This window comes from Styela clava, chromosome 6, assembly GCF_964204865.1.
Source record: "Styela clava chromosome 6, kaStyClav1.hap1.2, whole genome shotgun sequence".
NCBI classification, from domain to species: Eukaryota; Metazoa; Chordata; class Ascidiacea; order Stolidobranchia; family Styelidae; genus Styela; species Styela clava.
Window position 1 is genome coordinate 23,863,607 of NC_135255.1, and position 144,179 is coordinate 24,007,785.

General features: G+C 36.4%; 2 protein-coding genes across 2 annotated transcripts; both read left to right on the plus strand.

The window, feature by feature from the left end:
- The first annotated feature begins 15,342 nt into the window (after positions 1-15,342).
- On the plus strand, positions 15,343-120,902 carry LOC120331185 (uncharacterized). Its single transcript, XM_078113344.1, has 36 exons — positions 15,343-15,415; positions 15,926-16,042; positions 16,736-16,834; positions 17,425-17,550; positions 17,903-18,001; positions 18,734-18,832; positions 19,624-19,722; positions 20,177-20,293; positions 20,854-20,961; positions 21,747-21,839; positions 22,902-23,009; positions 23,602-23,694; positions 24,352-24,477; positions 24,584-24,709; positions 26,111-26,209; positions 28,157-28,351; positions 28,512-28,586; positions 30,495-30,683; positions 32,067-32,141; positions 32,834-32,962; positions 34,379-34,471; positions 34,880-34,951; positions 35,579-35,749; positions 36,491-36,583; positions 38,041-38,103; positions 39,003-39,071; positions 39,638-39,739; positions 105,688-106,868; positions 110,854-111,037; positions 111,846-112,162; positions 115,575-115,601; positions 115,740-115,757; positions 116,727-116,753; positions 117,119-117,148; positions 118,333-118,476; positions 119,052-120,902. Exons 1-36 carry the CDS (start codon positions 15,412-15,414, stop codon positions 119,103-119,105), a joined length of 4,821 nt encoding a protein of 1,606 aa, XP_077969470.1. The 5' UTR covers positions 15,343-15,411; the 3' UTR covers positions 119,106-120,902.
- LOC144424415 (uncharacterized) lies at positions 87,034-96,582 on the plus strand. The gene is made up of 10 exons (XM_078113747.1): positions 87,034-87,114; positions 87,618-87,734; positions 88,427-88,525; positions 89,117-89,242; positions 89,597-89,695; positions 90,427-90,522; positions 92,185-92,310; positions 93,626-93,724; positions 95,670-95,864; positions 96,539-96,582. The coding sequence occupies exons 1-10, from the start codon at positions 87,111-87,113 to the stop codon at positions 96,580-96,582; spliced, it is 1,005 nt and encodes a 334-aa protein (XP_077969873.1). The 5' UTR covers positions 87,034-87,110.
- Positions 120,903-144,179: the final 23,277 nt, after the last annotated feature.

The following is a 144,179-nucleotide window of genomic DNA, read 5'->3' on the forward strand; positions in this document are numbered from 1 at the left end:
TTAGTTATCAATAAGACGCACGCCACATCCCGGAGCCGCTGGTCTCAGTAAGCAAAAGTTTTAAAGATATACACTAGGTGGCAATAAAGAACAGGAAAATTTACAAATATGACTTTTGAACTATTACCCTGACGAACGTCACTTTTGTAATTTTTATTTGTACCATATACTGTACTGAGGATTTTTCGGGCAGTACAATGAAAAAAAGTAATTTCTACCATTAATAAATAGAATATAAATCATCAGACAAGTGTTAATCAACATGACTCGCAGCTAACTCAATATTTTGTGTGAATTTTCAACAGCCGTTTGCAACAAGCAGCGTATTCATGACGACTAAATTTAGTTTCCGGTCGATACCGAGAGATTTTCAAGTGTATATTCTTGCTTGCTATAGGGCGATTCAAAGCCACACGGTCTGAGAATTAGGTGAAACTCAATGCAGATGGGATTGAGAAAAATTTTCAATATTGCCCCAACATTACATATAGCAAACAAACCTGAAAGTAAGAGTGAAATCGTCATTTAATGTTAAATGCCCAGATGTGAGAAGGCTAAAGAGTTAAATAAGCAGACAAGAGTTTTGTGAATGTCTAAATACATCTAGTAATATATCTTAAATATAAAATCGAGTAATATCTGAGGTTTTTGATAGATAGATGCCAGTAAAGAGCCAATTTCTTCCAAATTTGATTGTCATCCTGTTATTGTCCCACCATTTCTGATTCACGTCATTGTTTATGTTTAAGTTATGTTATTGCATCACGTTTCTCTTCGTCGTCAAAAATGTCAACATGCTGATATTCATTGGAAATTTTCGGAGGGAAGGGATTCACTAGATCATTGTCTTCCACGAAAACTATTGCTTTTACCCACTGGTTATACAGGAAGACTTGCTGATATGCTTGCTGAAATTCCTTACTGTTTACTGATCGGATCCTCTTAAAGGACCAAAGTTACCCTAGCAGACATCTCTCAGCAGACATTACTCTCATTTTATGAACGGTAAAACAGGGTAAACGATTCAACATTGCGTATAAAACGCGCGATACAAAATATGAATGATGCGCGGAATGTAGTCGCCAGATTTAAGCAAAAAGTTTGGCGCATTCGGTATTCTATTAAAAAATTTTGTATTTCCCAATGACTGGTCCCCATTTCTAATAGAAAATTTGGAAAGAACAAATTGTGAAGTCATCTCGGAAAAAGTTTTATATAAATAAATACTTATAATAGCATAGTAATACCTTGTCAAACATAGCCAAATGATGATATTTACACTCAATTTCATGAATATAGGTATCCTACACGAAAAATTTGTACTTTACAATATCCAAATTTGATTGTTATCCTCTCATTGTCCCACTATTTCTGATTCACGTCATTAGTTCAATTTTCTAATTCAAAAGTGGGGCCGGTAATTGTAAAGTACAGAATTTTTGGGTCGAATACCGATATTCATGAATTTTGATGAAAATTTTTTTGTTTGGCCCATGTTTGACGAGTTATTATTACATGTTTCCGACATGCAATTTTTGTAAAACTTGATTCGAGATGACTTCACAATATGCCTATTTGAAATATCTAATTCAAATGGGGGGCCGGTAATCGTAAAGTACAGAATTTTTGGGTCGAATACCGTTATTAATGATTTTTGATGAAAATTTCTCGTTTGGCCCATGTTTGACGAGATATTGTTACATGTTCCCGACACAATTCTTGTCAAACATGGTCAAATGATCATATTTACACTCAATTTCATGAATATAGGTATTCTACACGGAAAATTTGTACTTTACAATATCCAGCCCCACTTTTGAGCTATATAACCAATTAAACAAATTGTGAAGTCATCTCGAAACAAGTTTTACAAAAATTGTATGTCGGGAACATGTAAAAATATTTCGTCAAACATGGACTAAACAGAGATTTTGCATCGAAATTCATGAATATCGGTATTATACCCAAAAATTTGTACTTTACGATTACCGGCCCCACTTTTCAATCAGATATTTCGAGTAAGCATATTGTAGAGTCATCTCGAAACAAATTTTACAAAAATTGCATGTCGGGAACATGTAATAATATCTCGTCAAACATGGGCCAAACAAGAAATTTTCATCAAAAACCATGAATATCGGTATTCTACCGAAAAATTCTTTACTTTACGATTACCGGCCCCATTTTTGAATTAAATATTTCAAATAAGCATATTGTGAAGTCAACTCGAATCAAGTTTTACAAAAATTGCATGTCGGGAACATGTAATAATATATCGTCAAAAATGGGCCAAACAAGAAATTTTCATCAAAATTCATGTTATTTATGAAGTTTATGATATTTATGAAGATATTTATGAATTTTGATGAAAATTTCTTGTTTGGCCCATGTTTGACAAAATATTATCACCTGTTCCCGACATACAATTTTTATAAAACTTGGTTCGAGACAACTTCAAAATATTCAATTTTAGTATATCTTATTTAAAAGGGGGGCTGGCTATTTTATAGTACAGAATATTTGGGTAGGATAACGATATCCATGTATTTTGATGACAAATTCTTGTTTGGCCCATGTTTGACGAGATATTATTACATGTTCACAACATAAAATTTTGTAAAACTTGTTCCTAGATGACTTCACAATATGTTTATTCGGGTTATCTAACACAAAAATGGGGCCGGCTATTGTAAAGTACAAATTTTTGGGATAGAATAGCGATATTCATGAATTTCGATGTAAATTCTTTGTTTGGTCCATGTTTGACGAAATATTACTATTCTATTATATGTATTTATTTATATAAAACTTTGTCCGAGATGACTTCACAATATGTTCTTTCTAAATATTTTATTTGAAATTGGGACCAGTTATTGGGAAGTACAAAATTTTTTAATAGAATACCGAATGCGCCAAATATTTCGCTTAAATCTGGCAACTACATTTCTCGCATTATCTATATTTTGCGGCGCGCGTTTTATGGTATGTATGTTAGTTTATCTCGAAATTTCCTAGAAGCTAAAATAACACATTTTTATTCAGAATTACTGCAAAACATACATTACCAATCACATGAATAGGTCAACAAAAATTTTGCGTAATCGACTAGGTCGTATTTTAAGGGGAGGGCTTATATTAGAATTTTTATAAAATTAAGGCTTGGTCTTATTTTCGGGGAAACACGGTATGTCTGTATTTGTTTTAGCCCAATGTGGTAACGCTTATTGAATATTAATCATTTTCTACATGTTTATATTGTTTACCTTTAGGAGACGAATAAACATACATACAGTTCTGTTAAATTTCGAAATAAAATAACATACAGACACATGCAGGCAAGTAAGACACTATAAAAATGGCGTTCTGTCTAACCACTGTCAGTCTGTCGCGTCACAGGACACATTAGCAACACGTCACAGGACACGTCACACGACTAGCAATGTATCCGAATTCCTAATCTTCGAAACAAACCGAACACCGCGGAAATATTGCTAACTCTCAGCGGTCGACAAAGCCTTTTCCTCCCCCTGAATACGCACAAACACTCCGACGTCTCAAGAAGTCAGACAAAACGAAAAACTGATGTTTGTGAAAGATAATCTAGATATTCGACATTTCTTTGGCTTCCTTAGATTAACAAGATATTCGATATTTAATTGGCTTCGTCATAATAACAAGGAAACTAAGTATATGTCATATGCTAATTCAAATTTTATTCAGGATACGAATATCTAGAAAAACTTTGAGTAAAATTTAAAAATTTTAAATATTTAAACTTTGGGAACATTCTTGAATTTCACAATGCCGCCACTATAGGCGCAATAGTCGATAAGCAAATTTTATAAGTTATCAGTTTTATAATGAATTATTTTTGTCGTCAACTCGCGACAATAAATATTTAATCAGTATTGAAAAATGATTTTCCCGCCATAAAGAAAATACGCTTTATACGCTCAAAATGTAAAAAGAAGTGAAATGAAGGGAGGCGCGGAAAGACATTACAGGTTAACAAGCAGCAAAACTCGTGATAAAGCCCAACAGGATTTGGCACCGGCATAAAAAAAATTGAATGAGTTTTTAAAATACCGGACATTGCCCTGCATCGCTAATCTCACATTGCGGTATAAACACGATGAGATACCCTATAACTGTCCTTTAAGCTTATAGGTGAAAAACATGATGATTTAGGCCAAGGGGCGGCAACCTTTTGTCGCTAGCGGGCCAAAATTAAAAGTTGCAAGTCGTTGGCGGGCCGCACATATTTTTAGAAAGTTAAAAATCGAATGGATGACCGACGAATCACATTTTATTACACAGATCAGAAGTCAAATTTTAGGGCATCGCGCGAAGACTGACCATTTGAATATTTTTTGCGCCATTAAACAATTTGCACTCAGCATCAACTTTTCTGCGTTTTGTTGTCATTTGTCCAAATTATAATTGAATTATAGTCTCATTGAACGATAAATTGTGAATTATATACTTGTTACGTTATAATTTAGTCTACACGCAAATTCTTTTGCGTAAAGATTATAATCGACAAAACAGCTATAATTTGTTACTATAATCAACGTGAAGCGTCGCGGGCCGGATTATATTGCTCCGCGGGCCGGACCCGGCCGCGGGCCGTAGGTTGTCGACCCCTGATTTAGGCCGTTCAAGATTGTGTGCATTGTGATAACACGTGAAAATAGGTTAAAAACGTATGAATGAGGTTTCTAATCGAATCTGAGTTGCATGAGATCTGCATTTCTACGTACAATTCGTCACTTTAAATGAATATTTCAACTTAAAAAATAAAAATCACCAGTTCATAATGAAAAAGTGAAAAGGCGTGTTAAACTCGTTTTCATTTATGTTCATTCAGGTTGCTGCTAAAATGTGCTGTTTAAGTTAAAGAAAAAAATTGGAAGTTTCAGAATTCACCCCTGTTTGTAATTTGAATATTCCTTACGTATCTGATGGGCTAGAAATCTGTAATTTAATTCTTCACATGCTGAGAATGCAAACGATATACATATATACACAAATTTAAAAATATATTAAAAAGAAATCGCACTCTATGGTAAATGAAGATACCGAAAACCAGTACTGGTCATCGAGTATAACAGAACATGATAAAAAGAATAAAGAGTGAGTAATAAAATAATAAAAAGTCGAAACTAAATATGTTAATTAAAGAACAGTACGTACGTCAGGGCTACCTGGTATACCAAGCATTCAACGTTTCGAAAACTAAACATAAAATATTTATCATATGTCTGGGCCATGCCAAATCCAGAACAACAGTTCACGATGCGACTTCCGGGCTCACTTTTGCTTGGTGTTTATTTCCATTATGTGGCCAAACAGTCTAGCCATATTGCATGAAATGAAATTCAGTTTATTAACTTGAACCCAAAAATTTCCAGTCAACAGCCCAGTCAAGCCATGTCCAAGCCCAGCATAAATGTGAGAGAAATTTTACCAACAGATAAATATGAAATATATTAAAAGCTTACAATTCGAATAATGTCGTTTTGCTAGGGTCAGGGAAGCCAAAGGGGGGTAATCGAGGCCACTGACTAGCTGTGTTCCGCTGTTTTGGGGCAGGTGTGTAGGCTTCAGTACAGGATGGACAGATGGGAATAACTGGGTGGAAGCGCGGGTCGCATCTATATATAACACAGATTTCCTAGTAGTTGCAGATCAAAAGGTTTTGTGAAATGCGTTGTTTGTACAAGCTAGCAGCTATTAACGCATTGTAAAGTGATAGGCAGAGATATTAAAGTAGACTCCGGATGCACAACGCAAAGGGAATTACTTGCACGTACCAAATTGAATTAAAAACTTGTTTCGTGTCCGCACAACATTCAAAATTGGCACCTCTTCAAGGGCCGCACATTTTTTCCTTGAGGGCCGCAGATTGCACACTTCTGATGCAAAGCAATTTTGAAGAATGATATGGAGTGACAATCCCGGCTTAATTATTGTGTGGCACTATGCAAAACAAATCGTATCTTACAAGAGATAATAAGAGGATTAATAAGGATTTTGTAATAGAAAATGAATTTCCTTATTTTAATTCCCCCTTTTCCAGGTATAAAATGCCGATTTAAAAACTTTATATAATTGATAATGGTGAATTTGAGAACTTGCATTCATATCAGCGAGGCGCCATTGAAGTTCGCCGTAGTCTGCAGTCACATTAGTCGGCCCTGTGGTGTGATATTAATCAGGCAGGTTACTTGAGGTCATTGACTTGCAATGACAACGCACAAACAACAAAATTTAATACGTTATCAGTGCAATCCCGACGCCCGTTTGTACCGCTAACTTTATGGTCTGACAATTGCGCGCGATTGTTCAAATATTAGCTATAGTTTCGTAAAATACATTAACCCTTTGCTGACACAACAAACTTCTTTTTTCGTTTGCTTTATTAGCAGCGATCGGTGATAAACGTCATTGAGGGTATTTGTTTGCGAGTCTACAGTAAGCAGCTCTTATCAATTTCGGAAAATATTTTATGTCATTCGTGCGATGTTAGTCTCGTCATTTGAAAGCTCGCATGCAGGATAGAGTATTATCGTTATTGGGGTTGTAGTAATAGGACTTCTGATACACCCCAGATGTCCTGAAAATAGATATTTAATAGACTAGTTTCGATATTGGAAGCAAGTTTGAGGTATTTTCAAATTGTAGAAAAGATGGGAATCCATGCCTTTGGCTAAATGTATTAATAATCAAATCGAATTGACTTTCGTTTCCGATAACGGCAGCGTTGTGAAGTAGGCTATTGTAATCTGCTAATTTTATTACACACCCAACCTTCCGATATTCAGATTTGTCAGGAAGCTCTTACTCGAGTCGTTTTCATTAAGACGAATTTTAAATAATACTCAATGTGACATTTTTTTCAAAAATAGGGCTGCGCGCATTCACTCAAAAGTAAAGAAAAATTGGTGCTCCTGTAGTATTTCTACCAAAATGGCGCACAACCTGAAGTAGTATGTGTACAATGTTGGGGTTATCAGGTTGTGCGCCATCTTGGTGCACATACTATGGAAGCGCCGAAAAATGATCTCTAAGCGAATTTACGGTTACTACTGAAATGCCTAAAGCTGCTGTTCCGGCATTCCATTTATTAGATCTGTGGCCGTGGGTATGAGATTTTAACCAAAGATGTGATTACAACATAGTTAAATCACCTAATTTGAATTTGAGATAAAATGGATGGGACAACTGAGTAGTCTATTATTATAGAACAGTGGTTCCCAGCCGTCAGAAGGTCCGCAAAGCTTGTTATTTTGGTATTTTGCCTGTCTTCTCAATCGCTTTACCAAGACAAAGTTGCGTTGGTTTATTACGCAATTTCTCTTCAGTCGTTTTAGTGCTGTTTGCTTAGTGCGGTATTATTGACCCCGCGAAACCTCGACGCTGAATAATCACACTTTTCGCTTCGTCTCGTTCTGATTCCTCGCAAAAGTGCCCTGTCAAATCTCGCATGATTAAAAAACCTAAAATCGGCACGCGTATTCTATCTGTTCTACATGATCAACTTTTTAGCTTGGATTTGGGGATTTATAGTGACAATGAAAATATAGTTTCAATCCGCCTATTTTCAACCTACGCTTTTTCGCCGTTCAAATTATTTGCTAGTGAGCCATTGCTTGGAGACTTGAAAAATAGACTATTCTACAGAGGGGGGGGGGGGGGGGACAAAAATGAAAAACTCTGGTGTGGTACAACACGATTCAAAAATACTGGAAATTTAAATATGGATGATGTAATAATATGAAATAATGGTGCTACATAAGCAATGTCCCTTTGTGGCATACCAAGTTCAGTCTTGTAAGAATTGTGATAACGCATGAACTATGTAACATAGGATATGATTGACATATTTTATCCTGAAGTATGGGAAATACAATAAGTCGACTTGACCGAATGATGAACCACGAACTCCCGATCGGTTACCAGTGTCCGGTATGGGATTAGTTAGCCAATTATTCGTTTCAGATGCATGTCAATCATTCTCAGATATGTAATTGCGATTGTGAGTAGTCCACGTTTATTAGGTAGTTATCAATAAGACGCACGCCACATCCCGAAGTCGCTGGTCTCAGTAAGCAAAAGTATTAAAGATATACACTAGATGGCAATAAAGAACAGGAAAATTTACAAATATGACTTTTGAACTATTACCCTGACGAACGTCACTTTTGTAATTTTAATTTGTACCATATACTGTACTGAGGATTTTTCGGGCAGTACAATGAAAAAAAAGTAATTTCTACCATTAATAAATAGAATATAAATCCTCAAACAAGTGTTAATCAACATGACTCGCAGCTAACTCAATATTTTGTGTGAATCTTCAACAGACGTTTGCAACAAGCAGCGTATTCATGACGACTAAATTTAGTTTCCGGTCGATACCGAGCGATTTTCAAGTGTATATTCTTGTTTGCTATAGGGCGGTTCAAAGCCACGTGAGCTGAGAATTAGATGAAACTCAATGCAGAAGGGATTGAAACAAATTTTCAATATTGCTCCAACATTACATATAGCAAACAAACCTGAAAGTAAGAGTGAAATCATTTAATGTTAAATGCCCAGGTGTGAGAAGGATAAGGAGTCAAATAAGCAGACAATAGTTTTGTAAATGCCTAAATACAACTACTAATATACCTTAAATATAAAATTGAGTGATATCTGAGGTTTTTGATAGATAGATGCACGTAATGAGTAAATTTCTTCCAATTTGATTGTTATCCTCTCATTGTCCCACAATTTCTGATCCACGTCATTGTTCCAATTTCCCAATTCAAAAGTGGGACCGGTAATCGTAAAGTACAGAATTTTTGGGTAGAATACCGATATTCATGAATTTTGATGAAAATTTCTTGTTTGGCCCATTTTTAACGAGATATTATTACATATTCCCGACATGCAATTTTTGTAAAACTTGATTCGAGATGACTTCACAATATGCTTATTTAAAATATCTAACTCATAAGGGGGGTCGGTAATCGTAAGGTACAGAATTTGTAGGTAGAAAACCGATATTCATGAACTTTGATGAAAATTTCTTGTTTGGCCCATGTTTGACGAGATATTATTACATGTTCCCGACATACAATTTTTATAAAACTTGGTTCGAGATGACTTCAAAATATTTCCTTTTAGGATATTTTATTTAAAAGTGGGGCCGGCTATTGTAAAGTACAGAATATTTGCGTAAGTTACTGATATTCATGTATTTTGATGACAAATTTTTGTTTGGCCCATGTTTGACGAGATATTATTACATGTTCACAACATAAAAAATTTTGTAAAACTTGTTTTGAGATGATTTCACAATATGTTTATTCGGGATATCTAACACAAAAATGGGGCCGGCTATTGTAAAGTACAAATTTTTGGGATAGAATAGCGATATTCATGAATTTCGATGTAAATTCTTTGTTTGGTCCATGTTTGACGAAATATTACTATACTATTATATGTATTTATTTATATAAAACTTTGTCCGAGATGACTTCACAATTGTTCTTTCTAAATATTTGATTTGAAATTGGGACCAGTTATTGGGAAGTACAAAATTTTTTAATATAATACCGAATGCGCCAAATATTTCGCTTAAATCTGGCAACTACATTTCTCGCATTATCTATATTTTGCGGCGCGCGTTTTATGGTATGTATGTTAGTTTATCTCGAAATTTCATAGAAGTTAAAAATAACACATTTTTGTTCAGAATAACTGCAAAACATACATTACCAATCACTTAAATAGGTCAACAAAAAATTTGCGTTATCGACTAGGTCTTATTTCAAGGGGAGGGGTTATATTAAAATTTTTATAAAATTTAGGCTAGGTCTTATTTTCGGTATTTGTTTTAGCCTAATGTGGTAACTTGTGGTCAACATGTTTATATTGTTTACCATTAGGAGACGAATAAACATACATACAGCTCTGTTAAATTTCGAGATAAAATAACATACAGACATTTGCAGGCATGTAAGACACTATAAAAATGGCGTTCTGTCTAACCACTGTCAGACTGTCGCGTCATAGGACACATTGTCACTTCATATTAAGACAAAGATAGTTAACAATGATCTATTAGAAATAGCGGGAATCAACATTACGATTAACTAAAACGACTAGCAGTGTATCCGAATTCCTAATCTTCGAAACAAACCGAACACCGCGGGAATATTGCTAACTCTCAGCGGTCGACAAAGCCTTATCCTCCCCCTGAATACGCACAAACACTCCGATGTCTCAAGAAGTCAGTCAAAACGAAAAACTGATGTTTTGTGAAAGATAATCTAGATATTCGACATTTCTTTGGCTCCCTTAGATTAACAAGATATTCGATATTTAAATGGCTTCGTCATAATTAAAATAGAAACTATATGTTATATGCTAATTCAATTAAATTTCTTTTAGGATGCGAATATCTAGAAAAACTTTGAGTAAAATTGAAAAACATTAAATATTTAAACTTTAAACTTTGGGAACATTCTTGAGTTCCACAGTGCCGCCACTATAGACGCAATAGCCAATAAGCAAATTTTATAAGTTATCAGTTTTATAATGAATTATTTTTGTCGTCCACTCGCGACAATAAATATTCAATCAGTATTGAAAAATGATTTCCCAGCCATAAAGAAAATACGCTTTATACGCTCAGAATGTAACAAGGAGTGAAATGAAGGGAGGCACGGAAAGACATTACAGGTTAACAAGCAGCAAAACTCGTGATAAAGCCCAACAGGATTTGGCACCGGCATAAAAAAATTGAATGAGTTTTAAAATACCGGACATTGCACTGCATCGCTAATCTCACATTGCGGTATAAACACGATGAGACACCCTATAACTGTCCTTTAAATTTATAGGTGAAAAACATGATGATTTAGGCCAAGGGGCGGCAACCTTTTGTCGCTAGCGGGCCAAAATTTAAAGTGGCAAGTCGTTGGCGGGCCGCACATATTTTTAGAAAGTTAAAAATCGAATGGATGACCGACGAATCACATTTCATTACACAGATCAGAAGTCAAATTTTAAGCAGCGCGCGAAGACTGACCATTTGAATATTTTTTGCGCCATTAAACAATTTGCACTCAGCATCAACTTTTCTGCGTTTTGTTGTCATTTGTCCAAATTATAATTAAATTATAGTCTCATTGAACGATAAATTGTGAATTATATACTTATTACGTTATAATTTAGTCTACACGTAAATTCTTTTGCGTAAAGAATATAATCGACAAAACAGCTATAATTTGTTACTATAATTAACGTGAAGCGTCGCTGGCCGGATTATATTGCTCCGCGGGCCGTAGGTTGCCGACCCCTGATTTAGGCCGTTCAAGATTGTGTGCATTGTGATAACACGTGAAAATAGGTTAAAACGTATGAATGAGGTTTCTAATCGTATCTGAGTTGCATAAGATCTGCATTTCTACGTACAATTCGTCACTTTAAATGAATATTTCAACTTAAAAAATAAAAATCACCAGTTCATAATAAAAAAGTGGAAAGGTGTGTTAAACTCGTTTTCATTCGTGCATATTCAGGTTGCTGCTAAAATGTGCTGTTTAAGTTAAAGAAAAAAGTTGGAAGTTTCAGAATCCACCTCTGTTTGTAATTTGAATATTCCTTACGTATCTGATGGGCTAGTAATCTGTAATTTAATTCTTCACATGCTGAGAATGCAAACGATATACATATATACACAAATTTAAAAATATATTAAAAAGAAATCGCACTCTATGGTAAATGAAGATACCGAAAACCAGTACTGGTCATCGAGTATAACAGAACATGATAAAATGAATAAAGAGTGAGTAATAAAATAATAAGAAGTCGAAACTAAATATGTTAAAAAAAGAACAGTACGTACGTCAGGGCTACCTGGTATACCAAGCAGTCAACGTTTCGAAAACTAAACATAAAATATTTATCATATGTCTGGGCCTGCCAAATCCAGAAGAACAGTTCACGATGCGACTTCCGGTCTTACTTTTGTTTATTTCCATTGTGTGGCCAAACAGTATTGCCGTATTGCATGAAATGAAATTCAGTTTATTAACTTGAACCCAAAATTTCCAGTCAATCCGGATTTTGTTCGAAATCCAACCGTTCGGAAGCCCAGCCCAACTGTGAGAGAAATTTTAACAACAGATAAATATGAAATATATTAAAAGCTTACAATTCGAATAATGTCGTTTTGCCAGGGTCAGGGAAGCCAAAAGGGGGTAATCGAGGCCACTGACTAGCTGTGTTCCGCTGTTTTAAGGCAGGTGTGTAGGTTTCAGTACAGGATGGACAGATGGGAATAACTGGGTGGAAGCGCGGGTCGCATCTATATATAACTCAGATTTCCTAGTAGTTGCAGATCAAAAGGTTTTGTGAAATGCGTTGTTTGTACAAGCTAGCAGCTATTAACGCATTGTAAAGTGATAGGCAGAGATATTAAAATAGACTCCGGGTGCACAACGCAAAGGGAATTACTTGCACGTACCAAATTGAATTAAAAACTTGTTTCGTGTCCGCACAACATTAAAAATTGGCACCTATTCAAGGGCCGCACAATTTTTCCTTGAGGGCCGCAGGTTGCACACTTCTGATGCAAAGCAATTTTGAAGAATGATATGGAGTGACAATCCCGGCTTAATTATTGTGTGGCACTGTGCAAAACAAATCGTATCTTACAAGAGATAATAAGAGGATTAATAAGGATTTTGGAATAGAAAATGAATTTCCTTATTTTAATTCCCCCTTTTCCAGGTATAAAATGCCGATTTAAAAACTTTATATAAATGATAATGGTGAATTTGAGAACTTGCATTCATATCAGTGAGGCGCCATTGAAGTTCGCCGTAGTCTGCAGTCACATTGGTCGGCCCTGTGGTGTGATACTAATCAGGCAGGTTACTTGAGGTCATTGACTTGCAATGACAACGCACAAACAACAAAATTTAATATGTTATCAGTGCAATCCCGACGCCCGTTTGTACCGCTAACTTTATGGTCTGACAATTGCGCGCGATTGTTCAAATATTAGCTATAGTTTCGTAAAATACATTAACCCTTTGCTGACACAACAAACTTCTTTTTACGTTTGCTTTATTAGCAGCGATCGGTGATATACGTCATTGAGGGTATTTGTTTGCGAGTCTACAGTGAGCAGCTCTTATCAATTTCAGAAAATATTTTATGTCATTCGTGCGATGTTAGTCTCGTCATTTGAAAGCTCGCATGCAGGATAGAGTATTATCGTTATTGGGGTTGTAGTATTAAGACTTCTGATACACCCCAGATGTCCTGAAAATAGATATTTATTAGACTAGTTTTGATATTGGAAGCAAGTTTGAGGTATTTTCAAATTGTAGAAAAGATGGGAATCCATGCCTTTGGCTAAATGTATTTATAATCAAATCGAATTGGCTTTTGTTTCCGATAACGGCAGCGTTGTGAAGTAGACTATTGTAATCTGCTAATTTTATTACACACCCAACCTTCCGATATTCAGATTTGTCAGGAAGCACTTAATCGATTCGTTTTCATTAATACGCATTTTAAATAATACTCAATGTGGCATTTTTCTTAAAAATAGGGCTGCGCGCATTCACTCAAAAGTAAAGAAAAATGGGTGCTCCTGTGGTATTTGTACCAAAATGGCGCACAACCTGAAGTAGTATGTGTACAATGTTGGGGTTATCAAGTTGTGCGCCATCTTGGTGCACATACTACGGAAGCGCCGAAAAATGATCTCTAAGCGAATTTACGGTTACTACTGAAATGCCTAAAGCTGCTGTTTCGGCATTCCATTTATTAGATCTGTGGCCGTGGGTATGAGATTTTAACCAAAGATGTGATAACTAAGTACACAGTTGAATCACCTAATTTGAATTTGAGATAAAATGGATGGGACAACTGAGCAGTCTATTATTATAGAACAGTGGTTCCCAGCCGTCGGAAGGTCCGCGAAGCTTTTGTTATTTTGTTATTTTGCCTGCCTTCTCAATCGCTTGACCAAGACAAAGTTGCGTTGGTTTATTACGCAATTTCTCTTCCGTCGTCTTATTGCTATTTGCTTAGTGCGGTATTCATGACCCGGCGAAGCCTCGATGCTGAATAATCACACATTTCGCTTCGTTCCGATTCCTCGCAAAAGTGCCCTGTCAAATCTTGCATGATTCAGAAACCTGAAATCGGCACGAGAATTTTATCTGTTCTGCATGCTTTTTCTGCTTTATATGACCATCCAAATGAAAAGGGTATGGATATTTCTTTGTTTAAACCAGAAAACAGTCAGGAAGGGCTTTGCTTTTACATCCAGTAAGATATGATCTATATGTAAATCATATCATAACTTGATGGGCGGCAGTGTTCTTTTCCAAGTGACGTTCAACAGGATTTTGAGCCTGGTGCGGTGCCAAGTTATCGATGGATTTGTCTTTGAAAAAATAATTCCATTTTGTTTGAGGCGTCGATCAACTGCAGTGATTAATATGATATCAGTTTAACAAACAAAGAATTTTGATGCTTTTAACAAAAACAAGGAGAATGGGTCGTCTTCTGGACCAGATAATTCCCAAAAAGCGATAAGCTGACAATCACAAGAGAAAGCAAGACTATGTTGTGATTTTACTTTACAGTCCAGATTTAAAAAATCCCTGTCCTAATTCTGGATATCTCTCGATATCAAATACGCATCGCCAAGTAATCGAGCAATCAAATCGTTTTCAAACCAGTAAAACAAAAAATATTTTTACCAAGAGCTTTATTCAAAACGAAGCAAAGGCATTGGATTTTATTGCGCAAATCTATGTTATCATTTTATGTTACACCGCTTCCAGTTTTTGGACGACACGGTATTTGATATTGATGATAAATAAAGCACAACCCGTGTTAGCAAAACGATTTAAGTTGCCGACGTTTCGAATTTCTATGTCCAGTCATGTGAAATGCTTTCGGATGTTTTTATTTTCATTATCTAGAAACATAGTCCTTGCCTAACATTGCGTGAATATATGTTATTACTTTCTGTTCCGCTCATTTCATGTTTTCGCCAGTCCGCGAGTACATTTAATTTAATTTACCGGCAAGCCAGAGTCAGAGAGTAGAAAGGTTGGGAACCACTGTTGTAGAATGTTGAGTTTAAATAGTTCGTGAAATAAGTTGAAACAACAGTTAGGATCGAACTACCAGGGAGTTCGAATGTATGACGTCATGAAACATGATAGAAACTCGATATGAATATAAGATTCAAGACGTGGCATCAATTTCTTTTTCCCACTCTTGAAATAAAAAGTGTTTCATTTTTTTCTCAGCCTGTTTCCAAGTTTTTGCTAACTACCGGCGATTTTTTAAAATCATCGTGAAAAGAACAATTATTTTCATCTCAAAATGGGTGAGTACAAATTTATTTGGCTTTTCTGAATTTCTCTACAGTTTTGCTCCGAGCAAGACTTTGTGAATGTAGGTATCATGCAGACAGCAAGAACCACCCGATTTCAGCCGTGGTAATATTTATGATATTTATCTAATATTACTAAAGTCAACTACTAGTAAAGCCAAATGATCATGGGGGAGGCATCTGTTCATTGACTTAACTCGAGTCTTGTTTTTCAAATACTAAAGGCATCTGGGTGAAAGACGACTTGAATTCACTCGAGGCTGTGAGGAGTGACTCGACTTGTGACTTGCAAATAGTGAATTAATTTGTCAAACGGGAGTGCAGTGATTTTTTTTTGAAACTCGGGAACTCATGGACTCCAATTGTGAAGTAACTTGACTGCTTACTAGGAAGTCAGAGATCCAACCTTTGACTCGGAAATGCAATGACTTAAAAATTAAAATTCCAACCATAGAATTAGTTCCTACAATACTTCATCATGATTTCTAAACTTTGTTCTCACAGAACCTTCCCGAATAATAGAAAAACCTGAGTCTGGAGCATCAGAGAGCCACCAGGAAGCGGGTGTTTCACCAGTGAATCAGAAGACTGAAGTGCAGATGGCGTCTAAAGTTGGCCGAGGTAATGAATTTGTTTTGGAAATTGCTAAGAATAATTTTTAATACAAAACTATCAATAATTAGAGTGCAGTGGAATAATTGAGTGTTTTTTGACCAAGGCACTTTTGGTAGTTTATTTTGATGTTGTCAGAATTTTGAAAGTGTGAGTTCGAAGTAAAAAATAGAAAAAATGACCGTTACTTTTCTCAAGTTGGGATTATTTTTTCAGTTTTGAAGATGGGTTAATGCATTCCGAAAAGTTAAGGGGCTGGTTGAACTCATCATACAAAATATGATTTCTGAAAAACAGTAATCTTCTTAGCTTGACAGACTCCACCCTTTTCCCACAGCTGCTTCCACTTGCAGTTTAATTATTTGTCGAATCCTCTGGTCTAAGACAAGGCTATCTAGTCCCTTCCAATAAGATAGTTTTAAGATAGTCTCGGAATCTCAAACAAGTGTTACATAATCTTTGAGAGCAAGTGAATTTATGAGAATAGCAAACAATAATGTTTGTTAGTTGTAGTGCTGGTTGATTAACTGGTAACTAATTCTTGTGCTCTTGAAATAATTGAATTTCTGAGCTTTGAACAAGAATGAGAAATTGCTACTAGTTCTGTAGCGATATTAATATATCAAATTTTGGCGAGGGATGTCCGAACCAAGCAATATCTCGGAGAGGTGCTTCAATTTATTATTTGATTTATTTCTCTAGCTAAACAATCCATAGAAGGCGGAGAGGCGTCATCTAAGGCTCAGCCGTTCCACTCTGATCCAGATGAGTCTGAAAGAGCGTCGGCACCAGGTGGAGCTAGTGAGTAACATTTTAAAAATAAATGTTGCAAATAAATAAAGTAATTCTAACAGCCACAAATATTTGTTTCCATGGACATTTCCCCTCGTGGCATTTGCAACTTCCATTTATGTTATTTAAAATATACTAAAAGGCTTAAACTTTGCCAGGCTTTCTAGCTAACAAGACTTAATCTGACCTAAAAACAACTTTCATCAGTTGTCCCCAACCAGGGGCCATAGCTTCCCAAAGGGGCCACAAAGCAGTTACAGGAGGAGGGGGGGCAAATGCCAGACACAAAACAGATTTTAATTCTCCGTTATTATCATTTTCTTTGCTTGATAAGGGTATTTCGCATTTTTTTTAACTTTATCTAGCATGAATTGTTTGAACGTACTGGGATTCGGAATCTGACAATAAGAATAACAATATAAATGCTACTATAAAAACAAACAGGGGGGCTATGAGTGCTCAAAGCTTCCGGAGTTTGACTTGAATTGTGACTTGGAAGTGTAGAGACTTGAAAGCAATGCCTTGAAAATTAAAATTCAAGCCATAGACTTAGTTTTTACAATACTTCATGATGAATTCCAAACTTTGTTTTCTCACAGAATCATCTCAAATAAAGGAAAAATCTGAGTCCAATGTGGCTGGAGAATCAGACAGCCCCCAGAAAGTAGGGGCTTCATCAGTGGATCATAAGACTAAAGTGCAGATGGTGACTAAAGTTGGACGAGGTAATGAATTTAAATAAATATTTCGTATTTTTGCAATTAAATACGTGACTCAATATTATTATCAATTTAGTGTCATCTCATAGACTTAATATGGGCTCACAAAACTGTCATAATTTCCTTCTAATCAATTGAATTTTTTGATTTTTAAACAAAAATGAAAAATTGTTACAATGAGTTGATTTAAATGCACAAAGCGGTAACTTCATACTCTGTTATCAGTTGCTTAATATCTTTTGTAATTGACAACTTAGTCTTGTAGCGATATTAATATATCAAATATTGGTGGGGGGTGACCGAACCGGGCATTAGCTTCAAGAAGTTCTTTAATTTATTGGTTGGTTTCTTTTTTCAGCTGAACGATCTGTAGAAGGAGGGGAAACGCCAACTAAGGCTCAGCCGTTCGACACTGATTCAAATGAGTCTCGAGGAGCATCGGCACCAGATGGAGCTAGTGAGTAACATTTCTCAGTAAAATTTTGCAAATAAATAAAGTTATTCTAAAAAACATTTTCCTAAATATAATTTTCCAAATAATGCTCTCGTACCCAATCAGGGATCACAGCTATTCTACTCTAATATGTATTCAAATGTGGCTCCTAACAAAACATTTTTGGCCTGGGCAATTGTACTTCGAATCTGAGCACTTTCATTCTGTCTAGTGACTCAAACCTGAACATAAGATATTTATGGTTATCCTTATATATTCTGAGCATATGGTAAGTCATGTCCTCTTATTAGGTTACCAGTTCATCTCAGATCAGACAGTAATCTCAAACAGTAATCTTCTTAGCTTGACAGACTCCACCCTTTTCCCACAGCTGCTTCCACTTGCAGTTTGATTATTTGTCGAATCCTCTGGTCTAAGACAAAGCTATCTAGTCCCTTCCAATAAGATAGTTTTAAGATAGTCTCGGAATCTCAAACAAGTGTTACATAATCTTTGAGAGCAAGTGAATTTATGAGAATAGCAAACAATAATGTTTGTTAGTTGTAGTGCTGGTTGATGGACTGGTAATTAATTATTGTTCTTTTGAAATAATTGAATTTCTGAGCTTTGAACAAAAATGAGAAATTGCTACTAGCTCTGTAGCGATATTAATATATCAAATTTTGGCGAGGGATGTCCGAACCAAGCATTATCTCGGAGAGGTGCTTCAATTTATTATTTCATTTATTTCTCTAGCTAAACAATCCATAGAAGGCGGAGAGGCGTCATCTAAGGCTCAGTCGTTCCACTCTGATCCAGATGAGTCTGAAAGAGCGTCTGCACCAGGTGGAGCTAGTGAGTAACATTTTTTAAATAAATGTTGCAAATAAATAAAGTAATTCTAACAGCCACAAATATTTGTTTCCATGGACATTTCCCCTCGTGGCATTTGCAACTTTCATTTATGTTATTTAAAATAAACTAAAAGGCTTAAACTCTGCCAGGCTTTCTAGCTAACAAGATTTAATCTGACCTAAATACAACTTTTATCAGTTGTCCCCAACCAGGATTCATAGCTTCACAAAGGGGCCACAAAGCAGTTACAGGAGGGGGGGGGGGGCAAAATGCCAGACAGAAAACAGATTTTACTTCTCCGTTCTTATCATTTTCTTTGCTTGATAAGGTTATTTCGCAGTTTTTTTTCACTTTATCGAGCATGTATTGTTTGAACTTACTCGGATTCGGAATCTGACAATAAGAATAACAATATAAATGCTACTATAAAGACAAACAGGGGGGCTATGAGTGATCAAAGCTTCCGGAGTTTGACTTGAATTGTGACTTGGGAGTGTAGAGACTTGGAAGCAATGCCTCGAAAATTAAAATTTAAGCCATAGACTTAGTTTTTACAATACTTCATGATGAATTCCAAACATTGTTTTCTCACAGAATCATCTCAGATAATGGAAAACCTGAATCCAATGTGGCTGCAGAATCATACTCTGTTATCAGTCGCTTAAAATATATTTTGTGATTGACAACTTAGTTCTGTAGCGATATTAAAATATCAAATATTGGGGGGGGTCTCCGAAGCGGGCATTAGCTTTAAAAAGTTCTTTAATTTATTGGTTGATTTCTTTTTTTAGCTGAACGATCTGTAGAAGGAGGGGAAACGCCAACTAAGACTCAGCCGTTCGACACTGATTCAAATGAGTCCCCAGGAGCATCGGCACCAGATGGAGCTAGTGAGTAACATTTCTCAGTGAATGAATTTTCGCAAATAAATAAAATAGAATTTTTTTTTGTAAATAGAATTTTCGAAATGATTTTCAATGCACTCGTACCCAATCAGGGACCAGGGTTATTCTACTCTAATATATATTCAAATGTGGCTCCTAACAAAACAGTTCTGGCCCGAGAAATTGTACTTCAAATCTGAGCCATTTCATTCTGACTAGATGAGTTATATATGCCTGCCTTTATATAACCCCAGCATAAGGCAAACCATGCATAAAATACCAGGCTTGAAATATGAACTGGGAATTGTAGGAAAAGCAATGATTCGAAAATTGAAATTTTAGCCGTAGACTTAGTTTTTACAATAATTGATAAGGATAAATTTCGAACCTTGTTCTAAAGTCGACCACAGAGTTACTTCCTACATTACTTCAAAAATATTTCCAAATCTTGTTCTAACAGAATCATCTCAAATAATAGATAAACCTGAGTCTGGAGCATCAGAGAGTCACCAGGAAGCAGGTGCTTCATCAATGGATCAGACGACTAAAGTGCAGAAGGTGTCTAAAGTTGGACGAGGTTATATATTCGTTCTGGAAATTGCTTCGAATGATTTTAAAATATTAATTATCAAAAGAGTCGAGTGCGGAGGGATGATTGAGAGTTTTGACCAAGGTTGCGGCATCAAATTCAAATTTTTAAACTCTTGGTAGTTGAATTTAAAGTTGTCAAATTTGTATGCGAGTTTGAACTTGTGAGTTTTGATTCAGGTATCACAATATATGACTTACGAGAATAGCAAACAATTTTGTTTGTTAGTTTTAGTTCTGTTGAATTTATGGGCTGGTAACAAATTCTGGCAGTTTGTGCATCCATTTCTCTTGTATTTGAAACTGAAGAATCCATAAAACCCAAGTTGCAAATCACTCGTTATCTGCGCCTCGAGCCGAGTCAATCGTTTGTTATTGGATTTTTATATCCTGATTTGGTATTTTTTTTTAGCATTTTATTTGGTTGAAATCTGGGTTGGAATTTATTTTGTTACGTCGAACTTTTTTGTCATTTTAAGTCATTTCATAAAATTTTTCGTATTTATCATTTTATTCAACCAAACAAATAGGTGTATTATTTTTCCATAGCTGCCACAGCTCCACAATTTCCTCCAGATGAACTAGCTGTAGCAGAAGAGGAAGTGTCTCGCACTGATCCAACTTTTCCAGAAAAAGCACCAACACCAGAGGGAACTAGTGAGTAACTTTTTAGAAAAAATCAGGTTTTCATATAAGACTTGTGAATGGGTGTGTAAAATAGAAATTCTTTTCATTTGCTTTTGTTTTATCAATGTTGAGCAAACAGTTAGATTTTGTAAATGACAATATTCTATAAATATTTTGCTCAAATGTTTTAATTAAACCTAAAATTATTTTGCCTTTTTATATTCTGATATTCTATTTCCTGCTTGTAGAATAGGGCTGCCAGGGTAAATTTACACATTACTCAGCGCCTTTTAAACATGACACCCACTCAGAATTATACGAGTGAGATTAAAAATACAATTGCAGCACCGAAGCGAATATCACAAACTTGAACTCTGGCCATCTAATTAAATATCCGAAATTATTATTCCGGTGGATAACTTAAAAAGTAAACACTTTTCAAATTTAATGACCTAAAAAACAATAATGCAGAATGATCATAAACTTCTTTCGAATTTTTTCAATTTAATACTTGGCTCAATATTTTTATTAATTTAGTGCCATTTCATGAACTTAATCCGGCTCACAAAACTGTCATAATTTCCTTCTAATCCATGAAATTTCTAATCTTCGAACGAAAATGAAAAATTGCTGCAATGAGTTGAATGCACGAAGCGTCTACTGTATGATCTGTTATCAGTCACTTAAAATATATTTTGCAATTGACAACTTAGTTCTGTAGCAATATTATTATATCCGATTTTGGTGAGGGGATGTCCGAACCAAGCATTAGCTGCGAGAAGTGCTTTAATTTATTGTTTGGTTTCTTTTTTTAGCTGAACGATCAGTAGAAGAAACAGAAGTGACATCTAAAGTTCAGCCGTTCCACTCTGATGAGTCTAAAAGAGCATCGGCACCAGATGGAGCTAGTGAGTAACATTCCTCAGTGAATTATTGCAAATGATTTAGTTATTCCTAAAAAAATCATAAATATAATTTTACAATAATTTTTTATTCGCTCATATCCTTTCACAAGCATTATCGTGTTCCTTGGTTTATCAACATACCGGTGTGTCTTCCCATCGTTGGAATGTAACTTCACTCATCCTGCTTTATTTTTTCCCGTGGAAAACATCAGCCACAATTATTTGCTTCCACCTGCGGCATTCCCAACTTCCATTTATGATATCCAAAATAAACTAAAAGGCCTAAACTTTGTCAGGATCCAAAGCTAACAATCTAAATAAAACAAAAAATACAACCTCTATGGTCAGGAGACAAACTTTATTTTTCTGTTTGGCCGCAACCTCTAGAAATACTTGTGGTACTTGATGTATTGAACTCGGACTCCAGGCAGATACCGAGCCATGTAACTCCGGTTTCATGTTATGGCATCAACAATAAATTTGAGTAATTTTCTAACAAGGTGACTGGTATTTGTTCATTTCACTCTTGCTTATGACTTGGGACTCGACTTGTTACTCAGGAAGTTAATGACTCGACTTGTGTTGCATTTTTTTGATAGCAAGTACCCCTATGATCTTTGATTCAGATAAAACAATATATGACTTATGAGAATAGCAAACAATTATGTTGTTAGTTGTAGTTCTGTTGAATTGATGGGCTGGTAACAAATTCTGGCAGGTTGTGCATTCTTTTCTCCAATGTTTTAAAATTGTCCATCCTGAATATTGTTCTAGTGTTGGATTAAAGTCCGTGAACCCTAAGTCGCAAATCACTCGTTATCTGCGTCTCGAGTCGAGTCAATCGTTTGGTATTTATTATATAGTCCGAGTCATTTTATTCGGATGCTCAGATTTAAAATTTATTTCAGTTTTATGTCCTGATTTAGTATTTTGAAAATTTCATTTGGTGAAAATTTGGGTTGGAATTACTTTTGTTACGTCCAACTTTTTTGTCAAGTCAATGATTAGGATTTTACCATCTATATTTTATTTACCCAATCAAATAATTGTAATATTATTTCATAGCTGATGCAGATCCAAAGCTTCCTCCAGCTGAACAAGCTGTCACAGAAGCGGAAGTATCTCGCACTGATCTAGCATTGCCAGAAGAAGCACCAACACTAGAGGGAACTAGTGAGTAATTTTTTACGAGAAATCAGGTTTTTATACAAGACTTGTGAATGGGTGTGTAAGATAGGCATACTTTCAATTTGCTTTCGTTTTTTTTAAGGCTGAGCAAACAATTGGTTTTTGTATTTCAAAATATTCTATAAATATTTTGCCTAAATATTTTATTTAAACCTAGTTGGATTTTTTTTTTAACTTTAAATTCCGGTGGATAATTTAAAAAAGTAAACACTTATCAAATTTGATGACTTGAAATATCAATAATCAGAATGCTCATAAACTTGAAAACTTTTTCGTACTTTTGCAATTTATTACTTAGCTCAAAATTATCACCAAATTAGTGCTTAATCCGGATTCACAAACTGTCATAAATACTTTCTAATAAATGAAAAATTTCAATCTTCGTACGAAAATGAAAAGTTGCTACAATGAGTTGTTTTGAATGCATGAAGCGGCAACTGTGTGCTCTGTTAACAGTCACCTAGAATATCTTTGCTATGTAACGATAAATTAATATATCAGATTTTGATGAGGTGTGTCCGAACCAAGCATAATCCCCGATAAGTGATTTAAAATTATTGTTTGATTTTTTTCTTAGCTGAACAATCTATAGAAGAAGCAGAAGTGACATCTAAGGCTCAGCCGTTCCACTCTGATGAGTCTGGACCAGCATCGACACCAGATGGAGCTAGTGAGTAACATTTCTCAGTGATTTTTTGCAAATGAATCGAGTTATTCTGAAAAACATTTACATAAACATGATGTTCCTGATTGATCAACATACCGATATATTTTCCCATCAGAATAATGTAACTTCACTCATCCTACTCTATTTCTACTCGTGGAAAACTTCAGCCACAAATAATTGCTTTCCTGGACATTTCCACCCGCGCCATTTGCAACTTCCATTTATGTATTCCAAAATAAACTAAATGTCTAAACATTGCCAGGCTACCCAGCTAATAATCTGACCTAAATAAAAACTACGACTTATATCAGTGGTTCCCAACCGGGGGTCAATAACTCTCCAAGAGGGCAACAGGACAGTTGCAAGTGGGTCGCAATGCTAGACATAAAACAGATTTAATTTTTTTCTGTGACCCGTTCTTACCAGTTTCATTGCCTGATAAGGCTATTTCGCAGGATGTTTCCACCTTATTGAGCATAAATTGGCTAAACCTATAGGGATTCGGAATCTACAAATAAGAATATCAATATAAACTACTACTCCAATAACAAACAGGGGGCCATGAATGCTCAAAACCGGCGGAGGCCTCTTATTTGGTTACCAGTCATAGACTTAGTTTCTACAACCCTTCATAATGATATCCAAACCTTGTTCTCCCAGAATCATTTCAATTAATAGAAAAACCTGAATCCAATGTATCTGGAGCATCAGAGAGTCATCGGGAACCGCATGCTTCATCATTGGATCAAAAGAATAAAGTGCAGAAGGCGTCTAAAGTTGGCAAAGGTAATATATTTGTCTTGGAAACCGGAGGAGGCCTCTTATTTGGTTACCAGTCATAGACTTAGTTTCTACAATTCTTCATAATGATTTCCAAACCTTGTTCTCCCAGAATCATCTCAAATAATAGAAAAACCTGAATCCAATGTATCTGGAGCATCAGAGAGTCATCGGGAACCGGATGCTCCATCATTGGATCAGAAGACTAAAGTGCAGAAGGCGTCTAAAGTTGGCAAAGGTAATATATTTGTCTTGGAAATTGCTTAGAATGCTTTTGAAATAAAACTAATAATTGGTGAAATGTTGAGTGTTTTGTCCAATGTTGCGGCATCAATTTTTAATTTTCAAACTCTTCGTAGTTTATTTTGAAGGTAATTTTCAAAAGTGCGAGTTTGAAGTAAAAAAAAAAACTTTACAATAGCCTTTATTTTTTTTTAGTTGGGATTCGAAGCCAAAGTATCTTTCTTCCAATTCAAAAGAAGGGTAACAATTTTCTCCACTTTAGGCATTCCGGGTAGTTAAGTGCCTAGTTGAACTCATTATGCCACTACATCCATGTTTAAAAGGCTAGTAATTCTATTGGCGGAACCCTATTGGTGGAACCGAGTTCAAATTTTGCCAATTAGTTAAATACTGTGCCCTTAACAGTTAACATGATTATGGAAAACAATAATTTTTTAGCAGGACATCCTCCACACATTTTCTCACAGCGGCTGGCACTTGCAGATTGAATATTTGCCTAAACCTCTGGCATAAGATGTGGTTACCTAGTCCCTTTCCATATGGTATTTTCAAGACAGTCTTAGAGCCTTGAACAAGGGTGGCATAATCTTTAATGGCAAGTTAATACCATGTGAGATTCGATTCAGATAAAACATTATATAACTCATGAGAATAGCAAAAAATATTGTTTGTTAGTTGTAGTTCTGTTGAATTGATGGGTTGGTAACAAATTCTGACAGGTTGTGCATTCTTTTCACTTGTGTTTTGAAACCGACCAGTCTGGTCCAGATCAGGATAAATCATACGTGCCCCGTGCATTCAAGTTCCAGACAGATCAAGGCGTCGAGTGAAGCCAAAGAGGGGATATATCTGAAAATAACAATGAATTACATTATTTATAATTATATTGCTATTTTCTGCAAAATGTTTTTTAATCACGTACATTTATATTGTAGATATTTTAATTAACATTTGTCTACACTTGGTCTGGTCACCCTGTACAACTGTAGCACCAAAGCAAATATCACAGAAATGCAAAACTCGAATTCTGGCCAACCCCATAAATAGTCATCTGAAATTGAACAAAACTCTTTCGTATTTTTGCAATTCAATACTTGGCTCAATAATATTATCAATTTAGTGCCGTTTCATAGACTTAATCCGGGCTCACAAAACTGTCATAATTCTCTTCTAATCAATTGAATTTCTGTCAAAAATGAGATATTGCTACAATGAATCGTTTCTAATGCAGGAAGCGAAAACTACATACTCAGCAAACGGTCACTTAGATTATTTTTAGGAATTAGCAACTTTGTTCTGAGGCGATATTAATATATCAGATTTTGGTTTTGGGTTGTCCGAACCCAGCATTATCTCCGAGAAGCGAATTAATTTATTGTCTGGTTTCTTTCTTTAGCTGAACGATCTGAAGAAGGAGGGGAAAGGCCAACTAAGGCTCAGCCGTTCGACACTGATTCAAATGAGTCTCGAGGAGCATCGGCACCAGTTGGAGCTAGTGAGTAACATTTCTCAGCAAATGAATTTCTGCAGATGAATAAAGTTATTCTGGAAAACATTTTATTATAAAATAAAATTTTCCAAACAATTTTAAATGCTTTCGTACCCAATCAGGAATCAGGCTTATTCTACTCTAATATATATTCAAATGTGGCTCCTAACAAAACAATTCTGGCTCGAGAAATTGTATTTCGAATCTGAGCCATTTCATTCTGACTAGACGAGCTATATATGTCTGTCCTTATATAACCTCAGCAAGGCAGCCATGGCCTCTTATTCGGTTAGCAGTTCATTTCAGGTATGGGAATACTATGTATGGGAAGGTATGGGAAGTTACTTGTTTCGGATTTGTGGACTTGGATGGTGGAAAAACCGACCAGCGCTTACGTGAATCATCCTACAAAGACACAATACCCAATACTCCACTCGACATAATTATCCCGGGGTTCAAATTTGCAAAATTGCACTTGTTGATTAAAAGTGGGATTGGGAACATATTTCCAACACAATTTGCTAACTTCTGAGCCAACTTCATAAACTTTCACTATGAATTAGCCAACTTTTCTTATAACCTGTTATTTACCAGGCCCATGTACCCCAAACATTTATTGGATCAATTTCTGAGCTATCTAATGCTAAATCTTGAATTTCCTAAACACCGGAAAACCAAACCCGAAAATATTACAGTAATTTGGGGTGTAAGCAACTCTTTAGCGCCACCTAAATACAACTACCAGTGAGATTATGGGAACTGTCATGTTTTCTGACACCTCTGATTACCCAGTCTGAGTTCGCAGGTACGAATCTTGTACTATGCATGCACATACACAGTCTCAAGTAGAAATTGAAACCCGATATCCATTGAAATCATGGTGCTCCAGTGGTATGTGAACTAAGACGCGGACACCAGAATGTAGTATGGGACCAGGTTAGGGTTAGGACATAATTTCAGGTACAAATACTACGGGAGGGAGTCTCTTGACTAGTCCTCGAAGTTGTAATAGTACTAAAATAAGAAAAATTGAAATAGAATTATGGCTCAACCATAACATGGTACACATACTCTGTTCAGGTGTCCGTCATATTGGTGCACATACTTCTGGGCGCCGAAATTAGTTTGGCCCAGCCTTGTTTGTAACATGATGTTCTAATTCTTGTCTCAAAAACCGTAAATCCGTTCAAAACCAAACTTTAACTCGTTCATGGATTCTTCCTAAATGGATTTTATATAACCTGTACAGGAACGTTGCTGTATATAAGTAGTAATCAAATGCCACTATTATCTATTTTAAGACCTAATTCATCTGAATTATTGCACCTGATTTTTTCTAGCACCGCTCATTGCCCAACACTTCACCACTGTAATCAAGTGGATGTCTAGGTCACTTGCAAAATTAGCCGAACCGATAGTACAACAAACGCACTTTTGCTTCGAGCAAGCCAATTGAAATGGAGAATACATAATCCATCTAGTAGAGGCCTAGTGGCTCTTTAATACATTCCTTAAGAAGCGATGCTAGTTGGATAATTTACCAAAACCACAAGAGGCAGTATTAGAAATTACGAAACTTGATTAGATGCCCGATCATCTTTACACTTTCCGATCATCACTCTCGAACCAGCCTTGTTTCCCAATGGCTTCTCTTTTACAGTAAATGGATGAGATTTACATATTTATCGTGGAAAATTCGATAGTATGGCTTAATTATATAGTGAGCCACTCTATGTCGGGTATGAGTTTAGTTAGCCAGTTATATTGTTTCCAGAGGAATTGACTTGATGACGGGGAACCCATAATCGACCAGCAGTTACGTAACCACGTTGCGGTGGCATGATGCGCCACCCAACCAAGTGATGGTCATATTTTTGTAAAAATAAAACCTGACCTTGATATTGATACTTGAAAATCTTTTTCCCCATTTTCAACTCAATTTCATTGTTTTAGGCGACATCAGAATTGAAGATGTTTTCGCTGACATTGCAAGAAAATTCACGTCGTTCATTCATTTCAAAATGTTTGCTTTATCTGGAAATGGTCTCAGGCTCACTGCTGGAGAAGTTTCAACAATCATTGCAGACAATCCTGATTCTGTTGAAGATAAAAAGTTTGGAATGCTTGATCTTTGGAAAGAAAAAAATGGTTGGTTCTCATTCAACAAAATTGTTTTTAAACAGCAAGGAAGTTGTCTCTTTTAAAGATAGTTTTTTTAATCACAAAATACCTTTCCTTTTTATAGAGGCTATAACTATAACTAGAGACTAAGCACCTTTCAACAACTTTCAACTTCTTTGTGTTACAGGAACGAGGGCATCACCGACTCATCTAGCAGAGATTATCCAGCAATATTTCAGGCAAGAGAGAGGTGGTGTCACTGGTAAATTATGGAAGGTTTTCCATTACTTGGTATCATCGTATAAAAAATTTGCAAGCGGCACTTTTTCTCATTCTTCTTCTTTCTCTACAAAAAAAAACTAATAACGACTGTCCAATTGTTATGAAATTTTCAGCGGTTAAAGATATTATTTTTTGCGATTGGAGTATTGCCATAACTTGGATTTATTTGAAATGAGTTATTGGAGCTAAAGGGATTGTTTTTTTCTGTGTGCGAAGTGGTCATCGCACACCTCATACCCATACTACTATGTTTCGGCCTTTATGTCCGCATATTTGGGCATCGCCCTCTTTTTTAGATTGACATTATATTTCATGTATGCTCATATCTAGGCTTACCATACGTCCCGCTTTAGGCGGGACAGTCCCGCTTTTTAGCAACTTGTCCAGTTCCGCTTTTTAGCGTCTTGTCCAGCCTTCCCGACCAGTCAGTCAAAAGTCCCGCTTTGGCGTTCAGCCACCCAGCATAATACACGAACATTACCAATCAACATGTTCTCGTTATTGTTGTTGCTATGTAGCGCAGCGCTAGGCTACTTGCTGAAGGTGAAGGCGTTATTTTGTTTGTTTCGTTGTTTTCCGCTAACATTTTTAGCGAACGTATCACATGTAACATTGAACAACGTCTTTTTGAGGAAGGTGTTATCTACAGAAAAGCATGATTGTCGAAGTAAATTCTCAATGCTTGAAAACGCCAGGCTATTTTACTATTCTTTCTTTCTTTTGCTGTACATAAAAAATTGAAATTCGAATTATTTGTATTGTTAGCGTCAATTCCTTTCTATTTTTCGAACTGAACCCGGCGGCTGATATTTGGACAGAGAATTTGCGAATGAACTCTCGATGACAATATGGTTAATGAGGACAGCCGGGTTGATTTAAAAAGTAACCCTATGTAGTAAAATAGGAAAATGTGAAGTTACAAAATCACAGTAAAGGGGTCGTTGTCTTTGGAGGCGTCCCGCTTTGAAGTCACAAAAATATGGTCACCCTACTCATATCGGATGTGCTATTTGATTTTACCATTGTGTCTCCATGTCTGCTCTGGTATTGCTTTCCTCAAAATCCCTGTTTATACTGTATATATCGACACCTCAAAACCAGACAGTGCCAAGTCCACTTTTCCAAAAAATGACATTTTTCAATTGCTGATTTTCCTGGACTTAGCTCTACATTTTGGTCCATTTGCTTTATCTCTAGGTGCTCTAAATCTCAAGACAGCTATGGACATAACCCTCCTTTTTTTTAGGGCATTTGAGAACTAAACAGAGCTGTGTCTACTATAGTGGACTTAGCTCTGGATAACTGCATTGTAAGTTGGGGCTAAGTCCGTTTTTTGGACATAGCTCCTCTCAAAAAATATAATACAAAGCGCTAAGTCCATACCAGCCTCTATAATAATATAATAAAGGGGCCCTAAGTCCAATAAAATTGTTTCTGGTACAGAAAATTGAGAGCCAAAAAGGGTTAAGTCCAAAAAAAAACCCCCCCAAAAAAAATTGGGGCGGAGCAGAAATTTTGTTATACCATCTAAATATGGCCTTCATTGTAACTTTGGTGGACCATAAAAACTAGACATCCTCGATGTAAGGTATTAGAGAAATAAAAAAAAGAAACAAAAAAAAACGTTTTTTGCGTTTTTCTCAAAACTAGAAAAATGGACTTAGCCCAATTTGGATTTCATGCGTCGATATGCTATATATAAATTATTTTATTGGTTTTCCTCTTCAGGAAATATGAAAACTAAGGTTATTTTTTTGTTGTTTCAACTTCAAAATGCTGGGTTTTTCCAACAACACTCTAAAAGACATTGACCTATAGCATTTCACCGCTGGGTCACTCACATAATTAGCACCATATACAAAGGTAATTGAATCCGTTTCTTTATCAGGTTCAAGAATCGAGGATGCTTTCCTAGCAGTTCCTAAAGTCTTCGACAACGCAGCACTGTTCCAAAGATTCGCATTGTCTGGGAAAGGTTTATCGCTCAGTATGCACGAGGTTGGAAACATAAAAGAAAATGCAAAAAATGTGGAAGAGAGGAATCTGGATTTGCTCGTTTTGTGGAAATTGAAAACTGGTAAAGCTTTGATATTTGTTGTGTCTTATTGTTCGACTTGAGAAAACTGACATAGAAATTTTATGGTGGTGTATTAATCGCTTTTCATAGAGATTAGTTTGTTGCTTAGTTTGATAATTTAAATCAGGGGTGTCTAACCTGTTGTTCGGGGGCCAAATGCGGCCCTCAAGGAAAATTAATTCGTAAACAATAAGAGCATTTAAAATGACTTTTTGTATTAATTTAACTGTGTTTAACGTAACTCATAGTTACGTCAACTTTATTAATAAATTGATGCAAACCTACTCTAAGATACGGCGGCAATCTGTGGACATAAAATGTATGGTTAACTGTCATTTTATAATTAATTTTGATTCGCACTCTCGTACTTAAAAAAAGGCATAAAACTTAAAATATCACTTATAATCCAATATTGATATTAAAATATCAATTATATTTAAAAATATAAATTTTCTGGTAGCCAGCTTGTAGGTAACAGTTATCCCATTCTTTATTGTATGCAAATTCCGACATACACGAAGATAAGCTTTTTTTATTTGAATTTATTTTCAAAGTATTCGAAATTTCATATTTGAAAATAATAATTTCGAATGTATTCGAAATAGTTAATTATTCGTTATTGACCAGCAGAATTACTCGTCCTGGGCAGCAGAAAAATTTGACACGCCCATGCATTCTTGTTTAAATATTTGTCTGGCTATAGGTTTCAGTCCCTTGTGATGACACAACTTGATGCAAAGTAGGCGAACAAAATTAGTTACCGTCATATTGGTACACACTACAGATAAGCTTATTTTATTTGGATTTATTTTCAAAGTATTCGAAATTTCAAATTTGAAAATAATAATTTCGAAAATATTTGAAATAGTTAATTATTCGGTATTGGCCAGCAGAATTACTCGTCCTGGGCAGCAGAGAAGTTTGACACGCCCATGCATTCTTGTTTAAATATTTGTCTGGCTATAGGTTTCAGTCCCTTGTGATGACACAACTTGATGCAAAGTAGGCGAACAAAATTAGTTACCGTCATATTGGTACACACTACAGATAAGCTTATTTTATTTGGATTTATTTTCAAAGTATTCGAAATTTCAAATTTGAAAATAATAATTTCGAAAATATTTGAAATAGTTAATTATTCGGTATTGGCCAGCAGAATTACTCGTCCTGGGCAGCAGAGAAGTTTGACACGCCCTTGCATTCTTGTTTAAATATTTGTCTGGCTATAGGTTTCAGTCCCTTTGGATGACACAACTTGATGCAAAGTAGGCGAACAAAATTAGTTACCGCCATATTGGTACACACTACTTCTGGAGCGCCAAAAGTTTAATAGCAGATTCATTCATAATAGCAGATTCATCATTTTCTATTTTAATAACACAGGAGATTCAGCAACAACTGAAAAAATCTGGCAACTAGTAAATGCTTTCCTGGATGAAAGAGGAGAATCTCACCCAGGTAAATTGTTACTCAAATAGAGTTCCACTGATATCTGTTGTTTTGGCAACCTGATTGTGGATGCCAGATTTACAAGTTATCTGGGGTTGATGGCTCAGCTCAAGTCGCACTTGTGAAAGAAACTTCATTCTAGCAAGGTAGAAGCTTATAATCAATGCAGTAGTGAACCTCACTGCTCTCACTTGTCCAGTTACGGCCGAGATTGAGTATTAACATAGCTGACCAGATAATTGTTCCAATTTCATGGAATTTTTAAATCTGACAGACAGATTTTAACACCAGACATTAAATTACTGATTTAGACAAAACTCTTGATATCAGAAATACCTGCAGTGTTCACTCTAATGAAATTATGAGTGCGAAGGTGTTTCGCAATTGAAACAAAGATTGCGAAAGTCAGGTGCCATAGTGTTTGATTATTGTCATTTCCATTTTTCATATAAAGTTTAAACAAGAATAGCAAGAATAAAATTAATAGATGTAGCTTACTAATAAGCGCCGTTATTTCAGTTATTTTAAAACAGACCAGCAGGCGTTTAATATGGTCCCTGCGGGCGACTTGGTGCCCGCGGGCAACGGGTTGGTGACCCCTGCTCTAGAATAACGCATCTTACTACGGAGCCTCTGCCTTCGCTACAGAGTCTCTGCAAGATGTGAATAAAATCTCTTCCTGATTTACACTTTCCATACAGATCAGTCTCCACTGCATCCTCGTCCAATGGAACTTCCTGTAGCTGAGGAGAGAGCGGGTGACGCTGAACCACTCAGACCTGATGCTGAACCATCTCAGGCTGATCCAAGACCAGTAATGCAGGAACCTGGTGAGTGTTTAAAGAGATTTCTGCTCAATTTTGTTTCCATTGTAAGAAAATATGCTCAAAACTAGGTCATGTCGTTCTAGACCAGAGATGGCCAAACTACGGCCCGTTGGATAAATCAATCTGGCCCGCCTGATGCTGCCACAACCAAACTAAAACCAAACTTTGATGTTTTAAGTAAAAATACCTCAATGAATTTGTTGATATTGCGATTAAATTACATTAAATTACAAAACACTTACATGGCCCGTCAGTCTAGGTGGGCAATATTTTTGGCCCTTGATCCAAAAACCTTCCCCACCCCTGTTCTACACTCACTCCAAAGCAAAAGATATTCTCTCCTAGCAATATTATGGGCAGCCACTGAGGGCCTAGAGCTACTGACACTTTTCGACACTATTTTTAAATTTCCATACAAGACTCTTTAAGTTAGGCGTAGGATTGGTTCTCAACCAGAGGGCCATGGCCCACTTCTGGGCCGCCACAGAAATATTTTCAGGTGGGCCACAAAACTATTAAAAATTGATAAATTAGTTAAACTTGGATAGCAGTAGAAGTTTATGGATGATGCTGTTTTTGCTGCTGAGTGGTAACTCTATTTTAATTATTAAAGTGGAAGCGTAACTTTGCAAAAAGAGCAAGTAATTTTTTTTTGTGGTTTTTCCTTTGCATGAAAAAGTTTATGAGCCACAGAATATTTTGTGCAACAAGAGTGGGCCACAAAAGGAAAAATGGTTGAGAACCACTGGGCTAGACGTTCCAAGTGAGGTGTATTGGCTATAGGATTTACATCGCCATCTGAGAAGCCTCCCCTGTAAAAAAATTGTTTGTTATTGGCAGCCACTGAGATTCCAAAAGCTACTAAAACTGTTAATAATTAGAATAGTGAATTGTAAGTTAGTAAATACGATTAACGCTCACCAAGTACAAGATTTCCATGTATTGGCTAAAACTCAGTGGATCAAGAACTAGAACTAGGAAACATTACTAAGTCTCGCACTCGGTGGGTGGCATTGTAGGTGCTCCGGAAGTATGTGCACCTATATGGAGGTAACTAAATTTGTTTGCCTATTTTACGACGAGTTGTGTAAAAGGACTGAAACTTATGAGCAGGGGTATATTCACTTGGCTAACACAGACAGTCCCCGGACTCGTAATAAAACAAAAATAAGGAAAATTGGATTGAAATTATGACTTAACTCTAACCTGGTACACATACTACGAGAGTACTGAATTTTTGTGCGCCCTCTGACGTTTGTGTAATATGTATAAGAATCCCATGGATTGGCTGAGGACTCGATGGTTTCGCACTCTGTGGTTGGAATTGTAACTTGGTGGTAGATTACCTTGGGAGAGAAAAGTCGATAAGATGGCTGTCGTATGAAGTATTTCAAGATCTCCTGTAATTTCTTTCTTCAGCTGAACGAGTCGCAGAAGAAGGGGAAGCGTCATCTAAGGCTCAGCGGTTCCACTCTGATAAGTTTGAAGGAGCATCGGCACTAGGTGAAGCTAGTGAGTAACATTTCTGCTAGTATTTTTGTAAATAAGGATAGGATTTACATATTTATCCAAGGATGGAAAAGTATGTGCGACGACTTAATCATATGGCAAACCACAGGCAACTGGCAAGTTCATGTCGGGTATGGGATTAATTATCCAGTTATGTTTAGGATGCATGGACTTGAATCAGACACAAATTTATTTTTTTGAGCAAAAATATGAAACAATTTGATGTGTTTTATAGGAGTTTTATAATGGGAATTGTATAATTTGGAAAGCTGGGGCTAGACTTGCAAATCAAAAAAGGGGGGGCTTGGTTATTGGGCTGCAATATGGACAGTATAAATATGCTTTACTGTTTTATAATTACCTTGTGTCAGTCGATCCACCTCAACGCCTACTTTTATTTCCATCTTACAGGTCAAAGCAGTTCTGAAGTTCAAGCACCTTTCAATGTACTTGGATCTCAAGGAGCAGGGAAGACTGTACCAGGTGACGTGACTAATTATTCAAAGTATGGGTTTGCAAACTGTGGCCCATGGGCCAAATGCGGCCCACAAGAAAGAATTGTGTGGCCCTCGGAGAAGTGCCGATTGTTTATGGGGTGGCTGCGAAACAAGTTTTTAGTTTAGTTAATCTTGTATGTGCGAGCAATCCCAATACCTTTGCATCACAAAGCCTATAACAGTACCTAAGGGCGACTGTCATATTGGCAATAAATAGAAATAACAGTTTTATGTAGAAATTTCTGCAAGAACCCCTAACAATGCCATAAGATAACAATAGCTTTTCCACTGTTTTCACAAAAAAGTGCGGTAATAGTGAACACTGGTAAAGGATCAATACAGCAGTTTAGCAACCGAGTGATTTTAACAACCAAAGGATTCAGGCGGGCACTTTGCCCTGAAATGAAATTTGATTTTCGCTTATAAGTTCCCCTCAATACTGCTAGAAATAACACAATTTGATCAAAACTCCTTTAAAAAGGCTTGAATTGTCTCTAGATACTGTTGCTTCGTCTCTAGAATAAGTGCATCTTACCACAGAGCCTCTGCCCTCGCTACAGAGTCTCTGCAATATATAAATAAAATCTCATCCTGATTCATACTTTCCATACAGATCAGCCTCCTCTGCATCCTCGTCCAATGGAACCTACTGTAGATGAGGAGAGAGCGGGTGACGCTGAACCACTCAGAGCTGATGTTCAACCACTCAGACCTGATGCTGAACCACTCAGACCTGATGTTGAACCATCTCAGGCTGATCCAAGACGAGTAAATCAGGAACCTGGTGAGTGTTGGAAAAGATTTCTGCTCAACTTTGTTTCAATTGTAAGAAAATTTGCTCAAAACAAGGTCATGCCGTTCTAGCCTCACTCTGAAGCAAAAGATATTCTGCTCCTAGCGAAGTTATGGGCGGCTACTGAGGGCCAATAGCCACTGGCACCGTTCGACACTATACTTTAAATTTCCATACAAGACACTTCAAGACAGGTGTAAAATTTGAAATATGATCCACATCGCCACCTAATTAGTCTCTCTCGTAAAAAAATTGTTTGTTATGGGCAGCCACTGTGGTGACAAAAGCTACTAAAAATGTAAATAATTAGAATCGTGAATTGAAAGTTAGTAAATACGATTAACGCTCACCAAGTATAAGAATCCAATGGACTGGCTGAGGGCTCGATGGATCAGGGACTAGAACCAGGGAACATAGATAAGTCTCGTACTCTGACTCTGTGGGTGGAATTGTAGGCTCTCCAGAAGTATGTGTTCCAATATGGAGGTAACTAATTTTGTCCGCCTATTTTACATCAAGTTGCCGCCTATTTTACATAAAGCTACTGAAACCTATGGGCAGTGGGGTATTTACTTGGTCAACAAAGACAGTCCACGAACTCATAATAGAACTAAAAATAAGAAAAATCGGAATAAACTTATGTCCTATCCTTACCCTGGTACTCATACCGAATTTTGTGCAACTCTAGCGCCCTCTGACGCTTTTAATTTCTTTTTTGATATTATTCTTTAGCTGAAAGATTCGCAGAAGAAGGGGAAGCGTCATCTAAGGCTCAACCGTTCCACCCTGATGAGTCTGAAGGAGCATTGGCACCAGGTGGAGCTAGTTAGTAACATTTCTGCAAGTCATTTTGTAAATAGGGATAGGATTGACATATTTATCCAAGGATGGAAAAGTATGTGCGACGGCTTAATCATATGACAAACTACAGCCCACCTACCAGTCCATGTCGGGTAGGAAATTAGTTAGCCAATTATGTTTTGAATGCATGGACTTGAACGAACGCAAAAAAAGCTTGCAAATGCTAAAATTATCAGAGATTTTTTATTCGAAGCCGGAATCATCAATTTATGGCTTCATCTCCCTGGAAACAGAATCCTGGAAACCTGGTTTCCTCCATAGGAGGGTTATTTGGCTGCCATATAGACAGCAGGTTAGAAATAGGGATGAGTATATGGTCCCAATTACCATTTGAATGACCTCCTCCATACAGGGCTATTGGGCTGCCATATAGACAGCAGGTTAGAAATAGGGATGGGTATATGGTCCCAATCACCATTTGAATGGTCTCCTCCATACAGGGCTATTGGGCTGCCATATAGACAGCAGGTTAGGAATAGAGATGGGTATATGGTCCCAATTACCATTTGAATGGTCTCCTTCATACAGGGCTATTGGGCTGCCATATAGACAGCAGGTTAGGAATAGAGATGGGTATATGGTCCCAATTACCATTTGAATGGCCTCCTCCATACAGGGCTATTGGGCTGCCATATAGACAGCAGGTTAGGAATAGAGATGGGTATATGGTCCCAATTACCATTTGAATGGCCTCCTCCATACAGGGCTATTGGGCTGCCATATAGACAGCAGGTTAGGAATAGAGATGGGTATATGGTCCCAATTACCATTTGAATGGCCTCCTCCATACAAGGCTATTGGGCTGCCATATAGACAGCAGGTTAGGAATAGAGATGGGTATATGGTCCCAATTACCATTTGAATGGCCTCCTCCGTACAGGGTTATTGGGCTCTCATATAGACATCAGGTTAGGAATAGGGATGAGTATATGGTCCCAATCACCATTTGAATGGTCTCCTCCATACAGGGCTATTGGGCTGCCATATAGACAGCAGGTTAGGAATAGAGATGGGTATATGGTCCCAATTACTATTTGAATGGCCTCCTCCGTACAGGGTTATTGGGCTCTCATATAGACATCAGGTTAGGAATAGGGATGAGTATATGGTCCCAATCACCATTTGAATGGTTTCCTCCATACAGGGCTATTGGGCTCTCATATAGACATCAGGTTAGGAATAGGGATGAGTATATGGTCCCAATCACCATTTGAATGGCCTCCTTCATACAGGGCTATTGGGCTGCCATATAGACAGCAGGTTAGGAATAGGGATGAGTATATGGTCCCAATCCATCCATCCACTGAACATGTTGACTGCACACACAATGAGTTGCAGTAAGTTTTCAAACTGCTTTGCTTTTCTAAATTACCTTGTGTCAGTGGACCCACCTCAACGCCTGCTTTGATTTTTTTTTACAGTTCAAATCAGTTCCGAAGTTTCAGCTGTACTTGGATCTCAAGGAGCAGGAAAGCCTGTATCAGGTGACGCGACTTATTTTTCAAAGCAAGGGTGTGCAGACTCCGGCCCTCAAGAAATAATTGTGCGGCTCTTGGAGAAGGGCCAACTGTTAATGGTGTGCCCGCGAAACAAGTTTTTAGTTTTGTTAATCTAGTATGTGCGAGCAATTCCAATACCTTTGCATGGAAAAGCCTAAAACAGTACCCGAGGGTCACTGTCATATTAATATATTCAATTAGTAGTTTTCTTAAGAAATATGTGTTTTCACTCACAATTTCTCACTCCCTCTCAAACAATACTGTAAGAACAAAAAATAATTTTTGTGGATTCATCTACTAGAAAGGCTATCTTATATAGAGATTTGGCTAATGGGTTCACCTAGTTACTTGTATTTGGCCCTCCTGTAATAATGGTTGCACACCCCTGATTTAAATAATAATTTTACAAATTTTTCACTCTTACATGACCTTTAATTTATTTATTGTCATGTATAATCTACTGAATTAAAGTTATGAAAAGGTAAAGGTATGAAGGGCACTATCTTCAGAAACCAGTTTCTGGCAACACAAAAGTTAGACACGCCTGTGACCATTAGTCAACGTACTTGAAGCCTTGGATCTTCGTCATGCAGTTTGGAACTTGGAAATCTATTATTACAGCATAATAAATCGATAAAGTTTATGATATCATTGTTAATTGAAAAGCGGCTTTGCCTACTCTAGAGTGGAGGAGTGCAACAGGTGGCCCGCGGGGCTCGATAACATTTTAGAGTGGCCTTCGTCAACACTTAAATATTTTCCCATCAAACAAAAAAACCTAAACTAACAGTTATGTTTAAATAGGCGCTCACAAGCATTGTAAAAACTTAAAATTTTGCCAGTTATTCCAGATAATTCAATACTTATACAACCGTTTCTTTCAGTTTCATTTCCGAAAGGGAAGTTTGATCGAGCTCACTTTGGGGATCAACAAATTACGACACAGAATATAAGTATGTGTTTTGTTTTTTCTATTAAAACTGAATTGAGGCGATTTCTGACAAAAAAAGTCTTTGCAAGATCACAGGGTTTAATCGGTGAGAAATTCCACCGACTCAGAGGATTATGGGGTCCAATTGGAGATAAATTTCATCGACTCGAAGTCGTATGAAAACTGCATTAATGAGTTTAGACCAGGGGGTTGAAACCTGCGACCCACAAAGAAAATTGTGTCGATTTTGATTGCGGTCTGCGAATAAAATTTTTCATTTGTTTTAATCTTCTAATAAATGTTACATACCCCTGGTTTAGACAATGACTCCGAAAACTTGCACTAATTAAATCAGTTGATAGTCGGGGATAAAGACCTGATTTTTAATTTCAATACTCAAGTCCAGCTTTAGAGAAATAATTGAGAAAATATGTTTTATCCTGTAACAAAAAACGACTAAAAATCGCCAATTTAGATTTTGGAGCAGGTTCCAGGTTGAAATAAAAATATATAGAATCATAGAACTCGTTAATCGTGCTATATTTATCGTGGTTGTACAATGCATGAAATATTTCAATTTCTTCACAGCGAACTACTATGGTCCTGTGGTTAATCAAGATTCTGCTCAACAAAAACGAAAAGATGCACCGGGTGCTATAAAAGCTGCTGTAGGTTTGGGTGAAGACGATGGTATGTTTGAATTGATAATTTGTTAAAATATTGTGAGGCTTGCTAATAGGGTGACAGGATATATCTTTAGGGAGACATGATAACAGGGCTAATTAACCATATCATGAAAGGGTGGCACACAAAATTTAGGATTTACATATATCGTTAAAGAGACACTATAACAGAGCTACACAACTATTTTCACCAAAGGATTACAGAAATTTAAGCTTTACATATATCTTTAGGTTGACACTATAACAGGGCTACTCAACTATTTTCACCAAAGGATTACAGAAATTTAAGCTTTACATATATCTTTAGGTTGACACTATAACAGGGTTACTTATATTTTTTCACCAAATATTCGCAAACAAAATTCAAAATTTACATATAGCTTCAGGGAGACACGATAGTATACCTATGGTTACATTGTCAACATAAAGTTAATTTTTTCTCGACTGATATGTTTGGATTGCTTAAAGATATCATTTTCGAAAATTTAGTATTGATGAATCAAATCAAGTGTTACAAGTTTAATAATTTGTCTAAAATAGGGGTCTTCACAAAGTTCATCAGTTTTTTTTTAAGAGTTTAAAAGTTTTAAGAATGAAAAAGTGATAAAATATCCCGCATATTTTGAGCACATACATATTTTAATACGCAGAGAAAATAAAAATGCTCATAAAATATGGCGATGCGTGGTAACCATAAAGCCAAGCAACTCTGACCTCGTTTTGTAGTTTCGTATCCAACTGCATAATATAGAGCCTTTCGCGACATCGGAAGGTTATAAAACGAGCAAGAGGTCAGTTTTGAAAACTCGTCCCGTGAATGCCTCCACGCGATAACTTTAATAAAAGGAAAAAAAGGACTTTGAATTCATATATGTCACAAGAATGCGAGATAATATTAAAGGTTGCTGTTTGATTAGGTCAAATCATTTTTAAGTTCATGAACAAGTTGAACTATGATATAACGCAAGCTCACGAATATACTCGCGTATTTCGTGGCAAGAGAATATGCTATTTTTATTTATTACTCGAGTCAGTTTATTAAAACAATATCAGTCATTGAAAGCGACTTGATATGAGAAACACCTAAGATAATTTTGGAAATTAGTTTTATAATGTTTTATAATTGTTTTATAATGACTTGACTTTAAGCCAAAGTTGACTAAAACACAAACCAAATTGATATTAATCATGTCAATAGAGTTGGTAGTAGGTTACCGTTACGTCAGTTCACAGCTCATGTGTGTCAGAATCTTCAAATTAAAAAAAAAAAAAAATATTCACCAGACCTTGTTTACCTAAGTCGCACAGTTCATCGACATGCACCATATTATCTCAAATATGCAATTTGAGATTGCTACGTTCAAACAGAATAATGTATATGAATGAAGAAAGAACAGACACAACTACAAATGCGCTGTACAATTACATAATATATAAAATAAAGCAAATATATGTTGTAAACTTGGACACGAATTTGCAGTAACTTACAAAGGACACAAATTGCCACAGAAAGATAAACTGAGTTCATAAGCATATTCTCAACATTGCTTGATGGTTTTATTCCCATCGGCTTTTTGGGAAATGCGAAAATCTAATTTAACTTCAATCAGTGTGATTTGTTTCTGATGGTTTGCTCGAAGTCCTAAATGAGGAAAGTCAAAGTTGAATGCTGTCAAAATCTTGGACTGAGTTTCAGGTTGTTTGAGAAATTTAAAGTTGTAATGGAAAAATTTGGTTCAATTGAACTCTTGGTATTTTTTATATACCATTGTATAAATGGAGAATGTCTGGTTGGAGAAAACTGATATACAACACAGGAACAGAGCTACAAAGCCATGAGGATGATGCAGACCAGCATAACATATTTCAATGATAAGAGACTGATATACATTCCATCCATTGCTGTTTTAATTTATTCATTGGAAGAAGTCTCAAATCCAAATATCTTTATATTGAAAAAAATTGAAATGAAATCTTTATCGTTTAAAGTAAATGAATGTTCAGACGTAATATAACATTTTTTATTGCAAAAGATATATTGTTGAAAAATAAAAAAATTTGTGCAATATTTCTCGATATTTCAAAAGATGTTTGTTTTTCATCTACTCTATCTAGCGATCAATATAATGGGGGTAGATCTGAAAAATAGTGCAACAGTAGTAAAAGTGTCATAAGTGTTCATTTTTATGAGTGTGCAATATACGGCATAGGGCGAACGTTAAATTTATTTTTTGCATCTACGTTGTAGAAAAGGTTCAGATATTCAAGAAAGAAATCAACGATTTAACGAGGAAAAATGCACAGCCAGCTTCAACTATCGGATGTCTTACAACTCCGAAAATCAAGATTCAGCCTCGTACAGTGGATGTAGATTTCTATGGAAGCGCTGCCAAGGATGCTGAATATAAGCCAGAGCTTGGTTTCAGCCAGCACACTCAGAAGCAACCTGGCAAAGAAATATCCATGGAAAGCTTTTTTTCGGATGGCAAATCGAGAGTTGCTCTAGTCGGGGGAGCCGGATATGGCAAAACCGAAATGTCTAAAAGTTTCTCCGTTGATGTGCTTGATCAAAAGATACCAGAGCTTAGAGGAGTCGAGGTTGTTCGTCACATTAACTTTCGAGATCTTCTATCTAAGAAGGAAGTCAGTCTCGGGGAATTATTATTTGGAGATACAGATTTGGATGAAGATGTCCGAGATCATGGTGTTGGATGGATCAGATTGCATCCCGAAAAGTTTCTTCTCGTAATTGATGGAGCTGATCAATACGCTTCCCCTCAAGATCTTGGCAAATTATGCGGTAACGTCAATCACTATGTTAAAGCAGATCCCAAGCTCATTATAAATCTCATCCTAGCTCAAAAGCTTTTACCCGGCATCAAGCTTCTCTATTCATCACGTGAACACGTTTTACGTTTCTTCGAAGGAGAAGTCCGTCCTGAGAGAGTCATCGCTTTAGCAGGTTTCGATGAAGAAAGTGTGGAAAAGCTCATTTACGCATTTAGCGGAGAGCATGGCGAATATGTCATGAATCGTCTCAAGAAAGAAGCACGCGGCTTACTCTCTCTTTGCTCTATTCCGATGTTTCTCGTTCTTACAGTAACTGTGCTGATACTGTACAGAAACCTCAATCCCCGAAAAATGACCGACATCCTGCTTCTCGTCTTGCTGAATACCATGAAATCAGAGCATATGAGAGCAGGTGGAAGAGAGGATGTATCTATTTACGAAGTGTTCAACAGGTTGAAGAAAATGTCGTTTGACGGAATGAGGAACAAGAAAGTTACTTTCGCCGAATCAGATTTACCGGAAGGAATCACCATTGATCACTTGAAAGATATCATGATTCCAATACTAAGATCAATTGGAATCAACCAACGGCTCTTCGAAAAGAACTTTGTATTCTTTTTCATCCACCAGTCCATTCAGGTTCGTAATCTAAGGCGTGGGTTTAGGGCGTGGTACCTTGGAAGTAGAAAAACTCATGTAACATATGGTTTGACGTGTTTCGGCTTTAAAAAAATTTTTTCAATGATTTGATGGAAAAAATTACAATTTTGAGTTTAGTTAAACTTACTTTCTTATTTGCTTCGAATTAAAACCAGGTTCGCATGCACCAGATCTTTAATTTCCAATACAAGGTACAGAATAATGTTTTCTCAATTGGTTCTAATTTTCATGGAAGAGTAGTAGTCTCAGCCCTGTGTAATTTTTGTCGGTTCCGATTTATTATCAAACCATATATATTTGGTCGGATTGAACAACTTATTATCGACCAGACTCATTAAAACTGCTTCTGTGGCTCCATCTCGTTTGAAACTTGTTGATAAACTGAATCACCGACGACAAACGAATAAATCTCTTCTGTCAATTTGTTGAAAAGCTTAAATCAATCACTCAAAACTGTCGAGGCTCACTAAACGGGATTGCAAAAGGGTGGGGTTGTCGGGACCGGGTGAAATTTTTTTATCTTTCTAAGTTGATGAAACGAGAGAACTTTAATTATTTCACTTTCCCTGTTGCTGATGATGTCATAACGTCAGTGTAGCATGACTCTCAAGCTATTCCAGAACAGACCTTCATCCACCTACACACACATTACACACAAAGCTATTGGCAGCGTTGTAAATATTGAAAACAGTTTTATTACAGTAGTGCACAATGGACTCAAACTGACAAGATATTAGTCACTGTCCGGCGTCTCGAAATGAAAATTGCTTTAGCAGTATCATTCATGCAACCCTGTCCAACTTTGGTGTTGCCTGTAGCTTGGCTCAGGAAACATTCTTTTTAATTTCTGAATGAGTTCTCATGATCCTGCTTTGAGCAAACGTCTGTAGATATATCTGCTACAAATTCTAAATTAATTATACGACGACATACCCTCATGGTAATTGTGCTGTGACAATTTTATTTGACGACGGTATTCACCCATCACAGTTTTGGATCATATGTAGAATAAGGTCTGTGTACATAAAAAACTTTCATAATCACGGGCGTAAGAACTGTTTTTATGGGGGTTGAAATAGCTGAATCATTATTATTAGAAAACAAATTCGTCATTAAAGACATAACTAAGCACAGTCGAATACTGAAAACGTTATCGCGTACGTTTTCAACTAAAGCAATATAAATATTCATATATTAACCGTAAAAGTTGAGTAATATACATTGAGGAAACAAACGAGGCAGTTAATAAAACATAAAAGATAACCCGGAGGGATGATCGGGTGGCTGCGAAACTGGTTTGATCTTGGGAATATATTCGAATTCCGTTTTTCATTCTGGTGTTTTTTCTTATCCTATCTTTTGGTCGAACAGGAAGCACTTGCTGCTCTTTACGTTGCTGAAATGCCGACTAAGGAATTCGAAAAGTTTGTTTCAACTGAACTCCATTTATCGCATTGGGTCGTAGTTCGTCGAATCTTATGCGGCTCTATACTGAATCCCGAGACATCCAAGATTGCAATGGGAGACGCAGCTGATGTTGGAATTCTTAAACAGGGTGAGCTCATCGTTAGTAGAAATCGTTTGTGTGTGTTATCGGGCGTTTCCCATACGTATGAGTGATTCAATATATGTTTATTTTAGCTCGCTTAATAACCAACAAGAAGAAACATTGTTATTTATCACTTATCGTGGGCTTAATCACTGACTTGTATTTGCATTACATAGTTTGAGATACAGAAATCATGTTCCAAACATGCCCACCACATCTTTAACCGCAGCCATAGGATATTTATTATTGACAACTGTCTCCGGCTTGAAAAACTTTCACCTCTTACTCCCAGTTTATCAGCTGATGGAGAAATAAACTTTTGACATAAAATCGCGGTTTGTAAGCCATCTTTAATGGACTTGTAGAGAAGCTCAGTGGAATAAAATTCTTACATTTTTTTTTAAAACATTGAAATTATGTATAGTCCGATTTTCACCAATAACACTCCAAGCAATCCAGATTTTTGAAATTATTCCAAACTCCAAATTTTGTCCAACTAGCATTGAATTAGGAGAAAACTGATGTTTTAATGCAAAGGTCAGAAAGGCCATATTTAAAATGTGACCAATAATGCTGTTTGGGTTGCGAGGGAGGATGTTCCAATTAATATATATCAAGCGCTTGTCCCTGATTGGTATTCGCCTGTTAGGTTTAGTTATTTTCACTAGTCGCGCTCCACTGATTCTATTGGCAGAGTTGTTAGATAACCAAAGTAAACCAAACTTTATGATTTAATGAATAATTTTCTGAATGCAACGTTTTGCTTGAAAGGTATTGATCTGAAGAATAAGAGATCAATCTTGTTATCAAGCTTGAAGGGTCTGATTCGACCTGGCTGGTTTCAACGTAAGTTCAAAGGAACAGTGGCAGCACAGAGGGAAGATCTACTCGAGCTCATGCATGTACTCGAAGAGTGTGGGGATGCTACTGATGACGTCATCAAATCATCCATCCGTGAGATTAGATTCAGCTACATGCCTCTCACTCCAAGTGATAAATTCACTCTGGCATCTGTTCTCGGTCGTTGTTCTCGTCTCGATGACCTATGGCTGGGTGGTGTACCTCTCACATCATCTGATCTCGAACTCCTTGCTTCATCAATGCAAAGTTCGAATATCAAGGTCAGGGTTGAATAAACCTACTATTTAATTGAAATCGTCTTTAATTTCACTAAATCAATCCAACAACAGTCCATGATAATTGACAGGTGTTGCTTGGTATGTCATTGTAAAAGAATTTGTAACAGTTGCAATAATGATGAATCACAGGTAATATCTGGTAATTTTACAGATATTTTAGCAGTACCAGGCCTCTAATGTTACTATGAAATTTTTAATCAGATGCTAAACTCAACATTTCAAATACTGATTGACCAAAATTTTGACTCCCAACACCACTCCCTACTCCACAAATGCAACATTCTGTCAACAATATTTCACTCCGAAATTGTAGTCTGATATCAGACTCCACTAAATTATACAATACAGCTCTGACTCTAACATCAGACTAAATCCGCTCAGACATCGTCACAATTCCACTCACTTCTCCGATTTAAAATTTTATTTTTATATCCTCGCTTGATCACCTTTAATTCAATAGGTGATTGAGTGTTCTCTCTGCACAAAGCTTTAGTCAAGCAACTAAGCTACTGCATATCCTTGCTGTTGACATTCCGCATAACTTGTGTTGGTAATCAGTGATGTTAGATCCATATCGACCGATATTGTGGATAATTAGTGATTATGCGAAAAATATCATAATTTTGACAAATTTTTTTCTTTGAAAATATTTAAAAAATAGTTTTCCTTAGACCAAGTGCATATTTAACCTAACTATGTGTGAGCTATTGATGAGCTTTCATATAAACAGTTGCAATCTTCGTTTTTTCCTATTTCGAATACTACTAATGACTACATTAGTGGTTCTCAACCGCCGGTCCGCGTCAACCTTGCTGACGGTCCGCCAAATATATTCCAATATAAATATATTATAAGCAAATTGCAAAATACAAAGTATTGACTGCATGTCCATTCATTTTGTGATTTTTTAACTCCTATTGAATCGTAGTACCGGTATTAGTCTAACAACCAAACTTGATGAGAAGTCCACTGTCGATGTTTCCAGAGAATTTCGTGCGGCCCGCGAAGCATTCAGTGTCAGTATTATTAATATTACTGGCAACACTATTTCCAATACATCTATTTTAATGGATCATCATTGACATTTAATTTTGTCAATACTTTAACAATGAATCAAAATGACCATTGTCTTCGGCATAGTTACGCTATCTTATCAGAAAACGCACAAAGATTAACGGAGAAGGGGTAACATTATTTTGTGGAATGTTTCGGCGCACGATACACGGGATATTTGAAAGTAATAAAAAGTTTATAACTTCAGCTCAATGATTAAAACAACGGAAGATCTTGAAAAAATGTCCACGTTTCAATAATCGGTTAATTGTCACAGGAGGAATTCATTCACATTTTCTGTATTCGAAGTCTTGCCAAATGCGGATCTTCCGAAGCAGAAAAACACCACGTTCTGGAATAGTAAATATACAGTTGCGGTTCAGGTTCGTAATGAGAAGGAAGATTTGAATTTCCGGCGCAATCTACATTTCTAGCCCTCACTCTATAAAATCGTAACTGGATTATTTCTAATTTTATTTTAGCTGAACGGAGGCTGTAGTGTTTTTTATGGCGGGGGCTTTGTACAAAAGTTCCCGAAATACGTCCCTGAAGCATTATTGACTAGAATTTTGCATCTTAACTCGACACAAAGTGTCATAAAGGAAGGTTCGATGAGACATAGGTTGAAATACGTTTGAGCGCAATGTCAAAATTACCAAAAAGGGGGAGGGGATTGAAAAGAATCCGAAAATTACTATAAAACTGTCGCCACAATTAGGCATGATGATTCTGCATTTGCGCAAAGTATGCAATCGGCCAATGCGAGTCTATTCATAGTTTGCTTTATTAATTTGAATTTGTGTGTTTAATATAACCTGCGGTTGCGTCGACTAAATAAGAACATTATTATGAAATACCACGACAATCCACAGCTATAAAATAGTGTTTCAAACTACCCGTATTATATTTAGTTTTGATTCGTATTTTTGCATTGTTACGAATCATACAAATTTGATCTGTTCTTGCAAAACAGTTTCCGCTCTACCGCAATGCTACCACTAAAGATTATTTCCTAGATGTCAACGTTAGAGAAATCCCTAGATCTGCGATAAAACCTTAAAGACTACAATTTATTTTTTTGATTGTACAGTGATACCCCGGTAGTCGACTAAAAATGCTGCGGTATTCAAACAGAAATTCGGATCATGAACGCTCGAGCCAGGCAGAGCTCGCGGCCGAGTGAGATGACGCCACAAAATATCCCAACTTAATCGACACAGCTCATGACTGACAGACGAAAATCTTAGTATGCAATTGAGACTTGCCAAGTCATCTCGACTCATCTGTTCGTCTTTATATAAAGCGCTTAGTAAAGCTAAAAATTTCCAAAATTCGTCACTGAACATAATATTCATTGACTGTTCCTTTCTATTTTATGCTGCAATATATCCGTATGGATGCAGTTGTTTGTTTTTGTTAATAAAAATTAACAGGTAGAAAGACTAAAAAGGCGCTTACTCAGCGGTGACTGGTTAAAATGGTTCACGATAACCGAGTAGTTTGATAGCACATAGTACGGTACCTGATTGAAAAGTTCGCACCTTCCATAATTTGACAGTAGGCCTATAATTTAGCGAAGTTTGATAGTAAAATGGAGGCATGAAAACCCAGTTGGTGGTGTTGACAGGACAGAGGAAGAGACTGCTACTTCAACTCTTTACAACATGCCCCGAAATGCTCTTGAAAACAAATATCCCGAGCTCAGTGAGAGAGCCATTGAATTACTGCTGGTTTTTTGTACAACTTACCTTTGTGAGAAAAGCTTTTCAACGTTACCTCTCATCAAGACCAAACAGAGAAATCGCGTGGAAGTCAACGCTTTACGTCGCCTTGCAGAAACTTTATTAGAGCCACGTTTAAAACGTATAATATCGAAACGACAGCAGCTAATTCCTCATTAAATTGGATTATATATATCTCTTCTTTTGCACCGCCTCATTTTGTCGTAATTGCATTCTTTTGATTATCTTTTGTAATCATGACATTTTTGGTTAATTTTGAAGGTCCGCCAGTCCTCAAAATTTGTTTTGGAATTTTACCGGTCCGCGAACTGAAAAAGGTTGAGAACCACTGGACTACATAATGTAACAATAAAATAAAGCAGACCTCCCCATTCCCACACTTCAGTAAATAATGCGGTAAAGACAGGTTAAAGTAATAGACAATGGGTCATCTGCTGTTAACAATTTTGTAACCATTACCTAAAGCAAATGCCACACCATGCTCATAGTTCATTATGTTGAAATTCTTATTTGCAGATAAAGAAGGCTTATTTTGGAATTCCGGTGAGTTTATTGAAAGTGATTTTCGTTTCATTTTGATATTTTAATGCAAAATAACTTTTTATTTTCATACCTTGCTATGTAAGCTACTCATCTCTATTTCTTCAAATTTTTCTCAATGAAATTATTTTTCTATTCAGAATGAAGCCAAAGAAAAAGTGAGTCGGTTAAATTTATTTGTTATGGATCTCGAGTCCAATCCTTTGAACATTTACCTCGGTCAGTGTGTAATAGATTAGGCTATGTCGATTCTTTTCCGCAGTCATTGGATGTTTGCCACGGAAAAAATATCGATTCAAATGTATTTATTGCGTGTTACCAGCTTGGTTACATCATTTCGACTGCGACCCTCTAGTGCTCAGTTCAAATTACGCATGATTGTCGAGTTTTGAAAAGCAAGTTGTCGCCCCTGTGATTATTGGTTCACACCAAGGGTTCCCCCCAGCAAAAATTAAGGTTGCAAACCGTTTTATGCGAAACGATGAAAACCACTCCCTGCACCAGTTTTCCCCAAGCCTCCCGAGATATTCTATTTCTTCATTTTTGTCTTTCTAAGCAAAGTAGTAAAATTTTTAATGAATTTTTAGTTTACCTTCATATTACTCCTAACAATTTGGAAACGTTTCTTTGACCAGGTTACGCCACTGTTGCTCAAAAATCGCTTTGTAATAAATTTGAATCAAGTTTTATAAATAAAGTAAAACACATATCGGCCCATTTACGAATAGGATCTTCCTTTGCGTTAGTTTTGTTCAATATCGATTCTGCTTCTCTCGATTTTCACTCTCTATTGCGTCTCCATTTACACTGAAGTGAATTTTTTATCATTTTAACTATGTTCATCCAATGTGTACTTTCGGTTTGTGATAAAATAAACTACTGACTATCACAGAAAATATAGTCAAATCACTTTTACTTTTTCGAGGTTTTCGCACAAAGGTCTCGCCCAGGTTCTCTGATCTCTTGGCCATATATAACCAGTGTGATATCCATGCATAAGCAAATATACAGGGTGGTCGCTAGAAATACAGAAAATTTGTTAAACTATTCATTTTCCTGGTATTCTGACTTTGCAACCAGATCTGTAGTTTTACTTTGTAAAGTTAATCTTTTGCTTTACAGATGCTTACTGCCGGATCTGATGATGAAGTGAGTTGACTTGTTTGAATTATAGTTTCAGTATGAAATTGTTTTATATTCACCGCATGAATTCCGTCCCGTACAAAGTGTCGACTCCTATTCTCAGGTTTTGAAGATTTCAATCAATTTATTGAATTTAAACCCGGCCACGTCTTAAATATTGAAACTTGTAGAATAATAACAATTTTTATTGTAATCAAAACTTAAAATGATTATTGTGGTGTTCCTGTTATCAGTATGACGACATCTGATCTAATTCAAAATATCCTAGAAGGTATGAAAAATTTGGGCTGACTGGTTTGACCAGGGCTCGAACTCAAGATCTGTGACTGCTAATTCCATCATTTCTTAAGTATTACCCCGAGCCATACTACAAATGCCATCACTGTTTAATTTACAAAGTTTCATTTTGTTTTAGTTTAGAAGGTTTTTTGATGAAGCAGTCAAGGTGAGTTGATTATACTTGTTCGGTTATTTCTCTTTCAACAGCATTCCTTTATCATATTACTCTGAACAAGGCACCAGACAAGCATTCCACCTCACTTTGCCTGTAATCTACCTGTTATGCAAACTCCATTCTCTATAATTGACCAAATTTATACAAATTAGGTTCGAAACACGTTAAATAAACACTTTTTCCTGATTTCCCCCCCTCAATTTTAGGAAAAAAAGTTTGTGTAAAGTGGCTTATCACTCTGAATAAAGCCTTAGATAAGCAGTTACAAAAATTTTTCAAAGAACAAAACGTGAAGATCGTTGGACTAACCCGGGCTTGAACTCGGGTTCCTCAATCTGTGGGGTCGTCTTTTACATCGGTAATCCAGATGTTATGCAGACTCCATACAAGGCTTTAGACAAGTAGTTGACCAAATGTATCTAAACCACGTCCGTAATTTTCTTAAATTTCAGTAAATTGAATGCATTGAATAAGAATATATATTGTGAAAGTCGGAATTTGGCATTCAATTATTAAGGCTGGAAATAAATGTTTTAGATAATTTTAATCGTTCCGTCCCATGCGGTACTTTTCCAATGTATATTCACGCATTGAAAATTAATTTACGCATATTATTCACTCAATATATTTACGATATCGACACCAAGTTAAAACTGCACAGTGAATAAAAAGTCTGTTTAAAGTCATTCAACCAACCCTATAATTCACACTGAAACCGTTTTAAGATTAACTCAGCATTTCATAAACTTAGTTTTGCAACCTTTGGCTCATATTATCCCGGGGGCATAAATAGCAGTGTGATGTCATAGTATGTCATCAAAAAAAACCTCTCATATATAAACCGCTTATGACGTCATTTATTCTTTCCCACTGTAACAATCCATACTGTCTCAAGCCCAATGTGTATTCTCATTACACTGAGTGCAAACATGGAACGTTTTTCTGAATTCTTGTTGTGTAAAAATCGATTCTCCGCAACTAATGAATCAATCGATTCATTTTTGAAAAATGAAACTTTTTTCTACAAGGGTAATCAATTTACTTCAAGCCCCGTGCGGCCCGATATTTTACTCAAAATTCTGCTGTTTTAATTTAATTGAAGGGGAACACTTTTTATTCCATCATGCTTCACTGTTCCGGTCACCTTTGTCCGCCGACCATGCTCATCTAATTCCTCACCGGTACCGATGTCCTTCGTGTTCCTATATATGAGTATTGCTCCCTTGTTTATAGAATGCTCCACCTCTCCCACATGATAAAGCTGTTATATTCTGCGACATCTTGCCTCATATCACTGAGGTGATGTGGCTGTACTACAGAGTAGAACCTGAAGATATTGAGATGATTCAGAGAAAATTGGATTTATTTCCAACAACGGTGAGAATTGTTTGCATTGAATTTCAGATATGTTCCGTTCTATTAAGAATGCAAAACATAATATTGATGCATGTGTGGGGACTCAGTGATTGGTTCTTGGTCTGAGAGGAAAGCTCAGCAAATCCATGTTTGGCCCATGTTTCATGAAACAATAGTAAAAAGTAAACCAGACGAAATCCATGCATGACCAGCTCATATCAAGTTTAATGTGATTTTCTTGTAAATTCACTGATAATTTGGGAAAATGATGAGAAAACATTCTTACTCATTGACTCATAATATTACAATTGGGGTGGATATTATTATATAGGCGGAGTGGAAAGCCTATGAGACGGTTAAGAAGCTGTCACCAAGCAACAGTCCCTACAATGAATCCAGTGCAGCAGATTTGATTGTTATTTAGAGTTTACTTTGCCATTTCCAACATTGATAGAAGTGATAATCTATCTTGAATGGTTCAAGCCATCTGATAAGATTTCCTATCCCCGATATCTGTGATTCTGTATAATTTTCTAATGAATATTTATTATTGTTTGTTATAGGAACTGAGGGTGGTGATATACGATCATGACGTCAAATGGGTTATACTTCGTCAAAGAAGATCTGAGCAACGACAGAAATAAACAAACTTGAGTTGACTTTCATGAAATCATTTGTTGAAGAAAGATTTCAATATTCAGACGATTTTATTTTTCCGAACTTTGATTCCGATGAGAACGATGTTGTGAAACTATTGTATTTTAATGATTTCACTGTTAATTTTACCGCTCATTTTGAACAGCAAGTCTGTTATTTCATTACATTCAAATATATCCGGTTGAAGTGAACTTAACACTATGTTGGCGTCGCAAGTTGAATATCTCGGGTTCAAACCCCAAGCCCACCGCCTCACTCAGGGTCTAATAAATTTAAGACGCGAAAATATCAGTTTCTTATGTATCAGTGACTGCTCGCACATAGCCTTGTTTGGGATGAAACTGTGAAACATCTTATGAAATAGATTCACGAGAACATGAAAAAGCAAGTTCTTTGACCATGGTGAGGTGGCGGGAATGGGGTTTGAACCCGAGATTTTCAGAACCACTTTTTATATCGTGAACATTTCTGATTTATTCACAACTTTATCTTTATTCAGTCTCACATTATACAGTTGTGTCAGCATGCTTTATATTATATAACGTACGTAATCTAGTATTTCACATAAACGCTCAATTTTTCTGAACAAAGCTCCTAACACGCAGTTTACGCATATAGCTACTATTACGAGCAAGAAATTTGAACTCTAGATTTATAAGCCTGGCTCTGTATTATCCTAAATTTATACCAAACCTTTCCATACTGATATGTTAAATGTGAGTGACCACCCTACATAGGGAAACTCAGTTAATAGTTGATGCTGAGCTGATCTGGTATCTAATGAACTGGGTTGGGATTCATGTTACGACTCTGTAACCTCGAGTAGTTACGCTATCTACTTGCAAATAATCAGTCCGGCATCTCCCAACACTCGGTTGCGCAGACGCAAACATGTTCTGACAATTTATCAAACTAATCTTACATAGCTTTATTTGACTTTATTATTGGAGTGATTCTTATTTTTATGTTTTATTTCTTTTTAAATATTGCTCAATTTTAAAATGCTCAATTCGTCTTTACGAACCAGGCTCTGAACAAGCAGTTAGTGCATAGAGCTTCTATCATGAGCAGGGATTTAAACCTATTTTTACGTTAATTTATTTTTTATAATTGTACAGTAGAACCCGCTTTTTGTTGTTCATGAATTTTTATTATTATTTGACAATGTGTTTTTACTCGGTAGATATTCGGAGATTCCAAGCCTGAGAAAAATTCTATTCTCAAGTTTTAGGTTTGTCAACGCTAAATTTTGTGTAATGTATTGTAAAAATAATCACCCTGAAAAAATAAACTCCATCATAAATAAGTAAAAAGCTTTCTACTACCCTGAATTTTCACAATCTTAATTTTGTTATTCTGGAGTAAACCGCCGTAATTGGATTTTTTGCAAACAGTTGGAATTTTCCCCCGACTCCAAGGTGGTAGTCATTTGTTTCTGTTTCATGATTATGTGTGTTAGGAAACTATTATTCAGATTAATAAAGTACAAATAGTGAAATGATTGTGTTGCTACCAAAGCAGTATAAAAGGGAATAGTTATTGTTGGTTCGCATTTGTATTTCTAAACCTCATTCGACAGCGAAGGGTCAATTGGAAGATGCCATGTAACAAGAGAATAACCCACGTAGATCAAGCAGTGGTGCTCATTGCGTTCAGTGGCGCTTTTCAATGTTGAAAAATGTGATAAATATGGGTATGCAGACTTCTTGGACCACAAGATGACATATGAAAATTTTGTTGTTTTGATCTATATGATTAATACGTACCAGTGGCGAATATGCCCGCATGGATTTTTATAATATTAATAAACCTTGAATCAATCAATCTTTTTCAGGGTGACTGAAAATCACCAGCATTGATCATTTGTTGAGCATAAATTGAAGATTAATATTTTCTCGATATTTTCTATATCAATGTATAATACGCTTCCCTCATTCTGTAAACACGGTAATATGATGCTCACTTGCGCCTTTTGCTTTGACCAACGCATGGTACAAGCATCCAAGGATATCTAACAATATCATAAAAAGCTGTCCACAGAGTTATTTCGGTTTGGAGAAAGAATTGATTAATAGTAAGCAATCAATGAGCGTATGGTTATCAGTAAAATACTGCCGAAAAAGACATTCAAGTTTGTGACCATCAGAAAATGCCGCAAAATCGGTTTTCAGAAAAAAAACACACGTTGCAAATTCTGTTCGCACTTACGGCTCTGCTTCAGTCAGGGCTGGATCAATCATCAAACAAAATAAGCACGTGATTAGGGCACAGGGCCTAGTCAGTAGCCTTTTGAAATGTAAAAAAAGACATCTTTGTGTATCTTATATAGCAATTTTTGGACCCTCAAGACTCTTGAAACCCCATGTTTTAGGCTTCAGACTGAACCCGCTAGCTGTTTTTATCTAACTTGGCAATTAGAAATACCCTGCGTGGGTTCTCGTTAAGCGCTCATCTGTTACGGCTTCCTTCGCCATCAAGTCCATGCTTCCGAAAACAAATACCTCATTAATCCCATACCCGACATGGAATGATAACCTGAAAAAAGCCTTGGTTCGCCATATGATTAAACCAACGTATTGATTATTGATTGTTTATGCCATCGCCTTGTTGCTTCTTTTTACTTTCTGTATTCCTTTAGTGTTATTTCATGTAATGTGAAAAAATAAACTACCGATTATTGATTGACATCAACCCAGTCGAGTTGTGGGACACCATAGTTGTGGTCATTGCATAAGAAACACTAAATCCCGACAACATAGAAATCACAGCACATTTATACGAAGGATTATAGAGAGGAGCTTTGTTGATATATCAAAGTCATCTGAATGTAATAACTCGGACTCAACCAACCAAGCGAGATTTGGCTCAGTGATCGACTCGAATCTCTGAATCAGAGACTGAAGATTGGAGATTCCACCATGCTCTGCAGAAAAAATCATCTATACGACACTTGTCCTGTTTGTCTCATCCTTTTTTGAATGTCTCACATTTGTCCTGGATGTCCAAGACTTGTCAAGCTTGTTTCACATTTGTTTCGCGCTCGTCATGTATTTTGCACACTTGTCTCGTTTTTCAATATCTGTCTCAAATTTGGCCTGCTTGTTTATCACTTCTATTGATTGTCCCAAACGTTTGTCACGCACTTGTACAGCTTGTTTCACTTTTTTCCTGTTTTTTGCATCCCTTTTCTGCTTGTCCTACACATTTCCTGTTTGACACAACGACAACTTGTCCTGCTTGACTCGAGCTTTCTTGCTTGTTTCACTATTGCCCTGATAAACCCACACCTGCCTTTCTTGTCTCCTACCTGTCCTTCTTGCCCCACATTTTTGTAATTGCACCGCGCTTGGACGCCCCAGAAGTACCAATATGGAAGCAACTAATTATGTTTGTCTTTTTAATATCAAATTGTGTAAAGGAACTGAAACCTATGGGAATGGGAAACAGTCACATTCACTTGGTTAACACAGACAGTCCACAAATTCGTAATAGAACTAAAACAAGAGAGCAATGCTCAAATATATGGACACGCAAAACAATTCCCCAAAAATCATATGCGGCGACTTACCAGTACCTCTATCAGGGACCGGGGTACCGTGGCGGTACAGAGTCTGTCATAGATATTTTAGGTCATGTGACAATAATCCATTCTTTTTGATCATATTGAAACATCAATTGAAATATCTCGTGATATGAGTCAACTATGTACCGTAATTACGGATCAGGTACCGAACCACAGTCAAACATTTCACATAAAAATGTTACTAAATAACATGCGTCAAATTAACACCACCTGTATCGGGTAACAAATTTTGGTACAGTGACTGTCATAGCCGTTTAGGGCTGATGGACAATTCGACTACACGGACAACTCACCAGGTCTATATGTAGTCGAGTTGTCTCTGGTGAGTTGTCCGTGTGTAGTCGAATTGTCTGCCTTCTGTTTCACATATCCCGTGACAATGATCTACTATTCTCCATTCAATTACAACATGAATTGAAATACTGAGTAATCCGTTTCAAACCCTTCTCCATTATTGAAACAAAATTTAAAAAACGAGCCCCGCTTTCACCAGACAGCTACCAGTTAGTTCAGTGTCATCGCGCTGTGTTACGGTACCGGAACTGCCCTATCTTTAGAAGTTCCTATCTTGTGACAGCGTGAATTGAAATTGCAAGATGATCCGACTCACAACTGTAGTAACACCAACGATCCGAGACACTACTGTAATATAACACCAAGTACGGTACTATTCGCCATTCACGATTCCTCAAATCTTAGCAAAGCAAGGATTCCATTACGAACCACCGACGTTTGATGGCACGTGATCAAAAGACATGAAGAGGAGTGCCAGCATATGCGTCCGCAGAACGTTCGGTGACGTCATAGCAAACAAAAACAAGTCTCACAGAGCCAACAGAAATATTTGAAATAAATAAAAGTAATAGCCTTCTGGAAAAAAAATTCAACTTTAACCCCTGAAAATTTCAGAGCAATTGGTCCAGTAATCAGAGAAAAAAGCGACTTTTTAGTTTTTCCACTGGGTGACCAAAAAGTGTCAAAAAACAATAATATAATATTGAAACGATCCATAGGTCCACTACGTGTCCAATAAGGAAAATCGGAATAAAATTATGCCTTAACCCTAACATGGTACACATACTACGCAAGTACCCGCGCTTGTCTTGCTTATCCCAAACTTGTCCAGCATGTCTCACAAATTTTCTGCTTATCACTTGTTCTGTTTGTCACAAACTTTCCTTCTTAGTCACACACTTCTCTTGCTTCACACTTGTCATGCCTGTCTCAATCTTTCTTGTCCCACAATTCCCCAGCTTGTTTAAAAATTCTATTGCTTATCACAAACTTGTCTTGTTTGTTTCATCATATTTTTGATCGCCTCACACTTTTCCTGCTTGTCTCGTACTAATATCACAAATCTAAAACACTTTTCTTGCTTGTCCTACTTTTGTCCAATTTGACTTGTGTCTCTCATTTTGTTCTTTTTGTCTAACACTTTCCTACACTTGTGTTTAGGACAGACAATTGAAATGTAAAACATGTCGAACAAGTGGGTGACATCAATAACAACTGATGACATGTGTGAGATAAACAGAAAATTGGGAGACAAGCAGAATCACGTGAGACTAACGGGACAAGTTGTGATCGAATGTGAGAATTGTAGAACGAGCAGAAAGTGTGAGAGAAACAAGAACGAACAAAATTTTGTCAGAAGCAGGACATGTGTGGTACAGGCACTGGAAACGTTGTCAATACATTTGTTTTCAAGCAAAACAAACGTGAAAATAGCTAGATATTTGCAATACAAAACTAGTTTGAAGCCGGCAGAACGAAAGTGGTAAAAGCAAGACAAGTGTGAAGCAAATAAATGCTCGAGTTGAACATGACAAGAAAGTTGAGGCAAGAAAGAAATCGTGAGACAAGCAGGACAAACATAAGACGAGAGTTGGATATACATTGCGAGTGTGGGGCAAGCAGGGAAATTGTGAGACAGCTGAGACAAGTCTGAGTCTCGCAAGACACGTGTTTCACAAGCAAGACAAATGTAAAACAAGCTTAAAACAAAAAGATGCAAGTTCCGTTTCTATCATACTTGTTGCACATATTTCATGCTTGTCTCACTTTTTTTTATTATTGTCCCAAAAAATTGTCCTGTTTTCACGAACTTGTCCAGCTTGTCCCACAATTCGTTGCCCAAATCTATTCTGTTTGTCGCAAATTGTCTTACTTGTCTCACACTTGCTTTGACTTTCACTTTCCTAGTCTCACGTTTAAACCACACTTGACCTGCTTGCCTGACACTAGTCTTGCTTTTCACACACTTGACCCATATGCCCCATACTTCTCATTTCAATCTTGATTAACTTTGTCTTTCTTTTCACACACGTGTGCTGCAAAACTTGTCTCACTTGTCCTGCTTGCCCCGCATTTTCCTGATTGTTTTACACTTTTCCTGGTCGCCTACATTTGTCCTGTATGACTTACACTTGTTTCACACCTCTAATGCTTGTCTCGTTCCCCCCCCCCCCCCCTCACAATTGTCCTGTTTACCACACACTTGTCAAGCTTGTTTCATTTGGCCACACTTGTCGTGCTTGTGTCACACATGTCCTTCGTGTCCAAAAATTTTCCCATTTGAAAAACACTTGCACTGACTGCCTCACACTACTTTCAATTGTTTTATTCTTGCTCTGTTTATCTCGCACTTTGTAACGCACGAATTGGAGTCTCGAAACTGCACTACGTTTATACCCAACCACTGCCAAGTACCACGTCCTGTTTCTCCTACAATCTGCAATGCAAACTCGTAACATTCAGTCCCCACTCAGAGTCTTGAACCACTAAACTTTTGAACCCCACACCTCAGAAGTTAACACGAACTGAAAGAAATTTGTTCCAATATTCCGCTCGAAACTCGACAGAACAGTACGACAATAACACTCACGAAATGCACACAGAGTTTGTGGCTCAACTAAATATGAGTTTCACTAATACACACACAGAGTCAAATTTCAAATATTGAAAGATTCCGGGATTAAATAACTGAATAAAATACAGAAGAAATGTTAAATATAGCCACACAATGAATCCCAGACTATCCTTTATCCTAACATTATGATTCCCTACTAGATAATAAAACTAACAGCAATCTAAACGATTCATAATACATACACTCCTCTAAATCCTAAAAAGACCTGCAAAACAGATAACAGCAGATTGCGACTTAACTAGCTCGCCTCGCTCACGCACAACAGAGAGCAATACAAGATACTTACTAAAAAGCAAGAGTCGTCATTGGTCGATTGCCGCAGCCAATTGAGTGCAAGACAAACATATATCGACATAGCTTATCTCACTCTCTCGAATACGATAAAGAAGAACAAAAATGCGACCTGCGTCCACTACACACTTGTCTTGCTTTTCTCACGCTTGCCATGATTGCCTTACATTTATCATGCTTTCTTCGACTTGTTCGACTTATCTCACAATTATTTTCTATGTACCACACTTGTACAGCTTGTTTAGCAATTGTCTTGCTTGTCAAACACCTATCCAGCTTGACTCAAACTCAAGTTTTTACCACTTTGTAAAAACTTGTTTTGTTTGACCGAAGCTTTCTCATAGTTGTCATGCTCGTCCTATTTTGTCCTGTTTATTTCACACTTGTCCGGCTTGTTCAACAATTGTCTTGTTTGTCTAAACCCTGTAGTACATGTCCTATTTTTTCCTTGTTTCTACTTGTTCCTCAGATTTTCTTGCTTTTCTTTCTTGCCATAGTTAGGTAGGCAGGAAAAGTGTGAGACAAGCAGAACACACTTGCCTCTTTTCGTTCTTTTCAATCTTGTTTACATTTGTCTTGCTTGTGAAACACGTGTCTTGCTAGATTCAGACTTGTCTCAGCTGTCTTACAATTTCCCTGTTTTCCCCACACTTGTAATGTTTATGCAACACTTGTCTTATATTTGTCCCGCTTGTCCCACTTGTTTCTTTCTTGTATCAACTTGACATGTTTAACTCAACCTTCTCTTTTTGCGTCACACTTGTCATGTTTTCCCCACTCTTGTTCTGCTTGACTCAAATTAGTCTTGTATCTCAACTGTCTAGCTCGTTTCACATGTGTCTTGCTTGACAACCACATGTCTTGATTATCCTACATTTCAATTGCTTTTACCACACATGCCTTGACGGTGCCCGAATTATGTTCGTTCTTGTTTTTTTCACACTTCACTTCTCGTTCTACAATTCTCACATTCGATTACATCTTGTCCCGTTAGTCTCACATTAATTCTGCTTGTTTCCCAATTTCTGTTCATCTCACACATGTCATCAGTTGTTTTGATGTCACTCAATTTTCCAACATGTCTCACATTTCACTTGCTTGTCCCAAACATGTCCCGTTTGACTTAAACGTGCTATGATTATCACACACCTTTGCTGCATGTACCAACCATGTCTTGCTTGTGACCTATTTGTCCTGCTTGTCCGGAACTTTTTCTGCTTTTCTCACACTTGTTCTGCGTGTCCAACAACTTTCAAATGTGACCCACACTTGTCCTGATTGTCTCACATTTGGACCGCTCAGTGCAATATTGTCTTGCTTGTGCCAAACATGTTATCTCGCAATATCTTGCACTCTTCCGGTTTGTCTCACACATTTTTCACCGCTTTGTACAATCTTGTTTTGACTGGAGCTTTTCTCACAGCATTGTTTCTTCTTATTTGTGCTGTTTGTCTCACGCTTGTCATGTTTGTCCCACGTTAATCCAGCTTGTTTATCATTTTTTTTGTCTAGCACCTTCATACTTGTCCTACACTTGTCTCAGATTTGTCTTGTTCATGCCACATCAGTTCTGTTTGTCCTCTTAGTGTCACACTTCTTCAGCTTGTTCTAATTCTTGTTCTATTCTTGTTTGTCTCACACTTGAACTACTCCTATCACACTTTTCTGTTTGATCTACACTTGTCTTGCTTTTCTCATACTTATTGTCTAAAAGTTCTTTTCACATTTGCCTTGCTTGACGGAGACATGTTCTGCATAACTTAAGTTCACTTGACTCACAAGTGTCCTACTTGAATCTAACTTGTCTTGTCCTACACCTACCCGGCTTGTTTCACATTTGTCACGACAAAGACGTGTTCTGCATAACCCAAACTTTTCTCGCTTGTATCACAATTGTCCTGCTTTCGTCGCATTTTTCCCTTTGTCACCCAATTGTCCATTAAAGGGAAATTTTTATTACTTCACGCTTGCCCTGTATATTCCTGACTTGCCAAGTTTGTCTTGCTTGTCATATACGTATCTTGCTAGTTTCAGTCTTACCTCAATTTTTTCTCAATTGCCATGCTTGCCTCACACTTTTTAGTCTGTCCAGCAATCGTCTAATTTTTGTCGTGCTTGTCTCGCACTTTCCTTGATTGTCCCTAACTTTTATTATTTGTCTCACACTTGTAATGTATGTCCAACACTTGCGTCTTGGTCCCGCACTTGTCGTTCATTTGTACTGTTTGTTTCACTTTATCTTACTTGTCGTTCACTTGTACTGTTTGTCTCATCCTTGGGCTTTTTTTAGTGACCCATTCTTGCCTTGATAGTCTCTCTGTGTTCTAAATGTGCTACACTTCCCCTGCTTTTTGCTTACTTGTACAGTAACAACTTGTCTAGCTCATGTCTCATGCTTCTCTCGAACTTGTTCTGTTTGTCACATACTTGTTCTACTTCTCTCACATTTCTTTTGCTTGCCCCAAATTTGACTAATTGCTTCTCTTACACTTGTATTGATTGCACCACAGTAAATCTGCTTTTTCCACACATGTCCTGCAACACCTGTTTCTAGTGTTCAACCACACTTATCCTGACTGCCTTACATTTGTATCGCTTTATACAAACTTGTTATGTTTACCTCAAATTTTTTTCACTCTCCTACACTTGTCCTGTTTATCTCAGAGAGGGATTTTAAGAGCTATTTTATTACTATTCAGACACTTTAGGATGAAGTGCTTAGGTTTCAAATGATCAGTTTATTCAACGCTATGCAATTATCATATTGGGGACCATTCGAAATTGGGACAAGGGATACCATATAAACAATATCCTATTTTAAAATATATATTTTGACAACAAAAGTTTTTTTCAACATTGCTTTAAAGAGCTGGATAGGCATGCCCTCTATTTCACTTGTTAAGTCGTTCCGCATTTCACTCCTTTATATCTAAAGCAGTTTTGGGTTTTGGAATGTGACAAAGGCATTTATAGCGTTATGTGTACTTATTGTGGGCCGTATGCTAATTCTATTGGGCGGTGCATTAGAAAATTTGGTTTAAATAAATACATACCAATATCTACAAATAATATTGTTGCATTATTAGGAAGTACAGTATAAACTTAACGAATCGACGTCAAAATATACTCGCAGGACCTTTCGCGGTAACTCCAGTTAAATAACGCATACCGGGGTATTTTTTGTCTCAAATCTTCCAGATTGTTGAATTTTGTGAGTTCATTCTGCTTTTCTGATTCTGCAACCAGTCCTTTTGTTATATTGTCGGTATATATATATATATATATAGACTACATTAGAATTAGCATATATATATATATGCTTCCAAACACCGGCGGTGCTATAGTTGGTAGTTACTGCAAAATTCACAGTGATGGGTCTATTGTTTTAATCTTTATGAAACTACGCGATGAGGCACAAAGATTAAAAGCTGAAGATATAGGTTAAACACCACTCTTGCAGATGCGCAAAGAAGGCAAGTTCTGAAATGAGTTCTCGTTACTACGTTATTTCCGAACTGCGGTCAATTTTCGCTTGAGCTGTTTTTAAAAATTAAAAAGTAGAAAACCAAGTCGACTTTATGTAAATGGTAAGCGTCAAAAATAAAAATGAAAATATATATAAAATCAAACTCATCTGAAAAAAATTCTGTGATAAACCACCTTAAAGCTTTGTCTCAAAAAAAGGTGGGAAGTTAATGAAGTATATTTTTGTTTGATCATCAGACATCAAATTCTCATTATGTTTTCACAACGAAATATTCTCGATTCAATCCTAAAATAAAAAATATATTACATCCAAACATTGAATTAGTTTCAATAATCCCTGCTTGATATGTTGCTTAACAAGCAAGTCAGTGGAATGATTTTGCACCTTATTAACAACAAGGTTCTGCACAGGCACCATGAAGATCTGTATAAACACTCAGGAGCTATTATGTTTTTGAAAAATATTCAAGTAAGCCATTGCCAACGTTGATATGTTCACCAGGCATATGCCATCTAATAAAAATAACTTGAAAAAATGATGCTACATATATTATGTTTAAATATGTGAAACAAAATATTTGCTTTAAGTTGCACTCACTCGTACTTACGTTATATTTATGTTGTCATAGTAATACTGCAACAATTCAGATGAATGTCGAGAAATAAAATTGTTGATCTGTTCCATCACAAAGTAGTCCATCTTCAAGTTCCCGAAAATAGTTTTTCCCATTCAAATAAGGTGACGTGATGACTATGTGACCTAAGACCTGCCGCACACCAACATAAATGTGTATGAAATACGCTGGTCTGAATAAGTTGGACAAAAATTCGCAGAAATATCTGCCACCTGAAATAAACCATCTACGATTTTAAGGGGTCCATCAAACCTCTAACACAGTGGTTCTCAATTGGCGAGGCGCGACATTCAAGGGAGGTGTATACAATTTAGGAGGGGCTTGGCCTGAAGCTAATTAAAAATAAAACTATTTGTTAAATTAAATCTATTCCGCCCTATTCTGGATAAAAACATTCATTATTTCGAATATTTATGTTCCATCCACGTATTTTCAACATGTTTTTTGAATAAAACATACGTTTGCCTTACTATATCACATTTGATGTTAGCTAGGTATTTTTGAGGGGGGGGGGGGGGGGGGCATTGACAAACTATAAAAATGGCTTGAAAAGATTGAGATCCAATGTTCTAAGATCTAAACAATATAAACACTTTTCTCAATGATAAAATCCGAAAGTGGAAAAAAACCTTCAAAAAGAGAGAAAGTGTGCAATGGCTGGTACTTCCCACCACAAATGGAGTTCTTCCATTATATAAAGTGCAAGGTGGAATTAAAAACAAACGAATCTGACAAAACAAATGCAGAATATAAAAAAATTTTGCCTATAATTGCAAACTCTTCAACTTCAATTTACTGGACAGCTCTGATTGAAAATCTAAAGCCCACACTTGTGTAGTAATTGATTGAGCCAAACCATATAGATTCAAGCCTCTGCATCAAGCACTTCTTAGATAGCACTGCACACCCGTGTTCGGAGTTGAAAGCATATGAACTAAATTTCTCCATCTCTTTGTGTGTGAAGTAACCCTAGCAGTGATACCTACGCAAGAAAATGAACAGTTGTAAAAACAACGTTGCCACTATGAAAAAAATAAACTCAACTGCCAAACTGTCATTGAATGGGACACATTCTGGATGAATTTTCAACTTAAATCTGCCAAATGTGCATTATTAAAACTAAGTATAGTGGTGGTTCTCAAACTTTCGAAATCCGTGGCACTCTTCACATTCTCAACACTTGTGGCGCTTTGCTCTTTCACAAACTATTCAGTTTCTGATTTCTAACTATTCGTCAGTTATTTTATGCGTCGTCTTTCCTAGCTGCATAGTAAGAAAGCCATTAAAGATTTATAATATTATTATAATAAGTCAAAGGACTAACCAAATCACACTCGATCTATCCTAAATAAATGTGGCTATTTCGGATGGCATCGACCCCTAGTTCTTTGCTAGTGGCAGTGGGAGTCATGGTCTCAGTTTGAGGAACCTACCCGCTTTAAAATTGATCCTGGGTAGGAAAATGAAAAGTGGCGAACACAAATACTCTTCAACATTAGATCATAGGGAATGTGATCGCAATAGTAGAAATTTGATGTCTCTGTCAGAAAATGTCTTGTTCGATGAACAAGTTTTTTTGCAACTAAGGCGTTATTTTCTAGTTTTTATATTTCCGGTTGGGATTACATGACTTAATTTTCAATGTTTATGATATTACAGTGAGGCCACATGAATGGGACACAGGGACTGATTTCTATATACAGTATATCCATATGCCTCCAACTTAGAATAGGGATAAGTACAATCATAAGCTAGCTATAGAGCTCTCATATTTTGAAAGGATTGAAGATTTCTGGTTAGGCATTGTCTACTATATTCATTACTCTGTGCGTGAGGTGGTAAAATAAGAACTCAAAGTGGACTTCAACGGTCAAAGCGAATCAACAAACTTTAGCGGTAAAATGAAAAACTTCAGCGTAAAAATGTTTTAAAGCAAAAAAGAAATAATACTTTGCACAGATTTTTTGATAATTACAAAATTTGAATAATAATTCATACTCAAAATGTGATGATGCTCATCGTATTGCTGAGATGTTGTCAATGGTGAAAATTCAAATTGATATGTATTGAGTTGTGACATGTACTATTCATACCACCATGATCATTCAGCATGATAAAGCTGTTTGTTGGCTATTAAAATCTTTCCCATAAATGTCTACGATTGTGTTAGGCTTCCTTTGGACTACGATAAATAATCTGGGTATCTCCTGGAAATTACTATCACTTCCAGACTTTTGTTAGGAAGTGTGAATGTCACACAACTGTCTCAGGCCAGCAAAGTCATGTATTCTGTCTTTCCGTCCATGTCATATTATTTATTCATTATTGAGAATTTGCAGTTTTAAATATTTTATCAAAAGGGTGCAAGCTGCACATATGTCTGTATGTGTTTTTGGCCAATATGGTCACCAATATCAATAATGTCAACATTTTTATATTGCTTACTATTAGAAGACGAATAAACATACATACGTACAGTTTTGATTTCGAGATAAACTAACTTACATACGCATGCAGACGTATAAAACACTGGGAAAATTGCGTCCTGTGGTAACCACTGTCGCGTCACAAATGACTCATTTTCACTTCATAATAATTAACTATGATTCATTAAAATGGCCGGAACTAACATCACAACTAACTGAAACGACTAGCATGGTATCCAAATTCCTAATCTCCGAAACAAACCGAACACCGCTAAAATATTGCTAACTCTTAGCGGTCGACAAAGCCTTATCATCCCCTCGAGTACGCACAAACATTTTGATGTCTCAAGAAGTCAGACAGAACAAAAAAATGATGTTTTGTGAAAGAAAATCTATATATTCTACATTTATTTGACTTCCTCATATTAACAAGGTAAATAAATATATGTTATATGCAGATTTAAATAAAAATATTTCGGGTGCGAATATCTAGGAAAACTTTAAGTAAAATTGAAAAAGTAAATAAATTTTGGGATAATTTGAATATTTTTAGGCACAAAACGAACAGAGAGAAGAAGACATGGCATAAACGGAGGAAGGTAACCAGAACTGACTTTCCAAATTTCTGTATTTCTGCTTCTTATTGCTTTTTTTCAAGCTTTTTGTGAGGTGGCTTCTGCCTGATTACATCGTGTATTTTTTTTTCATGTAATAATGTTTGTTTGTATATCTTCATTGATAGCACACCCTGTCTTCTGTCTAGCTACAAATTTTCAAACTTTATCAGTATCTTGCGCAAAAACAATCTTTCTATGTATATTTTGGAACGTCCCTGTGGAGTTTAGAATTGTGAATTTTATCAAATCCGTAATGAGTTATGAAAAAAGTACTATGTAGGTTTGGACTGTTGGACTTGATTATTGATTTGACTCTGGCTCCGCCATGTTATTTGAAAATATGTTCTTAACCAAAGAGAGCAAATTGGTAGCTGATAACTTCAGAGCGAAGCCCAGTATCACTTTGTTCCCAATCTATTTAATGTAACAAAAGATGTGAATTGTAAATTTCAAAATCTAGAAAAATTGAAAATAAGAAAAAATGAAATGAAAAAAAAGTAATAATAAAAACGAGAATAGCATGAGCCAGCTTGAGGACAGCAATGGATACAATTACCTTGAAATATTGAAATCAAATTCGATAAACGAAAATCAAATGAAGAAAAGGATCATCCATGATTATACAAAACGATTGAAGCAAATTATAAAAATCGAAATTGAATGACGACATTATCAAAGCTATCAACATACGTGCAGTTTCGGTTCTTAAATACAGCGCTGTTTTTATTGGTCGGTCAAAAAACGATCTTGAAAAACTCGAACAGAGGAAATATTTGGTACGACCACAGCCCGGAAAAATCACAAAACAATGATCATGTGACGATTCTATGGCATTTTAACATACAAACAGACCATGTCATTACCCACAGAAGACCTGATATTGTAGTAATAAATTCATCCAAAAACACATGCTTGATAATCGATATAGCGGTTCCCGCCGATCATCGTATTTTATTGAGGGAAAAAGAAAAAATTGGAAAATAATAATATTTACGGAAGGAAATTAAAAAAATATAAATATAAATAAATATAAAAAAATATAAATTGAAATATAATAGATTGAAATCTTTGCAAAATGCGGTTCCTCTGGGAAGTGCAAGAATAATGATGAGGGTTCTTGAACTCGATTCAAGAAAATATACACCAGTCAAAAAACTGTGAATAAATTTAATACCAAATATAATAAAAAAATTCCCATGTCACTCGGAAATAATGGACACTGATCTATAAGTGATGTTACGAGAGACTGCAGAAGCGTCAAAAGCTACTGAGCTGAAGAAGAGTTACAGAGTAGATTTACATGTTAGTGAATGCTGATTGGCTTGAGACTTGAGGTACGCATGGGCGTGGCTTGTAGATTATTATCTTTTATTTTGATTCTTATGCTTTATGTATAATAATATTTTTTTTCAAGTTGCATTGCTGTGAACTCATATTGAATGGTTTTTTAATACTGGCTTAAGTGAAATTATACATATATGTATATATGCATATTCACAAAAAGTCCTACATTCTGAAATATTTTGCATTCAGTTTATTATATATCTCTTTTATATAAATATAATTTCATTAAGCGAAATATGCTGTTCATATGTGATGTCTCCAACCTGATTTATTACAGTTTGTTGCTAGTAATCTTTGGTTGAAAAAAACAATTTAAATAAGTTGAACGCGAACAAACTAGTCAAGTGGATATTGTCGCTCATTTTCCCTATCGATTGGAACTTTTTAATATGACTTGTGGATAGAACACCCCTAAGAATGGTCATTTTCATGCGAGTTCGCTCTTCCAATCAGTCGCATACTTTGTCCTGTATAAGCGAACAGTAAGTCATGATGAAAATTTATTTTTGAAATTTCCCTACATTTCTGTATTTAAATGTATTTATTTTGCTTGATATATTTATTTTGATTATTTCAAAAGTGAAATATTTATTTCATTAAACAATTTATGCCTTTAAAATACAAAATGAAATTGGCAGAATAGAGCCCAACATAACACCTTGACTTGCATAATCCAAGTCTCTCAAAAAATGTTTTCGATTTAAATTTTTTTAACATCTGTATGATATTTTGTGCAAATGTGGCTGCATCTGTGTAATAATAATCAGTGTGATATACTCGGGCTCCATGCACAAGATTGTCTACAACAAAATATTTGCGATTTACGTGTTGCTTGAATCCCACGAGGTATGATTGTGTTGAAGAACGACTGGATTCAACTTGTAGAAGGTCTTAGAAATGTAGTTTTTGGCATTTCGTCATGTTGAAATGTTTGAAAAATATCCATTGACTCTTGAGCACTAGTGAAAGACTGATAATTTTCTTAATGCTCACAAAAATAACCAAACAACAATCAAGTTTGATTGAGCCTCATTAGACATGGCCTACCATTACAATTGAGTGATAATCGATGATCAACTCTTTAGCTTGGATTTGGGGATTTATATTGACAATGAAAATATAGTTTCAATCCGCCTATTTGCAACCTACCTTATTTTGCAGTTCATATGAGCCAGTGCTTGGAGACTTGAAAAATAGACCATTCTGTCGAGGGAGAAAAAAAATAAAGAAATTTTGTGAACTCTGGTGTGGTACAACACGATTTAAAAATACTGGAAATTTAAATATGGATGATGTAATGATATAAAATAATGGTGATACATAAGCAATGTCCCTTTGTGGCATACCAAGTTCAGTCTTGTAGGAATTGTGATAATGCATAAACTATGTCACTTATGATATGATTGACATATTTTTATCCTGAAGTATAGAAAATACAATAAGTCGACTTAATTTGCAACCTACCTTATTCAATATTCAATAAGGCGACTCAACCAAATGGTGAACCACGGACTCCTGATCGGTTACCAGTGTCCGGTAAGGGATTAGTTAGCCAATTATTCGTTTTAGATACATGTCAACCATTCCCAGATATGTAGTTGCGATTGTGAGTAGTCCACGTTTATTAGTTAGTTATCAATAAGACGCATACCACATCCTGAAGCCGCTGGTCTCAGTAAGCAAAAATTTCATAGATATACACTGGATGGCAATAAAGAACAGAAAAATTTACAAATATGACTTTTGAACTATTACCCTGACGAACGAACATTTTTGTAGTTTTAATTTGTACCATATACTGTACTGAGGATTTGTCGGGCAGTACATTAAAAAAATAGTAATATCTACCATTATTGGATAGAATATAAATCATCAAACAAGTGTTAATCAACATGACTCGCAGCTAACTCAATATTTTGTGTGAATTTTCAACAGCCGTTTGCAACAAGTAGCGTATTCATGACGACTAAATTTACTTTCCGGGCGATACCGAGAGATTTTCAAGTGTATATTCTTGCTTGCTATAGGGCGGTTCAAAGCCACGCGGTCTGAGAATTAGGTGAAATTCAATGTAGATGGGATTGAGAAAAATTTTCAATATTGCTCCAACATTACATATGGCAAACAAACCTGAAAGTAAGAGTGAAATCATTTAATGTTAAATGCTAAGGTGTGAGAAGGCTAAGGAGTTAAATGAGCAGACAATAGTTTTTTGAATGCAAAAATACATCTAGTAATATATCTTAAACATAAAGTTGAGTGATATCTGAGGTTATTGATAGAAGCCCGTAATGAGCCATTTTCTTCCAAATTTGATTGTTTTCCTCTCATTGTCCCACCATTTCTGATCCACGTCATTGTTTCAATTTTCTAATTCAAAAGTGGGGTCGGTAATCGTAAAGTATAGAATTTTTGGGTAGTATACCGATATTCATGAATTTTGATGAAAATTTCTTGTTTGGCCCATTTTTGACAAAATATTATTCCATTTTGCCGACATGCAATTTTTGTAAAACTTGATTCGAAATGACTTCACAATATGCTTATATGGAATATCTAATTCAAAAGTGGGACCGGTAATCGTAAAGTACAGAATTTTCGGGTAGAATACCGAAATTCATGAATTTTGAAGACAATTTCTTGTTTGGCCCATGTTTGACGTGATATTATTACACGTTCCCGACATACAATTTTTGTAAAACTTGGTTCGAGATGACTTCAAAATATGTTCTTTTAGGTTATTATTTATTTATCTTATTTAAAAGTGGGGCTGGATATTGTAAAGTACAAATTTTTGGGGTAAAAAACGATATTTATGAATTTTGATTTAAATTTCTTGTTTGGCCCATGTTTGACAAAATAGTATCACCTGTTCCCGACATACAATTTTTAGAAAACTTGGTTCGTGATGACTTTAAAATATTTTCATTTATTATTTTATTTAAAAGTGGGGCCGGCTATTGTGAAGTACAGAATATTTGGGAAAGATACCGATATTCATGTATTTTGATGACAAATTCTTGTTTGGCCCATGTTTGGCGAGATATTATTACATGTCCACAACATAAAATTTTGTAAAACTTGTTTCGAGATGACTTCACAATATGTTTATCCAAGATATCTAACAGTACATATTTTTTGAGTAAAATATCTATATTCATGAAATTGAGTTTAAATATCATCATTTGGCCATGTTCTTACTATACTTTTATATGTATTTATTCATATAAAACTTTGTCCGAGATGACTTCACAATATATTCTTTCTAAATATTTGATTTGAATACCAGTCCAGTCATTGGGAAGTACAAAATTTTTCATTAGAGTACCGAATGCGCCAAATTTTTCGCCCAAATCTGGCAACTACATTTCTCGCATCATTTATAGTTTGCGGCGCGCGTTTTATGGTATGTATTTTAGTTTATCTCGAAATTTCATATAAGTTAAAAATAACACATTTTTATTCAGAATAACTGCAAAACATACATTATCAATCAATTGAATAGGTCAACAAAAATTTTGCGTTATCGACTAGGTCTTATTTTAAGGGGAGGGCTTATATTAGAATTTTTATAAAATTTAGGCTAGGTCTTATTTTCGGGGGAAACACGGTATGTCTGTATTTGTTTTAGCCCAATGTGGTAACTCTTATTGAATATTAATCATTGTCAACATGTTTATATTATTTACCATTAGGAGACGAATAAACATACATAAAGTTCTGTTAAATTTCGAATTAAAATAACATACAGACATATGCAGGCATGTGAGACACTATAAAAATGGCGTTCTATCTAACCATTGTCAGTCTGTCGCGTCACAGGACACATTGTCACTTCATATTAAAACAAAGATAGTCAACAATGATCCATTAAAAATGTCGGGAATAAACATCACGATTATCTAAAACGACCAGCAAGGTATCCAAATTCCTAATCTTCGAAACAAACCGAACACCGCGGAAATATTGCTAACTCTCGGCGGTCGACAAAGCCTTATCCTCCCCCTGAATACGCACAAACACTCCGACGTCTCAAGAAGTCAGACAAAACGAAAAACTGATGTTTGTGAAAGATAATCTAGCTATTCGACATTTCTTTGGCTTCCTCAGATTAACAAGATATTCGATATTTAATTGGCTTCGTCATAATAACAAGGTAACTAAGTATATGTTATATGCTAATTCAAATTTTATTCAGGATACGAATATCTAGAAAAACTTTGAGTAAAATTTAAAAACTTTAAATATTTGAACTTTTGGAACATTCTTGAGTTCCACAGTGCCGCCACTATAGACGCAATAGTCGATAAGCAAATTTTATAAGTCATCAGTTTTATGATGAATTATTTTTGTCGTCCACTCGCGACAATAAATATTTAATCAGTATTGAAAAATGATTTTCCCACCATAAAGAAAATACGCTTTATACGCACAGAATGTAAAAAGAAGTGAAATGAAGGGAGGCACGGAAACACATTACAGCTTAACAAGCAGAAAAACTCGTGATAAAGCCCAACAGGATTTAGCACCGGCATAAAAAATTTAAGTCATATAAATATAAAAAAGTCGAAGTACGTCGAGGTGACTAGATATATCTGGAAGACATCCGATACCGACGAAATAGGAGTGTCGTTGTGGATAAACAAAGAAACAGAAAACTAAAAGTGGAGGAGTGTGGAGGCTTACATAACAATAAAAATTCACAAAAGACTTTTTTTTTTTTGTCGTCTTCTCACATATTATTTAAAATTGAATTTCGAAAATTGACGTCAAAGATCTCCATCGTTAATTGATAAAAATTATTAATGAAACTAGTTGATTCTATGAACGTAATCCCCGTAAAAATTTCGGGGAGACCTTTTTTTTTTATACGACGACTACCCGCGACATTCGCTTCGGACAATGCCAGGTACAATCCGCCATCAGCATATCTGAAGAGACCTCAACAAGAGGAGATCACTTCTTGCTACGAGTTATACAAGCGCATATATCTCGATTGGCTCGTTTGAAGGATTGATGATTAAAAAACGTTATTTTATCAGTAAGTCGCCCACAAATCGAGCAAAATATTAATGAGAAAGGCGTACGCGGTTGTGTCTCACTGCAAATTCTGCAAATTCTCCATTTTTACAAAAACTGACGCAAAAATATTTTTTACCTACTTTGGGAGCATTGTTTCCATATGCCTGGGTATACAACAAAATACATAAGACAAACTCACAGGACAGAGATTCCGGAAAGTCGCCAGAAGTTTGAATGAGTTTTAAAATACCGGACATTGCACTGCATCGCTAATCTCACATTGCGGTATAAACACGATGAGACACCCTATAACTGTCCTTTAAGCTTATAGGTGAAAAACATGATGATTTAGGCCAGGGGGCGGCAACCTTTTGTCGCTAGCGGGCCAAAATTGAATGTTGCAAGTCGTTGACGGTCCGCACATATTTTTAGAAAGTTAAAAATCGAATGGATGACCGACGAATCACATTTTATTACACAGATCAAAAGTCAAATTTTAGGGCATCGCGCGAAGACTGACCATTTGAATATTTTTTGCGCCATTAAACAATTTGCACTCAGCATCAACTTTTCTGCGTTTTGTTGTCATTTGTCCAAATTATATTTAAATTATAGTCTCATTAAACGAGTAATTGTGAATTATATACTTGTTACGTTATAATTTAGTCTACACGTAAATTCTTTTGCGTAAAGAATATAATCCACAAAACAGCTATAATTTGTTACTATAATTCAGTGAAGCGTCGCGGGCCGGATTATATGGCTCCGCGGGCTGGATCCGGCCCGCGGGCCATAGGTTGCCGACCCCTGATTAAGGCCGTTCAAGATTGTGTGCATTGTGATAACACATGAAAATAGGTTAAAACGTATGAATGAGGTTTCTAATCGAATCTGAGTCGCATAAGATCTGCATTTCCACGTACAATTCGGCACTTTAAATGAATATTTCAACCCAAAAAATAAAAATCACCAGTTCATAATAAAAAAGTGGAAAGGTGTGTTAAACTCGTTTTCATTCGTGCATATTCAGGTTGCTGCTAAAATGTGCTGTTTGAGTTAAAGAACAAAGTTGGAAGTTTCAGAATTCACCTCTGTTTGTAATTTGAATATTCCTTACGTATCTGATGGACCAGTAATCAGTAATTTAATTCTTCGCATGCTGAGAATACAAACGATATACATATATACACAAATTTTAAAATATATTTAAAAAAAATCGCATTCTAGGGTTGATGGAGACACCGAAAACCAAAACTGGTCATCGATTATAACAGAACATGATAAGAAGAATAAAGAGTGAGTAATAAAAGAATAAGAAGTCGAAACTAAAGACGCGGGACGTGTCTCAATTTTGAGAAAATATACACCAGTCAAGAACTGTGAATAACTTTGATACCAAATATAACAAAAAAATACCCATGTCACTCGAAAATGAGGGACACTGATCTATAAGTGATGTTACGAAAGACCTCAGAAGCGTCAAAAGCTACTGAGCTGATGAAGAATTATAGAGTAGATTTACATGTTAGTGAATGCTGATTGGCTTGAGACTCATGGGCGTGGCTTGTAGATTAATATATTTTATTTTGATTCTTGTGCTTTATGTATAATAACATATTTTTTTTCAAGTTGCATTGCTGTGAACTCATATTGAATGGTTTTTTAATACTGGCTTAAGTGAAATTATACATATATGTATATATGCATATTCACAAAAAGTTCTACACTCTGAACTATTTTGCATTCAGTTTAATAAATATCTCTTATATATAAGTTAATTTCATGAAGCGAAATGTGCTGTTCATATGTGTTCATATGTGCTGTTCTCCAACCTGATTTATTACAGTTTGTTGCTAGTAATCTTTGGTTGAAAAAAACAATTTAACTAAGTTGAACGCGAACAAACTAGTCAAGTGGATATTGTCTCTCATTTTCCCTATCGATTGGAACTTTTAAATATGACTTGTGGATAGAACACCCCTAAGAATGGTCATTTTCATGCGAGTTCGCTCTTTCAATCAGTCTCATAGTTTGTCCTGTATAAGCGAACAGTAAGTCATGATAAAAATTTATTTTCGAAATTTTCCTACATTTCTGTATTTAAATGTATTTATTTTGCTTGATATATTTATTTTGATTATTTCAAAAGTGAAATATTTATTTCATTAAACAGTTTATGCCTTTAAAATACAAAATGAAATTGGCAGAATAGAGCCCAACATAACACCTTGACTTGCATAATCTAAGTGTCACAAAAAATATTTTCGATTTAAATTTTTTTAATATCTGTATGATATTTTGTGCAAATGTGGCTGCATCTGTGTAATAATAATCAGTGTGATATACCCGGGCTCCATGCCCAAGATTGTCTACAACAAAATATTTGCGATCTACGTGTTGCTTGAATCACATGAGGTATGATTGTGTGGGAGAACGACTGGATTCATCTTGTAGACAGTCTTAGAAATGTAGTTTTTGGCATTTAGTCATGTTGAAATGTTTGAAAAATATCCATTGACCCTTGAGCAGTAGTGAAAGACTGATAATTTTCTTGATGCTCATACCAATAACCAAACAACAATCAGAGTTTGATTGAGCCTCATTAGACATGGTCTAACATTACAATTGAGTGATATTCAATGATCAACTTTTTCGCTTGGATTTAGGGATTTATAGTGACAATGAAAATATAGTTTCAATCCGCCTATTTGCAACCTACCTTATTCAATATTCAATAAAGCGACTTAACCAAATGGTGAACCACGGACACCCGATCGGTTACCAGTGTCCGGTATGGAATTAGTTAGCCAATTATTCGTTTCAGATGCATGTCAACCATTCTCAGATATGTAGTTGCAATTGTGAGTAGTCCGCGTTTATTAGTTAGTTATTAATAAGACGCACGCCACATCCCAAAGCCGCTGGTCTCATGAAGCAAAAGTTCTAAAAATATACACTAGATGGCAATAAAGAACAGAAAAATTTACAAAAATGACTTTGGAACTATTACTCTGACGAACGAACATTTTTGTAGTTTTAATTTGTACCATATACTGTACTGAGGATTTGTCGGGCAGTACAATAAAAAAAATATTATCTACCATCAATAAATAGAATATGAATCATCAAACAAGTGTTAATCAACATGACTAGCAGCTAACTCAATATTTTGTGTGAATCTTCAACAGACGTTTGCAACAAGCAGCGTATTCATGACGAATAAATTTAGTTTCCGGTCGATACCGAGAGATTTTCAAGTGTATATTCTTGCTTGCTATAGGGCGGTTTGAAGCCACGCGGTCTGAGAATTAGGTGAAATTCAATATAGATGGGATTGAGAAAAATGTTCAATATTGCCCCAACATTACATATAGCAAGCAAACCTGAAAGTAAGAGTGAAATCATTTAATGCTAAATGCCCAGGTGTGAGAAGGCTAAGAAGTTAAATAAGCAGACAATAGTTTTGTGAATGCAAAAATACATCTAGTAATATATCTTAAACATAAAGTTGAGTGATATCTGAGGTTATTGATAGAAGCCCGTAATGAGCCATTTTCTTCCAAATTTGATTGTTTTCCTCTCATTGTCCCACCATTTCTGATCCACGTCATTGTTTCAATTTTCTAATTCAAAAGTGGGGTCGGTAATCGTGAAGTATAGAATTTTTGGGTAGTATACCGGTATTCATGAATTTTGATGAAAATTTCTTGTTTGGCCATTCTTGACAAAATATTATTCCATTTTGCCGACATGCAATTTTTGTAAAACTTGATTCGAAATGACTTCACAATATGCTTATTTGAAATATCTAATTCAAAAGTGGGACCGGTAATCGTAAAGTACAGAATTTTCGGGTAGAATACCGAAATTCATGAATTTTGAAGACAATTTCTTGTTTGGCCCATGTTTGACGTGATATTATTACACGTTCCCGACATACAATTTTTGCAAAACTTGGTTCGAGATGACTTCAAAATATGTTCTTTTAGGTTATTATTTATTTATCTCATTTAAAAGTGGGGCCGGATATTGTAAAGTACAAATTTTTGGGGTAAAAAACGATATTTATGAATTTTTATGTAAATTTCTTGTTTGGCCCATGTTTGACAAAATAGTATCACCTGTTCCCGACATACAATTTTTATAAAACTTGGTTCGAGATGACTTTAAAATATTTTCATTTATTATTTTATTTAAAAGTGGGGCCGGCTATTGTAAAGTACAGAATATTTGGGAAAGATACCGATATTCATGTATTTTGATGACAAATTCTTGTTTGGCCCATGTTTGGCGAGATATTATTACATGTTCACAACATAAAATTTTGTAAAACTTGTTTCGAGATGACTTCACAATATGTTTATCCAAGATATCTAACAGTACATATTTTTCGAGTAAAATATCTATATTCATGAAATTGAGTGTAAATATCATAATTTGGCCATGTTCTTACTATACTATTCTATGTATTTATTCATATAAAACTTTGTCCGAGATGACTTCACAATATATTCTTTCTAAATATTTGATTTGAATACCAGTCCAGTCATTGGGAAGTACAAAATTTTTCAATAGAGTACCGAATGCGCCAAATTTTTCGCCCAAATCTGGCAACTATATTTCTCGCATCATTTAGAGTTTGCGGCGCGCGTTTTATGGTATGTATGTTAGTTTATCTCGAAATTTCATATAAGTTAAAAATAACACATTTTTATTCAGAATAACTGCAAAACATACATTATCAATCAATTGAATAGGTCAACAAAAATTTTGCGTTATCGACTAGGTCTTATTTTAAGGGGAGGGCTTATATTAGAATTTTTATAAAATTTAGGCTAGGTCTTATTTTCGGGGGAAACACGGTATGTCTGTATTTGTTTTAGCCCAATGTGGTAACTCTTATTGAATATTAATCATTGTCAACATGTTCATATTATTTACCATTAGGAGACGAATAAACATACATAAAGTTCTGTTAAATTTCGAATTAAAATAACATACAGACATATGCAGGCATGTAAGACACTATAAAAATGGCGTTCTATCTAACCATTGTCAGTCTGTCGAGTCACAGGACACATTGTCACTTCATATTAAAACAAAGATAGACAACAATGATCCATTAAAAATGTCGGGAATAAACATCACGATTATCTAAAACGACCAGCTAGGTATCCAAATTCCTAATCTTCGAAACAAACTGAACACCGCGGAAATATTGCTAATTCTCAGCGGTCAACAAAGCCTTATCCTCCCCCTGAATACGCACAAACACTCCGATGTCTCAAGAAATCAGACAAAATGAAAAACTGTTTGTGAAAGATGATATAAATATTCGACATTTCCTTGGCTTCCTTAGATTAACAAGATATTCGATATTTAATTGGCTTCGTCAAAATAACAAGGTAACTAAGTATATGTTATATGCTAATTCAAATTTTATTCAGGATACGAATATCTAGAAAAACTTTGAGTAAAACTTGAAAACTTTAAATATTTAAACTTTGGGAACATTGTTGAGTTACACAGTGCCGCCACTATAGACGCAATAGTCGATAAGCAAATTTTATAAGTTATCAGTTTTATAATAAATTATTTTTGTCGTCCACTCGCGACAATAAATATTCAATCAATATTGAAAAATGATTTCCCCGTCATAAATAAAAAATACGCGTTATACGCTCAGAATGTAAAAAGAAGTGAAATGGAGGGAGGCACGGAAAGACATTACAGGTTAACAAGCAGCAAAACCCGTGATAAAGCCCAACAGGAGTTAACACCGGCATAAAAAATTTAAGTCATAAAATTTTGAAAAAGTCAAAGTACGTCGAGGTGACCTGATATATCTGGAAGACATCCGATACCGACGAAATATGTCTGTCGTTGTGGATGAACAAAGAAACAGAAAACTAAAAGTGGAGAAGTGTGGAGGCTCACATAACAATAAAAATTCACAAAAGACTTTTCTTTTTTGTTGTCTCCTCACATATCATTTGAAATTGCTATTCGAAAATTGACGTCAAAGATCTCCATCATTAATTGATAAAAATTATTAATGAAACTAGTTGATTCTATGAACGTAATCCGCGTGAAAATTTCGGGGAGACCATTTTTTTTTATACGACGACAACCCGCGACATTCGCTCCGAACAAGGCCAGGTACAATCCGCCATCAGCACATCTGAAAAGACCTCAACTAGAGGAGATCTCTTCTTGCTTCGAGTTATACAAGCGCATATATCTCGGTTGGTTCGTTTGAAGGATTGATGAATAAAAAACGTTATTTTATCAGTAAATCGCCCACAAATCGAGCAAAATATTAATGCAAAAGGCGTACGAGGTTGTGTCTCAATACAAATTCAACAAAATCCATTTTTTACAAAAACTGACGCAAATTATTTTTTACCTCTTTGGGAGCATTGTTTCCATATGCCTGGGTATACAACAAAATACATAAGACAAACTCACAAGACAGAGATTCCGGAAAGTCGCCAGAAGTTTGAATGAGGTTTAAAATGCGGGACATTGCACTGCTTTGCTCATCTCACATTGCGGTATAAACACGATGAGACACCCTGTAACTGTCTTATAGGTGAAAAACATGATGATTTAGGCCAGGGGGCGGCAACCTTTTGTCGCTAGCGGGCCAAAATTGAAGGTTGCAAGTCGTTGGCGGGCCGCACATATTTTTAGAAAGTTAAAAATCGACGAATCACATTTTATTACACAGATCAGAAGTCAAATTTTAAGCAGCGCGCAAAGACTGACCATTTGAATATTTTTTGCGCCATTAAACAATTTGCACTTAGCATCAACTTTTCTGCGTTTTGTTGTCATTTGTCCAAATTATAATCAAATTATAGTCTCATTAAACGAGTAATTGTGAATTATATACTTGTTACGTTATAATTTATTCTACACGTAAATCCTTTTGCGTAAAGAATATAATCGACAAAACAGCTATAATTTGTTACTATAATTCAGTGAAGAGTCGCGGGCCGGATTATATTGCTCCGCGGGCTGGATCCGGCCCGCGGGCCGTAGGTTGCCGACCCCTGATTTAGGTCGTTCAAGATTGTGTGCATTGTGATAACACGTGAAAATAGGTTAGAAACGTATGAATGAGGTTTCTAATCGTATCTGAGTTGCATAAGATCTGCATTTCTACGTACAATTCGGCACTTTAAATGAATATTTCGACTTAAAAAATAAAAATCACCAGTTCATAATAAAAAAGTGGAAAGGTGTGTTAAACTCGTTTTCATTTATGCATATTCAGGTTGCTGCTAAAATGTGATGTTTAAGTTAAAGAAAAAAGTTGGAAGTTTCAGAATTCACCTCTGTTGATAATTTGAATATTCCTTACGTATCTGATGGATCAGTAATCTGTAATTTAATTCTTCACATGCTGAGAATACAAACGATATACATATATAAACAAATTTAAAAATTTATTAATAAGAAATCGCACTCTATGATGAATGAAGACACCAAAAACCAATACTAGTCATCGAGTATAACAGAACATGATAAAAAGAATAAAGAGTGAGTAATGAAAGTATAAGAAGTCGAAACTAAATACGTTAATTAAAGAACAGTACGTACGTCAGGGCTACCTGGTATACCAAGCAGTCAACGTTTAAAAAACTCTAAACATAAAATATTTATTATATGTCTGGGCCATGCCAAATCCAGAACAACAGTTCACGATGCGACTTCCGGTCTTACTTTTGCTTGGTGTTTATTTTCATTATGTGGCCAAACAGTCTTGCTATATTGCATAAAATGAAATTCAGTTTATTAACTTGAACCCAAAAATTTCCAGTGAATCCGGATTTCGTTCGAAATCCAATCGTTCGGAAGCCCAGCCCAACTGTGAGAGAATTTTAACAACAGATAAATATGAAATATATTAAAAACTCACAATTTGAATAATGTCGTTTTGCTAGGGTCAGGGAAGCCAAAAGGGGGTAATCGAGACCACTGACTAGCTGTGTTCCGCTGTTTTGGGGCAGGTGTGTAGGTTTCAGTACAGGAAGGACAGATGGGAATAACTGGGTGAAAACGCGGGCCGCATCTATATATAACACAGGTTTCCTAGTAGTTGCAGACCAAAAGGTTTTGTGAAATGCGTTGTTTGTACAAGCTAGCAGCTATTAACGCATTGTAAAGTGATAGGCAGAGATATTAAAATAGACTCCGGATGCACAACGCAAAGGGATTGGAATTACTTGCACGTACCAAATTGAATTAAAAACTTGTTTCGTGTCCACACAACATTCAAAATTGGCACCTCTTCAAGGGCCGCACAATTTTTCCTTGAGCTCTCAGCGTTCGACAAAGCCTTATCCTCCGCCTGAATACGCACATACACTCCGATGTCTAAAGAAGTTAGACAAAACGACAAACTGATGTTTTGTGAAAGATAATCTAAATATTCGACATTTCTTTGGCTTCCTTAGATTAACAAGATATTCGATATTTAATTGGCTTCGTCATAATAACAAGGTAACTAAGTATATGTTATATGCTAATTCAAATTTTAGTCAGGATACGAATATCTAGAAAATCTTTGAGTAAAATTTAAAAACTTTAAATATTTAAACTTTGGGAACATTCTTGAGTTCCACAGTGCCGCCATTATGGGCGCAATAGTCGATAAGCAAATTTTATAAGTCATCAGTTTTATAATGAATTATTTTTGTCGTCCACTCGCGACAATAAATATTTAATCAGTATTGAAAAATGATTTTCCCGCCATAAAGAAAATACGCTTTATACGCACAGAATGTAAAAAGAAGTGAAATGAAGGGAGGCACGGAAACACATTACAGCTTAACAAGCAGAAAAACTCGTGATAAAGCCCAACAGGATTTAGCACCGGCATAAAAAATTTAAGTCATATAAATATGAAAAAGTCGAAGTACGTCGAGGTGACTTGATATATCTGGAAGACATCCGATACCGACGAAATAGGAGTGTCGTTGTGGATGAACAAAGAAACAGAAAACTAAAAGTGGAGGAGTGTGGAGGCTTACATAACAATAAAAATTCACAAAAGACTTTTCTTTTTTGTCGTCTTCTCACATATTATTTAAAATTGCTATTCGAAAATTGACGTCAAAGATCTCCATCGTTAATTGATAAAAATTATTAATGGAACTAGTTGATTCTATGAACGTAATCCCCGTAAAAATTTCGGGGAGACCTTTTTTTTTTGCATACGACGACTACCCGCGAAATTCGCTCCGAACAATGCCAGGTACAATCAGCCATCAGCATATCTGAAGAGACCTCAACTAGAGGAGATCACTTCTTGCTTCGAGTTATACAAGCGCATATATCTCGATTGGCTCGTTTGAAGGATTGATGATTAAAAAACGTTATTTTATCAGTAAGTCGCCCACAAATCGAGCAAAATATTAATGAGAAAGGCGTACGCGGTTGTGTCTCACTGCAAATTCTGCAAAATCCATTTTTACAAAAACTGACGCAAAAATATTTTTTACCTACTTTGGGAGCATTGTTTCCAAATGCCTGGGTATACAACAAAATACATAAGACAAACTCTCAGGACAGAGATTCCGGAAAGTCGCCAGAAGTTTGAATGAGTTTTAAAATACCGGACATTGCACTGCATCGCTAATCTCACATTGCGGTATAAACACGATGAGACACCCTATAACTGTCCTTTAAGCTTATAGGTGAAAAACATGATGATTTAGGCCAGGGGGCGGCAACCTTTTGTCGCTAGCGGGCCAAAATTGAATGTTGCAAGTCGTTGACGGTCCGCACATATTTTTAGAAAGTTAAAAATCGAATGGATGACTGACGAATCACATTTTATTACACAGATCAGAAGTCAAATTTTAGGGCATCGCGCGAAGACTGACCATTTGAATATTTTTTGCGCCATTAAACAATTTGCACTTAGCATCAACTTTTCTGCGTTTTGTTGTCATTTGTCCAAATTATAATTAAATTATAGTCTCATTGAACGATTAATTGTGAATTATATACTTGTTACGTTATAATTTAGTCTACACGTAAATTCTTTTGCGTAAAGAATATAATCGACAAAACAGCTATAATTTGTTACTATAATTCAGTGAAGAGTCGCGGGCCGGATTATATTGCTCCGCGGGCTGGATCCGGCCCGCGGGCCGTAGGTTGCCGACCCCTGATTTAGGTCGTTCAAGATTGTGTGCATTGTGATAACACGTGAAAATAGGTTAGAAACGTATGAATGAGGTTTCTAATCGTATCTGAGTTGCATAAGATCTGCATTTCTACGTACAATTCGGCACTTTAAATGAATATTTCGGCTTAAAAAATAAAAATCACCAGTTCATAATAAAAAAGTGGAAAGGTGTGTTAAACTCGTTTTCATTTATGCATATTCAGGTTGCTGCTAAAATGTGATGTTTAAGTTAAAGAAAAAAGTTGGAAGTTTCAGAATTCACCTCTGTTGGTAATTTGAATATTCCTTACGTATCTGATGGATCAGTAATCTGTAATTTAATTCTTCACATGCTGAGAATACAAACGATATACATATATAAACAAATTTAAAAATTTATTAATAAGAAATCGCACTCTATGGTGAATGAAGACACCAAAAACCAATACTAGTCATCGAGTATAACAGAACATGATAAAAAGAATAAAGAGTGAGTAATGAAAGTATAAGAAGTCGAAACTAAATACGTTAATTAAAGAACAGTACGTACGTCAGGGCTACCTGGTATACCAAGCAGTCAACGTTTAAAAAACTCTAAACATAAAATATTTATTATATGTCTGGGCCATGCCAAATCCAGAACAACAGTTCACGATGCGACTTCCGGTCTTACTTTTGCTTGGTGTTTATTTTCATTATGTGGCCAAACAGTCTTGCTATATTGCATAAAATGAAATTCAGTTTATTAACTTGAACCCAAAAATTTCCAGTGAATCCGGATTTCATTCGAAATCCAATCGTTCGGAAGCCCAGCCCAACTGTGAGAGAATTTTAACAACAGATAAATATGAAATATATTAAAAACTCACAATTTGAATAATGTCGTTTTGCTAGGGTCAGGGAAGCCAAAAGGGGGTAATCGAGACCACTGACTAGCTGTGTTCCGCTGTTTTGGGGCAGGTGTGTAGGTTTCAGTACAGGAAGGACAGATGGGAATAACTGGGTGAAAGCGCGGGCCGCATCTATATATAACACAGGTTTCCTAGTAGTTGCAGACCAAAAGGTTTTGTGAAATGCGTTGTTTGTACAAGCTAGCAGCTATTAACGCATTGTAAAGTGATAGGCAGAGATATTAAAATAGACTCCGGATGCACAACGCAAAGGGATTGGAATTACTTGCACGTACCAAATTGAATTAAAAACCTGTTTCGTGTCCACACAACATTCAAAATTGGCACCTCTTCAAGGGCCGCACAATTTTTCCTTCAGGGCCGCAGGTTGCGCACTCCTGATGCAAAACAATTTTGAAGAATGATATGGAGTAATAATCCCGTCTTATTATTGTGTGGAACTGTGCAAAACAAATCGTATCTTGGAAGAGATAATAGGAAAATTAATTGAGATTTTGTAATAGAAAATGAATTTCCTTATTTTAATGCCTTTTGTCCAGGTACAAAATGCCGATTTAAAAACTTTATATAATTGATAATGGTGAATTTGAGAATTTGCATTCATATCAGCGAGGCGCCATTGAAGTTCGCCGTAGCCTGCAGTCGCATTGGTCGGCCCTGTGGTGTGATACTAATGAGGCAGGTTACTTGAGGTCATTGACTTGCAATGACAACGCACAAACAACAAAATTTAAAATGTTATCAGTGCAATCCCGACGCCCCTTTGTACCGCTAACTTTTTGGTCTAACATTTTCGCGCGATTGTTCAAATATTAGCTATAGTTTCGTAATATACATTAACCCTTTGCTGACACAACAAACTTCTTTTTTCGTTTGCTTTATTAGCAGCGATCGGTGATATACGTCATTGAGGGTATTTGTTTGCGAGTCTACAGTAAGCAGCTCTTATCAATTTCGGAAAATATTTCATGTCATTCGTGCGATGTTAGTCTCGTCATTTGAAAGCTCGCATGCAGGATAGAGTATTATCGTTATTGGGGTTGTAGTAATAGGACTTCTGATACACCCCAGATGTCCAGAAAATAGATAATTAATAGACTAGTTTTGATATTGGAAGCAAGTTTGAGGTATTTTCAAATTGTAGAAAAGATGGGAAACCATGCCTTTGGCTAAATGTATTTATAATCAAATCGAATTGGCTTTCGTTTCCGACAACGGCAGCGTTGTGAAGTAGACTATTGTAATCTGCTAATTTTATTACACACCCAACCTTCCGATATTCAGATTTGTCAGGAAGCACTTACTCGAGTCGTTTTCATTAAGACGCTTTTTAAATAATAATTATTTTAAATAATAATCAATGTGACATTTTTTTTAAAAATAGGGCTGCGCGCATTCACTCAAAAGTAAAGAAAAATTTGTGCTCCTTTAGTATTTGTACCAAAATGGCGCATAACCTGAAGTAGTATGTGTACAATGTTGGGGTAATCAGGTTGTGCGCCATCTTGGTGCACATACTATGGAAGCGCCGAAAAATGATCTCTAAGCGAATTTACGGTTACTACTGAAATGCCTAATGCTGCTGTTCCGGCATTCCATTTATTAGATCTGTGGCCGTGGGTATGAGATTTTAACCAAAGATGTGATTACTAAGTACACACTTGAATCACCTAATTTGAATTTGAGATAAAATGGATGGGACAACTGAGCAGTCTATTATTATGGAACAGTGGTTCCCAGCCGTCGGAAGGTCCGCGAAGCTTTTGTTATTTTGTTATTTTGCCTGCCTTCTCAATCGCTTTACCAAGACAAAGTTGCGTTGGTTTATTACGCAATTTCTCTTCCGTGGTCTTATTGCTATTTGCTTAGAGCGGTATTAATGACTCCGCGAAGCCTCGACGCTGAATAATCACACTTTTCGCTTCGTTCCGATTCCTCGCAAAAGTGCCCTGTCAAATCTTGCATGATTCAGAAACCTAAAATCGGCACGAGTATTTTATCTGTTCTGCATGCTTTTTCTGCTTTATATGACCATCCAAATGAAAAGGATATGGATATTTCTTTGTTGAAACCAGAAAACAGTCAAGAAGGGCTTTGCTTTTACATCCAGTAAGATATGATCTATATGTAAATCATATCATAACTTGATGGGCGGCATTGATCTTTTCAATCAAATCAAATCAAATCGTTTTTAAACCAGTAAAACAAATAATATTTTTACCAAGAGCTTTATTCAAAACGAAGCAAAGGCATTGGATTTTATTGCGCAAATCTATGTTATCATTTTATGTTACACCGCTTTCAGTTTTTGGACGACACGGTATTTGATATTGATGATAAATGAAGCACAACCCGTGTTAGCAAAACGATTTAAGTTGCCGACGTTTCGAATTTCTATGTCCAGTCATGTGAAATGCTCTCGGGTGTTTTTATTTTCATTATCTAGAAACATAGTCCTTGCCTAACATTGCGTGAATATTTTTTTTTTACTTTCTGTTCCGCTCATTTCAAGTTTTCGCCAGTCCGCGAGTACATTTAATTTAATTTACCGGCAAGCCAGAGTCAGAGAGTAGAAAGGTTGGGAACCACTGTTGTAGAATGTTGAGTTTAAATAGTTCGTGAAATAAGTTGAAACAACAGTTAAGATCGAACTACCCGGGAGTGCGAATGTATGACGTCATACCTTATGACGTCATGAAACATGATAGAAACTCGATATGAATATAAGATTCAAGACTTGGTATCAATTTCAATTTCCCACTCTTGATATAAAAAGTGTTTCATTTTTTTCTCAGCCTGTTTCCAAGTTCTTGCTAACTACCGGCGATTTTTTAAAATCATCGTGAAAAGAACAATTATTTTCATCTCAAAATGGGTGAGTACAAATTTATTTGGCTTTTCTGAATTTCTCTACAGTTTGCTCCGAGCAAGACTTTGTGAATGTAGGTATCATGCCGACAGCAAGAACCACCCGATTTCAGCCGTGTTAATATTTATAATATTTATCTAATATTACTAAAGTCAACAACTAGTAAAGCCAAATGATCATGGGAGAGGCATCTGTTCATTGACTTGACTCGAGTCTTGTTTTTCAAATACTAAAGGCATCTGGGTGAAAGACGACTTGAATTCACTCGAGGCTGTGAGAAGTGACTCGACTTGTGCAAATAGTGAATTAATTTGTGAAACGGGAATGCAGTGAATTTTTTTGCAACTCGGGAACTCATGAACTCCAATTGTGAAGTAACTTGACTGCTTACTAGGAAGTCAGAGATCCAACCTTTGACTCGGAAATGCAATGACTTAAAAATTAAAATTCCAACAATAGAATTAGTTCCTACAATACTTCATCATGATTTCTAAACTTTGTTCTCACAGAACCTTCCCGAATAGTAGAAAAACCGGAGTCTGGAGCATCAGAGAGCCACCAGGAAGCGGGTGTTTCACCAGTGAATCAGAAGACTGAAGTGCAGATGGCGTCTAAAGTTGGCCGAGGTAATGAATTTGTTTTGGAAATTGCTAAGAATAATTTTTAAACAAAACTATCAATAATTAGAGTGCAGTGGAATAATTGAGTGTTTTTTGACCAAGGCACTTTTGGTAGTTTATTTTGATGTTGTCAGAATTTTGAAAGTGTGAGTTCGAAGTAAAAAATAGAAAAAATGACCGTTACTTTTCTCAAGTTGGGATTATTTTTTCAACTCTGAAGATGGGTTAATGCATCCCGAAAAGTTAAGAGGCTGGTTGAACTCATCATACAAAATATGATTTCTGAAAAACAGTAATCTTCTTAGCTTGACAGACTCCACCCTTTTCCCACAGCTGCTTCCACTTGCAGTTTAATTATTTGTCGAATCCTCTGGTCTAAGACAAGGCTATCTAGTCCCTTCCAATAAGATAGTTTTAAGATAGTCTCGGAATCTCAAACAAGTGTTACATAATCTTTGAGAGCAAGTGAATTTATGAGAATAGCAAACAATAATGTTTGTTAGTTGTAGTGCTGGTTGATGGACTGGTAGTTAATTATTGTGCTTTTGAAATAATTTAATTTCTGAGCTTTGAAAAAAAATGAGAAATTGCTACTAGTTCTGTAGCGATATTAATATATCAAATTTTGGCGAGGGATGTCCGAACCAAGCATTATCTCGGAGAGGTGCTTCAATTTATTATTTCATTTATTTCTCTAGCTAAACAATCCATAGAAGGCGGAGAGGCGTCATCTAAGGCTCAGTCGTTCCACTCTGATCCAGATGAGTCTGAAAGAGCGTCTGCACCAGGTGGAGCTAGTGAGTAACATTTTTAAAATAAATGCTGCAAATAAATAAAGTAATTCTAACAGCCACAAATATTTGTTTCCATGGACATTTCCCCTCGTGGCATTTGCAACTTCCATTTATGTTATTTAAAATATACTAAAAGGCTTAAACTTTGCCAGGCTTTCTAGCTAACAAGACTTAATCTGACCTAAAAACAACTTTCATCAGTTTTCCCCAACCAGGGGCCATAGCTTCCCAAAGGGGCCACAAAGCAGTTACAGGAGGAGGGGGGGCAAATGCCAGACACAAAACAGATTTTATTTCTCCGTTATTATCATTTTCTTTGCTTGATAAGGGTATTTCGCATTTTTTTTTTACTTTATCTAGCATGAATTGTTTGAACGTACTGGGATTCGGAATCTGACAATAAGAATAACAATATAAATGCTACTATAAAAACAAACAGGGGGGCTATGAGTGCTCAAAGCTTCCGGAGTTTGACTTGAATTGTGACTTGGGAGTGTAGAGACTTGAAAGCAATGCCTCGAAAATTAAAATTCAAGCCATAGACTTAGTTTTTACAATACTTCATGATGAATTCCAAACTTTGTTTTCTCACAGAATCATCTCAAATAAAGGAAAAATCTGAGTCCAATGTGGCTGGAGAATCAGACAGCCCCCAGAAAGTAGGGGCTTCATCAGTGGATCATAAGACTAAAGTGCAGATGGTGACTAAAGTTGGACGAGGTAATGAATTTAAATAAATATTTCGTATTTTTGCAATTTAATACGTGGCTCAATATTATTATCAATTTAGTGTCATCTCATAGACTTAACATGGGCTCACAAAACTGTCATAATTACCTTCTAATCAATTGAATTTTTTGATTTTTTAACAAAAATGAAAAATTGCTACAATGAGTTGATTTAAATGCACAAAGCGGTAACTTCATACTCTGTTATCAGTCGCTCAAAATATCTTTTGTAATTTACAACTTAGTCTTGTAGCGATATTAATATATCAAATATTGGTGGGGAGTGTCCGAACCGGGCATTAGCTTCAAGAAGTTCTTCAATTTATTGGTTGGTTTCTTTTTTTAGCTGAACAATTTGTAGAAGAAGGGGAAACGCCATCTAAGGCTCAGCCGTTCAACACTGATTCAAATGAGTCTCGAGGAGCATCGGCACCAGATGGAGCTAGTGAGCAACATTTCTCAGTAAATTTCTGCAAATAAATAAAGTTATTCTAAAAAACATTTTCCAAAAGTAATTTTCCAAATAATGCTCTCGTACCCAATCAGGGATCACAGCTATTCTACTCTTATATATATTCAAATGTGGCTCCTAACAGAACATTTTTGGCCTGGGCAATTGTACTTCGAATCTGAGCCCTTTCATTCTGTCTAGTTACTCAAACTTGAACATGAGATATTTATGGTTATCCCTATATATTCTGAGCATATGGTAAGTCATGTCCTCTTATTAGGTTACCAGTTCATCTCAGATCAGACAGTAATCTCAAACAGTAATCTTCTTAGCTTGACAGACTCCACCCTTTTCCCACAGCTGCTTCCAGTTGCAGTTTGAATATTTGTCGAATCCTCTGGTCTAAGACAAGGCTATCTAGTCCCTTCCAATAAGGTAGTTTTAAGATAGTCTCGGAATCTCAAACAAGTGTTACATAATCTTTGAGAGCAAGTGAATTTATGAGAATAACAAACAATATTGTTTGTTAGTTGTAGTGCTGGTTGATGGACTGGTAACTAATTCTTGTGCTCTTGAAATAATTTAATTTATGAGCTTTGAACAAAAATGAGAAATTGCTACTAGTTCTGTAGCGATATTAATATATCAAATTTTGGTGAGGGATGTCCGAACCAAGCATTATCTCCAAGAGGTGCTTCAATTTATTATTTGATTTATTTCTCTAGCTAAACAATCCATTGAAGGAGAGGCGTCATCTAAGGCTCAGCCGTCCCACTCTGATCCAGATGAGTCTGAAAAAGCGTCGGCACCAGGTGGAGCTAGTGAGTAACATTTTTAAAATAAATGTTGCAAATAAATAAAGTAATTTTAACAGCCACAAATATTTGTTTACATGGAAATTTCCCCTCGTGGCATTTGCAACTTCCATTTATGTTATTTAAAATAAAATAAAAGGCTTAATCTTTGCCAGGCTTTCTAGCTAACAAGACTTAATCCTCGGCACTGCCAGCAGAATACTTGACTAAGTCCACAACCTCTCAGAGTCGACAGTACCTGTAATTAGTGAATCTGAATGTTTCATGTAAATATTTAAATTGCTTCTTTATTATCATCTACTTCCATAGTGCATGCTCTGCACTATATTATGCTGTATGGCCATTTGTCATACAATGGTAATTCAACTTTGCTCATAGCCTAATCGTATAGTGTTAGCAGTATCTTTCAACAGTTTTACACTCATGATTCTTGATATTGGTCTCTCACCAAATACAATTTAATAACTATCTCGTATATATTTTTGTAAAAAGCTATCATATTTACCACTTTATTATTATTGTGCTTTGTTGCATTTTCGAAATTTGTATATATATAGCACTGTTGATACTCAGTGCTGCAGTGGTTATTTCATCCATCTGTTCATACACATATCATGTTCATTCTATATTCTCAACGATTCCAAGCGGTATGCTTACTAATTTACAACGCTATTTATTGTTACCCCCATCTACTTTGTTGAGTTAACCTGTCTTTCACAGATTAGAATAATTTTTATCTGTAATGTATTAATGACGATTCGACTTACCCCAGCACTTGCAATCTTCTTGCACCCCAGCACTTGCAATCTTAATGCAATCTTATTCGAACTCTTGGCAAACATTTATAACTATGATTACGCCGTGTTATCGGCATAATATCCCTACCGGGATATATTTAAAATCTGTTTAAATAACTATCAATTCCATAATGCTGCGATATCGGTTCGGTATCCTGTCATCGCACTGTACTGCATTCCTGCTGCCGTTCCCATAGTTACTCGCACATATGTGCTTGGAGTCGTTTTTGGTTTTGCTTTTCTGTATTTCGAGCGTCTCTTGGATTCAGGTCGTCTCGATTTTTCACTTCTTTATATTCTTTTATTCATTGTTTGACTTTTTTCATTGTTTTATGATTCATTTATTAGACTTTAGCTCAGGTGTCGCTGCTCGATAACCAATTTTGGTTTTCGCGACTCCTTTCACCTCGAATTATCCGTTTTTGCTTCCTTTTACATTCCGTATGCATTTAGTGTATTTCATGTGTGGTGAAAAAATAAACTACTGATTACTACTGATTACTAAACAAATACAGCTTTCATCAGTTGTCCCCAACCAGGGGCCATAGCTTCCCAAAGGGGCCACAAAGCAGTTGCAGGAGGGGGGGGGGGGGGGAATGCCAGACACAAAACAGATTTTACTCCTCCGTTCTTATCCTTTTCTTTGCTTGATAAGGTTATTTCGCAGTTTTTTTCACTTTATCGAGCTTGAATTGTTTGAACGTAATGGGATTCGGAATCTACCAATAAGCATATCAATATAAACTACTACTCCAATAACAAACAGATGGCCATGAATGCTCAAAACCGGCGGAGGCCTATTATTTGGTTACCAGTCATATACTTAGTTTCTACAATTCTTCATAATGATTTCCAAACCTTGTTCTCCCAGAATCATCTCAAATAATAGAAAAACCTGAATCCAATGTATCTGGAGCATCAGAGAGTCATCGGGAACCGGATGCTTCATCATTGGATCAGAAGACTAAAGTGCAGAAGGCGTCTAAAGTTGGCAAAGGTAATATATTTGTCTTGGAAACCGGCGGAGTAAGTAAACCGGAAGTAAAAAATAAAACTTTACAATAGCCTTTATTTTTTTTGAGTTGTGATTCGAAGCCAAAGTATCTTTCTTCCAATTCAGAAGAAGAGTAACAATTTTCTCCACTTTAGGCATTCCGGGTAGTTAAGTGCCTAGTTTAACTCATTATGCCACTACAGCCATGTTTAAAAGGATAGTAATTCTATTGGCGGAACCCTATTGGTGGAACCGAGTTCAAATTTTGCCAATTAGTTAAATACTGTGCCCTTAACAGTTAACATGATTATGGAAAACAATAATTTTTTAGCAGGACATCCTCCACACATTTTCTCACAGCGGCTGGCACTTGCAGATTGAATATTTGCCTAAACCTCTGGCATAAGATGTGGTTACCTAGTCCCTTTCCATATAGTATTTTCACAACAGTCTTAGAGCCTTGAACAAGGGTGGCATAATCTTTAATGGCAAGTTAATACCATGTGAGATTCGATTCAGATAAAACATTATATAACTCATGAGAATAGCAAAAAATATTGTTTGTTAGTTGTAGTTCTGTTGAATTGATGGGTTGGTAACAAATTCTGACAGGTTGTGCATTCTTTTCACTTGTGTTTTGAAACCGACCAGTCTGGTCCAGATCAGGATAAATCATACGTGCCCCGTGCATTCAAGTTCCAGACAGATCAAGGCGTGGAGTGAAGACAAAGAGGGGATATATCTGAAAATAACAATGAATTACATTATTTATAATTATATTGCTATTTTCTGCAAAATGTTTTTTAATCACGTACATTTATATTGTAGATATTTTAATTAACATTTGTCTACACTTGGTCTGGTCACCCTGTACAACTGTAGCACCAAAGCAAATATCACAGAAATGCAAAACTCGAATTCTGGCCAACCCCATAAATAGTCATCTGAAATTGAACAAAACTCTTTCGTATTTTTGCAATTCAATACTTGGCTCAATAATATTATCAATTTAGTGCCGTTTCATAGACTTAATCCGGGATCACATAACTGTCATCATTCTCTTCTAATCAATTGAACTTCTGTCAAAAATGAGATATTGCTACAATGCATCGTTTCTAATGCACGAAGCGAAAACTACATACTCAGCAAACGGTCACTTTATTTTTAGTAAACTTATTCTTATTTTTTCACTTATTTTTAGTAATTAGCAACTTTGTTCTGAGGCGATATTAATATATCAGATTTTGGTTTTGGGTTGTCCGAACCAAGCATCATCTCCGAGAAGCGAATTAATTTATTGTCTGGTTTCTTTCTTTAGCTGAACGATCTGAAGAAGGAGGGGAAACGCCATCTAAGGCTCATCCGTTCGACACTGATTCAAATGAGTCCCTAGGAGCATCGGCGCCAGATGGAGCTAGTGAGTAACATTTCTCAGTGAATGAAATTCTGCAGATAAATAAAGTTATTCTGGAAAACATTTTATTGTAAATAGAATTTTCGAAATGATTTTCAATGCACTCGTACCTAATCAGGGATCAGGGCTATTCTACTCTAATATATATTCAAATGTGGCTCCTAACAAAACCATTCTGGCTCGAGAAATTGTATTTCGAATCTGAGCCATTTCATTCTGACTAGACAAGTTATATATGTCTGTCCTTATATAACCTCAGCAAGGCAGCCATGGCCTCTTATTCGGTTAGTAGTTCATTTCAGGTATGGGAATACTATGTATGGGAAGGTATGGGAAGCTACTTGTTTCGGATTTGTGGACTTGGATAGTGGAATAACCGACCAGCGCTTACGTGAATCATCACACAAAGGCACAAAACCCAGTACTCCGCTCGACATAATTATCCCGGGGTTCAAATTTGCAAAATTGCACTGGTTGATTAAAAGTGGGATTGGGAACATATTTCCAACACAATTTGCTAACTTCTGAGCCAAGTTCCTCAACTTTCACTATGAATTAGCCAGCTTTTCTTATAAAATGTTATTTACCAGGCCCACGCACCCCAAACATTTCTTGGATCAATTTCTGAGCTATCTAATGCTGAATCTTGAATTTTCTAAACACCGGAAAACCAAACCCGAAATTATTACAGTAATTTGGGGTGTACGCAACTCTTCAGCGCCACCTAAATACAACTACCAGTAAGATTAGGGGAACTGTCATGTTTTTTGACACCTCTGATTACCCAGTCTGAGTTCGCAGGTTCGAATCTTGTACTATGCATGCACATACACAGTCTCAACTAGAAATTGAAACCCGATATCCATTGAAATTAGGGTGCTCGAGTGGTATGTGAACTAAGACGCGGTCACCAGAATGTAGCATGAGACCAGGTTAGGGTTAGGACATAATTTCAGGTACAAATACTACAAGAGGGAGTCACTTGACTAGTCCCCGAACTTGTATAGAATTAAAATAAGAAAAATTGAAATAAAATTATGGCTTAACCCTAACATGGTACACATATTCTGTTCAGGTGTTCGTGATATTGGTGCACATACTTCTGGGCGCCGAAATTAGTTTGGCCCAGCCTTGTTTGTAACATGATGTTCTAATTCTTGTCTCAAAAACCGTAAATCAGTTCAAAACCAAACTTTAACTCGTTCATGGATTCTTCCTAAATGGATTTTATATAACCTGTACCTGTACAGGAACGTTGCCGTATATAAGTAGTAATCAAATGCCACTATTATCTATTTTAAGACCTAATTCATTTGAATTATTGCACCTGATTTTTTCTAGCACCGCTCATTGCCCAACAGCACTGTGATCAAGTGGATGTCTAGGTCACTTGCAAAATTAGCCGAACCGATATTACAACAAACGCACTTTTGCTTCGAGCAAGCCAATTGAAATGGAGAATACATAATCCATCTAGTAGAGGACTAGTGGCTGTTTATTACATTTCTTAAAAAGCGATGCTAGTTAGATAATTTGCCAAAACCACAAGGGCAGTATTAGAAATTCCGAAACTTGATTAGATGCCCGATCATCTTTACACTTTCCGATCATCACTCTCTAACCAGCCTTGTTTCCCAATGGCTTCTCTTTTACTGTAAATGGATGAGATTTACATATTTATCGTGGAAAATTCGATAGTATGGCTTAATTATATAGTGAGCCACTCTATGTCGAGTATGAGTTTAGTTAGCCAGTTATATTGTTTTCAGATGAATTGACTTGATGACTGGGAAGCCATAATCGACCAGCAGTTACGTAACCACGTTGCGGTGGCATGATGCGCCACCCAACCAAAAGATGGACATATTTTTGTAAAAATAAAACCTGACCTTGATATTGATACTTGAAAATCTTTCTCCACATTTTCAACTCAATTTCATTGTTTTAGGCGACATCAGAATTGAAGATGCTATCGCTGACATTGCAAGAAGATTCACGTCGTTCATTCATTTTAAAATGTTTGCCTTGGCTGGAAATGGTCTCAGGCTCACTGCTGGAGAAGTTTCAACAATCATTGCAGACAATCCTGATTCTGTTGAAAATAAAAAACTCGGAATGCTTGATCTTTGGAAGGAAAAAAATGGTAGGTCCTCATTCAACAAAATTGTGATTATAAACAGCAAGAAATTTGTCGCTTTTTAATCACCGCTCGGCAGTGTGGCGCATCCTGATTGTTGGAAATACGCGCGCCACCACATCTCCTATTATTCTGAGTACGGAAGTTCGAATCGCCTGTACGGTTAATTGTGTGCGAGAGGACTGCTGGATTTCTCACCGCCGTAATTTTTAAAATGAAACAAAAAAAAATAAGAACACATGTCAAAATAAGGACTTTATGGCAGCCCTGGCTTATACCCCTCAATAAAAATAGTTATGCTCCTTCAAACATGACCATAATTTCTTCTGAAAACTTCCCATTTATAAAATGCTAGGCTTGCGCCCCACCTCAAAAATAACTATCTATCTACAAATAACAGATAGTAAGACAAAAGCATGCTTTATTCAAAAAACACGTTGAAAATACTTGGATGGAACGTAAATATCCAAATAAAGAAATGTAAATTCCCAAAATAAGGTGGGCTAAAACAAACCCAACAAATATTTTCATTTTCATTCCGCTTCATGCCCCTCAAAAAATATCCACTATAACCGTTGTGTGAGGGCCCACTGTTTGAGAATCACCGTAGTTTGTGCATATATATGCGCTTATAGCTAGGGCTGGGAATTTCTGTCAAAAACATTTTGATCATTTACTAGGCCGATTGCATTTGCATATACTTGTTCAAGTCTTCATTGATTGAAAACAGTTTTTTAAACATTAATTAGTTTTTCTTTGTGTTTCAGGATCGAGAGCGTCATCGACTTATATAGCAGAGATTTTTAGGCAATATTTCAGGCAAGAGGGAGGTTGTGTCACTGGTAAGCAGCACTGTATAATTTTATCAGATTTGTCTCACACAGGAGAGCGACAGGAATGTCGGTAAAACTGATGACGTCATCACGTACTTCATACCCGTACTACTACGTTTCGGCCTTAATATTTGTGCATCGCTCTCTTATTTCAGATTGACTATGCTCACATCAGATGTGTTTTTTGTTTTTATCATTGTATCTCCATGTCTGCTCTGGTATTGCTTTTCTCAAAATTCTTGATTACACGATATATATGCTACATATAAATTGCTTCATTGGTTTTCCTCTTCAGCAAATATGAACACTTTGCAGACAATGCGAGCCTGAGTTTTATTTTTTGTTTCAATTAAAAAAATGCTGGGTTTTTCCAAGAACAATCTATAAGACATTGCATTTCGCCACTGTGTCACTCAAATAATTAGCTTCATATGCAAATGTGATTGATTCAGTTTTTTTTATCAGGTTCGAGGATCGAGGATGCTTTCCTAGCAATTCCTAAACTCTTCGCCAACGCAGCGCAGTTCCAAAGATTCGCATTGTCTGGGAAAGGTTTATTGCTCAGTATGCACGAGGTTGGAAACATAAAAGAAAATGCCAGAAATGTGGAAGAGAGGAATCTAGATTTGCTCGTTTTGTGGAAATTAAAAAACGGTAAAGCTTTAATATTTGATGTATTTGTTCAACCTATGAAAACTGACATAGGAATTTCATGGTGGTGTATAAATAACATTTCATAGGGATTGGTTTGTTGCTTAGTTTGATGTTATAAACCAGGGGTGTGCAACCTTCAATACAGGAAGGCCAGATACAAACACCTGAGTGAAAGCGCGGGCTGCACCTGCATTCAACATGTGCTTTCTGGTGCGCGGTTTGCAAACCCTTGATTTAAATATGAATACGAACATTACGACCTTTAATTGATTTATGATCAAGTATACCAAACTTCTATGATTTGTTTATCTTCCAAATTGTTTTTGAAGTTTAGTAAAAGGGGAAGCATTATCAGTAACTCGACTCGGGCAGCAGTGAAGTTTGACAATCGCATGCATTCTTGTTTAGTTAAACATTTGTCTGGCTATATCGATTTGACTCTTTTATTTATAAATCATATTTTATTCTTATCTTATTTTATAGCAGAAATGGGAGTGCTATTTGAAGTCATGGCTTTCTTTTATTCCGGCACCCACATGTGATAAATTGGGTACGAAACGTTTTCAGTCGTCTCATATCATGAGATATCATTCAATGCTTGGGTAGATGGGGTAGGCAATACCGAAACAGAAACGATTCCACTCCAATTCAGACTCTATATTTTCTGTCTATCAAGTATATTTTTCACAAGCCGAGCCTTCACTCAGGGAGGGGCATGTTTAGAAGGGGGAACCACCGGGCAGCATGTCATGGGGGTTGAATTTTATTGCTTAGTTTTATGGTTCAAATAATACTGAGCCACCCAGCATGTGATAAATGGGTAGGCAATACCGAAAACGTAACGATTCCACTACTTACGAGAGTAATAGCTTCTTAAATATCATTAGATATCAGTCAAATCTTGCACAGTGCCTTTTTTGGGTGAAGGGTGCAACTAATCGTTGCATAGAAGGTTTGGTATTCCCACAGTATGTGTACGAGGTTGGGTTAGGCCATATTTCCCCCCCCAATTTTTTCTATTTCAGTTCTATTACAAGTTCGGGGACTGCCTTTGTTAGCCAAGCGAATATACCCCCTGCCCATGAGTTTCAGTTCCTTTACATCGCTTGATGTAAAGTAGGCGGACAAAATTAGTTCTATATTGCTACGCACACTTCTGGAGCGCCAAAAGTTTGATAGCAGGTTCATCTTACCCTTTTCCATTTTAATAACACAGGAGATTCAGCAACAACTAAAAAAATCTGGCAACTGGTAAATGTTTTCCTGGATGAAAAAGAAAAATCCCACTCAGGTAAATTGTTATTCAAATACAGTTTCACTGACATCAGTTGTTATGGCAACCTGATGTGGATTCCAGATTTACAAGTTTTCTGGGATTGATGGCCCAGCTCAAGTCACAATTGTGAGAGAAAACTTCATTCTAGCAAGGTAAAGGACTTATATTCAATGCAGTAGTAAACCTCACTGCTCTCACTTGTCCAGTTACAGATCAAATATTAACTTACCCTGACAGATAATTGTTCCAATTTCACTAAAATTTTAAATATGACTGATTATTTGATTTTAACAACCAAAGGTTTCAGGCAGGCACTTCGCCCTGGAGTAAAATTTTATTTTCGCTAAATGTTGCCCGTCAATGCTGCTAAACACAGTTTGAGTGAAACTCCTTTAAAAAGGCCTAACATGCCTCTAGATGTTTCATCTCTAGAATAAACACATCTTACTACAGATTCTGATTCCTGTTCATACTTTCCATACAGATCATTCTCCACTGCATTCTCGTCCAATGGAACCTCCTCTAGATGAGGAGAGAACGGGTGACGCTGAACCACTCAGACCTGTTGTTGAACCATCTCAGGATGATCCAAGACCAGTGAGACAGGAACCTGGTGAGTGTTGGTAGAGAATTTTGCTCAACTTGTTTTTATTTAATTTTCACTCTTGTTTTACACTCACTCTCACTCTGGAGCAAATGATATTCTGCTCCTAGCAAGTAAAGTAAAGGGCGGCCAGTAAAGGCCAGAAGCTACTGACATTGTTTGGCACCATACCTTAAATTTTCTTACAAGACGCTCCTAGTTAGGTGCAGGATTGCTAAATGGTTCACTTCGCCATCTGAAAAACCTCGTTTACTATGGGCAGCCGCGGGGGAGCCAAAAGCTATTAAAACTGTGAATAATTAGAATGGTGAATCATAAGTTAGGAAATACGGATGAAGTAAAAACTTGAAGCAGTAATGAGTCCCAGCCAAGAAGAATCCCAAAGGCTCGATGGATCAGGGACTAGAACTCTGTTCGCCTATTTTACATTAGGTTGTGTAAAGGGACTGAAGTCTATGATCAGAGGGCATATTTACTTTGATAACACTGACAGTCCCCGAAATCGTAATAGAACTAAAATAAGGGAAAATCGAAATAAAATTATGGCCTGACCCTAACCTGGTACACATACATAGAGAGTAACGAAATTTGTGCAACTCTAGCGCCCTCTGACGTATGTGAAATATGTATAAGTATAGAAATCCTATGAACTGGCTTAAACCCGATGGATCGTGAACTAGAACTAGGAAACATGAGTAAGTCTCGTCCTGGGTGGGTGAAATTGTAACCTAGTGATAGATTACTCTAGGAGAGGAAAGTCAGCTGTGAAATATTTTAGATTCTTCTTTGATTTCTTTCTCTAGCTGAAAAATTCGCAGAAGAAAAGGAAGCGTCATCTAAGGCTCAGCCGTACAACTCTGATGAGTATGAAGAAGCATCGGCACCTGGTGGAGCTAGTGAGTAACATAACTGCTAGAATTTTTGTAAATGAGGATTGGATTTACGTATTTATCCTACAGTAGAGGAAAACCGATAACACGACTTAATGATATGCAGTACCATGGCCTCTCTTCCGCCTACCAGTCCATGTCGGGTATGGGATTAGTTAGCCAATTATGTTCAGGATGCATGGACATTATTTTTTGAGAGTGAGTTGATGTGTTATAAAGGCATTTAAATTGAAGTTTTGTAGTCAGAATTGCATAATTTGGAAATCTGGGCCAAACTTGCAACTCAAATAAAAGCTTGTGAAAGCTAAAATTATCAGAATTTTTTTATTTGTTTATTCATCAATTTATGAATTTATCTAACTGGAAACAGAGTTCTAGAAACTTGGTTTGCCCCAAAGGAGGGTTATAGGGCTGCCATATAGACAGCAGGTTAGGAATAGTGATGGTCCAAAATTCACTCAATTTATCATTTTATCATCGATTTAACCTATTACATTATTGACAGCGTTGGTAGAGATTATAGATACCTTTCTAGCGGTACTATTAGATTGGATTTATAATGCACCATTCACATTTTATAAGCATTTCATTCAATATTCACCTCGACGTCAAATAACCATTGCGTGATCTAAACATCGATGTTACGCAATTACGGGTTACGCAGTGACGTTACGAAATTACTTCATCACTTTGTCATCACTGCGGCATATTTCCATTTTTGGGAATTTTAATTTACTGATTTTCTGTGTGGAAAAATAGAGTAGATAGAATGTATAAAAAATTTTGACTCGGAGTATATGGTATATAAAAATTTGAATTGGAAACATTTGTTCGTATAAAAAATACCAAAAACGCCTTCACGGAACTGTGGATATGGAAAAAATAGCATTTATAAAATGTATGAGAAACTTTAATTTGTTTTCAGTGAAGCGCAAAGTTTCTGGTCAGCAAGAACGCCAAGATGCACTGGGTGGACAAGAAGCCGCTGGAGGTTTGGGACAAGATGAAGGTCTGTAATTGATAATTCGAAAAATTATTGTGAGGCTTCCTAATAGGGTGACAAACATATATCTTTAGGGAGACATGATAACAGAGCTACTCAAATATTTTCACCAAATGTTCGCACATATAACAGGGCTACTTAAATATTTTCACCAAAGGTTCGAACACAAAATGTAAGATTAACATATATCTTTAGGGAGACACTATAACAGGGCTACTCAACTATTTTCACCTAAGGTACACACACAAAATTGAAGATTTAAATATATATTTAGAGAGACACTATAACAGGACTTCCTAATTATTTCATCAATGGTTTGCACACAAAAATTCAAGATTTACCTATATCTCTAGGGAGACACTATTACAGGACTTCCTAACTATTTCATCAAAGGTTTGCACACAAAAATTCAAGATTTACATATATCTTTAGGGAGACACTATAACAGGGCTACTCAACTATTTTCACCTAAGGTTTACACATAAAATTGAAGATTTACATATATCTTTAGGGAGACACTAGAACAGGGCTACTCAACTATTTTCACCAAGGCTTCGCACACAAAATTTAAGATTTACAAATATCTTTGGGGAAACACTTTAACAGGGCTACTCAGCTATTTTCACCAAAGCTTCGCACACAAAATTTAAGATTTACATATATCTTTAGGGAGACACTATAACAGGGCTACTCAACTATTTTCACCTAAGGTACACACACAAAATTGAAGATTTAAATATATATTTAGAGAGACACTATAACAGGACTTCCTAACTATTTCATCAATGGTTTGCACACAAAATTCAAGATTTACTTAGATCTTTAGGGAGACACTATAACAGGGCTACTCAACTATTTTCATCAAAGGTTTGCACACAAAATTTAGGATTTACATATATCTTTAGAGAGACACTATAACAGGACTTCCTAACTATTTTCACCAAAGGATTGCACACAATATTTAAGATTTACATATATCTTTAGGTAAATTATACGGAAATTACATATACGACAGACAAACACGATAAAACACCATTGATTGCATTGTCAACATGAAGTTCAGTTTTAGCTGACCGATGTGTTTTATTGGTCATAGATGTTACTTTCTTACAAGAACTAGTATAGGAAGTTTTATAATTTGGCTAAAATAGGGGTTGTCACAAATTTCATTGGATTTTTCCACATTTTTTCAATAAATTAAAAACTTTTAGAATGTCTAGGGCAGGGGTGGGCAACCTTTTTGTGCTTTTTTTGGCTCAAAATTGGCTAAATTTAAGGACAAAATTCTTCCGCGTGCCGACCAAAATTAAAAACAATGCTTTGCTACTTTCAAAGCAAAAATACACAATAATAAACCTTTTAAATATGTACAGACAGATTCACATATCGGGAATATATCAGTCTGACAAATAGACTTGATTTCTTTTATTATTCTATATCTGTGAGACTTCTGCTGCTGCATTACAGCTAATAGCGATTTTACATTGGGTTTATATTTTGTAACTTTCAAAGAAATACACGAACTACTGGTTTCATCTTTCAGGCTACTCCTGTAACGAAACCTAATAAATTTCATAACTGAGAACAGGAATTCCCAAGCATAGGTCGATCAAAACATGTAGAGTAGTGCATTTGCAAAGTTTTTAAGACACGAAAAATTTTCGGAGATGGTATACCAATCACGCAATTGTTCGTTTTCTGCACTTCTCTCTTGTATTCCCTTCCCTAATCGCTTATATTTTTTATCGAAAACAATTTATAACAGTGAGTTAGCAAGTAGCTATAACCAACATGAGCTGTACAACTTCATAAATCAAGCAAAAATGACGAAAAATGGTGGCACAGACGAACTTTATTATGTAAGAATGTAGCCAAATAAATTCTGCTCTAATTTCGTGCCTAATCATTTGTTACGTCATAATATATTTATTTGTAGCCATATGTCACGAAAGGACAAAAAGAATTTAAATAAATAACGAATTGTTAACAAACAATAATGAATGAACGAACACCTAGCTCCATCAGATAATGCAGAGTCTTGAAACTTTTTATCTGAAGAAGAATGATCTCATTTCTAAGGCCTCGATCGCGTCCCGAATTAATGTACTCGCGTGCCAAGTTTGGCACGCGTGCCAGGGGTTGCCCACCCCTGGTCTATGGTGTTATTTGATCGTTGCTAATGAGACAAAGTATAACATCAAACTAAAACAGAAATGAATATGGCATCTGTAATAAATATGACTTTCTATTCGACCTGAGCTGGCCATCTTAATGTTATGGCGAACCACAGCATTACATCAGGTTCCATTCAAAGTTGAGTTTGGAATGGTTTACTGGTTATTCCTTGCACAATAAAAGATGAGTTGAATTATGTGACACCTGAAAGTGATAAAATATCTCACATATTTCAAGCACATACATTTTTTAGAACGCCATATACAGAGAAAATGAAAACGCTGATAAAATATGGCAATGTGTGGTAACCATAAAACAGAGCAAGTCTGATAAGACCTTGTTTTAAAACGTAATAGAGAGTCGTTAACGACATCGGAAAGTTATAAAACGAGCGAGTGGTTTTCAACCCCACATGTTGAAGGTTTTTGCGCGATAACTTCTGAAGAAAACAAAGACTTCGGATCGGTACATGTTACAAGAATGCGAGATAGTAAGGAAGTTCGCTGCTCGATTAAGTCAAATCATATTTAAGTTCATTAATAAGTTGGACCATGATACAGCGAAATCTCACAAATATACTCGCATATTTTGGGGCGAGAGAATATGTTATTTCTATTTATTACTCAAGTCAATTTATTAAAACAATATCAGTTATTGGAAGCGACTTGATATGGGAAACACCCTCTACGATAATTTCACAAATTTGCTTCATAATGCCTGACTTGACTTTATTAAGTCAAAGTTGATTAAAATACAAATCAAATTGATATGACTGAACCAATAGAGCTATTAGTGGGCTGACGTTACGTCAGTTCACAGCACACAGGAAAAAAGTGGTTTAATGAAAATATTTTATTCATGAATTTATAAAATTATATGTTCCTTCAAAATTGGTGCAGCTAGACTTCAATTCGGAAAAGATTCTCAGAGACAACTTTGGAGGCCTCAGTTACAAACCCAATACCAGGATGTTGAGAAATCACTTGCGTACATGTAAACAACCGCAAGTAACGACGAAGTCTTTATTAGCGTGATCAGACGCTTAGTGAACTGCTGGGCCAGGTCTGATAGGCAGGCAATCAGGCCTTGTGTTTTTCAAAAACAAGTCACGCATCTGTAGGGTATCGAGAGGAGCCTTCGTTAGAAGTTTGTTATATGATTTATCGGTCGCGAAGAACTTTGTTGCGTTTCGGTTACAGGTCGCAAATGAGTGCTGGATCTCCAGTTGCAAAAGCTAAACGATGCAATGTATGTATGTTTATTTGCTTCAATATGTGTCAGAATCTTGAAATTAAAAAAAACAGTATCCAGGAGGAGTTCTTCCCCTAAAGGCACACAGTTGGGCAACATGTATCACTCTCTCTCAAGTACAATAGCAGTTTTGAGATTGCTATGCTCAAACAGGACATGTCCCATAAATGAAAGAACTGATAGAACTGCAAATGCGCTATGCGATACACAATCACATAATATTTAATAAAAGGCGATTAGATGTCGTAAACTGGGACGCAAATCTACAATACCTAACGAAGGAAAGTACGCAAATTGCTAATAAAAGATAAACCTATTCAATCAGCATATTTCCACCTTTGGTTGATGGTTTCATTCACATCGGCTTTTTGAGAAATGCAAAAGTCAAATTAAACTTCAGTCAGTTAGATTTGCTACTTCTGATCAGCTCAAAGTCCAGAGTGAGAGAATGAACCGCTCTCGCGAATCAATTGGATGTTTTTGCTTTGTGGGGATTTGAAGGACATGAATCGCAAAAATAATTAGTGAAACATTATGAGAAGTTAAAGTTTAATTTTTTCTGATGGTGTGCTCAAAGTTTAAAATGAGGGAAGTCAAAGTTGGATGCTGTCAAAATCTTGAACCGAGTTTTAGGTTTCTGGAGAAATTCAATGTTGTATACGAGATTAAAATATTCAGTTTCATTGAACTCCTGGAGTTTTTCAATATACCAATTTTTAGATGGAGAATATCTGGTTTGAGAGAACTGATATGGGAACAGAGCTACAAACCATGAGGATGATGCCAACCAGCATAACATATTTCAATGATAAGAGACTCAAAGGACTCAAGGACTCAAAATCTAATATCTTTATAATGAAAAAAAATTAAAATGAACGCTTCATCGTCTAAACGAATCTCCAGGCGTGATAATTTTTTTTTTTTGCAAATAAAAAAGTTATTTCTGAGTAATGATTTCATGCGATATTTCGCGATTTTCAACAGATATATTTTTTTCAAATATCGACCAATATAAAAACTATGTTGAATTATCTGGGTAGATCTGAAAAATAGTCCAACAGTAGTAAAAGTGTCCATTTTTATGAGTGTGCAATATACGAAATAAGGCAAACGTTAAATTTATTTTTTGCATCTACGTTGTAGAAAAATTTCAAATATTCAAGAAAGTCATCAACGATTTAACGAGGAGAAATGCACAGCCAGCTTCAACTATCGGATGTCTTACAACTCCGGATGTCAAGATTCGTCCTCGTACAGCGGATATCGATTTCTATGGAAGCGCTGCTGAGAATGCTGAATACAAGCCAGAGCTTGGTTTCAGCCAGCACACTCAGAAGCAACCTGGCAAAGAAATATCCATGGAAAGCTTTTTTTCGGATGGCAAATCGAGAGTTGCTCTAGTCGGGGGAGCCGGATATGGCAAAACCGAAATGTCTAAAAGTTTCTCCGTTGATGTGCTTGATCAAAAGATACCAGAGCTTAGAGGAGTCGAGGTTGTTCGTCACATTAACTTTCGAGATCTTCTATCTAAGAAGGAGGTCAGTCTCGGGAAATTATTATTTGGAGATACAGATTTGGATGAAGATGTCCGAGATCATGGTGTTGGATGGATCATATTGCATCCCGAAAAGTTTCTTCTCGTAATTGATGGAGCTGATCAATACGCTTCCCCTCAAGATCTTGGCAAATTACGCGGTAACGCCAATCACTATGATAAAGCAGATCCCAAGCTTCTTATAAATCTCATCCTCGCTCAAAAGCTTTTACCCGGAATCAAGCTTCTCTACTCATCACGTGAACACGTTTTACGTTTCTTCGAAGGAGAAGTTCGCCCTGAGAGAGTCATTGCTTTAGCAGGTTTCGATGAAGAAAGTGTGGAAAAGCTCATTTACGCATTTAGCGGAGAGCATGGCGAATATGTCATGAATCGTCTCAAAAAAGAAGCACGCGGCTTACTTTCTCTTTGCTCTATTCCGATGTTTCTCGTTCTTACAGTAACTGTGCTGATACTGTACAGAAACCTCAATCCCAAGAAAATGACCGACATCCTGCTTCTCGTCTTGCTGAATACCATGAATTCAGAGCATATGAGAGCAGGTGGAAGAGAGGATGTATCCATTTACGAAGTGTTCAACAGCTTGAAGAAAATGTCTTTTGACGGAATGAGGAACAAGAAAGTTACTTTCGCCAAATCAGATTTGCCGGAAGGAATCTCCATTGATCACTTGAAAGATATCATGATCCCAATACCAAGATCAATTGGAATCAACCAACGGCTCTTCGAAAGGAACTTCGTATTCTTTTTCATCCACCAGTCCATTCAGGTTCGTAAACTAAGGCGTGGCTTCAGGACATTGTATCTTGGAAGTAGAATAACTCATGTAACATATGGTTTGACTTGTTCTGGCTTGATAAAAAATTTCAATTTCGAGTTTAGTTAGACTTAGACTTACTTTCTTATTTGCCCTGAATTCAAACCAGGTTCGCGCGCACCAGATCGTTAATTTCCAATAAAAAGTGCGGAATAATATTTTCTTAACTGGTTCTCATTTTGATAGCAAAGTAATAGTCTCAGCCCGGTGTAATTTTTGTCGGTTCCGAGTTAATATTAAATTATATTCTCAGAAATATATATTAGATAGAAACATACACAATATATATTTGGTCGGATTGAACAACTTATTATCGACCAGACTTCTCATTAAAACTGCTTCTTGGTCTGATTTGCACTACTTGCATTTTTCTCTTCTCATCTCGTTTGAAACTTGTCAATAACTTGAATCATCGACGACAAGCGAATAAATCTCTTCTGTCAACTTGTCGAAAAGCTTGTATTAATCGCTCAAAACTGTTGGCTAAACGAGTTTGTCGCAAGAGTGTTTGTCGAGGCCGAGTAAATAACTTTTACCATCTTACTTGAAGTAAAGCGAGAAATTCAATGATTTTGCGTTGATGACACGACTTGTTGAAAAGGTACTTCGCTCAAAACTGTTTTGTTTTTTCGGTTGCAGTGATATCATAACGTCACCAAAGCATGACTCTCTAACTATAATAAAACACCCCTTTGCCCAAAATCGATTGACAGCTTTGTACTTACTGTAAATGCAGTGGCGGCGCGTCAATAGGGCCAACCGGTTGTTTTTTCGGTATAATAAAAAATATTCGAAAAATACCTCAATATCGGTTGCACAGACTGTCTACACTAGCCATATTCTCCCGACATGGTTCATTTTTTGCTAGCAAAGCCTTTGCCGAACGTCGACGGGGCGACGCCGATTTTGCCCCGGTTTCTCATTGTATATCGTATTCTCTTTTTTATCTTCCACTCGCCGCGTTTGTCTCGTTTGTTTTCGGTTTCTTTTACTAAATCATCGGGGCCGATCGGGGCTAGCCCCGAAATTATGACGACACAATGCCGACGTTTCTTACAACAACGTGTTGACATATTCACGCATTCCTTCTCGTTCGTTGGTTGCTTGAAGAGTTGATAGTTTCCTCGCCTTCGTTTTTGTCGTTCGTTTCGCTATTTGAATCAGTTAGAGACCTTTAGTCCATTTGCTTTCGATTTTCCACATTTCTTTTGAGCTCCTCACTTCTTTCCGGCTTCGCATTTCTTAGCCTTAGACCTCATAATGAATAAGTTTGATGCACTACTTCGCACTCCATTTTCGCAGCTGCCGATGAAACAAAAATTATAGGTACAACGTCTTGGGCCTTATCAACCAAAAAATTGTTCACTGGAACAATCCCATGACGGAGGAAAGCGTCGGCGTACATTCTGCGCAGAAACTTGTTATAAAAAACACGAATGGTTGTGTTACAGCGAGGACAAAAATGCACTTTTTTGTTTTTATTGCCTACTTTTTGCTTCCGCCCGTGACTCACGTTAGTGTAAATTTGGTTTTAGAGATCTTAAACATCTTTCTGAGCGTGCCAGGGATCATCAATCTTCTATGGAGCATCTGAACAATGCAGTAAAATACCGAACATTCGGAAATGTTAATATTGCAGCACAGTTGGATGAAGGACGCGCGGTTTCTATTCGTCGGCACAACCAAAACGTCTAGAAAAACCGCCATGTTTTCGGTCGATTGTTAGATGTTTTGAAGTTCATTGGTTGTCACGAGCTGTCTCTCCATGGGCACGATGAACGGGCTGGCTCTTCTAATAGAGGGGTATTTTTGGATATGGTGGAATACGTATTTTATTGTTTCCCGGATACGAGATACAGCATCGCAGAAGTCTGAAATACACGACTGCACAGACGCTCCATTCATTAGCCTTGACTGCAATGCGCCGTATAATACATCCACGTGATAGAATATTGTGGAAAAAAAAGCGAGAAAAAATGAAAACTCACCATCTTCTAGCAGACACTTTAGACCTGCCGTCTCCATCACAGAGCGTTCGTCCCAAACCGGAGAGCTCTGAATGCCATTGAAACACTCAATGAGCTCAGACCTAATTTCGGACACGCCAACGAGTTCCAACGTGTTGGTGCACAAGCTGGGAGACGGCGGCTACATATCTGGCGAAGGATGTCAGAGCGCTTCGGCGAAACAGAAAAAATAAAGAAAACCCCGAAACATTTGTAAAAAATATACGGACGAGAGGGGTTTCAAGACACATATTTTTAATAACGAGGTTAAATTGGTGTGCATAACAATGTAAAAAATGCGCATGAGGAAAATCTTCTTTTATATAAACTTGAACACCATGTTTCGACCCAATCATGACTGCCGCGCCGTCATAAGTTTGAGCTATCAATTTTGACTTCGCGTTGTAAGGCTGTAACACTTCTTTCAGTACAGCCGATATCCCGCAAGCCGTGCGATCAACGATTGGTACAAAGCTGTGAAATCTCTCGGTAGGTTTACCATCTTTCACAAACCGAAAAATCACAGCCAGTTGGGAAACGCACGTGATGTCAGTTGTCTCGTCAGACTGAATCGAAAGGAACTGGCAATTCTCAATTTCGAGAGCCAAATGTTGTAAATAAATTTTATACATTCGAGTCGAGTCGAGCAAATCATTTTGGATATCCTTAGATGTCCCTTTCGAAACAGTTGCGGCATCAAGATGATCTCTCAATACTGTAATACACCGCATCCCTAGATACAGTGACTGCTAATGGATGGAGACGGTATTTCTGGGATGCATGACTTTAATCAGCGCGTTATTGAGCATTTTGCTTCCAAGAAACCGCTGCGTGTTGCATATATGTTCAAGCAGTAGAAGTCTAGCAGCATATATATCTATGAGTGAGCGACGCATGTCCTTATCTTTGCATTAACTTTCCTTTCTTTATAGTGACGTTTTAAACCTTATTTTAGGTTTTGTCTGCTTTCCCGAAGTTTCTGTTAATATGTCATTGTATTTATCTGGGTAAATATTGCCTTTTGAAAGAGGTTTCAAAATAAACTATGTCTATATTTATTAATCCCTTGACTTGGACCGGTTTTAAAGACACTTTCTTATCGTTGAAAATTGTCGCTTTTGCCGATTGGTTGTTACCGATGGAATGGTTTTCATACTCATAAAATGATGGGAGAACTTACAGCGCTCATCCTGTCCCCGTAGATGGGGGTGACTTGTTCCCGCAGTAGCTTGCCCCGGTTGTCAAATTGACCACGCGCCGCCACTGTGTAAATGTCTGTAATTTCGGTGCACAATACAGAACTGACAAGATATTAGTCACTGTCCGGCGTCTGAAATGAAAATAGCTGCAGCAGTCTCATCGATGCAATCATGTCCAACTTTAGCGTCGCCTGTAGCTTTGCTCAGGGAACATTACTTTTTAATTTCTGAGTGAATTCTCGTGACCTTGCTTTGAGCAAACGTCTGTAGATATATATATGCAACAAATTCTGAATAAAATATACGACGACATAAAATATTATTTGACAACATTCTTTACCCAGCACAGTCTTGGATCCTATTTGGAATAATATTTGTGTATAACAAGAATTTCTTAATCACAGGCGTGAGAACTGTTACTATGGGGCGTTGAGATAGCTGAATCGTTGTTAATGGCAAACAAACCATTAAAGACATAGCACAGACGAAATACTCATACATTACCGTAAAATACTCATACATTACCGTAAAATATGAAATAAATCTGTGTAAGTTATCGAATTGTGTGATGACGATGACCTTTGAAGGAAAAAAACATAATTAAACATAAAAGATAACTCGGAAGGATGATCTGGTGGCTGCGAAACTGGTTTGATCTTGGGAATATACTCAGATTCCATTTTTCATTCTGAAACTTGTATTTTTTTCTCATTCTATCTTTCGGTTGAGCAGGAAGCGCTTGCTGCCCTTTACGTTGCTGAAATGCCGACAAAAGAATTCGAAAAGTTTGTTTCTACTGAACTCCACAAAAAGCATTGGGTCGTAGTTCGTCGAATCGTATGCGGCTCTATATTGAATCCCGAGACATTCAAGATTGCAATGGGTGAAGCAGCTGATGTTGGGATTATCAAACAGGGTGAGCTCTTCATTAGTGGAAATTGTTTGTGCGTGTTATCAGACGTTTTCCATAAGTATGAGTGTTTTGTCAATTTTCGCTAGCGCAATGTCCAATAAGATGGAAAATTGTTATTCATACCTAATCGTGAGTTTAATCACTGAATTGTATTCGCTATATTCGCTGCCCATTACGTTAGTCTGAGATACAGAAGTTGGAGAGGAAATTCTGTCGTCTATTATTTTTCCTGTTAACTTTCTCAATTTAATTTGGATTCCATATCGATCATTTTAAATATTAACTGGTGAATACAAGTTGTTTATATAGGTAGATAATTAAGGATTCATGCGATCTGACCTAACCTAAAATCATGTCCACCATATCTATGGCCATGGAATATTTATTATTGACTACCGCCTCCGGATTGAAAAACTTTCAACTCAAATTCCCAGTTTATAGAAACTTCGGCTTGGAGCTGATGAAAAAATCAAATTTCGACATATAAATAATTGCGGTATGTAAGCCATCTTTAATTTTAATGGACTGTTTCAGTGAAATAAATTTTTCTAACTTCCTTAAAAAATTTTGAAATGATGTATCCTCCGCTTTTCACCAATAAGACCCCAAGCAATCCAGTTTTTTAATATTGTCGATTGAAATTGATTGATCGTGACATAAAATTCTGTTTGGGTTTCGACAGAGGACGTTCCCATTAATATTAATTCGGCACTCATTTTTCGTTCCATTGGCAGAATCGTTAGAGAACTGATATATACCAAACTTTACCAGTCACTGAATAATTTCCTGACCTCACCGTTTTTCTTCAAAGGTATTGATCTGAAGAATAAGAGATCGATCTTGTTATCGAGCTTGAAAAATCAGATTCGACCTGGCTTGAATGGGGAAGATCTACTCGAGCTCATGCATGCACTCGATGAATGTGGAAATGGTGCTGATAACGTCATCAAATCATCCATCCGTGAGATTAGATTCAGCTACATACCTCTCACTCCAAGTGATAAATTCACTCTGACATCTGTTTTCGGTCGTTGTTCACTTCTCGATTGCCTCTGGCTGGGTGGTGTTCCTCTCACATCATCTGATCTCAAAATCCTTGCTTCATCAATGCAAAGTTCGAATATCAAGGTCAGGGTTGAATAAGCTTACTATTTGTTTAAAATCGGTTTTAATATTATTCCACTAAATCCATCCAACAACAGTTCATAATGATTGACAGGTGTTGCTTGGCATTTCAGTGTAAATGAATTTGTAACAGTTGCAATAATGATAAATCACAGGTAATATCTGGTAATTTTACAGATATTTTAGCAGTACCAGGCCTCTAATGTTACTAAGAAAATTTTAATCAGACGCTAAATTCAACATTTCAAATCCTGATTGACCAAAATTTTGAAACCCAACACCACTCCCTACTCCACAAATGCAACATTCTGTCAACAATCTTTCACTCCGAAATTGTAGTCTAATATCCAACTCCACTAAATTATACAATACAGCTCTGACTCTAACATCAGACTAAATCCCCTCAGACATCGTTACAATTCCACTCACTTCTTCCATTTAAAATTTTGTTTTTATATCCTCGCTCGATCACCTTTAATTCAATAGGTGATTGAGTTTTCTCTCTGAACAAAGTTTTAGAATCAAACAACTAAGCTACTGTAAATCCTTGCTGTTGCCATTCCGCATAACTTGTGTTGGTAATCAGTGATATTCGATCCATATCGACCGATATTGTGGATAATTAGTGATTATGCGAAAAATATCATAATTTTGACAAAATTATTTTCGTGAAAATTTAAAAAAAATAGTTTTCTTTAGACCAAGTGCATATTTAACCTAACTATGCGTGAGTTATTGATGAGCTTTCATATAAACAGTTGCAATCTTCGTTTTTTCCCATTTCGAATACTACTAATGACTACTTCAGTGGTTCTCAACCGCCGGTCCGCGTCAACCTTGCTGCAGGTCCGCCAAATATATTCCAATATAAATATATTATAAGCAAATTGTAAAATGCAAAGTATTGACTGCATGTCCATTCATTTTGTGATAATTCAACTCCTATTGAATCGTAGTACCGGTATTTGTCTAACAACCAAACTTGATGAGAAGTCCACTGTCGATGTTTCCAGAGAATTTCGTGCGGCCCGCGAAGCATTCAGTGTCAGTATTATTAATATTACTGGCAACACTATTTCCAATACATCTATTTTAATGGATCATCATTGACATTTAATTTTGTCAATACCTTTAACAATGAATCAAAATGACCATTTTCTTGGGCATAGTTACGCTATCTTATCAGAAAACGCACAAAGATTAACGGAGAAGGGGTAACGTTATTTTGTGGAATGTTTCGGCGCACGATACACGTGATATTTGAAAGTAATAAAAAGTTTATAACTTCAGCTCAATGATTAAAACAACGGGAGATCTTGAAAAAATGCCCACGTTTCAATAATCGGTTAATTGTCACAGGAGGAATTCATTCACATTTTCTGTATTCGAAGTCTTGCCAAATGCGGATCTTCCGAAGCAGAAAAACACCACGTTCTGGAATAGTAAATATACAGTTGCGGTTCAGGTTCGTAATGAGAAGGAAGATTTGAATTTCCGGCGCAATCTGCATTCCTAGACCTCACTCTATAAAACCGTAACTGGATTATTTCTAATTTTATTTTAGTTGAACGAAGACGGTAGTGTTTTTTATGGTGGGGGCTTTGTACAAAAGTTCCCGAAATACTTTCCTGAAGCATTATTAACTAGAATTTTGCATCTTAACTCGACACAAAATGTCATGAAGGAAGGTTCAATGAGACATAGGTTGAAATACGTTTAAGCGCAATGTCAAAATTACCAAAAAAGGGAAGGGGATTGAAAAGAATCCGAAAATTACTATAAAACTGTCGCCACAATTAGGCATGATGATTCTGCATTTGCGCAAAGTATGCAATCATCCAATGCGAGTCTATTCATAATTTGCTTTATTAGTTTGAATTTGTGTGTTTAATATAACCTGCGGCTGCGTCGACAAAATAGGAACATTACTATGAAATATCACAACAATCCACAGCTATAAAATAGTGTTTCAAACTACCCGGATTATATTTTTTTTTTCGTATTTTCTGATTCGTATTTTTGCATTGTTACGAATCATACAAATTTGATCTGTTCTTGCAAAACAGTTTCCGCTCTACCGCAATGCTACCACTAAAGATTATTTCCTTGATGTCAACGTTAGAGAAATCCCTAGATCTGCGATAAAATATCAAAGACTACAATTTATTTTTTTTGATTGTACAGTGATACCCCGGTAGTCGACTAAAAATGCTGCGGTAATCGAACAGGAATTCGGATTTTGAACGCTCAAGCCGGGCGGAGCTCGCGGCCGAGTGAGATGATGCCACAAAATATCCCAACTTAATCGATACAGCTCATGACTGACAGACGAAAATCTTAGTATGCAATTGAGACTTGCCAAGTCATCTCGACTCATCTGTTCGTCCTTATATAAAGCGCTTAGTAAAGCTAAAAATTTCCAAAATTCGCCACTGAACAAAATATTCATTGACCGTTCCTTTTTATTTTATGCTGCAATATATCCGTATGAATGCAGTTGTTTGTTTTTGTTGATAAAAATTGACAGGTAGAAAGACTTAAAAAGCGCTTAATCAGCGGTGACTGGTTAAAATGGTTCGCGATAGCAAATAGGTTCGTCACCCCTGATTTAAGCCCTGAACGGCTGGATGTTCGTTAAATCTATGGCCTCATAACGGCGGCTTACTTCATAACCGAGTAGTTTGATAGCACATAGTAGGGTACCTGATTGAAAAGTTTGCACGTTCCGTAATTTGACAGTAGGCTTATAATTTAGCGAAGTTTGATAGTAAAATGGAGGCATGAAAACCCAGATGGTGGTGTTGACAGGACATAGGAAGAGACTGCTACTTCAACTTTTTACAACATGCCCCGAAATGCTCTTGAAAACGAATATCCCGAGCTCAGTGACAGAGCCATTAAATTACTGCTGGTTTTTTGTACAATTTACCTTTGTGAGAAAAACTTTTCAACGTTACCTCTCATCAAGACCAAACAGAGAAATTGTGTGGAAGTCAACGCTTTACGTCGCCTTGCAGAAACTTTATTAGAGCCGCGTTTAAAACGTATAACATCGAAACGACAGCAGCGAATTCCTCAATAAATTGGATTATATATATCTCTTCTTTTGCACCGCCTACTTTTGCCGTAATTGTATTCATGACATTCTTGGTTAATTTTGAAGGTCCGCCGGTCCGCAAAATTTGTTTTGGAATTTTACCGGTCCGCGAACTGAAAAAGGTTGAGAACCACTGGACTACATAATGTAACAATAAAATAAAGCAGACCTCCCCATTCCCACACTTCAGTAAATAATGCGGTAAAGACAGGTTAATGTAACAGCCGATGCGTCATCCACTTAACAATTTCGTAGCCATTACTTAAACAAATGCCACACCATGCTCATAATTCATTATGTTTAATCTCTTATTTGCAGATAAAGGAGGCTTCTTTTGGATTCCCGGTGAGTTGATCAAAAGTGATTCTCGTTTTATCTTGATATTTCAATGCAATATTACCTTTTTATTTCCATACCATGCTATGTAAGCTACTCATCTCTATTGCTTCAAATTGTTCTCAATGAAATTATTTTTCTATTCAGAATGAAGTCAAAGAAAAAGTGAGTCAGTTAAATTTATTTGTTATGGATCTCGAGTCCAATCCTTTGAACATTTACCTCGGTCAGTGTGTAATAGATTAGGCTATGTCGATTCTTTTCCGCAGTCATTGTATGTTTGCCACGGAAAAAATATCGATTCAAATGTATTTATTGCGTGTTACCAGCTTGGTTACATCATCTCGACTGCGACCCTCTAGTGCTCAGTTCAAACTACGCATAATTGTCGAGTTTTGAAAAGCAAGTTGTCGCCCCTGTGATTACTGGTTCACACCAAGGGTTCCCCCCAGCAAAACTTAAGGTTGCAAACCGTTTTATGTGAAACGATGAAACTACTCCCTGCACCAGTTTTCCCCAAGCCCCCCGAGATATTCTATTTCTTCGTTTTTGTCTTTCTAAGCAAAGTAGTAAAATTTTCAATGAATTTAAATTTACCTTCATATTACTCCTAACAATTTGGAAACGTTTCTTTGACCAGGTTACGCCACTGTTGCTAAAAAATCGCTTTGTAATAAATTTGAATCAAGTTTTATAAATAAAGTAAAACAACTATCGGCTCATTCACGAATAGGATCTTCTTTTGCGTTAGTTTTGTTCAAAATCGATTCTGCTTCTCTCGATTTTCACTTTCTATTGCGTCTCCATTTCCACTGAAGTTAATTTTTTTATCATTCTAACTATGTTCATCTAATGTGTACTTTCGGTTTGTGATAAAATAAACTACTGACTATCACAGAAAATATTGTCAAATTCCTTTTACTTTTTCGAGGTTTTCGCACAAAGGTCTCGCCCAGGTTTTCTGATCTCTTGGCCACATATAACCAGTGTGTTATCTATGCATAAGCAAATATACAGGGTGGTCGCTAGCAATACAGAAAATTTGTTAATTAAACTATATTTATTTTCCTGGTATTCTGACTTTGCAACCAGATCTGTAGTTCTACTTTGTGAAGTTAATCCTTTGCTTTACAGATACGTGCTGCCGGATCTGATGAGGAAGTGAGTTGACTTGTTTGAATTATAGTTTCAGTATGAAATCATTTTATATTTACCTCATGAATTTCTTTCCGTACAAAGTGTCGACTACTATTCTTAGGTTTTAAAGATTTTTCTTAAAACTTATTATTAATTTTTTATTGTAGTCAAAACCTAAAATGATTATTGTGGCGTTCCTGTTATCAGTATGAGGACATCTGATCTAATTAGAAATATCATAGAAGGTATAAAAAGTTTGGGCTAACTGGTTTGACCAGGGTTCGAACTCAAGATGTCAGACTGCTAATTCCATCATTTTTTAATTATTACCCCGAGCCATACTACAAATGCCATCACTGTTTAATTTACAAAGTTTCATTTTGTTTTAGCGGGGAAGGATTATAAATGAAGCAGTCAAGGTGAGTTGATTCTACTTGTTCGGTTATTTCTCTTTAAACAACATTGCTTTATCATATTACTCTGAACAAGGCACCAGACAAGCATATATCACTTCATTATGTCTGTAATCTAGCTGTTATGCAAACTCCATTCTCCATAATTGACCAAATTTATACAAATTAGGTCCGAGACACGTTAAATAAACACTTTTTTCTGATCCCCCCCCCCACATTTTTGAGAAAAAAAGTTTGTGTAAAGTGGCATATCACTCTGAATAAAGCCTTAGATAAGCATTTACATAAATTTTACAAAGAACAAATCGTGAAGATCGTTGGACTAACCCGGGCTTGAACTCGGGTTCCTCAATCTATGGGGTCGTCTTTTACATCGGTAATCCAGATGTTATGCCGACTCTATACAAGGCTTTAGACAAGTAATTGACCAAATATATCTAAACAACGTCCGTAATTTTCTTAAATTTTAGTAAATTGAATGCATTGAATAAGAATATATATTGTGAAAGTCGGAATTTGGCATTCAATTATTAAGGCTGGAAATAAATGTTTTAGATAATTTTATTCGTTTCATCCCATGCGGTACTTTTCCAATGTAGATTCACCCATTAAAAATTAATTTACGCATCGTTTTATTTACGATATCGACACCAAGTTACCTGCACAGTGATTATAAAAGTCTGTTTAATGTCATCCAACCAACCCTATAATTCACATTGAAATCGTTTTCGGATTAACCCAGCGTTTCATAAACTTAGTTTTGCAACCTTTGGCTCCTATTATCCCGGAGACAAAAATAGCTGTGTGATGTCATAGTATGATATCAAAATAACCCTCTCATATATAAACCGATTATGACGTCATTTACGTCATTTAAGTTCAAACATGGAACGTTTTTCTGAATTCTTGTTGTGTGAATGTCGCTTCTCCGCAACTAATGAATCAATCGATTCTTTTTTGAAAAAATGAAACTTTTTTCTACAAGGGTAATCAATTTACTTCAAGCCCCGTGCGGCCCGATATTTTACTCAAAATTTTGCTGTTTTAATTTAATTGAAGGGGAACACTTTTTATTCCATCCTGCTTCACTGTCCCGGTCACCTTTGTCCGCCGACCATGCTCATCTAATTCCTCACCGGTACCGATGTCCTTCGTGTTCCTATATATGAGAATTGCTCCCTTGTTTATAGAATGATCCACCTCTCCCACATGATAAAGCTGTTATATTCTGCGACATCTTGCCTCATATCACTGAGGTGATGTGGCTGCTCTACAGAGTAGAACCTGAAGATATTGAGATGATTCAGAGGAAATTGGATTCAATTCCAACAACGGTGAGAATTGTTTGCATTCAATTTCAAATGTTTTTCGTTTCTTTAAGGTTGCAAAACATGATATTGATGCATGTGTGGGGGATTAAGTGATTGGTTCTGGTTGCGAGAGGAAAGTTCAGCAAATTCATGTATGGCCATGCTTTATGGAACAATAGTAAAAGATAAACCAGACAAATTTCATACATGGCCAAGCGCGATCGATTATTGCTTAAAACTGTAAAATCGTGCTCACATCAAGTTTACTGTGATTTTCTTGTAAATTTACTGATAATTTGGGAAAATGATGAGAAAACATTCTTACTCATTGACTCATAATATTACAATTGGGGTGGATATTATTATATAGGCGGAATGGAAAGCCTATGAGACGGTTAAGAAGCGGTAACCAAGCAACAGTCCCTACAATGAATCCAGTGCAGCAGAATTGATTGTTATTCAGAGTTTTTTTTTGCCATTTCCAACATTGATAGAAGTGATGTTTTATCTAGAATGGTCCAAGCCATCTGATCAGCTTTCCTATCCTCGATATCTGTGATTCTGTATAAATTTCTATGAATGTTTATTGTTTGTTATAGGAACTGAAGATGTGGATGTACAATCATGACTGCGGAGGAGTTCGTCTTTATTAAAGAAGATCTGAGCAACAACAGAAATAAACATACTGACTTGTGTTTCATGAAATCATTTGTTGAAGAAAGATTTTAATATTCAGACGATTTTATTTTTCCCAAGTTTGATTCCGATGAGAACGATGTTATGAAACTATTGTATTTTAATGTGATTTCACTGTTCATATTACCGCTCATTTTGAACAGCAAGTCTGTTATTTTATTACATTCAAATATATCCAGTTGAAGTGAACTTGACAATGTTGGGGTGGCAAGTTGAATATCTCCGGTTCAAGCCCACCACCTCACTCAGGGTCTAATAAATTTAAGACGCAAAAATATCATATTTTTATGTATCAGTGGCTGCTCGCACAGAGTCTTGTTTGGAATGAAACTGTGAACATGAAAAAGCAAATACTTTGACCATGGTGAGGTGGCGGGAATGGGGTTTGAACCCTAGATTTTCACGACCACTTTTTATATCGTGACCATTTCTGATTTATTAACAACTTTATTTTTATTCAGTCTCACATTATACAGTTGTTTCAACACGCTTTATATTAAATAACTTACGTAATCTAGTATTTAACATGAACGCTCAATTTTTCTGAACAAAGCTCTGAACACGCAGTTTACGCATATAGCTACTATTACGAGCAAGAAATTTGAACCCTAGATTTATAAGCCTGTTTTATCCTAAAGTTATACCGAACCTTTTCATACTGATATGTTAAATGTGAGTGGTATCTAATGAACTGGGTTGGGATTCATGTTACGACTCTGTAACATCGGGTAGTTACGCGATCTACTTGCAAATAATCAGTCAGGCATCTCCCAACACTCGTTGCGCAGTGGGAAATATATCCTGACGATTTACCAAACTAACTCTTGGGCTTTGCAGAGTTTTGTTTGACTTTATTATTTTTATTAGAGTGAATTTTATTTCTATGTTCTAATTTTTATTTAATATCGTACAGTAGAACCCGATTTAAACCATTTTAATTTGTATAGTGTTCGCTCCTACCAGGATTCAATGAAGCAACCTATTAGATTGGAATGCCAAGAGCTTTAAACGAACTTTTCTAGTGTGGTATATGTGAGACTCGAAACCAATATGTCAGCATAGCCAGACAAACTACAGGGCAATCTTGAATTCATGATTTCTAAAGCAACTGCAGGGTATGCTTGTATATAGAAACGTTGCATGATTCGTAGTCTATAAGTGCAACAATTTCATTGTTCTTTGGTCATAAATTCATTGCCCAGCTTTAAATAAATTCTATATAATCAATGCCATTTCTCATATCGGATTTTCAATAATTATTCACAAGGCCATGGGACCTGTGGGTTTCCTAAGAGGTTGACCATACCCTCCTGTACCTGAGTTCCAACGATTTGCGACTATCCAACGATCCAAGACTATAATCGTCGTATTTTTTTGTTCAGGAATTTTTTGTTTTTATTCGACAATGTGTTTTTACTTTGTATGTATTCATCGGATAATTTATGTATATTTATTGCTCTCTCATACCTGATACTGATTTTTAATGCTTGGAGTCAGAGTCTGTAATATTTTTGCCGGTAGTGAAGCCGAAGTCGAATTGTAATTGGAAGTTTAAAATTTTGAAAGTTTATCAGCCCCAAATTATGTAAAATATATTGTAAATATGGTTTCTTTAAAAACAAACTTCATCATATACACGCAAAAAGCTATATTAACCTAGAGTTTTCTTGATCTAAATTTTGTTGATTTTTATTGCAAACCAGTTGGAACTTTTCCCCGTTTCCACGGCAGTAGTCATTTGTTTCTGTTTTATGATTATGTGTGTCAAGAAATTATTAATCAGAATAATAAAGTAATATTATTCAAATGGTTGTGTTGCTACCAAAGCAGTATAAAAGGCAATAGTTATTGTTGGTTCGCATTTGCATTTTTAAACATCATTCGACAGCGAAAGGCCAACCTGGAAGATGACATGTGACCAGAGAGTAATCCACGCAGATCAAGCAATAACGCCATTGCGTTCATTGACACGGCGCTTTCCCAACGCCGAAAAGTAAGATAAATTTGGGTATGCCGACTTTTTGGACCACAGAATAGCACATGGAAAGTTTTGTTGTTTTAGGTTAGGGACCTGAACGACTAATGATTGTAGCGTACCAGTGGCGCTTATGCCTACATGTATTTTTAAACTATTTCTATGGTGACTGGGAATGAATCTAATACTGCCCATGGTTTGTGACTTCTGTAAATCATATGTGTTTGTCAGTCGACAGTAGTTGAATATTTTTTCCGTGAACAGATAAAATTCGTGAAACAAACCTGTCGCGTCAGAAGGATTTTCCCAGGTTCCAATAACCGGTCACTTGTCTTGAAAGGTGTTCGTTCGACAAGACGGATTTAAATTATATCTAAAGCTAATTAGTATATCTAGAACTAAATACAAGCCACACACTCTAGTGAATTTTTACACGAAAAGCAATTATACAATCACAAACACGGATGAATCTAGTGCACTGTGTCATCGTATCAGCGCTTACATCAGCAAATGGCAGTACGGATTTTGATCAATTGAGCATCTTCATGATTTCATTAATATTAACTTCATCTATGATAAAGAATTAGAATTTTTAAACTAACAGAGCTTTTGATAGTCAACCGCCTAAACCTCGGATTTTTCATACAAGAATATTCTGTTCCCGCACGGCATTCCTAGACTGAAAGGAAGTCGCACCATTGATGATTTGACAACAAATCAAAAACTCGTTGTATCGTCACAGGTTGGGATTGGCGTAGTAGTGTCATATTATGTCGTGAAATTTAGTATTATCCGCAATTTCTTACTGAATAAATAGTGGAAGGTAGGCCACGGTGGGACATGGGGCACAGTGGGAAATCAGCTTTCACACTCGTACTATATCCGGAATCAGGTCTTCGGTTCGATGTTCAAACCCACTTTTCGGTGAGTTACAACGTTCCCGCAAATGGACAAATGCCCTGTAGAGTGACGCAAGCTATAAGATGAAAATGGTTTAGGAGGGTCGATACAAAAATTTCACCATCTTAGTCTTTTCTTGAAACTAAAATTTCGCCATCCCAGTCTTTTCTTTTTTTACTTTGCAACAGGACAAACCACTGTCTGGTATTTTTCAGCTTTAGTTTATAGTGAAATATTCATAACGTTGGCGAGTGGATGTGCCTTCTAATCTCGACGTGGGACATCTCCTACAGGGTACAATGAACCGGGGTTCAGTGGGACACGCTCTCACTGGGCACAATTAGGGACATTCATAACTTTTGACCTATTGTGACTTGATGTCGGCTGCGATTTCTTGCTCTGATTGCCGACGCGACTAGGCCTGACTTGCAATATTTCTTATGAATACTGGAATGTCATGGTGTTTCGTAGCGGGAACTAACAGATACTATTTGAAAGAACGAAATGTATTCTGAGGCATTATGTCATCTGAGTAAATTAACGTGTTGAAATGGGGGGTATGGTTGCATGCAGGTACCGGTACTGGTAGCAGCTCAAAAGGTAGGCTACCTACCGGTATGCCAAAGAAAAAGAAAGTTATCCTGTTTACTTCTGCAAATGTTATAAGGTAAGATTGGTTATAGCTATGATCATAATAATGGCAGATTTAGTTTGATAAAGTATATATGTATATCACATTTTTTCAGATGTTCACGATTTGAATACCGATAATTACAGCAGAACCTACGGTACATCGGACATGTGTATGTTATTTTTACTAAATTACCGAACTCATCTGAAAACAGTATTTCTATGAATCTGGCAATGAAACACCATTACATTGCGTTTTATACACAAGAAACACTGCAAGTCAGGCCTGAGCGCGTTAACGTTCAGAGCAAGAAATCGCAGGCGTCACCTCTTTTTGCATCGGTGAATGCGGAAGTCGCAACAGATCAAAGATTACGATATCCCTAATTTGACAGTATTTAATCCATCAAGTTCTCAAAGGCCTAGAGATGCGTTATGTTTTGTGTGACATTAGGGTATCTTTTGGCCCATGGTCCAATGCAGAATACATTTTAGATTCGAAAATATTTTTCTGAATCAGATTCGAAAAAGTAAATAATGTGCATTTGGCCGGAATTAGAAATTTTACTTGATATGTAAATGTTGGTTTTGTTTCAGTGGACGCAGTGAACAGTTTAGTGATTAAAAAATGTTTTTGGTTATTTTTTGAAAATTACTCAAAACCTGTATTTGATGTTTATGGTCTTTTTAACAAAGAATTGTCATCGTTGAGAATGAAAGTTTCAGAACTCATGATCAATTGATTGAAATTAGGCATAATTCAAAAGTAAAACAATCACTTTATTAATAATAATAGGAATTTAAAATATTGAACAAGTAAATCTACAATGCGGAATCTTAAAATACGAATGTTTCCAAAGTTGTTTTATGTTGCCAATGCATAAAATTTGTTTAGGGAATTTTTTTTAAAAAAAAAGTAAGTCTCCAAATTTGAAGTTCCACAGTTCTTTAAATGATGCTGATTCTTTGCTGATTATTTTAAAAGCATACTTCGTTAAATTCAACGAACTGTCCCATTGTGCCCCACGGCCTGTCCGAATGTGCCCCACAACTAAGGGGGGGGGGGGACACTTGACAAACGTTTTTCAAAGCATTTTGGTTGTAAGATGTGTATTGTCAGAGAATTTCTTAGTCGCTGAATAAAAACTACATTTACCTTCTCAGAGTTAGCCACGCAATATCAAACGAATGTGCAGATTGTAGGGCTTAAAAAAACAAAAGAAAAAAAAAAGGCCCATTTCCCCACCATCGCCTAAGTTTATTAGAATGGAATGAATTGGCGTATTTAGGCGAGTTTATAAAATTGACACATCTGCAATTCGCGGAACATTTACAATTGAAAAGAGGCACCAGAATTGTTTACAGGAAACGGTCTTCCAATTATGACGATCTTCTGATTAATAAAACTTATCTGGTCTCACAATTACTCAGTTTGCTTCATTATTGTCTTTCTTGAAAAACACTTGTCAAAAATTCCACTTGAATCACACTTGTCCTGTTTGTCTCATAGTTTTAACACTTTGTTCAAACTTGTTTCGTTTGACTGAAGCTTGTCTCCCAGTTGTCTTTTTTTCTTCGTTTGTCTTACATGTCTCAAACTTGTTATGTATGTCCCACATTTGTTTTGTTTGGCAATTTTGTCCTTTTCCTTTTTCCCTTGTCTCTTCCCCTTTATTTTTTACATTTGGCCAGCGCTTGTCCTGTTAGACTTAAATTTATCATGCGTGTCTCCGACGTCCTATTCTTCTCACACTTATACACTTATCACACTTGTCTCCTCTTGCTTGTTTTAAATGTGTCCTGTTTGACTCAGACTTGCTATGATAGCCGGCAATTCGCCAGATTGTCTCACAAGTATTTTTCTTTTCTCACAATTTTTCTGTTTGTCTCACACGTGTCTTGCTTGTCTCAAGATTGCCTTTGTTCTCCTACACTTGTCCGGCCTGACTCACATTTATTTGTCCTAATTGACGTTCAATTGTCCTGTTTGTCTTATTGTTGTTTGAATGTCTCACTCTTATCCTGTTTGTTTTATCCTTTTCTTAATTGTCCAGCTTTAGTCCCGATAGTCCCGAACTGTCTTGCTTGTCTCATTTCTGTCCTAAATCTGTTACACTTCTCCTGCTTGTCGCACATGTGTTCAATTAATCACACACTTGTCCAGCTTGTCTCACGCTTTATTTGATTTTTCCAAACTTGCCTTGTTCGTCCAACATCTGTCTCACTTTTGTTCTGCTTTTAATCTTAGTGTTCAACAATTTCCCCGTTTGACTCCAACTTGTCCTATACTTGCCCAATCCTTTTTTGTGCTCTTTGTTTCACGCTTCTCTTGCTTGTCCCACAATTGTCTTGTTTAACTCAAATTTTTTCACAACTGCCTGAATGTGCCACATTTGTCTTGTTTGTTTGAAACATGTCCTGCTTAACTCAAATATTTCCTTCTTTTCGTCCTGCCTGTGCCAGAATTTGTCTTGTCCTATAATTTTCCTGATATTTTCAACTTTTCTCCTTGTTCTACTATTTTCGTTGATCAACACTTTTCCTGGTATTCCCACACTTTTTCCTTTGTTCTACTATTCTCACATTTGACCAACGCATGTCCTGTTAGTCTCAAATTTATCATGCTTGTCTCTCACGACCTACTCTTCTCACACTTGTCTCTGTTGTCACATACTTATCCCGCTTGTCTCACAGTTTACTTGCTTGTTATGAATATGTTCGGTTTGACTCAAACCAGTTAATACCGTCTCGTACTTGGCCTGATTGTCTCGTACCTATACTTTATTCTCTCAAAGATCCTGTTTGTCGCAAGCCTGACCTTCATTAGTCTCACGCTGCCCTTGCTTCTCCCAAATTTGTCTTGTTTGTCACATAAATGTGCATCTCGACTCACATTTATTTAATTCCAGACATAACTCATTTGACTGTAACCTGTCTTTCTTGTCCCATACCTGTATTGATTGCAATACAGCTGTCCTACATTTTCCACACTTGTCCCGTTTGTCCAACATCTGTCTCATACTTGCTCTGTCTACATTACACTTGTATTTAACTATTTTCCGTTAGAACCATACATACTGATTGCCTTACATTTGTATCGCGTTGCACAAACTTATTCTGTTTGACTCAAAGTCATTTATTACACATGCTCTGCTTGTCCTACACTTTTTCTGCTTCTCTCACACGTATTCTGCGTGTCCGACAACTTTCCAATGTGACTCACACGTGTTCTTCATGTCTCAGATTTTTCCAGCTTGACGAACAATTTTCCTGTTGGTCAAACGCTTGCCCTGCTCATATCACACTTTTCTTACTTGTCTCATTTTTTCATCTTATTTTCACAAAGTTCTTGCTTGTTAATTAAATACTTTTCCCGCTTTCCTCTTGCTTCCATCGATTGTCCGAACGCTTCCTGTTTTACTCACACTTGCCTTGCAATCGTCATGCACCTCTGCTTGTTTCCCATTGGTCTCGCTTGCTCCGTTCTTGTCATGTATGCCCCACAATTGCTCTGTTGGTCACAAACTTGCTCTGCTTGTCCAACATCTGTCTGATTTTTGTCTTGCTCGTTTTACACTCATCCACTTTGTCACATTCTTTTTTTATTGTCTCACACTTGTCCTGTTTGTCTCAAACTTTTCTGGATTGGTCCAATTTTTTTCCTAACAGTCTCAAACATTTAGTCATTGTATACCAAGTTTTTTAAAAGTTAACTACTATATTTCATTTATTGCAGCCTATCTATGTTGTTACACATTTCATTTATTTGCTCATTGTGATAAATGTTATCTGCTACTGTTTCATGTCCTACATAAGTTAGATAGAAAAATTTGGCATTATCCGCATATTATTGATTTTATTCATTGATTTGAATCCTTTATTTTTAACAATATCCGCACTGCAGCACTGGTACCGGTACCGGTACCCACTTTTGACTAGACCACAAAACGCGGTACCAAGTCCATGTTTTATAACCTATAGGTAAACCTACTGATTTACTTTCAATCAGTATATGCTATACACAAATTCTATCTCATGCAGCTTGAAAAAATCAAATTAATATGCTGCTATATACGATATCCATAATTGTGAATTAGCCTGCTGGCACTCAGCCAAGCAATTGCCGTGGTTACCTCGCTCGAAGGTGCTTGGAGTCTTTCTTATGCATTAACGAGCGCCTCAGGATTTCCCAGACCTCCTCCGGGTACTCAACGATTCTAAAATATATTATTGTGAATAATTTAATTTAAACCTTCTACTTTATTTATTGTTTTTTTTTATGCTGTATTACGTGTCTAGTATTCACCGTATCTACAGGGACTACTTTGTTACTATATTAACATTTAATTTAAGCTTTGTATTTTTACTTCGTTTTTTTATGCTGCGTTAGACCTCAACTAGGTGTCGCTGCTCGATAACCAGTACTGGTTTTCAGTGTCTCCATCCACTCTGTAAATACTATCCTTCTCTTATTCTGCTCGTATATGTATGTTGCGTATTTTCAGTATTGGTGGACAAATAAATTACTGATTACTGAACTACACTTATTCTGCTTGTTGCACACTTCAACAATTAGTTTTGTACCCCACACGTGTCCTGCTTGTCCAATATCTGTCTCAAATTTGTCCCTCTTTTCTAACACTTCTCTTGTTTGTCCCACAACGTCATTTTTATCACACATTCGTCCAGCTTTTTTCACACTTGTTCTGTTTGTTGCATCTTATTTTTTATTGTTCTACACTTACTTTTCTAGTTTGACACAAACTTGTCGTGTTTTGGCCCTAGCTCGTCTTGCTTGTTTCACTATTGCCCTGACTAACTAACACCTGCTGTCTTGACTCATACTTGTCTTCTTGCCCCACATTTATCTTGATTGCACCTTCATGTCCCACATTTGCTGTGCTTATCACAAACTCGTTCTTGACAAAAAAAAATTCTTCTAATTTTTGACTTGGTTGTGTAAGAATATGTTTCCTATTTGTCCAGCTTGTCTCCCACTTTTTTCCAAACTTGTTCTTTTAACACAATTTTCTCTGACTTGTCTCATACTTATTCCCTGATTACATCTATCCTCTCTGTCAAACACTTGCGTTGCTTTTTTCACAACTGTCTTTTTGTCGCACATTTGTCATGCTTGTCGTATAGCCTTAATAGTTTATTTCAAGAAGATTTGTTTGTTGGTTGGAAAATGTTTCCTCTGTTGTCAGGGCTCGACAAAAAATAGTAAATAGTAAATAGGCATGTACAAAATAAATCCAATCGAGTATGTAACAGTGAAAAATTATATCAAAACTGATTCGTCATTTTGATATGGTTTGGGACTATTTAACTTAATTATGTCCAGATTAAAGCAAGTTGAGGAGGTTTATTATTCTGAAAAGTATTAATATTATGTCATTAATATTGATAATTTGATAAACAACTGTGAAATCTGGAAACAACAACAACATCTAACTCCAAAATAACAAGATTATGCCTATAGTCCCACACTTGTCCAGCATGTCTATAACTTATTTTGTTTCACACTTGTCCTGTATGCCCCACAATTGCCCTATCAGATTCAAACTTGTTTTGCTCGTTCCACGCGTGCCCTGCTTGTCCCCAATTGTCTTGTTTGTTCATCACATGTTTCAAATTTGTCTGTTTTACTGCCCACATAGACTAGCCTCATTATCATCTGCTGTTTGACTGATGTGCAGATACTAAACAACTTGAAAATCTGTGACCGATATCATCAGTTGTACAGTGTGGTGAATTGAAAGATGGATACACCCAGCAAACCAAGTGTGCCTCCTGTACCAGCCAAACGCAGACGTCCAACAAACCGACTAATGCGCACCACTGTTACAATGACCAACACCATGGAGGTTGATGATATCACAAATTTAGTGTCAGTGCTTGAAAGTACAGTTTTCAACTCACTACGCATCGAGATCCCATCCATCATCGAACAACATATTCTAGAGAAATCTACTTTTGACACGTCTCAAACTATCACCATGAGTACAAGCTTACAGGAATAAATAACATATTTGAAAGAATCTATCAACGAGATCAAAGCCGATGTAACATCTTTCGGTCAAATTAAGGAAGAGATTCATGAGATCAAAAAGAGCCAAGATTTTATGTCGAAAGAATTTGACGAGTCAAGAATACAGCAATTATTACAAAAAAAGAGTCGCCGATTTGGAAAATTTGGTCGAAGAACTAGAAGAAGAAATTGACATCTTAACTAAAAGACAACAAGACCAAGAACGTCGCTCCAGACTTGACAATCTGGAGTTTCACAACATTCCCTATTCCATCGGAGAGAACTGTGAAATCTTATATCTAAGTTATGTAACAAAATTGATGTCCCTTTAAGATCGTTCAACATCTATAATGCCGGACCTCGGTCAAAACTTAATTATGCCTATAGTCCCACACTTGTCCAGCATGTCTATAACTTATTTTGTTTCACCCTTGTCCTGTATGCCCCACAACTGCCCTATCAGATTCAAACTTGTTTTGCTCGTTCCACGCGTGCCCTGCTTGTCCCCAATTGTCTTGTTTGTTCATCACATGTTTCAAATTTGTCTGTTTTACTGCCCACATAAACTAGCCCCATTATCATCTATCATCTGCTGTTTGACTGAGTTTGCAGATACTAAACAACTTGAAAATCTGTGACCGATATCATCAGTTGTACAGTGTGGTGAATTGAAAGATGGATACACCCAGCAAACCAAGTGTGCCTCCTGTACCAGCCAAACGCAGGCGTCCAACAAACCGACTAATGCGCACCACTGTTACAATGACCAACACCATGGAGGTTGATGATATCACAAATTTAGTGTCAGTGCTTGAAAGTACAGTTTTCAACTCACTACGCATCGAGATCCCATCCATCATCGAACAACATATTCTAGAGAAATCTACTTTTGACACGTCTCAAACTATCACCATGAGTACAAGCTTACAGGAATAAATAACATATTTGAAAGAATCTATCAACGAGATCAAAGCCGATGTAACATCTTTCGGTCAAATTAAGGAAGAGATTCATGAGATCAAAAAGAGCCAAGATTTTATGTCGAAAGAATTTGACGAGCTCTGTTCAAACCAAAAAGAGCTCAAGAATACAGCAATTATTACAAAAAAAGAGTCGCCGATTTGGAAAATTTGGTCAAAGAACTAGAAGAAGAAATTGACATCTTAACTAAGAGACAACAAGACCAAGAACGTCGCTCCAGACTTGACAATCTGGAGTTTCACAACATTCCCTATTCCATCGGAGAGAACTGTGAAATCTTATATCTAAGTTATGTAACAAAATTGATGTCCCTTTACAATCGTTCAACATCTATAATGCCGGACCTCGGTCAAAACTTAATTTCCTCTATCATGAAATGCAATTGGTTAAAATTGTAGATATTTATAAAATTGAAGTTCTTAAAATTATGCACCAACATCATAATAACAAATTGCCTGTTGCATTCACTAGGTATTTTGTGAAACAAAGTGAAATTCACTCATATGCAACTCGGTCATCTGCCAATAACTCCTATTATGTGGCCCGTTACTCTTCTAATCGTTCTCAAAACTTCATCAAGTTCATGGGTATAAAACTCTGAAACATGCTCCCTGTTAACATTCGTTCAAAAAACTATATTTCATTTAAACAAGCATTAAATTTTTTTTACCTCGATGCTTATATTTCTCTATTATAGTCCAAATAATAGGCTTGATACCGATCGTAATTTTGCAAAATCTGGAGTTGCTTTATTTGGATATATCTTTGAAATTTTTAGATAATGTTGTTGACATTGTCAATATATTTCTTCATTGACCTCATATAATAAGTACATTATTATTGCTTATGTGTTATTGCTTAAAGTGCCTGTGGAGTGAATTTCTTACTAAAGACTTCTTTTACCTGAAAATTATTTATATATTGCTTTATCAGTATAATTTAAACCGGCTTCCCTTGTTGTGGTTGCTTTGCGGCGTCGTGCTTGACTGCAATTTCAATTTTGTTACTGTGTTCACCCGCGCAGGACGCTGCGAGACAAAACTAACATGTTGAATCGCCGTAAACGCGTCTTTTTGACTTACTCGACACCAATGTGACTATAAATCACTTTGCTCGACACGATGGATAATTCTTTTTCTCCCATTTAAAGATTTCTCTCCCAACTCTCTCTCGAGTCCATTCATAGTTTTAAATTTAAACATTTCTCTTTATACTTACTCTCTCGATTCGATTTATGTTTCCAAATTTTCCTCTGTACGTATTTAAATCTAGCTAAATTATTTGACGTTTTTTGACGTCATCTGCTGCTGAACTCAGCATCTATGGTGTCGCTGACACGATGACTTTATAGTCCTTCGCGACTCCTCGTTAATTGCAGTTGAAACATTGGGTATCTGTTTTTTTTCTTTTGCCCTAATTTAGTATTGTTTGTGTTACAATGTTTAATGCACGACGAAAATAAATTATCTATCTGAAATTTGTCCATCGCTCTTCTGCTTTCATACACTTTTCTGTTTGACACAAACTTGTCGTCCTTGACTTAAGATTGTCTTGACGTTTTTTACCATTTCCTGATTAACTCACACCGGACTTCTTGTCTCTTACTTGACCTTCTTATCCTGCTTGTCTCGCACATGCCCGGCTTGTCCCACATTTGTCCAACATGTCTCACAATTGTCTTTGACTTGTTCGACTAATCTCACATATGTCCTGTACGTTCTACACTTGTTGTTTTTCAATTATCTTCTTTTTCAAACCTATTTAGCTGTACTCAAAAACTCGATTTAATTGTCTCAAACTTGTCTTTCTTATCTCTCACATTTCCCTGCTTGTCTCACGCTTGTTAGATATGCTCACTCTTGTCATGTTTGTCTAACATCTGTCTAATTTCTTGTGCTTTTTTACACATTAGGCCGTGAGCCGAGGCCTTTTATCTTTCAGTTCCGTAGCGCACATAAGGTAACTACCTGAAAATGATTTTAAAATGTTTCTTAGAAATTTAGTAACAAATATTGCCTTGTTCCCACTTCCAAAAGGTGCACGTTTTACATTAAAGACGCTTTTACTACAATAAATATGTGGTATCATCTGTTCTATTTTCTCTGCTTTTTCGGTATCATGGGCCAATGAACGCAGACTTCTGCATGACGTAACAATCAAATTGGTCAGCTGTAGGTGGATCCCCCGTGGTCGGATGAATATCAAATGTACTACCGCTCGCTTTTGCGTTGAGTAGCCTTTCCATAGTTTCTTTCAGTTATTATTAGTTCAGTTATTCTGAGGAGATGTTGAAAAATATAAGTAAGATATTAAACACTTGTATATCCTTACCATAAATAGCAATTTTAGTTGAGCACTATCTCATAAGACGTTGTTAAATAGGTACGGTGCGGTACGTAACTACAAGGAAGGCTAGACCTAGAATAATATGTCACAAACAACGATATTTTATACTACTATATAGGCCACAGCATATTTTGAAATAGAAATTAATGGCTGTTTCTGTAATGCACGGTTGTGTGAAAGAGAAGAAAATATTCAATTTTACTAATGTCGGTTGGTCTAAATCTAAATTCCTAGAGTCGACAAGAACCTGGGAAGCAATGATAAGTTATGCCGGAGTGGAAAGAAAAGGGGCATTGGAAACGATTGAGAGGTGAGAAATCAAGTTGTAGACAGACAGTTGATGTTTTAAAATATAGTTTATAGTTAGGGTTACCATATTTTTTTGACTTCAAAGCGGGACGCCTCCAAAAACACGACCCATTAGCTGTGATCCTGTAACTTTAGTTTCAAATTTTACTACATAGGACTGAATTTAAAGCAATCCCGGCTGTCTTCATTGACCATATTGTCAACGAGAGTTCATGCGCATATTCTCTGTCTAAATATCGGGTTCTGTTCGAAAAATAGAAAGGAATAGACGCTAACGATACAAAGGATCCTAGTTTAGATTCTTTTATGTACAGCAAAAGAAATAAAGAATAATGAAATAGTCTGCTGTTTTCAAGCATTGAAAATTTACTTATTTGCCCAAGCATGCTTTTCTGTAGATAACACCTTCAAAAAGACGTTGTTCAATGTTACATTCGCGTGAACGTTTGAACAGAGCCAATTAGAAATGATTTTACATGTGATACGAAAACAACGAAACAAACAAAATAGCGCATTCACCTTCAGTAAGTAGGCTAGCGTTGCGCTTTACAGCAACAACGGTAACGAGAACATGTTCGTGTATTATGCTGGATTACTGAACGCCAACGCCGGACTTTTGGCTGACTTGTCGGGACGGCGGGACAAAACGCTAAAAAGCGGGACAGTCCCGTCTAAAGCGGGACGTATGGTAAGCCTATCTATAGTCCATACTCATACTGTCATAGGGCATTTCAGACTGTGATATATATATAAATTTAGTGAAGATATAGTCTAGTACTGGTATGCAAACACTGCTAGACTGTAGTACATGCAATGAGCATATATACGCTCATTGAGTCCATCAGATAATTTCAGACTGTGATATATCTAAATTTAGTGTAGATATAGTCTAGTACTGGTATGCAAACACTGCTGGACTGTAGTACATGCAATGAGCATATATACGCTCATTGAGTACATCAGATAATTGCATCATGTATTCAAGGTATTAGTTAGTATTTAGTGGTATTTTTACACCCATACTGTTCCAAATATGATTTTCTTCCTCATTTTAGATAGTCTACTGTACCACAAAAGAAAACGGCAATGTTCCACCAACCCGACCTAACGAAGGCTCTAATTCCTGCTGCTATCAGTGCTATAAAATGGATTAAACAAGAAGACTTGAAGCGTAAAGGTATATGAGAATCATAATAGTTGCAAACACCTTAGATGGGCTATTCATATTGAAATACTTAGCACTTTTCTGCAATCGGAACTGCCCATCAAACACATGTTGGAGACTTCATTGAGGTTTTCAATTCATTTTTTTCTCAACTATGAAGATCTTTTGAGGTTAACAAGGCATTAATAAATAAAGCTGAAGAATTTGTTTGTTTACTGTATGAAGAGGATATGAAGAATGTAAATGATACCAGGGCACGTCTATTTAACACTGGCAAACATAAGGATTATACTCTTCATCCAACAATGATTCACTGAAGAAGCATGTGGCCCTCAAATCAGTTCTTGAGTTGGCAAACTGCAAGTGTAAGAAAAATAGTCAAAATAATTTATGCAAGTGTGCCAAAATCAACTTATATCGCACAGATTTTTGTTTTTGTATTGACTGCAAAAATCACAGTACACCTATAGAGGAAAAGTCGATTTTCGAGATAGTGGATTTTGAAAACAATTCAGAAGAAAGTGAATTAGATATTGCAGTTGATTTAATAAGTATCATTTATTTGTTTTTTTTTTGGACATTTGTTAGTGTGTAGTCGTGTTTCTAGAAATAATATTGTCTTTGTTCAAATACATAACCACATAAACTAAAAAAAGACTAATTGTAGTATTTCTGTGCACTATGTTATGTACATATTGTACATTCATTTAATTTTCTTGACTTTTCCGGTATATTTCTAAGTGGGAAATAACTGATTTATTTGTGTTTTCGTGCTCACGATGTTAATTTGTGACTTCATTGCTTGAAAATAAATAAGTTTGATAGCTTCTATGAAATGGATGTAGCTTTTTATGCTGTTCTTGTTGTAAACTGCATTACATAAAATTTATTCGCTAATGTGAATCAGCGTTGTTGGTGTCGCTGCTTGAAGACCTTTCGGGGTCACTCGCGACTCCTGTCACACAATTAAAGTATGTCACACAATTAAAGTATTTTTTGTTGTTGGTTACATGTATGTCCTATTTTTCGTAATCTACCTAATAAATTATGATAGACTGAGGAAGTCTGATTTTGGTCAGGCAAAACATTACAGGAATACATTTGTGTTAGTATGCTGTAGGGCTCTCGAATTGCATAGTTCTTATGTATGTGTTGTAAACTTATGGTTATTGAATTTTCCGGGAACCTCTTATATTTAATTTCGCATCAGGATTGTGGAACAAGCTGTAATGCGTTCAGTATGTTCATTTTCACACAAAACTGAAGAATTTATTTAGTGACCAGATGTGCGCTCATTTTCTGGGCGTTTTCAAGGCTTCGTCTCACGGCCAATATCCGTGGTAAGGATCTACAAGTGTTTAATAACTTACTTATACTTTTTAACGACGTCTTGGCATAACTTAACTAATAATAACTAAACAAGGCTATGAAAAGGCTGCTCAACTCAACACAAGATCGAGCAGTAATAACTAAGATTCATCCGCTCGCGAACAGCTGATTCGATTCAATTGTTACGCCATGCAGAAGTCATAGTTCATTGCCGGAAATGTAGAGAATATAGGACAGACCGTAGCACATATATTTTTTGTAGTAAAAGCGTCTTTTTCGTAAAACGTGCAATTTTTGGAAGTGGGAACACGGCAATATTTGTTACTAAATTTCTAAGGAACATTTTAAAATCGTTTTCAGGTAGTTACCTGATGTGCGCTACGAAACTCACTTTTTAGGCGTTTTTCGAGGCCTCGGCTCGCGGCCTACATGTACAACTTTCGTATTCTTTGTTGAAGATAAAGAGTCCACACATGTGAACACAGATTTTTTGCTCGTCCAACAATATTTCCACTTGAACCACACATGTACGGATTGTCTCACATTTTTACCGTTTCATACAAACATATTCTGTATGACTCAAACTTGTCTCGCATTTGTCTTGTTTTTCTCACACTCCATGGTTGTCTCACACTTATCTGCATGTCTTCGACTTGTTCAATCTATCTCAAACTTTTCGTATTTGTCTTGCTGTTTTTAACGTTTGTACATTACTTATATTCTTTGTCCCACGCTTTTGCTGCTTGTCTCACATTTCTACTGCTTTTCCCAAATTTGGTATTTAAATTACTGAAGTTTTTCTCACAGATGCTTTGCTTGTCCTGTTTTGTTATGTTTGTCTCACACTTGTTCTGCTTGTTTCACAAATTTCTTGCTCATCTGCTTTCCCTGCTTATCCTGCACTCGTCCTAATTTTTTTTTAGCTCATACCACAATAAATCTTCTTTTCTCACACTTGTCCTGCTTGCCACACCTTTCCCCTGTTAGTCACACACTTATCTTGCTTATTTCACATTTGTTTTGCTTGACTCAAACTCGTCTTATATTCGCCCCGATTCCCCATTTATTAAAAATAACATAATCTCTTTCCACGAAATATCAAGTATATTTATGAGCTTTCGTTAGATCATAGTCTAACTTTTTCAGATAAAACGAGATATGGCTTAATTAAACAGCGATTAAAGAAGAATAAGTAGCAGTGGACTAAAATTACAGGGCACATCAAAAGAACCAGCATATGGAAACATGGCGTAACTGCTTTCAGGAAATATTAGATCAATTCAATAGGAGATGGATGAAATACCATTGATCAACAAGTGAACAATTTAACAAACAATTTGGAACATTTATCCAAGTAAGAAGCATTGACAGAAACAAAAATGCAGTGGATCAGATCGAATTTCTACAACAATCCAATGGAAAAAAATTATAAAATTTTATTTAGCAAAATAACAAATAGCACACAAGGCTATTAATGAATATTTGAAAATGTAAAGAAACTGGTTCTATAAAATAATAAAGTAATCAATTCGAAGGATGATAACCGGCCAAAAATTGAAATGAGTGAAACTTAAAATAACACAATATATTGGCGAAATGAAAATGCAGTGCTAGGCGCCCATTATGCGTAAGAAAGTCATTCCCTGCAAGCAAAAAATTATTATTATAATTATAATATTATGCTGAAATAATGCTTGTTAGGTCCTATTCTTATCAAATTTGATGAAATTGCGCAAATGACAGATAGTTTTTCTTATCAAGACAAATCAAAGTAAATCGTGAAATCTTCAATGCGTATCTATGCCATGAAATAAAGCATTTCTACTGATTCATCACATATGCGGCATAAATTATTCAAATTCATTCAGTGTAATTATTTTTGAAATCCCTGTCTGAATGGGGACAATCTTTGGAATCTCTTTAGATTACGAAATCCCGCTCCACATACAAAAATAAAAATTATTTGCTCTAGCATTTCCCTCCCCAATTTTATTCTTCCATTTTGAGAATAAAAGTTTGAATTCTAGAATGTTCTACCCCAATATTTAGTCATCTGAAACTGTGAATCTTAAACATAATAGCTTGAAGGAGGGGGAGTTGACTTTGATTAACGTCTGGTCGTATCACTCCCTCCTGTCTATATCAAACTAATTTTATGACTGATTTTATTATTTTATGAATGTTATTTTATTTTGGCTGACGAAAAAATAATCTCTCTCTCCCCCTAATTGAGTTTTATTCAATTTTGTATTTCCTTTTTTGTATGATCCTGTCCAATTAAGTTAATGTGTAAAAGTGTGTGTCCTGTTTGGTATATTTCCTGCTTAATTTCAGCTGCAAAGTGTCGCTGACTAGATGACTCTCTGAGTCTTTTCACGACCCCGCGTCAACTGCAATCAAGCCGAAAGTTAACAATTTTTTACTTTATATTATTTATTCAATTTTCATATCGCGCATTGTTTTTGCATGACGAAAATAAATATTTGAATCTGAATCATAATAATCAGGAAAAGCACGCAGAACAGAAAAAGCACGCTGCCGATTTTTAGGTTGCTGAATCTTGCGGGATTTGATGGAGCGCATTTGCGATGATCGGAGCAGAAAAAGCGAAAAGTGTGTTTACTCGGCGCCAAGATGTCTCGAAAGACGTCGCCATATGACAGCAGAAAAGAAATTGCGTAATAAACCAACGCAACCTAGTTTTCGGTAAAGCGATTGCGACGGCATAAAACAACGAAATTTCTCGCGGACCGGCAAAAAAGTTTCGCGGACCGGCGGTTGGTATCCACTGGATTATACGGCTTTATATACAATATAGCGATTCAATAGAAAACAGCATTTCAACATTCAATATCAAACATTCACAGATTTAGAAGACCCAGCTGCTAGGTGACTGGAGAGGCTGTGGAACAAGTATTCACCCAACTGGTTTCCCTTTCTCAGGTTCGATATTATCTGAAGGATCTCCGTGGGTGACGTTGGATCAAGAAAAAAAGGATTTTGCAAGAGAGCCCCCAAGAAGTCGGCGGATGACATAACGCTATGAGGGAGATTGTGTGCAAGTTTTTTCCTACTCTGGAGAAGAATACTTATCCTGCTTGTCTTACACTTGTCATGTTTGTCGCACACTCGTCCTGCTTGTCCCAAATTTGTCTCACAATTCTTTCTGGCTCAGCACACTAATGTATGTTTCAATTTTTTCAAGCTTCACTGACATTTTGCTTGTCACAAACTTGGGTTTTCTCGAACAGATTTTCTCAATGTCTTATCCCTCTCGAGTTATTTCACAATTGTTTTGCAGTTGAACTCCTTGTATCACACTTGTCTTGATTGTAGCACACCTTTCTGTTTGTTCTTGTCCTGCTCAACCTAAACATGTCTTGAATGTCTCACACTTGTCTTTCATGTACCACAGGTGTTCAGTTTGTCCCAAACTAGTTCATCTTTTGTTATTCGTTTCCTCATTGTCCCATATTTGTCCTTCTTGTCCAAAACTTGTTCTGCTTTCATCATAATTGTCCCACAATTGTATTTTTGTTCTGTTTGTCGCACACTTGTCCAACCTTTTTATACTTGTCCTGTTTATCCCATACCTCTACTGTTTTTTCACAATTGTTTCACACTTGTTTTCGTTGTCGCAGACTTGTCCCGTTTTTACTGCACTTGTTTCGCAAATGTCCTCTTTGTTTCAAATTTCTGCATTTTTCAAAATTTGTCCTATTTGTCACACATTTGCCCAGATTTTCCGACGGTTATCTTCCTTCTCACAAACTTTCCCTGCTTGTCTCGCACGTCCCTCGATTGTCCCAAGCGCTTCCTGTTTAACTCACGCTTCTTCTGTTTGTCCCACTTGTCCTGCTTGAATTACATTTTCTCTGCTATTGCAACTTTTGTTCTGTTAGTCACACACTTCTGTTAGTCACTCAAACTTGTCTTGCTTGTCTCACGCTTGTCCTGCTTGCGCCGCTTTTTGCCTGTTTGTGTGACAATATTCATGTTTTTTCTCACACCTGTATCACGCTTTATCTCCTTTTGCCACAATTGTCCCCTGTTTGTCCCACACTTGTTCTGCTTGATTCAAACTATTTTGTTTTACACTTGTCCAGCTTGTTTAGCAATTGTCTTGCTTGTCAAACACCTGTCCAACCGCCCCACATTTGTCCTGCTTTTCCGTCACCGTTCAGTTCTGTTTGTCGATCACTTTTTCTACTTGTGCCACATTTGAACTGCTTCACTCATACTTGTCTTGTAACACACTTGTTATATATGTCCCACATTTGTCTGCTTGTCCCACACTTTTCCTTCTTGTTTAACATTAATTCCGCTATTCGCCTACTTGTACAATCTGTCCAGCTTGTCTCACAATTCTCTTGTTTGTCCTAAAAATCTCCTGTTTGACTCAAACTTGCCAAGATTGTCTCGCAATTGGTCTGACTGTCTCTCACCTATTCCATTTCCTCTCAATTGTCCTGTTTGTCTCACGCTTGTCCCAAAATTGTCTTTGTTGTCGTAGACTTATTCGACTTGTCTCATATTTGTCGAACTTGTCCTGTTTGTCACATCGTTTTATAAATTGTATCTCTCTTGTCCGACTTGTCTCAGATTTATGTCTTTTGGAATTTTTGACTCGTCGTTTTCCCAATTGTGCCACACTCAACCAGTCCTGATTGACTCAAACTTGTTATGATTATCTCACACTTTCCCTGCTTGTTCTCTTTGTCTCAAACTTTTACTGATTGTCCTATACTTGTTCTGTTTGTCACACACTTGTCCTTTATGTCCCACACATGTCCCCCTTGATTAAAACTAGTTTTGTCTCACACTTGTTAAGCTTTACTTTAAATTTGTTTTGCTTGACAAACGCTTGCCCTGCATGACTCAATCGTGTCCTGTTCGTCTCATCCTTTTCTTGATTGTCTCACACTTATCCTGCCTGGCAGCAAAACAAGGAATCAATGCTCAAATATATGAACACCGACGCTAAAATTATTAAATCATTTGAAGCAGTCCTGCATAACTCAAATTACCACGAGGGCCGCCAGCATAAATCTGAAGGCCCGGCGGACCGCAAACTTTGCCACATACCTATTTAACAAGCTGAACTACAAATCAAAATAATATTGTGAAACAGTTAAATTTAATGAAACACTTTCATTACTGGGGAGCTTAACAGTCAAATAAGTACAACAGAGGCAGATCTATTGCTACTAAACGGATTGTTTGTCTAGCCTACAATGGAAATATCCAATAATGTTAGATATGACTAAATAAATTGTCATACATATATTTGAGACGATTTTACAAAACTGAACCTTAGTAAAATATTTTCCTGCAGTCAGTTTATTCTGCAACACGCACTACCTAATCCAAATGAAAAAGAAATATTGAAAATGAAGGATGGGTTTTCAAGGTAGATGAACCATCAAATACATATTTGCCATCTCATATGCAAAAATACTGTACCTTGGTTTTACTCAAGAAAATATGATTTTTTATACTTTTAAATTACATTTTTCAACAAAATCTGCTCCAATTTATTTGAATTTTTACAGCAAATAGCAAAATCTATTGTGCTAGAATTTCTGCACCATTCATTTTTTTTCAAGTTCTAAATTTGAATCAAAAAAGAAACTTCAGTTTCATAAACTGCTGGTAAGAATAATGGGGTTATTAATAGGTTGCTAATAAGCACTAATGGGTGTGAAATTGTATACCGATATTGTTTTAAGCGTGATCCAGTCTGAATACTGAGATATCTAAATCAGGGTTTCCAAAACTGGGGAGCGAGGGCTCGAGCGACGATTTTTAGGGGTCGCGAAGGGCACACTAATTTCACACAAAGTTCGATATTTATTGAAACTAGTGCAAAACAGAAATTTTACGATTTTGAATATGATCGGAGTAGCGGCGCGCTTGCATAACAATGCCGGCTTCGATTGTTAGACCCAAGAAGTGACGTGTTTCCAAATCACCCGCGAGCCGCACAGAAGTATCTAGAGGCCGCATGCGGCCCGCGGGCCGTATGTTGTGCAGGCCTGATTTGGAGTAATGGTAGTCGATGGTAGTAATGGTAGTACGACTAGCGCAAACCCGTAACCGCAACAAAGGGCAAAAATTTTTATGATTCCATCACACACAGAAAACAAATGCCATAGATGAAAACGAATGCCCATAGAACTTTTTGAATTAAATAAAAGTAATAACCTTCTAGTGAAAATTATAATCTTTGCTGAAAATTTCAAAGCAATTGGTCCAGTAATTAAACAGAAAATCGATTTTACATAACAATAAGAAAAAATTCCAAGAGGAAAAAATCATAACAACATAATAATAATAATAACAAGAGACCTATGCTCAAATATGTAGACACGGAGGGGAAAACAAAATGGTTTCTTCTACCATCATGTCCTGCTTTCGAAAACAAACCACTAATCCCATACCCAACATGGAATGGTAACCGGACGAGAGGCCGCGGTTAGTTAGCAATATGATTGAGCCGTCCTATCGGCTTTCCTCATCCCCGAGATGAATATGTAAATCCTATCCTATCCTCCTATTCTATTATATCACCAATTTCTAAAAATACAGAGGGAATTGGTTGAATAAATAAAAGTGATGGCCTTCCAGCGAAAAATACAACCTTTAATTAACCATTGCATATTTCAATTGTTCCAGTAAAAGAGAAAGGCGATTTTTTATACCGATAGGAGGAAAAATTCTAACATGAAGAACAAGAACAACATAGGAACAAAATGAATCCTGGGCCTATTCCGTGTCCAATAATAACGAAAGGTCCATACCATAGGTTCATTCAAATTGTGACAGTGAATATTTCTAGGGTCAAAGTTCGTTATTTTTCGCTATGACATTCGGATTCATATTTCGTGTGGCAATTTGCCGCGATAACAGGGTTTTCCAGTTTAACTGTCTTTCTTTATGTGAGCTTGAAAATACTGGAATATGGCAACTCCAGATGGCAGACGAGTGAACAGACGTTATAGAAAAGCATCAGTGAGTAAACATTAAGATAATTGAATGAATATAATGATAATAAGATCTCTCTCAGAGATAATAATGAATTTACAGCATTCAAGTATTCAAAATCATTTGTTGTCTGTTCACTTTTAGTGTTGTTCTGTTTTACGTCAGAGTGCCGAAATAAAAGGATTGATAAATTTGGTGACGCCATGATACTGTGATATATAGAACTGTAGAATAGGTAATTCACAGTAAGACCAACACATGAATTTTGGAACTTTGCTAAAACTATAAATGACGTTTAAATAATTAGGCTATTGGAATTTCACACGGCGGAAAAAGTCTGGCCTCTTTTATACAGTACTGCAGTACGACACAGTTCCCTAATTCCATGAAGAGCCCCTTCATTAAAAGACATAATTATAACAGTGAATGCAAACCCCTCTTTTCCAAGACAAAATTGACAAGCCAGTACTGCGCAATCTAAAATCTTCGTGTAGCATATTTAATAATAGTGGAAACCATAGTAGGTATTTGATTACATTTAAACAATATAATGTAGACTTTCGAATTTGAATGTAAACTCAAGGAACCCAGATTGAAAACCGCTAATCTAGGTGTTCAAAAACTCTTTTTGCTTGTTATTTGAATGAGCCAATCTTTATTATATTCCACTATTACAGGAATATCTAACCAAGCAATCACCATATAATGGTCCCAAGACAATCGTGGGAGTATGGATCGCGTTTGTACTTTTCAACTCGGGATTTCATATTTATCGCTGGGCCAGACTGGATTCCATGGCAGGTGCACGCCCGAGGGCGTGGATTCTGATTGGATGGTTTAATCATATATGGCGTACCACGGTTTCTATGGTTATCAGTCCATGTCAGGTAATGATTTAATTGGACAGCTATTCTTTTTCAGATGAATGGAGTCTTGAAGTAGAGTGTCCTATATTCTCGTTAAATTTGGTATTGCCGTGTTGCCCCCGAAACAAGACCTCCTGTTAGACCTAGTCTGAAATTAGAACCTACCCTGAAATTTAAAAAAGATTTTAATATAAGCTTTCAATAAAACCTAGTCGATAACGCAAACTTTTTTTTTTTGAACTTGTCGATAGCAAGAAATCACTCCTACACTTTGTAAATGATAAATTATATCAGTTATGCAAACTTAATAATGACACAGTATGTCTACCTAGCTGTAACTTTTGCTTACTGTGATACGTCGACAGCATATTTCTGCCCGAGGACGTATCCAGTACAAAATTTATTTTTATTTCCCGTATTTCTCCTTGCATGATATGTACTCATAGACAAAACGCATATCTTTTTTGGGGCATCTGTGACGAGAATTTTTCTATCTCCTTGCATAATACGAATATGGGTTTCCATTCATCTCTTGCGATGTGGTTGTTTTTACGGAATCGTTTCAGGCATTCTGTCTGCCTTTTGTTAACTATATTTCCTAACTAGTATGTCGTCTCTGGTATTTACGGTGTAACGGTCTGCCAATCATGATGTGATTTGACATTAAAGTATCATGCTGTTTTTTGTGTCTCTGATATTTTTGAAATCTGATAAGGCCCAAAGACACAGCGTGTTTTCATACACCGCACTTCGAAGATAGGTCGTCGGCCGGTCACTAATTTGAGTGACATAGGTATAGTGATTTATGACCCTGAAGTTATACCGATTCGATAAAAGAAACGGCAAGACAATGACAGCAGTTTGAAATCCCAATTGGAGCAGCCTAACCAAAAATGGGTACTCTGTGTCACATGGGTCATGAATTGACTCTAGTTTATTAATTACATGCCCCAGGCCTCTTCTAAAGTCCCCAATACAAGCCAAAATGGTCCGTCTCGAAGCTTGACGCGTCATCGTCAAAAATGACCAAAATTGTTTTGGTTGGGCATGCCTGATCGTACTTTACGCCTTCCTAATGTATGATCCAGTAATAATAGGTTATTGCCTCATCTGAACGAGACTAACTGTGTACAGCTGTACTTTTATTTCACCTTTGTTTAAGATTTTTGCTACTTTTAATAACGTTAAATTTCGTTGTATTGGTCATGGTTCTACTGAAACAAGCATGATTTGATCCTAACAGACTTTTCTGAGTGAAATTAAAACACTTAAGATTAATATCTGTGAGAATACCAGTTGAGCATAAAATGAAGATTAATATTTTTTCGATATTTTCTATGTCAATTTATAATACGCACCCTTTATACTGTAAATACGGGAATATGACGCTCATTTGCGCCTTTTGCTTTGACCAACGCATGGTACAAGCATCCAAGGATATCTAACGATATCATAAAAAGTTGTCCACAGAGTTATTTGGGTTATGATAAAAAAAATGATTGCTAGTAAGCAATC

What these genes read in the sequence shown, in the direction of transcription:
- LOC120331185 (XM_078113344.1), top strand. An exon ending in GGCGTCTAAAGTTGGCAAAG is followed by an intron (nt 24,710 to 26,110) that starts GTAATATATTTG and finishes TTCTTTCTTTAG; the next exon opens with CTGAACGATCTGAAGAAGGA. An exon ending in AATTACGACACAGAATATAA is followed by an intron (nt 39,072 to 39,637) that starts GTATGTGTTTTG and finishes ATTTCTTCACAG; the next exon opens with CGAACTACTATGGTCCTGTG.
- LOC144424415 (XM_078113747.1), top strand. An exon ending in GGCGTCTAAAGTTGGCAAAG is followed by an intron (nt 92,311 to 93,625) that starts GTAATATATTTG and finishes TTCTTTCTTTAG; the next exon opens with CTGAACGATCTGAAGAAGGA. An exon ending in ATCGGCGCCAGATGGAGCTA is followed by an intron (nt 93,725 to 95,669) that starts GTGAGTAACATT and finishes TCATTGTTTTAG; the next exon opens with GCGACATCAGAATTGAAGAT.